Source organism: Melanostigma gelatinosum (assembly GCF_949748355.1).
Source record: "Melanostigma gelatinosum genome assembly, chromosome: 11".
Taxonomy (NCBI): domain Eukaryota; kingdom Metazoa; phylum Chordata; class Actinopteri; order Perciformes; family Zoarcidae; genus Melanostigma; species Melanostigma gelatinosum.
In genome coordinates, this window is record NC_136644.1 from 11276750 (window position 1) to 11379588 (window position 102839).

The 102839-nt window shown below is 41.8% G+C and overlaps 5 protein-coding genes across 7 annotated transcripts in view; 2 read left to right on the forward strand and 3 right to left on the reverse strand.

The window, feature by feature from the left end:
• Window positions 1-8001: 8001 nt before the first annotated feature.
• On the reverse strand, window positions 8002-34417 carry slc43a1b (solute carrier family 43 member 1b). 2 transcript variants are annotated; one of them, XM_079277894.1, is made up of 15 exons: window positions 34255-34417; window positions 29642-29800; window positions 28020-28203; window positions 27847-27902; window positions 26461-26537; window positions 21286-21378; window positions 20337-20470; window positions 18847-18989; window positions 14581-14727; window positions 14259-14294; window positions 13580-13712; window positions 13174-13303; window positions 12951-13024; window positions 11822-11945; window positions 8002-11693 (listed from the first exon to the last, which is right to left on the reverse strand). In XM_079277894.1, the coding sequence occupies exons 2-15, from the start codon at window positions 29793-29795 to the stop codon at window positions 11484-11486; spliced, it is 1695 nt and encodes a 564-aa protein (XP_079134020.1). In that variant the 5' UTR covers window positions 29796-29800; window positions 34255-34417; the 3' UTR covers window positions 8002-11483. The 2 variants fall into 2 exon arrangements, with proteins under 2 accessions (XP_079134020.1, XP_079134019.1); XM_079277893.1 differs by having other exon boundaries at window positions 18847-18992.
• A 1375-nt stretch (window positions 34418-35792) lies between these two features.
• Window positions 35793-59303, reverse strand: LOC306784769 (sarcoplasmic/endoplasmic reticulum calcium ATPase 2). The gene is made up of 24 exons (XM_079278884.1): window positions 58984-59303; window positions 56486-56605; window positions 55896-55913; window positions 55681-55763; window positions 55400-55504; window positions 54175-54313; window positions 51022-51188; window positions 50406-50561; window positions 50173-50314; window positions 49711-49877; window positions 46707-46795; window positions 46446-46548; window positions 46183-46314; window positions 45726-45851; window positions 44505-44726; window positions 44192-44303; window positions 42894-43126; window positions 42578-42798; window positions 42270-42472; window positions 42048-42133; window positions 41008-41141; window positions 40686-40803; window positions 40462-40596; window positions 35793-39809 (listed from the first exon to the last, which is right to left on the reverse strand). Exons 2-24 carry the CDS (start codon window positions 56601-56603, stop codon window positions 39627-39629), a joined length of 3192 nt encoding a protein of 1063 aa, XP_079135010.1. The 5' UTR covers window positions 56604-56605; window positions 58984-59303; the 3' UTR covers window positions 35793-39626.
• A 1661-nt stretch (window positions 59304-60964) lies between these two features.
• On the reverse strand, window positions 60965-66146 carry pold4 (DNA polymerase delta 4, accessory subunit). 2 transcript variants are annotated; one of them, XM_079279115.1, is made up of 5 exons: window positions 66037-66146; window positions 64195-64310; window positions 62251-62334; window positions 61461-61572; window positions 60965-61148 (listed from the first exon to the last, which is right to left on the reverse strand). In XM_079279115.1, the coding sequence occupies exons 2-5, from the start codon at window positions 64298-64300 to the stop codon at window positions 61124-61126; spliced, it is 327 nt and encodes a 108-aa protein (XP_079135241.1). In that variant the 5' UTR covers window positions 64301-64310; window positions 66037-66146; the 3' UTR covers window positions 60965-61123. The 2 variants fall into 2 exon arrangements, with proteins under 2 accessions (XP_079135241.1, XP_079135240.1); XM_079279114.1 differs by having other exon boundaries at window positions 64159-64310.
• Window positions 66147-68984: 2838 nt separating this feature from the next.
• On the forward strand, window positions 68985-78900 carry p2rx3b (purinergic receptor P2X, ligand-gated ion channel, 3b; the record flags this gene model as incomplete). Its single annotated transcript, XM_079279176.1, has 12 exons — window positions 68985-69106; window positions 70923-71058; window positions 71415-71486; window positions 72527-72593; window positions 72792-72885; window positions 73133-73210; window positions 73304-73445; window positions 74387-74523; window positions 75277-75370; window positions 76659-76724; window positions 77004-77081; window positions 78775-78900. 12 exons carry the CDS (start codon window positions 68985-68987, stop codon window positions 78898-78900), a joined length of 1212 nt encoding a protein of 403 aa, XP_079135302.1.
• Window positions 78901-90949: 12049 nt separating this feature from the next.
• Window positions 90950-102839, forward strand: part of zdhhc5a (zDHHC palmitoyltransferase 5a) — a 19106-nt gene continuing 7216 nt past the window's right edge. Inside the window, exons 1-10 of the mRNA XM_079278725.1 lie at window positions 90950-92090; window positions 93302-93423; window positions 94095-94252; window positions 96199-96371; window positions 97061-97163; window positions 97710-97801; window positions 98732-98858; window positions 99390-99498; window positions 99626-99735; window positions 102127-102839. The exon at window positions 102127-102839 is cut by the window's right edge and continues 414 nt beyond it. Of these exons, the coding sequence (XP_079134851.1) occupies window positions 91927-92090; window positions 93302-93423; window positions 94095-94252; window positions 96199-96371; window positions 97061-97163; window positions 97710-97801; window positions 98732-98858; window positions 99390-99498; window positions 99626-99735; window positions 102127-102839 (1871 nt within the window). The 5' untranslated portion in view covers window positions 90950-91926. The remainder of the gene's footprint in view (window positions 92091-93301; window positions 93424-94094; window positions 94253-96198; window positions 96372-97060; window positions 97164-97709; window positions 97802-98731; window positions 98859-99389; window positions 99499-99625; window positions 99736-102126) is intronic.

Below are 102839 nucleotides of genomic sequence, written 5' to 3' on the forward strand. Positions count from 1 at the left end.
TTAAACAGTTTATTGTTTCCTTCTGATCAGGTCAATGCTAAAAACAAAAGTAAAACCGGACTGGATTTTAAGCTGTGTGTCAGCTGTGTGCTTTGCATTTGTATTGTAAAAGAGACTACATCGTCAGGACCGTCAGTTAGCGGCCGTAGTAACTTGAGTTCAGCCAGGACCAGGGGGTCTGATCCCGGACCGCCCTGACTCCCGGCCGGATCAGGTCTGGCCACAGTCCACTGTGACTCCCAGCACCGGGGTTCGCTTGCCGCTATCTGAAAGTCTATGTTCCGGAGCAGCGGCACGCTCTCCTGCTGGTGAAGTAGTCTCCTGGTTCTCGTTTCTGACTCTTTGGATTTAATCCAATAAACTATCAAAATGTACACAGCCCCGGTTAGAAGCACAGTCATCACACTGATGGCTAAACCTCTTGGCAAGTGACTTTAAACTGGTAACATCTATTGTTGGCTATTTAGCTAATTTAGTGCAACTAATATAACACAAACTTACCAAAAAGCATTCCAAATGGCGTCAATAAATGGTTTTGATGTGTTCTTGCTATGGTAATGCCAAAGCTGAGCTAAGCCAGCTATAAACATAAATTAAATGAAGCTAGTTGGCTTTTTGTCATATAGCCGATGACTGTAAATGTTGATTGTATGGACCCAGTGGCAAAGGTGAAACGCTGACCGCTACGTTTGGTGCAGGTAGCCAGGAATTATTAAGTAAGTAAGAAATTAGCTTTGCAGAATTTAAACTATTTCCTCATAATGTTGAGGTCTTGAATGAAGGTCATCATTATAGGCCATGCCCCTCCTTCCCATCAAGAGCTACTACACATGTGGCGGTGTCCACATGGGAAGAATCACAGTGGAATAATGTTTGTTTAGTGGTCCTGTAAATTTACAGTGGATTATTATTACCTTTAGATCAGTGACTAAATCAAGGACACAAGACGCCTACAAGGAAATTACACAATGTTTTATTGTCTGTTTCTCAAGAGTTTACAGACATTTATGAATACAAAGATTAAAGAATTTCATGTGAAAAAGGCAGAGCGATAAACTACACTGAAGTCCAGCTGCTGGGAATGTTACTGTTCCTGCAGTGGAAAAGAACAAACTGGTTCCTAGCTTTCTGACATAATAATATTATTAAACTTAATTTGTGTAACACTATCTTAAAGATGTTACAAGGTCCTTCACAGCAACAACAAAAAAATACAATAAAACAATAATGATAAAATACAATATAGATTTATTGCAATAAAATAAAAAAAAATAAAAGCATTTTTAAAGAAAATGTTTTGAGAAGAGATTTAAAGTTTTGTAATATATATAGCACAGCTTTTTCTCAGCAGGTAAATAGTTTGAGAGTTTGGGTGCCCGGACTACAAAAGCCCTGTAGCCCTTAGTCACCAGTTGGGCTCTGCTAACGCTAACAAGGCCACTACCTGCTGATCTAAGAGGGCACACAGGCTCATAAGGGGTAAGCAGGTCTTTCATGTTACCAGGGGCCTGGTTATTTAAAGTCTTAAAGGTCAACAATAATATTCTCAATCATACAGGAACTGGAAGCCAATGCAGGGAGGCCAAAATCGGAGTTAAATTATGTTGTTCTCTTGAACCAGGGTTGATCCTAGTTTCAGCATTTTGGACCAATTGAAGGCAATGGAGGGAAGACTGAGTAATACCTGCATAATACCTGGGTAATACCTGAGTAATACATCAGTAATACATGAGTAACACCTGGGTAATACCTGAGTAATACCTGGGTAATACCTGAGTAATACCTGGGTAATACCTGCCTAATACCTGGGTAATACCTGAGTAATACCTGGATAATACCTGAATAATACCTGGGTAATACCTGCATAATACCTGGGTAATACCTGAGTAATACCTGAGTAATACCTGGGTAATACCTGAGTAATACCTGGGTAATACCTGTGTACAAGGCATTACAGTCTTCACGGATTTATGGAACATATTTGATTGATGTGTACCGACTTTACCAGTTTCAGAGGACATGGATATGAATTCTCTAATCCATTCAATGTGTCTACGGGGAGCCCTGCCCAGCTCTAACCAGCACACAGCATTGATAGTAGAAGCTGGCTCAGAAACAAAGTGTCCAGCCTTTAAACAATTCAAAGTAGAATAGAATGCATTTAAGTGTGCATTCAAGACACCATTGAGTTATGTCACGGGTTATGTGAGGCCAATAGCATCTGACTTGTGCCCCTCGCAATCTCTTCTGTGCTGAAATGTCCAGAGAGTGAACTACGCGTCCACGTGAACCTCACTCAGTGTGGTTCGAGAGTGTGTATATAAAGAGCAGGGAAACCTCCTCATCATCACTACATCACTCAGCTGACACTTGAATATCTTCGCCTCACATTTACCTGACAGGTAAGACACCTGCTGTGTTTCTCTTCACTCAGTGGAGCTCGTGGTTCTGCTCTCCTCTGTGTATTTATTGTCGTTTTTTTCTTCTCCACACAGAACATTCCGTTGTTCATCACCACGAAGACTCTCCTGGTCCTCTCCCTTCTCCTCTGTGCTTCATTTGCAGGTGACATCCAACACAAACACAGACTATTCAGACAGAACACACACACATCATCCGTGTGCTCATGAGTCAATCAGCAAGCCTCTGTCACAGAGATCTCTGTTGTAAAGCTGTGTGTAGTAGTGAACAGTGAGGTTCACTGACCTGTACTTCAGGGGTCTGGAGTACAAGGCAACCACACACAATTGTCACCCTTCTTTTACTCAATTTATGGATCAAAGCAAATCAGTGATCGTGAACATAATGATGTGTTATTTGTTATTTACAAACAACTTATCTTTTCTATTTTTTTAATTAAATTTCAGATGGTTGGGGTAACGGCAATTGTGGCTCTGCTTACCGCTTCATCTGCTCCAAGAACCCTTTCAGCTGTTAACCTACGTCCTAAACATCTGAGGCCTTGGAACAGATCAGCCAGTGGTTTCTTTACTGTTTAAAGTCAGCTCATGAGTTCTGTTGAGCGTCTTACTGAATGATTGATTTCTATTGTGTGTTCTTCAAAGCCTTAAATGGTAAAGTGTTAAGTAGCTTTGGTGCAAAACTGTTTCTGTGACAGTTGGTTCTTTTTTCCATAATAAAGATTTGTGAGAATGGGACAATGTGTGATCTTCCTTTAAACAATTCAAAGTAGAATAATGCATGTATCATTGCACATTGTACAACATAATTTGCTTTGCAGCGCCTGAAACAGCACATTAACAATCCACACATGCATGCAAGCTCTCACACACACACACACACACACACACACACACACACACACACACACACACACACACACACACACACATACACACATACACACGACTTACAGATAAATAGCAGTAATAAAAAGAAAGAAAATAAAAAAAGAACTAATAAAAAGAAGTGTCCATATGAATAATACAGAAGTGTCATGCGTTTGCCAATAAGCAAAGCATAATTTTAATTATACTTGCCCCGAAATCTTAAAGCTTAGTTTGGTTTATTTGCACAATTATTTGGACACAAAAAACATTCAGTAGGAATTGCAGTGATTTCAGTACGGGAGAGGAAGGAAGCCTGTAAGGCTTATCCAGAGACGTTCCCTATTTAATTAAACAAAAAATAAATGTACTCTTCTAAGACCAAAACAACACAACAAACGAACACTTTGAAAGAAGAGAACAATAATTACAATGCATGCACAGGCATCAGAAGATTTCTAGTGAGGACGAGGAGGATGAAGAACAGTCGTACTCGCTCTCTGTGAGCGTGTTACAGGTGTCTTTAACGAGTGTGAGGGTTGCCTTTTCTCAGAGAGCCGCGCTCAGCTTGAGTTTGGGCAAATGTCTCATACTTAAAATTGCAAGGTTTTTGAGGGAAGTTTGGTGCAGTAGTTTTTGGAGTCGGAGAAGAGGAATGTATTTCATCAAGTTACATTTTTAACAATTCAGTGGAGTTATCAGAGAGATAGATAGATAGATAGATGTATACTTCATTCATCCCCAGGGGGAAATTTGTAAATAGTGAGATAACAGAAAAAGGTACAATATAATGTTTCCTGGTTCAGATTCAGATTTATGATAGTTAGTTAAAGGGTGTGGACTGTCAGGAAAAGCAGGGCAGACTGCTGAAGGAAGAGGAGATAAGAGAATGTGGAGGCAAATATAAGTTAAAGATTTACCTGTTATTAAAAACAGTGCATAGCTTCCAGTAAAACATTTGATCCTTTCATTTTATAGCAATGATGACTGACAGGCTGCACACCAAACTGTATGTACAGATAAGGTGACGGAAAGGAAATTTAAAAAAAAAAGCTTCTAAAAAATCTTTCTGAGAAGACTTCCAATCATCATGTCATGAATTGAATCAAAACTCTGTATTTCATGGCTGTAAGATGTGTTGTGTCTCGCTTCTCTTTGTTCTTCATCAAGGTTTCCTCTCTATCAGCTAACATAAACACGTCCTTGCCCGACTGCAACTCTGCACTATATGATATCTGTCTCTTCATCCAACTCCAGTGCAAAACAATTTCTTTGAGGAAATCCTTTTTATTTTTAGTATGTTTGGGCACCGATTATGAAATCCTGACAAAAGGTGATGTGAAGGCTTCAGTGCTCAGAGTGGCCAACACATTCTCACTCCCAACTCGACAAATATGAGAGAACGGGTAGGTGCGACGAGCTCAATCAGACTGATTATTACATTAAAGTGGATCCTGAGATCAGGCCTTGCTCCTTGTTTTTTTACAGTGCATTCTGGACGTTTTCCAGAGACTTTATGACCAATTTGAGCGTTAGGACACCCAAAAGTGACCTAGCTCCTGGACCTTCGTGGACAGGGTTTTAAGAGTAGCAACTTATACTGTGGTATAACCGAATACTGAAGGCTTTCTGCCTTCATTAGATCATGGAAACACAGGGATGGAGGGAGGGGTTTGACATGTAACAAAGGTCAAAGTCAAACCAGGGGCATTACTGTTATACAGTGTGTGTCTTAACCAGTAGGCCAGCAGCATTCCTCCTGTTGAAGATTATTATGGCCTCATTACAAGTCTTCTTGTAGATGATGTATTGATTACAGATTACATAGTGTTGTCTGTGCAGTGTTTGGGTTCGCGGCCAGGCCACAAAAGTGCTATCTGACAAGAACAGACAATGTCTACAGATGTACGTCCTTAAAACGCTGAGCTGAGCAGGAATGAGCTTTATTGATGACCGGAACAGTGCACATCAGAAGCCTTGCTGTCAATGTGACGGTTAGCCAGAAGGTTTCCATCTGTACTCCCTGCACTAGATGACTGACCTTAAAGTTATACATGATTGCTTTTTTGTCTTGACACTTTCTTGGCTTGTTTGAAGACACTTTATTCAACATTATGAAGATTCACCCACTCGTGGTCAAAGTGAAACACGTGGAAATATCTCATATTTTCATCTTGACATAAATATTTGTAACAGTTTCTGTTCAGGTGCTTGTGGACGCATCATTCTGTCAGTGTTCAAGTATGACACATATGGTACAATTATTACAAGCATTAAAAATACATCTGGTTCTCTATTAAATAATTTATTTAATATGTGACAACAATACCTTATTACAACAGTCACTAGAAAACAAACAACAACAAAATATCCACGAGATGGCTGGAGGGTACTTTACAACAACAGCTTGAGTTTGTACGAGTTTACGAGGTACAACTCAAGATGCACCGTGAAGTCCCAGTTGGCACTTACATGTTTTGTGATACAAAGCCGAGTAGACAAGCGGCCAAACAGTTCCTGAGTGCTGTTTTCTTTGCTGGGGGTGCTGCACTGGTTGCTGCAGTCTCTAAATCTTACACTGCCAACAAACTGTAGTGACTTCAGGGAAGCAGGAGGATTTTACAGTTCTGATGTTCTCCTGTTTTGTCAGATGTCAGTGATCATGTCGTCTCTGAAAGTGCAGCTCCACACTGTGTTTTCTATGAAGTTGTTCTTTTTTTTCTCACAAGGAAGGGTGGAGAGAAAGAAATACTGGAAATCGATAGCTCAACTCGATCGATTTTCAATTTAGAATTGAAATCGTGACGATCCCTATGAGATGGTGTTCAGAAGTCCTTCTCTAATATCTATTTAATATAGTTGTGAAAAGATTTCTTTCAAACACCTGCAGGTAACTCACGAAAATTTTATTTTATAAGATAAAATTTGAACATGCTAACCATTAATCTTTGCCTAATGCTCACTTTCACTGAATCAAGTTTGAACGCATCATATTGAAACTCAATTAAACCTCAGTTAACGTCAATCGTTAGCGCTGCACGTTTACGAGCTTTCTTTCTGCCCATGTCAGCATGGATTTGCTGTTCCAAATGTTGCATTATCAGGAAAAAAACTGGTTCGAATACAGGTTTGTCTGGCTGAATCGATCTTAAGTTTCCTGCTTTCTTTTGGATTTTAGATGCTATTAGTTTATGGTAGAGATAGATAATAAGTGAAGGTACACACTGTCCCAGCTGTGTAAATTATGCATATTGGAGAGGTCTGACTGTGTACCCATGCCTAAATTAAAAAACAAACAAAAAACTCTCGGGACAAAATCCCATCCACTCGTCTCCAATAGGATCTTCTACAACTCAAATTAATACTTCTAGATTAATGGCTGATCAATTTAATTATTCCACTACTGTATCTGGCATGAACATAGTTTGAAATAAGTGGTGTGTTTGTGTCTTTCTTCTTGAAGATACAACTATATTGTCTCTGTCTATGTCTTTGTTTTGTTTCATCATATCCAGGCCTTTTTAAGACTGCTGACTAAAATCCTATTTTGGTATATCCACATTGTATCCAGATTGATTTTAGGACGTCTGAGCACTAAAAACCTACACGAATTGCGATCGGATTCAAACCACATTTGGAGGGGATTTGAAATGTGACTCAAACCAGATTTCAAAGTGGGAAGTGCCTTGTGTCAAAACTAGATCAAGTGTGCTGCGATACTGATGAGAAGGCCACGTGACACAAAGAATCTATAAGATTCATGAATTCCATACCAAGTGAATTTTGTGAGCAGATCTGATCTCCACAAATTAGTACTCATATTTCGGCATTATCTAACGATAAAACGATTAATCTGTTTGTCTTTCTGTCTGTGTGTTCTTTGCATGCCTTGAGAACCGTTCCTCCAATCGACTTCACTGCTGGGGACCCAAGGCAGTGCTTTGTGGAATGTGGTGGGTTTGGCCAGATTGTGGCGCTATACCAACCAACATTTGCAATTCAATAAATATGTTCAAATATTAATATACTGCGTGTGAAAAAAAGAACAGTAAAAAGTCTGCAATAGGCTGGATGAATGGCACACAGTGCTTTATAACCACAGTGGTTATGTCAGAGCAAGTTTGGAAAGTAATACTTGATACTTTGATAAATGTACGCTCGCTTACTTAACCTTTCACCCTTTCTCTATCTGGGTATGCTGGTATTGGCAGTACAAGAAGATGTACTCAAAACGTTCTTCCGTGTGAAAGAGAGGCATTATCTACACAATGTAGAATTGTTTAATGTCTGTTTACGGTGGAGCTTTCAGTTATAATATTATGCTGGATAAAATAAATAATATTTTGAGACTCAAATCTGAAATATAATCACTAAAAAATGTATCTGTCAGGGAAATGTAGTACTACAGTGTACGCAGTAAGTAGCATATAGCTGAGTTGCATATTTTCCAAGTACTTTGGGGCCTTTTGTAAGTTATTTCGGGGTATACAGTGACTAAGAATAGTAACATACTTCAATATTTTTCATATGTAAACATCATAATGGATCTTTAGCAGGCTCATTGCCTAGAGTAGACGGAAGGTAAAGTCTGCTCCTGGTGTTTTTTTCCTGTGAACCAGAGTGTATTTCTGAGTAGATATGACTTGGACGTGTAAAACAACTATGTCATGGTAGTCGTGTTTCTGGGAAGCTCAGAACAGAAACACAGTTTAATTGACCTTTTTAATGATTTTTAATTCTTTACATTTCCCCACAACAAAACAAAGCAACATTGCATATCAAGTCAGAAATCCCCAAAAAAGGAACAAAATACTTCAAAGTTATTTACGCTGGACAATTATTTTTAATTATATTCTGCCGTGGTCTAAAGATGATAAACATCTCTTACTTCATTCGTTTGATTTTGATTAAATTACCACTGATAAACAATGAAATAATAACACTCAGTAGGTGGACACAATATAAGCAGCACCTGTACATTGTGATGCAATACAATAAATACTACCTCTCTGAAGCCTACAATGTCAATTCCCTGCAGAATAATTTGAGAGGCCAATGTGTCTGTATTGGATTGCATTTCTATTTTAAGGTGCACCTGCTGTATATTCTGTCTAGTCTGCTATAGACAGCTTCCAGATGAGCAGCATGTCATTTTTCAACAAGGCACTTTCTTTATTTGTGTGTGTGCTCCTTTAAATGAAGGCCCTTCAACATCAGCTCTTCCAAAGCATGCACAGTATGTCACACATAGAAACTTGAACTATTTTACATGTCATTATGTAATCACTCATTAAAGTTCATCATTAAACAATTGTCACATTTCTTGTATCAACACTGTACAGCTTTCTATTCACAGATTTGACTGGAAGCCATGTTGTGCTCTCAGCCTGAAGGCATTCACAGCAAAACAGTTTCAAATCCTCTTTCTTCACGGTTTGCTGGCTTTGTAACATTCAAGTGCTTCTTTAAAGCAACAGTATATTTATTCTCTCTATCATACTCAACTCTTCTTTTATGAACTCCTTAACTGTGCCTGCACAGGCAAGGAGAAGGTGGGTGTTGGGAGGAGGGGGGACCAAAATCCTTTAGCTGTGTGAGTCTCTGTCATTTTATACTGAGGTTTAAAGCTTAAAAACGTATCAACACACATAAAGCAAGGCCACAACCTGTTATGTACATCCACAGTCTATTGTACATGTATGTTGGAGGTCCTTGACATGAACAGGTTTGAGCTTGTTCTCAAATATCCCAAGAGTGCTGGATTTTTCCTTTATGCTTCTCTGGGAGGCGGGGCAAAGTAAAATAAATAAATAGTTATAAGAGTATGTATATTTATAATGTTCATACTTTTCACCACAGACTGTTTCGATACATTAACTATATGACACAGAATACTCTGTAGGTCGACGTCTAACTGTTCTTCGATATATGGTCGTCGCCTTCAGTCCAAAATGGTGGAGGCGTAGCTTTGCTGCTGCGCGCTGATGTGGCAATGAAACAATTAGATTTCATTTCTTACCAATATCAGTTATTTGATGCTAGTTCAGTATGACTTGGTGCCGCAGTGTGTATTCGATTTCTGGGCGCCAGGCAATATAGAAGTCGAGAGCAACACCTAACGTTACAGTATGCAATGAAATCTATTATCATGATGATACATTGTACACGGGTGACTTTTACCGTTGGGATGCAAGACGTCGTGTATATCGCAATAAATAACAACAAAAAATGACTTTGGAGTGGCACACAGCAGAGTACAGTACGAAGCAAGAAACCAAATCAGACAAAATCATGCAGGTTGAACAGAGAGGTTTCTAAAGGGCCGCTGGCGCTCGGACTCACTACGGCTTTTGTCCTTCACCAAATTCAACACAAAATGAAATGTCCTCGTAGTAACTGTGTACAATGTAATGTGTCCGTGAAGAATGTGGCACCAACGAACAGATGTAGCATCGTGAAGTATAACAGGAAAGTTGACGGAGGTTCTGCCGGATTCAAAGCTCACTCAGCGGTTACCGGAGCACAGAGCCAAAAGGGGTGGGACTTAAGAAGCGCCAATTACAGGATCATTGTCACTTAGAGAAGAGTCATCCAGTCAGCAAAGCGGCTTTGTGATGGCAGAACAACATCCAGCTAACAGTTGTAACAGTAGCTAACATTGAGCGAGCAAAGCTGCTGTTCTTACCGGATCAAGTAACGTGGTAGAAACAAAACCCCTCAGTGTATAGAATTTAGCAAAAGTGTGTTTCAATATTTATGAATTTAACTTTCCATCGATGTATTTCTTACATCGTCACATTTGAAACATCTCATTATTTATCTTGAGATAAACATTTCTTGTAGCGACCATAATTGTCTCATTTCTTTCAGGATTACAAATTACGTGTTGTCATTTACAGCTAATTAACCTTTAAGGGCAGGTTTACAATTCGCCGAATAGTGAGGTGCCCATACACTGATGACTGTAACCATTCCTCCTGTTCACACTGGTCATGAAGAGATCTCTTACTGATGCACCTTTAATGTATGTCCACAGCCCTCTTTCTATGCAACACTGAGTGTGTTAAAACGTTTATTTGAAGCTAATGTGAAGTTTCAACAATCCAAGTCATGTGAATATTGTCCAAAGTTACTGTTTAGTAATTGATTCCCTCTTTTTGTTACTCTCCCTCCACTGCAGCTCAACAGGAAACAGCTCAGGACAACACAAAGTGGGAATTTTATAATAAAACAAGTGTACAAATATCCACTTGATTGGTCTCAGACTGCTGAAGCCTCACTTTTAAAACAGTTTTCTTCAGAGCAAGGAATGTGGATTTTGTCCCCCATAACTTCCATAGAAAAAGTATTAGGAAGAGATCTTTCAATAGCCAGTATGAACATGAAGATTGATTACAGCACGCAAAACCTAAGTCAGTGTACACATGTTCACCGGACAGACTTCAATCAGTTGTGAAGCTATTCTTTAAGTAGACATTAAAAATATGTCCAAATGATCTTACTATGTCAAGATGACAGATAGTGCTCAGAACTGTAACATACAGTATGTGTACGCCTGCTTTAGTGAATTCTATATTAATAGTGTTTATTAAAGGGGAACACTACCCAAATAAAGAATTGCTCTCAGTGTCATCTAAAACATCTCTCTCAGTTCATTGTCACAATTCATGGCATGACAAAGCAGTTTCACTCTTTATACACGGTGACGCATACATTTGCGTTTTAGCATTCTAGCTTTTGGGAGAGAGTTGCTCATATTAGAAAATAACTTGTATAAATTATGAAAATTGGGTGTTGTTTGTTCCCCTTTAACGCAAGCAAGTTTCAAGCACATTCAACAATTAAAAAAGTTAAGTCACACTTTGAAAAATGAGTGGAAACACTCTTAATAGAGCTACTGTGTGTGACAGGATAAAATGTGCAGAAACAGGTTATGGTCCTTGCATTTTTATGTTCTTTTGTCACTTAATGCTTGGGTCAAGTGTTAGGGGACTGGAAACGTACTCAGCATGCAAATCCCCAGTTTGTTTTAAAGAAGGATAAATGAAGACTTTGCTCAATATGTTATTTGTCTTGTTTTGATTTTGGTAGATGTCATAGTTTTCAGCCCAGAGAGAGGTTACATCCTCAGAATATTAAACTACTGAACATTGTAATATCAATCGATTGTCAGTCATCTTAAACAGTATGCCCATTTCATGAGTATCCATTAGCCGCATGCCCTTTGGCTTGGCTTTTAGCAGTCCCACTATCTGATTGGGTTAGAGGAGCAATCTCTTTGATTGATTGGCTGGCAGCCAACCTATCCCGATCAGCCTTTGCCCTGATCAGGTTTCTACGGTGATAGAACAGATAGCCTGGCAACAGGAAGCCAACCAGCGAGAAGATGAGAAGGACCAAATTGATCTGTTGTAAGGAGAGACATGTCAGTGCATGTTATAAAACCTGTTGTATTCACATCCTGATGGTGTGTGCGTGTGTGTGTGTGTACGCGCGCGTGCGTGTGTGTGCGCGTGCGTGTGTGTGCTCCCTACCCAGTAAGGATCTCCACTCAGGTGTCCCAACATCAGAATGAACAGTGGTTGTTGAAGCAAGGCGAAAGCAGCACTGACCATTGACTGCAAGCCTGTCAGTGTTCCAAAGTGGTTGGCTGGGTACCTAAAGCAAGGTGGGAGATAAAAAATCATCACAATCAAAGAGAAATGTCTTTTCATTGTCTTAATTCACAGTTAAAACAGTCTAAACCCAGCAATACAGGAGGATCAAGTACCAATTCTGAGTGGTGGAATGTAACTAAGTACATTTACTCAAGTACTGTATTCAAGCGAACAGACTTCCATTTATTTGCTGTTGCATACTTGTACTCCTCTACACCTCAGGGAGAGGGAAATATTGTACGTTTCACTCCAATACATTTATAGTTGGTGTGAATGCTGGAAAGCATTTACTGGAGAGGCCACTATGTTAGGACATCCCCACACTCACAATGTGAAATGATCCGAGTGTGGGAAAGACACAGTATGCATACCCAAAACCTAAGCAATGAAAATGTGATGCCAAGTGGGACTGATTGTCTGTTGCCCCTCTGCCCTACTGGCTTTTTAGCCAGTACTGTCGTCAGTTGCCTATAGTTGGCCGAAGTTAGTTTTTTAAAAAGATACTAACTGTGGTCACCATGAACAATGTGGATTATCTTCTACAGTACACATTTGAAAGTCTGAATAAACACCCACTAACCACAGAATATTGTTATAAACCAAACCGTTGGTAAAAAATAACCAGATTTATCATGAAGTGGTTCTCCATAAAACATAGCTGATTGCTAACTTGTCAGAGAGCATGTTTTTTTTTGCCTCAAGTGTGTGTTATGCCTAGGGGATGGTACCTTTCAGCATCTCTGGCATCTTTCTGAGAGGATTACCAAATATGTAAGCAGCAGGACAATGCGGTAAAATTTGGCAAAAATAGCTGCTCAAAATGACAGCACATACAGACTCAGGCAGTTTAACGGGAACTCAAATTGTGTTTGCATCTGTCCAGAGTAGGTTTTGTTTCACCACACCAGTGTTTATGGCTGAGGGGGATTGCAGAGTCAGGTGGTAATTCTTTGTGGGTTTCTTCACATTTCATTTTTAACAGAAAGATGCCAGTGGTGGTACTCACACAGCAGCATAGAGTCCTCCACAGCAGGAGTGGATGAATCCTCTCACTATGGTATGCAGAACAAACGACACCAACTAACAGAGGAAACACAAAGAGCAGATTAATAAAGGATCATCAAAAGTGACACTTTGTGTTTGTTGATCTGTGTGTCTGTAAAGTCATAGGCATTGCTTCTGTATTAGTATAATATGTGAAATAGGTTGTATTCCTGAATTTTTCTAACCTGTAAATGCAGGTTGTCAAACATGGAAATTATTCCGAAGGTGACCAATAGGAGGTTGGTGAAGGTGAAAGCTCTAATGGCATTGGTCAGTTTCTGGATCTTTCTGTCTCTCTTTGGGGCATCTGATTGGCTGAACGGGACAAACGGCAAAAGAAGCGGAGGGGTGGATGCAGAGTATGAAACAGTTTCTTTGGTCTTTTACAGCGTGGCCAAGGAGAGGATCACTTCAGGGCCAGTATGGGCAGCAACCCAAAGCTATTTCAATGTACATACAACATTTGAGAGAAACCGTCTGAGACTAATGTATTAAAACAATCCTCTGTGTTGTTGACTGCTGTACAGCAATGTATAAATGTAGTAACACGATGTCTAAACCTAAAGAGAACCCACTGGACCCTCTTCATACCTCTTCTCTGTTTGCGTGTTGGCATTTTCCTCTTCACAGTCCTTCAACCTCCAGTCCATGATGTAGCCAATCAAAGGACTAGTCAGTAGACACAGCAGCTGCATCGTACCGAAGATAGATGAGTAGAAACCAACTGAGGAGGACACGCCGAGATAGAGTGAAGTCCAGAGGAACACGTGGAGAGAAGACAGATTGAAGCCGCGACACACAGAAGGCTACTTATTGTCTTATTTTAGAAATTCTGAGGTCATAACACAAAAATGTTTGAAGGTTTCTTTTCCCGATACGAAGGTCTAAATGATGTTTCAACAGTTCAGATGGAGAAGCACTGGGTCTAAACATACTGGGATCAGTGTAACACAAGGCCCAAGAGGGCATGACCTCAGTCACATGTTGCTTATCGTCCACCTGATGAATACAGTATCATAACAACAATAAGGTTGTAACATTTGTATTGGATCCCACACTGGTAAACTTAAAATACTTTATTGTAAATTCTAATACTATCATTGCCATGTGTTTCAATAATAATATATTTTTTCCAATATTGTAACTGCTCCCTCAAAGGCCTGATATGAATACATTTCTGGACATTTAAAGACGTCATGTAGTCACAAAATACAACGAGAAACATCAGTCGAATCATTGTCGGAACTCCACTGAGCCTCTAAACTCTTACCTTGTTCCTCCCCCTTCTTCTGCAGCTCTTCTGAGTCTGAAACAACAACAGCGTCTGGTCAGCGTTCAGCCCTGTTTATGTGACTCAGGCTCTTCTCAATCACTGTTCATACTACCTATGAATTGTAAATCACTGTATTTTGTCAGGTGATATGGTATAAAGATATGATTGAGTCAGTGTGTAATGATTCTTCACCTATAATGTTCTTCATTGTTGACAAGTGATACCAGACAATGGACATGTTCTTGTCATTGTTTTGTTCAATGATAACAAAGTAGTGTTCCAATTGTTTAAAAATATTCAGGTAGGTTATCGTTCTTACGGTTAGGGTTGCCGTGGGTGACCAGGAACTCCAGCATCTTGTTCATGGCACCCATGAAGAAGATCAGCCTCAGCTGGGTCATTGCCATGGTGATGATACTCCACAGGAAGATGGGAGAGCACACAGAATGACAGAGTGGCACCGAGCCTGAAGAAGAAGAGAGAGAGATATAATGTGTATAGAGCAGTGTTTTCAACCTTTTCTGAGCCGTGGCACATTTTTTACATTAAAAAGATCCCGCGGCACACCAACAACCAAAAACGTTACAAAATGACACCTTTTAGCATAATACAGCATATATGCCAGGGGTGTCAAACTCAATCACAGAGAGGCAGAGGGCCAAAATAAAAAATTGGGACCATGTTGAGGGCCAAATAGAGTCACCATTTAATAAACAGGATAGAAGGGATATTGGACAACGTGCAAAAAGAATACATGTTTCGGTAGGCTACATTATTTTATGCATACATACCAGAGCCAGATGTTTGGCATCTTTTCTTGGCTGCCAGTTCAGTAATGTCTGGAGTTAGGTTCTGTGCTGTGGAAACCCTCAAGATGGAGTGAAGGTGTGCATCAGTGAGATGACTCCTGTGTGGGTTTTTGTTCATCTTCATCACAGAGAAAAGCTGCTCACACAGGTATGTGCTCCCAAACATGCAGAGCATTTGAGCAGCATGTAGGCGGTACACTGGAGGTCTATCAGCTCCACAGGTGCTCTTTCCACGTCAACTGCAAACGGATTGCTAAGCAGTTCAAATTTAAATTTCTGAGCCGCAAAGTCGGTAAATCGCAGAGTGAAGTCTGTGCCAAGTGCACCCAGTTTATCAGCAAAATGCGCAGTCGGGAACACAGCGGTGGAGACTTTTACTGCATCACACATGCGTCCCCGTCCCTGGAGCTGGAGGTTTAGTGCAGTGAGCTGCTTAGTTATGTTGCACAAAAAGCCAGCTCACATCGCCACTTTTCGTCCCGGAGCTCTGTGGTGTGGCGGGCCAGTTATGATAAACATGATATTTTCTGGCGGGCCGTTGTAGCTTCTGAGGTGTAGCTACAGATATATGCTGACAATTGAATGACAAGTCTCTAAATGTGTTATTTAGGCTTTTCATCTGGGTTATTTTGTCCAGGGCCCAGTTTCTGCATTTTTCCTTTTCAAATAAATGATCTTGTCACCGCAACCGCACCGTCATTTCATTCTACTGTCTAAAATAACACTGCGTATACCTACTGCCACCCACTGGCATGGGAGAGTATTTATTACTTAGCCAGCCACTATATTGCAGCTCAGACGCTCAACAATGGCAAAGTATTTGCAACAACAACTAAATTATTCTTTTTTGTACTTTAAGTGAAATTGGACATTTTCCCACGGCACACCTGACGATCTCTCACGGCACAGCGGTTGAACATCACTGGTATAGAGGACCACTCATTGAGTCACTTAGTTTCCTATTCACTGAGAGTTCAGTTCCATGGAAAATTTCCAGAATACACTGTTTCTCTTTTAATTCTCATGGCACTGGAGTTGGCGTTACATTATTAACATGCTCAACTTCAGAGGTTAATGAAGCTTAAGCGGATGTTCAGTCAGGAAGACTCTTTACTCTTCTTTTCATTCATAATCTCTCTATCAGCTGATTGTGGGCGTTCACTTTAAAGTAACCAACCAGATTCTGCACACAGTTTCCTGAAGCCAATCACATCGTTGCTGTCAAACGTTAGAAGTGTTCTCCTCTCTGCTTCTGTCAGTTGTCATTTCAGCACAATCGGATGCGACCCTCCTCCACCCCAGTCAGCATCACAGTCATGCTCCTCATTCATCATCGGGTTGTAGCAACTCCCTTCATCACCACCACCACCAGTGGACTACAGGGGGATTCTGCCTTATGTGGCCTCAGCATCACGACCACTCTATAATCCTACTTCAGTCCAATCGCCACAGACGTTGCACATTTCAAATGATAGATTATCGTTAAATTTCAATGAAGTCTCTCCTTATTGAAATGGAGATAACTGATAGCTGTTCAGTGTCATTGAATCAGTATCCAAATTCACTGAATTCACTACCAGCGGAGCAAGGAACAAGTTTGAAACACTCCCATGCAATGGATGAGACTAATAAAGCATGTAGAAGCCTCAGGGAGTTTGACACTAGATTAAAAGAATCTGAATCACTGTGAAACAACAGTAGTTCCAAAGTATACTATCTATCCATGTTGGCAAAAGTTGAATCCACTAGCACAGTAGGCCTACTAGGTATGTTAAGAGAGAGTACCTGTGTTTTTGTGATGTTCAATTTATAGCCTGACATCCGACCGTAGTCAGCCAAAATTGTCATAAGTTTGGGAATTGTTGAGTTGGGATTTTGGAGATAGGTAATAATGTCATCTGCAAAAAGTCCTAATATGTTCCTCCTCTGCTATATTGATCCCTTTCAGCTCTTTGTTTTGTCTGATAGCCTGAGCCTCTATGAATATTTCAAAAAGGGAGGTGCTAAGGCAGCAGCCCTGGCGAGTGCCTCTAAACAGCTTAAAACTACCTGTCAGATGGCCATTGATCTTTATTCTAGCAGTTGGGTCTCTATATAAAGATTGTATGCACCTAATGAAGTGGTTATTAAAACCCAGCCTCTCTAGCACTCTGTACCGAAAAGGCCAGCTGACTCTATCAAATGCCTTTTCCGCATCGAGACTGACCAGAGCTGCACTTAGATGTTGTTTATTAGCCTGTTCTGTAATGTGTAGGGTTCGTCTGATGTTATCCTGTGCTTGTCAACCTTTTATAAAACCTGTCTGATCTTCATTTATTAATTCGGGCAGAAAGTGTTCAATTATTTTTGAGATTACAGATGTAAACAGTTTATAATCTACATTCAATATAGAAATTTGACAATAAGATTCACAACATTCTTTATTTTTATCTTCTTTTGGGATGACTGATATCACGGCCTCTTTCCATGATGGTGGTGCCACAGCTTTGCTGAGTGGCCAATTTAAGGATTCTAGCAATACAGGCACAAGGTCTTCTTTAAAGATTTTGTACCATTCATTTGGAAAACCGTCACTGCCCAGGCATTTATTTGTTTTCAATTTACTAATCGCCATGTCCAGTTCTTTTTTTTGTGATGGGGGCAGTTAATTTGTCATTTTGTATTTTTCCTATGGAAGGAAGATCTGATGATAACAAGTATTGTTTAATGTTATCTTCATTGACAGTCTTAGGCTGTAAGTATAAGGTTTCGTAGTAATCTTTAAATGTTTTATGAATTTCTTCTGGTTCGTAGGTTATTTGATGACTAGGCTTCTTGAATATATACATGCCTCCGACTGCAGGTTAAAGGCGGCTGTCCGCAGTGGGCTGGTTGCTGCTGGAGGCTCCACTGGAGTCTGAGCTGAAGGAGTTGCTGGTGAACCTGCATTATCCTTAATGCTTGTCATCAGTAAACAAGCATTAAGAATAATTATAGAAAAAGCCAATCTTCTCTATGATGGTCTCGTTTACTTATGTAGGTCATATGGAGGCACCAGTTACATTGTTTTACATTGAGACTGTTTCACAACCAACTGAAAGCTCCCAGCTCGTTTTCAAACTCAGGGAGTCAAATACCGACGCTTCGCATCCGACACTGCAAGGCTCCCTTTAGCATCTGTATGAAACACAACAGACTTTAAAGTAACTACAATGTAACCCAACCTGGGAAGGGTAGGTGGGTCAAACAAACACAGGACTTTCACCCAGGAGACTGCCGTTTGTGTCTTCTGTAAAACCAACAATGTGTTTTTTGTCTTTGTGTTCATAGGGAAAAGTTTCATTTTCACTTTACAAATGTAGTATTTTTAATCCAAACCACAATCTTTTTTTCCCAAACCCAACTAAGTGGTTTTGTTGCCTAAATCTAAACAAATGTTTTTGTCTGAATTCGCAATATGAACCCTGTGTTTACGGCGACTGTAGTGGAGCGTCTTAGTTTGACGCGTTGGGCTACCCAGGGCTTTAGAAAGGGACGCCAAGGGGTCTGACCAAGGGATCGGGTTGAAGCCTTTAAACATGTGTAGCATTATATGACGTTATTTCTGTGAAGGCAGTTAGCTTAGCTTAGCATAAAGAAAGGCTCACAACACTATACGTTGTTTGTATAATCCTTATGCAGAGCCTTGTAAGCTGTTTAGCTCTTTTGCCAGTCTGTATGGGTTAACATATCCTGGTAAGATGGATATATAAATAGAAACACAACACAAGTTTAATGTCAATGAGAATGTTCCATACCCTGGGTTGTGCTTTGAGCGTCTGTCTGCTCGGGTTCTGGCTGCTTAGGTCCCATCATGTCTTCCATGACAGCAACATGGGTGACGTACCTGTCCCCAGTCATCTTGTCCTCCGTCACAAGTCCACTCAGCTTCACCTTTTTACTGCTGAGAAAAGAGAAGGTGATTGAATGTATGACAACGAATCGAAAATAACTCCAGCCCTTACCTAATGGTGATCCAATGAGAAGGAATTTACACCTCTCACCATCTCAAAAACATTTGAACCTGCTGAGTGATATATCCAGGATTTCTTTACTGGACATCTGCTTTCAAGTCGTGGAGTGTCCAACATGTAGATGGCTCAGCATTTAAGTGTTCGGTACATTTAAAGACAGTCTGCTTATTTTATGGAAAATGTGTGGAAAGTGGAAAATCTGACCTGATTGATGGTGTCGGAGGAAAGGGGTTACCAAAATCATGAGGAACAAGATTTGTCTGCAGTGACCACTGCTGTAATATTTGATTGAATTAATACAAACCACAATTTGCTAACCTCCCGTCTAGATCACAAGTTTATCAAATATGTTTTTCACTCGCATAACTCATACAACAACAGATACACTCTCATTTTAATTTATACAGATGTCTGAACCGGCTGTGACTCTGGCACAGAGCAGCAGCTGAGCGGTAGCGAGGCAGTCAGCCAGGGGCCAGTTATTAAGAGTAGTGAGTTTGGAGTCAGCAGTCAGTCAATGGCAGACTGAAACAGGCAATAAAAAGGGTGCTTTGAGAACGTGTGAGTCCCTGCAACCACCAGAGAGGTCCTTGAGCACGCAGCCATGAATGAGCACCACAAATAATGTGCAGTTTGGTGCAGCAGTGTGCACGATTATCTGTGGACAGATAAAGCTCACACTCACGCACACACAACGGATCTCATTATCTCCTGGTGTAGATAATAATGATCCTGTGATGACTGGGAATGGTCATATCAGTTTTCATGACAATCTATGGAGTAGTTGACTAGTTATCTTGCTCTAGTGTTGGACTGTTTTCCCATTGGCCTGACAGACCAGCTGAATCTGTTCAAGTCTTCAGTCTCTGTTCTGCAATCTCCCTGCAATCTGCCAGACTGGTCACTATGCACGGAGCCAATTCATTGCTGCATAATATAGTAAGGAGATTAACTAAGCCGAAGTAGTACCTGGGGGAAAATTGAGATCTGTATCTCGAGATATTCATTGAAACACGTCAGCCACGTTTCTCTGATCACCCAGCATAATAGGATATGAATGGATTTCACATGCTCACATAGTGAGCTGTTTGCTACGCTTCCCCCAAGTGGACAAAAATAATAGTTACAATGCAGCTTCAAAATCTAGTTTTAATCATAATTGAACGTGTCTTCCCATAAAGAAGCTAAAATAACGGCGGTTATGGAGTGGCACGGTGAACTCGTGACGGTTGTGATTGTGTGTACAATAATGTTACTACAGGATGTGCACTGACGTGTATCTGATGTCTTCAGGTGCAGGGAAGCATTCAGCAGGCCAGTTGAGGAAGCAGTTCATGAAGACTGTGCAGGCCATACCTGACCAAACCCACATGATGACGCGGAACGACACACCAAGGTCATAAATCAACTGGAGCGGTAAGAGGAGGGTTTGGGAGGAAGACAGGTAAAGAGAGAGACAAAGAGAGCGAGACAGGCAGAAGAGGAATGAGGGAGAAGGAAAATAGTCGAGATGAAATGAAAAATGATTTTTTTAATGCTATATAGATCACATCTCCGGTCATATTGTGCACGTAGAGCAACAATGTGTGCTCAACAAATTTACAAAATAACAATTTCTCCATATTTTTACATCACAATCCAATGACCTTTTCTTCCTGTAAAACAAAATATGCCGAGTGCGTACGTAAGTCAGTACCAAACTATTTCAACCAGTAACATCATGACATCCAATCATCAATCAGTCTGCAACTTTTTTTTATCGCTACATTCTTTGCCTGCCTACGTTTTAGTGGTCCATTTTCTTCCTTCTAATCACTGATCTATTCATCATCCTTTGGTTCTCATCTTTTTCATTCTTCCTCCCATCCTCTCTCTCTCTTTCTCCATCTTTCTTCTCTCTTTTCTTCCTGTCTTTGTTGCTGTTCCCGTAACTCTTCTTGTACTTTTCCTACAGCTTTCAGCAATCACATGTATTTTCAACAAAAAATCATATTCTTCACGATAGAACATTGTAATTGGCACAATTGGCAAATATGTTGCTGACTGAATATTTTATCATAAAACTGCACAAGCAAGGTCGCGACAACAATCCTAAATAAGTATTTTTTGTGATGATTATGTTGGATAAAAAGGATGTGTGTGTGTGTGTGTGTGTGTGTGTGTGTGTGTGTGTGTGTGTGTGTGTGTGTGTGTGTGTGTGTGTGTGTGTGTGTGTGTGCGTACCTTGACACCAGGGAAGGTGACGGCTGAAGAAGCATAGGAGCCGATCATCAGGGAGAGGATGGTTGATCGTACATTGCCGAACATGTTAGGCAGCTAGATGACAGAGAGAGAGATGAAAGACAAAGGAGACTTCTATAATAATAGACAAAGATATGAACCATCATCCTTACCGGTCAGCAGTGAATGTGATCTTAATGTGATCTTAATCTAGTAATCAGCTACTGTATGACCGTTGATCTCTTTCAGACAACATACAACTTAAAACAGATTAAAATGAATGAACAACAATCACTAACTAAATCACTGTTATGAGTAAACTAATGTACATTCTCAGTGATTCACATGCACTTTCCACCACTAGGCGGTGCCACTGCATTGTCACGCAAGAAGGGTGGACATTGAGCTGAATAACACAAACACACACGCACAACTAGCAGAACCAACATGGCAGAGCAGCAACATGTTCAGTCAGTAACTACAGCTCAAACTCTGCCACTGCCAGTACCCCCCCCCCCCCACACACACACACACACACAACCAACATAGTATAATTCATGATATATATAGTCACTATTTGATATGAAAACTACTATAACCGCTTTTTGCACGGAAACTCCCTGTGAAAGCTGTGCAGCTTGCTTATAAACACATTGATTTGCACTATAGCTGTATTCTCACACATATTACACAATGAAAACAACATTTACCTGCAAATATTAACAACAAACAGACACACACACCTGGCTCTATAAATGTTCTGTCGCGTCAGGTGTGGAGACATGTTGATTCGAACCTGTTGGCATCAGCTTCACTCAGCCCTGCACTAATGCAACCAAATGAAACATGTGCATGACGCCTGTGTTACCATTGTAAGTCTATGGAAAATGAAGGTGTAATGTCAGCGGTCGGTCAGATGGCAGAGGTCTCGTCAGGTGCTAGTGAGGCGTTCGAGGAACTAGTGCCCCCGCCCCCCCCATACACACTACCCCTGTGTGATTGTCATCCATCCTTTTGTCACGAAAACCTGGCTTGTGTCTGTTCGCATGTGAACATTCTCTGGCCATGCAGATGGTAAGTTCGGGGTGTGTGTGTGTGTGTGTGTCTACAGACTTTCACTCTAACTATAGACACAGCTGGAGTGCTGCCAATCACACAGCTGTTCAAACTACAGGCCTTTATGTTCCGTTTAAACGTATTGCTCAAATCAGATTTTATGGATTGGAAAGCCCAATTGGCTTTTTGTGGAGGGAACCAGGGCGATGATAACTTCCTGTTGGCCTACAAAATGACGCATCCCTGCACGACTTCATGGTGTACGTAGCTGACGTCATGTCAAAAACGCAAACACTGAAAAAAACTTGTCTCCCTGAAGTATCCCTAACTCTGATATTCATTCCTGCTAGCTGCTTGATTGCGATGTGAGGCACTGGGCCCAAACACAGGGCTGTTCCACCTCTTTCAACACTATGGACTGATACCCGTCTCTAGGCTGCAGGCAAAGAAGTAAAAGGTTCAGACTTGGCTCTTTGACAATCAAGTAGTTTGTTGTGTACTCTGCTTGTGTGTTTTCACCTCCGTGTTATCTCAAACTCTCTAATCTAACTTATTCTGCATTCAGTGAATACAAGCTTTCCGAAACGAAATGAAGTGGTTTGGTGTATAGGCACACGAGCATATTTCTATATAAAATCGTTGAACAAAAATAGCTCTAATACATCTGTATAACATTGGACCAAGTGATGTATTGACAGTACTTGTCCTAGCTGCTAACAGATTGTTCAAAAGCATATTGCTACAACAAGGAGACAAGAAGCCTAAGACTGAGCCATGATTTGTATTATCTGAAGACCATATGCTTTCAGCTGATGGTGCAGATGTAATTATGTGGTTCCTCTCCACTCGTAAGGCAACAAATGAACTCTTCCTTTCCTATTAATGTGTTACTGCCCAGTCTGTCTGTGTACCTATTAGCTCATGTTAGAATTAACATAGCGGATCTATCCAGTCAGTAATGATTAATTACATAGTGAAGGAAGTATGCGAGCACAATAAACTAAAATAACGAAGGTTAAAACATGGCTTGACTCTCTAATAGACAGGGCTACAACAATGTAGAACAATGCACGACCCACATTAGTTCATGTTTAACTTTAGTGGTGCAAGAAGCTTGCAATGAATCACTTGGTCACAAAGTCACCACGTTGGGCACATAGCAATTGCTTGCTTTGTGTGGTTGGTAATCCAGTTTGGAGAACATTGGGAACAGTTGTCGTGGTGGTAACAAAAGTAGTAGCAGTAAAACAGTTTATGTTGTTTATTGATGTTGATGACCAAATATTAGCTGTGTCTGTCTCGCCATCTGTCTACAGTCCTCAAGATCAACTAATGTCATAACTCTCTGCTCAGTAATGTTTCCATGTTGTTGCTTTGCTTCCACCTCTGTTTTTTCCATTCCCCCCCCCCCCCCCCCCCTCTTTTCCATGGTTCTCCCCCTGTCTTTCCATTCACTTTACCATCTGTTCTGGCCTTCAGTTCCCTCTTCCATTATTTTGCACTGCTGTAGCGCACACGTAGTTAAGAGATCAAACAAATATGAGGCAAAACACGTATCAACATGAAGTTATCTCCACAGGTGATCAATTCCCCAATATACATTGTCAGCTCCAGAGGTGGATCACACTGAAGGGCCATATCCATGTTTTACTGTACAGTGGCAAGTGCACTAGCAATGGCAGTGTCCAGCCCAAACACCAGACTAGATTGGTGATATTACACAATTCTACAGCAAACTGAATTATGTTCATGTCAAGTAGTGCTGGGCGGTATACTCACATAAACGGTGAGGAGGTGGAGAGTGTAAGTGACATAAAATTCCTGGGAATCCACATCACAAAGGATCTGAAATGGGCCCTTAACACCTCCCACTTGGTGAAGAAAGCCCAACAGAACAGTCTTCTTCTTGAGGGAACTCCAAAAAAAGCCAAACTCACCTCTCAGCTCCTAGTCAACTTCTACATGAGCACCATAGAGACAATTATCTGCCACTGCGCCACCGTGTGGTACACCAGCTGCACAGCAGAGAACCGGAGAGACCTGGCCCGGGTAGTAAAACAGCGCAGAGGATCGTAGGAACCAAGTAGGAACTTACTTATTGTATTCCTTTAGAAACGTTCTTATCCCTTTTGTGTACTTTTATTTTGTATGTGGATTGTTATCGTTGTTGTTGTTCACTGCTGCTGGCTGGCTGAGGGCTACCAAACGGAATTTCGTTGTATCACTACAATGACAACAACAACCTCTTTATCTCTTTATCTTTATCTTAGCGTTAGCAACGGGGCTACTAGCTGAATCAGAACTAGAAACCTCGATCTCAGTGCTTCGATAAAGGTAGAGTAAAACACCTCTGTGTTTGAGTTGTAAACATTTCCTTTTCCTGGCAGACATGGTGAGCAGACAGAATTGCGGAGTGAAAGCGGCACTTAAAATGAAGCAATCTAAAGCAGATGGTGTCATTATTCTATGGCAATTACATTTTACAATCAACATTTACTTCATAATGAGAAGTTGAAGGGACATTTGCCACTTTAAAATAACACTGCTGGCTCTGGTCAGTCAGTTTATTATAGTACAAACTGCCTTGCAAAGTTCACAGGGCATGTGTTTGCAGCTAGTTGGGTTGGCTGGGAATGTACACTGTTTACCTCAAGTAGTTATGTAAGAGCTTATCATCAAGGTAATACACAGCAGATACAAACAGACACCAGACCAGAAATGACAGCAGTCAGGCCAGAATGACCATGGCAAGTCCAGGTCTAGGTCAGAGAGAGACTTGACAGAGGGAGTGGGATGTCGGAGGGTGTGTTGTCCACCCATGCTTTGGATTGGCTGAGAGGCCGCATCAGAATTTAGAACAACTGGGACAGCATGTGCTGCTTGGAAAAATGTGTACACACACACACACACACACACACACACACAGATGAACATGTGTTTATAATCCCATGTACGCACAAAGCAGTCCAAACCACACATGCGCTGTTTGGAACATGACTATTGTACTTTATGCTTGTAGATATTTGTTCTGGACTCAAAAGAGTAAATCCATGGTGAATCACAGGCTCAGAGAATACTGCTGCTCTCCTCATAGGTTACATTACATTACAGTCATTTAGCAGACGCTTTTATCCAAAGCGACTTTTATTTTGTATTTTCAATTTATGTCCATGGAATAGATTGCATTTGGTGACTATTTCACGACCTGGCATGATACTGGGCATGAAAACACAACAAGGTAGAGGAGAGGAATGCCAACACACATACACACCATTTGTGACATTTTCTCTGCCATTTATCAAGACACCTTCTTGTATGTTAGGCTACAAAACATGGTATAGTCATTTACCAAAGAAAACAAGATGTCGACATCTTCATGCATTGTGTTTGTAGTCAGTTTAAGTTGATTTTCAGTAGGAATTATTATCTCGTAACTCAGCATTAAAGATATAGAGGTATTATGGTATTGTATTGTTTTCAGGTTCAAACGTGTGTTTTGGGTATTTACCGGAACATGTTTACATGCTTTAATATTACAAATAAACACATAATTTTCCTTATACTGTCTGTATACCTTGAGTCTGAAATGCTCTGTTTTAGCACCTGTCTCTTTAAGTCCGTCTCTCTGCTCTGATTGGTCTGCGCTGTCGCTGTCTTCATAACGTCACTGTTCATTTTGATACTTTTACAGTATTTATATAGCACATAGACCTGCTTTTTGTTTTTTAAAGCATGGAAATCTTACTTTCTACAATATGGGACCTTTAAGTTGTACAAAAAGTGCTTTGGTAGAACTGCTGCTGCTTTGTCAAGAAGGTGGTTTAGCATCTGATCGGGATGTCTCCTGGATGCTTCCCAGGCAGAGGAGGGATTATAAATCCCAGATGGGCTGGGAATACCTCAGGAGTCCTCAGGAGGATATGGAGGAAGTAGCTATGCATAGGGGCATCTGGGATACTTTGCCTAGCCTGGTGCCACAGCTACAAACAGGAATTTTATAATAGAAGTATTTTTCCATGTGAGGAACCATTTCTTAAGTTCCGTTTTGAATACATTTTGACACTTCTCAGCTAGTTTTCCAAATTGAGTGTGCAGGCGCCTGTGTGTGAGTGGGAATCATACTGTGAGTGAAGTGAAGGTCAGGCAAATTCCTCCGAAGCCATTGAAGGACACAGCGAGGAAGATGAGGCCAGACAGCACTAAAGGGACACATGGAAATGAAGGTTAAAAACTTTACTGGTACATTCAGCATTATGTACAATGTGGGTGTCAATGGGTGTTGTTGGGAACGTAAAGGAGCGTGTTTGGGTTATCAGCATTTAAGAAACTGAATTCTTGACATCAATAGAATTATTAATGTATGTAACAATTATTAATGATTATTAATAACAACGGGGCACCACCCTGCGAACAGGGACCAATAACCAAACGATAAAACTAAGTCTCATAATTAGTGGTCACTCACAATGTCAATAGTCGGGTGCGACTACACATTCGGGGTGACAGTGAAGGTTTTTAAGTTCGTACACAAGGCTACTACATACGGTTTCATTACGCACATATGCACAAGTAATCACAGACGACTGCTCCTTAAAGTACAACAGAGTTTATTTAATCAAAATAGTAAATGATCAAATCAATTAATATTGCAACCAATAAACGTTATCATACAATTTTATATGCCTAATATCTAAACAAATTAATAAAATGGATGAGGATGTATGTATACAAGTATGTGCGTGTGTGGGTCTGTGTGTGAAAAGAAAGGGGGGTCTTAAAACTACAGTCGAAAACGACAAAGATGGCGGAGGGGGAGTCTCTGTGTAGTCACGTGTGTAAAAGAGGAGGGGCCTTAAAGAACTGACGGGGGTCAGAGCGAAGAGGCAGGATATAGCTGTGTTCAAGCTTATAAACCTAGTCTCTCAAACAGTGGGGGGGAGGTCCTTTTCTCGGCCAATGGAGAGTTGGTGTCTGGTTTGGCCGGAGCCGGGAGGTGTGGTCATCTCAAGGGGCAAGGATCAGACTTGAGGTCAGGGAGGAAAGCATGTGAGGCGCTCAGCCAGCCAGGAGGTGGCTGCCAGACCCCAACAGTGTACCTTTAACCATTCCCAAATGAAAGTGAGTCCACTTAACAATTAACATGTCCTTTATAATCACTGATTGCATAGATAAACTATGCAGTTGACAAAATGTAATTTTTGTTTGCGACACACAGTTTGGGTATTAATTATTCTTTCTTTTCCAAGTCACTTAAACTGTTTATAGCCTGTCTTTATGTGGCTGCTCACTTTCCTTGTCTTGTTTGAGTCTGTTGTAAAGCTGCTGCAGTGTCTCCAGACCTCACAGTGAAGCTGCAGAGTAAAGTGTTACCATAATGGATGATTGCAAAACTACAACTCTTTCCTTTAAGTACTGTATCTCTGTGGGAATATTGTGTTGTTGCAGAAGCAGGATTGAATGGAAGCAAGCGTATGACGATTCAAGGTTTGACATGTTGAAGGGTCTTACCTTCGGGGTCATATGCAGCGGCAGCTATCATTGCACAGGAGGCTGCGAAACATGAACTGAAATGTACACAGGATGTCAGAGCACACACGGGGTGTGGTTTCAATGTCATTTTCATTTCACATGTTAAACTCTTATCTTTAGATGAAAAGCAGACAATAAACGGACTGTCTCACCTGCCAATGAGCCGCAGTGGTCGAGGTCCATATCTGTCCATCAAGATTCCCAGGGGTAAAGTGGCTGCACTCAAGAGGAACGAGCCAATGGTGAAGCCGAGGTTCAGTACCTCTTCCTGCTCCACACAACTCCGCCAGCCACTATTCTCCATAGAAGTCACGTTGGTGTCGACAGTCTCATTTTCTGGATCGGGTCGTTGAGAGAAAAAGTCAGGAGAGAATAAACCGTTGAAAGCAGAGGACCAAACACAAGACTGGACGTGACAATGAATGAAACAAAATGAACACAAAACACCACTGATAAAGGCCCTGATAACTTAGTCAGTGTTAGAAGTCAGGGGCAATGGGGCAACCTCAGGGTCTGAAAAATGAAGCCAATGCGGAGGTGCAATAAACCTGCATTCTCTCTAATGTCCAGCAGGAGGCGACTCCTCTGGTTGTATAGAAGTCTATGAGAAAATGACTCTACTTCTCTCTTGATTTATTACCTCAGTAAACATTGTAAACATGAGTTTATGGTCTCTAGTTTCAAGTCTTCTGACTGATCTCAGTTGGTATATGTAAATGATGAAACCTCCATGCACACCAAAGTTAGTAACGGAGTTCCACAAGGTTCTGTGCTTGGACCAATTCTATTCAACTTATATGTCCTTACTTTAGGCCATTTAATCAGAAAACACTCCATAAACCTTCATTGTTATGCAGATGATACTCAATTATCGATGGAACCAGATGAAACCAACCAGCTCACTAAACTTCAAGCATGCCTCAAGGACATAAAAACCTGGATGACCTGAACTTCCTGATGTTAAACTCAGACAAAACTGAAGTTATTCTACTAGGCCCAGAACACCTCCGAAACCAATTATCTAATGATATAGTTTCTCTAGATGGCATTGCGCTGGCATCCAGCACCACTGTAAAGAATCTCAGAGTTATCTTTGGATTTGTCCTTTGCAAAAATCAGGCACATCCTGTCTCAAAGCGATGCAGAACAATTATGCATTTGTTACTTCTAGACTAGATTACAGTAATTCCTTATTACCAGGCTGCTCTAATAATTCTCTTAAATCTCTCCATCTGATTCAGAATGCTGCAGCTCGTGTACTAAGAAAAGATAGTTTTCTGTAATAGCTTCTCTGCACTGGCTCCCTGTAAAATCACATATTGAATTTAAAATTCTTCTCTTCATCTACAAAGCTCTAGTTGGTCAGCCACCGTCATATCTTAAGGAGCCTATGGTACCCTACTAGAGAGCTGCGCTCCCTAAATTCAGGGTTACTTGTGGTTCCTAGAGTTTAAAAAAGTAGAATGGGAGCCAGAGCCTTCAGTTATCAAGCTCATCTTCTGTGAAACCGGCATGACATTTATTTGTAAATCATGGTCCCATTTAGAGTGAAATAATAGACCAAGTCATAGGCTCCACAGCATAGAGCATCCTGTCTGTGACACATTTATTGTGTCACCAGAAAAGCTGTCAAAATGCACAGCAATGTAAACATCTGTATGTTGGTAAAACTGCATATTTGAAACTATCCAAGCGAGAGGTATGTGTCTGATACTGTACATCTGTGTTACTGCACTACAGACAACCAGAGGAGCTGATTGGAGGGTGGTCTTACCAATACAAAGGTGGGAATAGAAGCCTTCATTCTTCAGCATGATGAGCAGTGAGCCCCAGCCCAGCAGAACAGCAGAGAAGAGCAGGTTCTCTATAATGGCTGTGATAGCCATCCACCACCTCCTCCTGTATGCTTGGGCCAAGCTGGGAGCCATGACAGCTGGAGACACAGGAAAACATTACACCAAATAGTCGGAAAACAAGTTCTCCTGGGAACCAGCAAGTACAACAAGTGCTCACTTTGCACCACCCTGTATTACTACCTTATGCCCCTTTCAAACATGCACTGCAACCCTGAACTCATGTAGACATTACCCGGAGGAGCTGTATGAGAAGGCAAATGTCCCAATCAGTTGACATTAAACAGACTTTACCCTGCCGGCTGCCTTGTACAAAGTCTGAGTAATGTTCAATTGAGCCCATGTGGGAATAGAACTGCTCATTGTCCAGAGAATTCAGAGAGTGGGTGTGGTTATGATGTTTGTGTCCTACAGCTGGCGCTAAACCAGAACAATACAAACATCCAGGGCAAAGAAGAAGGGTAATTTACATGAAGACGGAAACGAAAAGTCTAACTTCAAGGGACTCTGTTGTTGATCACCAAATTGTGCACTGGCTGTGTGACCGCGGAGTAATCTACGTCATGTCCTGCCTCCTGCATGCTCTGCCCAGGCGCCACCCATCACCTATTTCCACATCGGACACAAACAATCTTCTGCATCAGTGTCGCATAACATTCTGCATTTCACCTCAGCTTAAAGGTGCTAGGGCAAAATGTCCCGAAGCAAGGCACTAAACTAAACAGTAACCTTACATCAGAGGTGCAATTCTCTTCAATTGAACCTTTTCTGTGGCTTTTCTAGCCACTTGTTTTCTCTCTATCTTGTGTTTTGCTAACATGGGCACGGGCAAGCGGGTGGTTCCATATTTCTGCAGCTGGAAGAGGGCAATGATGCAAATGTGTAGATCGTAGGGTCCACAGTGCTAAAAGACTTTATTATGCCTGTGGGGAGAAAATGCATTGAGTCATGTGTGTGCGTATCTAACTGTCCACTGCTCACACTACTGGACCCATCAGCCTAATAGTTCGTGCACATTGCAATGATCCACTGAAGTTAGGGAGGGACAACTGAGTGAGCAAACATGTATTGCACATCTTTCTGCTGTTCTAAATCTGGAAGATTTCATCAGTCCATGTCAGAATGTCCATGTTGTGACCTACTTTTAGGCCATAAGGATCAACACGGTTGGTTTTGCTGAGGAACAGTGAATGGAAACTTTCGGGAGAACCCCAAGTGCCCTTCATTCTGTCACTATTAAACACTATCACTGTTGCATCAGTAAAACTCTGTGGAGCTGCACATGGTGTCAGCTGTGAGCTGTCATGAAACCTGAAAGGAAGCATGGGGAGGGGGAAGACGAGACCAAACAGGGAGGAGTTTGACCCCACTTCACCTTCTACGGTAGCTGGATACAGTCTATGAGCTGGAGCTATCAAGTGTCCTGCACTGATCTAGTACACGTGCACACACTTACGCAAACACACACAAACATTCCTGTTGAACTACAAATCAGGGGACCCGGTGATCTACCCAGATATGAGTGTGCAAATATTTGATAGAATGTGGTGTGTGTGGGTGTGAAGAAAGCAGTGACTCAACGTGAACAAGGCACATGTCTGCACGCCGGAAGTCCAGTAGACCACGGAAATAGCCTCTCTCTCTCTCTCATCAAATACTGACAGGTGGTCAGTGGCCCTATGCTACAAACTACGATGCTCCATGTTCACCTTTAGTGCCTTTTCGTGACGTGTCAGGGACAGCGGGTCAGTTTCCACTTGTTACCGAGTGTTTTCAAAAGCTTCGTTTTTAGGTTAACTTGGTCATGTTTAGGTAACAAAACTGTCACGAATTCCGCTTCATATTAGTTTATTTTCATTCTGTCTGCTTATTTGACTAACTCTCCTGTCATTTCAGATCCTACCATGCAATCATCTCTCATTCCCCTCACTTGGTCCTCCATACCCATCTCACCTGCAGCCCATTCCCTCATTAGCCCTCACTATTTAGTTCCCTTCACTTGCACTTGTTCTCTGCCAGATTGTCTTGTGTGTCTCTGCCACGCGCTCCAGTGTTATATATCGTACTATTCTGATCTGCCTGTCTGCCTGTCCCTGTCTGCCTGTTTTCTCGACCTTGGATTTTTGCCTGCCCCTTGTTGGCTTTGTTTGCCTGTTTGGACTGACCTCCCGGTGTTGACCCTGCCTTTACGCAGTAAAGAATCCTTTACCTGAATCTTGTCTCCGAGTTGTGCTTTTCGGTTCTAGTATCTGTAATCCTTAAAAAAACTACCTGGTTAGGTTTGGGAAAAGGTTGTGGTCTAGGTTAAAATAACTACATTTGTCACGTAAAATAATTGTGTTTATTACATACCTGGCACCAGGAATTGTAGGGAAAACGCTATTGTGACTTGTGTGTTGTCTTTTCTTTCCAGATACTTCTGTATCTGACGGCAGCAGGGTGGATATTGTCTTAATAGTTTGAGCTTTTCTCAGGCACCTCTTGTCACCAATATCACTGATGGTAAATGTACTTTTATAGCACCTTTCTAGTCTTCTGACAACTCAAAGTGCTTTAACGCTACATGTCACACACCTTTCATGTCATTCATGACATGACATTCATGTCCAAGGACACATCAACATGGACTGGAGGAGCCGGGGGTCTTCTGACTGAGGGGATCATCAGCCCTCACTACTGATGTCACCGATGCTCAGTAGATGGGTACCAATTATCTTCTAGGTGGTTTTAATCACCCGCTGTAGACCCCCCCCCCCCTTTCCTGGCCGTTCACATACCATGCCAGTTTGTAATGTTTCAGTCAGGATGCTTTCTTTTGCTCCTTTGCAAAATTTAATCTGAACTTGGTACATGAGTTTTGCCTTAAGTTTCTTAAATAAATACAGCCTTCCTTCACCAGGGTGGAGATGTGGCTGGATGAACATGTCTATTCCAGGGATTCAAGATCCATCTGTCATCTTGAATCCCTGGAACCTAGAACATTTCACCTGCTCCACCTCAGCCCCACTGTAGACTTGAGCAGGCTGGGTAGTGGAAGAGCCTTAGGTCACTTGTTGCCTATTCTTCCTGTCTAAAGTGAGCCGGTGTACATTTTGAAAAAGCCAATAACACACAAAATATTCTTCCTCCTACAAATTAAAGTTGAATTCATAAATAAAGAGCAGTAGCTCATGCTAGTGAGTCAGTGTTCTACTTACTGTAGCATTTAGCATTATCCTGTACTTGTCACTTGGGTGAACAATGGCTGCTGTTCAGCTTAAATTACATAGGCAAGGCCAAATCATGAGCCTTCACAATTTAGTGAATAAAACAAGGAACACATGTCGGACCTGATGGAAATTCAGACAATGTCCAAAGGCAGAGCATTGACCCTCAGAGGCTCACACTATAAAGTTGCATTTTTCCCCAGCCATCCAGACGAGTTAGCCAGCTTTAATCGTTAAATAATTAAATAATTAAAAGTATTACCAGCATCAAAATGTCTGCATGTTGGATTATCAGAATCGATATTCCAACTGCGGAATCAAGTTCTACAGAATCAAACAGGGTCGTGACCGTTTCAGAGTAACAAGTGTTGCAGTTTAACTGGTGACTTTCAGCCGAATGACGTAACTTACTACTCATGGTTGTTGAGGATAATAAACACAGAAAATTAGTCATTTTAAATTGATGGAAGGCTTTTAAGAGGGCACCTACATGTTCTGTTGGTGTTCCTATGTATTCTACACACTCACTGATGCCATACAGATCTGGAGAGTCACTTTGTTTAGGTTGCATTCACCATCTTTGCTGGTTAAGGTCCTTGTCCTTGACAAGCTCTTGCACATCGCCAGACATCTCTTGCCAAACTTGCGTGTGCACACTTATGTACATCATCATTGTTTACAAACTGTAAAGGGGCTTTTTAAAAAAAAAATCCCAGTCCATCATGTAACACGTACAGTATGAGGGGCCCTCAAGGACATGCTGGCTGTAAATGTCTAAAAGTCTGTAAACGTCCATCAATATTACTTCAAAAAGTACTTCCTGCAAATATAATTGATGCTTATTATCACAGACCAAAGAGATATTAGAAATGTCCCCTAACAAGGTCATGCATACCACTTGAGTTGGAATGGACTCTTCTAATGAGCACAGCAAGGTTAAAGATGTCATATCCTTCCGCCTTTCTCTGTCTACATCACATGTTACAGTAATACCTGTTCTCAGTTGGGTTCATAAATGACCATTTCCAAGTCAAAGTGACCCTCACACATCAACAAATATGTAACGTTGAATTATACAAAAGCTATGAGCTCCCTTTCATGTTGGACAATTAGACTCCGCCGAGTGAAAACAATGAAGACAAGAGGGTGGTGGTAGACAGAAGAGGGAACTAACGGATCCTAATGCAGTGGTGACAACGTGCTGCTACCTCAGAAGTGCCTTCAGAGCACATTGCCATTCAGCAGCAGAACAGAGCAGTTATGTTATGAGGGGACACCCATCCCTTTGTCTACCATCCAAACTATGCAACATGTTGAAAGTCACTTACTTTATGAGGTGAGCTCCTCCACAGTAGATGATCTCTATGTACGGTGAGGATTCAACACGTTATCGTCGCTGCTGCTGCGTCTGTTTCCTGACAGGAGAGTTTGATTGTGTTGTGGAGTTTAATCTGTCTTTCTTTCTCTTGTATTTAAAGTGTGCTATCTCTCCCACTGAGTGGTAGCTGTATTCACTGGCACATGTGCACTCACATCAACTCTCTCTCTCTAAGTGCAGTATGTCTATAAATGGAGCTCAAGACTCGCCCGCCCACTGACCCCCACACACACACACACACACACACACACACACACACACACACACACACACACACACACACACACACACACACACACACACACACACACACACACACACACACACACACAGCTAAATGTGTCCACACCTAATGTGTCTTACAGTCTGGACCGATCCGTAGTTTGCTGTGAGTTGATATCTCCAGTGACTTTTAATGCTGAAGTGACGGATGTACACGTCATTAAACCATTAAAAGTCTTTGGTTGCTGAAAGTTTCTCAGCTGACACCAGTGACAGTGATACACCGTCCGCCTGCTCCCTAACCCCATCATGTGGTCAGCTGCAGTATGTCTCTCAGCATTAGTCTCTCACACACACACACACACCTTTAAAAACAAATAAAAGAATATTAAAATAATTTCTGTACTTCACTGGTAGCAGGTGACGAGAGGGCGGTATGGCGAGTCTTTCTGGTGCTGGTGAGGCAGCCGACCAGGAACCAGAGGAGGTCGGGCTGACTGACTAACTCTGACTGTACAGAGAACGGCAGCAATCGAGGCGTGAGGGAAAAACTCAAAACTCTGTAAATCTTTAACAAGTAGGAATGATTTTAATTTTGCAGGTGTTCTAAAATGGTGGATAGCGGACAGCTTGGTTGATTTGTTTATCAAATTTCAAACCAGAACCAAAGACTACACAGAGATTTTTGGGGTGGGATTTACGTTAGATGTCAGAGGGCATTAATTGTGGTTGCAGATTAGTCAGCTGGCTGAAGATAAGATCTCAGGTTTATTCTGGTCGAGCTGAAGGAAGCTTTTTGCCTTCCAGGATTTACAATCCTCCATGTATAGAGTGTTGACACAGCAGGAGGTACAGCTGGGTGTCGTCAGCATAACAATGGTAGTAGATATTGTATTTTCAAATGTAAGGAAAGTAGAATAGGCCTAATATAAAGCCTTTCACTTCGCTGTCATGTCATCCCATCCTCTGAGATTCACTGATCTGGCCTGCTTCCACCAGGACACATGACCCAAACAGCTGCAAGTCATCACATCACTGCAGCAACAAGCATTCACATAATCCTGCAATCATTGACATCCAAGCTGGTAATTCTCTGGCTACTGCTGATGTTTTCAATGCCTGTAATGACAGAATGATCAAAGTTCTGATCTCAGTATACGGGACATCCACGACAAACGTACATCTAAAATGTCAATGTGAATGAAAACTGCAATGGCGTTTTTGTATTGTGTCAAACAAGCGCTGCACACTTCACAAATTCTGACCAATTTAATTTATTCTTGTTTTCATCCTTCAACATCATTTCCATGACAACAAACCCTTCAGAAGTGGAATGAATAAGAACAAACGTTACAAATAGAATCTACTAAATGGTGCGCCCTTGTTTGGCTCCAGTGGGAATGTTTGTTGGAGGCGAGGGAATAGTGTGTGGAATCGCTTCAATCGATTAAACTTTTTTCTAAACAGGTGAGTCAGTCAACTATTCATTTACTGTGACAGTCTGGAACCATATCAACCCTCCCGTCCCAACAGCAACAATTATAATAATAATAATAATAATAATAACACAGAACAAATGGTGTAAACAAAGTTGGTACATTGGGGACTTGTCATGGCATAATACACAGAAAAATAAAATATGAATAAATAATGAAAAGAGGAAGTAAATACTCGCTAATTAAGCCCATCTACATGCATTTCTTCTGCCATAACTGTGCCAAACCCCAAATTATCATATGAACAATTGAGCATAAGCAAACAAAACAAAAAGAGGCAGAATTTTGAGCAACAAAGAAGCAAGAACATCCTCTATTGGTTTGAATACTTAGCAAGTAGTGAAAATAACTACATTTCAAATAAAAGAAAACACAAAACTGCCCGAGGTCTAACACCTCTGAAAATTACAAAAAAGGTCACATTTCTATGAGAAAAAGTAACTATATTATGAGTAAAGTCATAATTCTGAAATGTTTTTTTACAACAATAAAGTGGCAACTTTACGAGTAAAAGTACAAAAATTACCAGAATAAAATTGCAAATTTACAAGAATATGCCACAATATTATGAGTGAAGTTGTAATTTAGAAACATTACAAGAATAAAGTCACAATTCTTTGTCATAAGCTCAGTCTGACAAGCTCAGAGGAAGGAAGGCTCGTAGTAGTACGAACAGTATTGTGACTTTACTCGCATAATATTTCTCTCATAAAAGTATGACATCATTTGAAAGGATTTGTTTCTTGTAAAATAATGACTGCTTTCAGAACATGACTTTAGTCTTCAAATCTCAGATTTTTCTAACAGTGGCCCTAACACTAAATGTGACAACAAAAGTTATTGTAACATGAATCAAAAACCCTTTGAGCACAAATAACACAAAAAAAAAAATCCTTCAATGGCAAACAGTGAGATGTCACAATGGCATCACTGGAGAAAATGGCTGATTCGCACAATAAGCACATTTAAATGGAGCACGACTCAGTGTCAGGCCTGCTGTGAGACTCTTTGTGACGTTACAGAATGACTGTGTGTGGAATCATCTCCACTCTGTAGTCCACAGGAGCATCAACGCAGCAAACAAGAGTATGACAAGGAACCATATTAATACGTTTACATACATGTCGCAGTGTAAACGTGAATATAGATAATGGAATCAACGGGTGTGAAGGCTTTCAGTCAGCTCAGGTTGTCAAGTTGCATTTAAGACTCAGCTTTTCAGTGTCGGTAACAATCAACAGAAAGACAAAGGATACTGAACTGTAGATGTATCAGAATGATGCTATGATGCACTCACACTTGTGGACATGAACCCTTTTACAACCTGTAGACACCCAGCTGTACATGTACACACACACATTAAGGAGAGACTCTACAGGCAACAACATTGTTTTCATGCACACTCAATTTTGAGAATTTGGTCGAGTTTTAGAAATTCTATAAGTAAAAAAACATGGTGAAATTAGGTTTTAGGCTATTGACTATCTTCAGATTTATGGATTGATACAAAAGATATCTAATATTCCCTCTGTAAAAACCTTTGACTCGAAAACAAGCGTCGTGAACCTGTGTTCACATTTATGTTCTGGAAATGTATGGAAATTAGCACGATTATGCATCACTCGCATATCCAAACATTGACTTTCAGAAAACCTTTAATACAAAAAGTAACTGTCTTAATGTGAGTAATCAACTGGGGACGATTCATGGTGATATTTATTGGTTCAATGTTTTACCCTATTCACCTGTAGTGTCTCCTCTTACGCCCACATTCTGCAGGAAATGATGTGTTCCTGCAGAATCCAACAGTCACAGTTTGGACTCGTGTTATAAATGTGTGTGACGTGCGCAGACATGCATCCTGTAATGGTCTGCCAACAGTCTTCCCTCTCAGGTAAATGCTTCTCTTCGTCTCATGTACAGTGTCTACAAGGAAGGTCCAACAATAATGTGGCTGATATCTTTGCATCGCAGCATAAAGACTGTTGCAGTGGCCGGTTGGGGGATTCTATTGTACAGCTAGTCGCCTTGCCTGATCGCCTGTTACTAACGACAAATTATTACTGGTGAATTACAGTGTGGCCGTAAAGCTGGAGTGTATGTTTGATTTGAGACCAATCAGCACCGCTCTCCTTCTTCCATCTGATGCACTCATTTTTCAAGCAGACATCTAAAAGGTGCAACATGTAGCATTCAACCAGTGTATGGCCTCAAACAGAAACATATTGGGAGTCACGGGTCCAAAAGGAGTTCATACGTAGTAAAGCCTGTGTGTCATAGGAAATGTATTTTCTATCAAAATCATTTCTAAACCACACTTTGACACACTTGACATGACAGTAGCTTACTGGTGTGCACACAGATTACTAAAAGCTGTTTCTGTATCTGCTGCTCTTCAATTTGGCTTTAGTGTCCACTTCAAATATTATGATGCAAATGTAAGTCTAATATTAAGAATTAAATACAGAACAGGCAGAAATGGTCAAACATTGGTTCGGCCGGTTTGGCCACAACAAACTTTAGTCCACCACAATGAGGGCATATATTTGCAGCTTTCTTAAACGCATGAAAACAAGCTAAACTAGATGACTCCTTCCCACTGTGTTTTCTGGTGAGTCAAGTTCAATGTCATGAAAACAAATAATAAAGCAGCATAGAGACCAGCGACAATGTCCCTTTTTATATCAGTTACTTATTCAGTCTCTCGTCAAACATGTTTTTTTATTCATTTGGAACGATGTTCGAGTGCTGCTTGGACAGAATTGGCAGAATTTGTGGCTGAGAAGACAAAGACGGAAAGGAGTGTAAATTAGCGAGCGTGTCGTGTTTCCATCACTGCCGATTGGAGCTGGAGTACTGCAGAGACATTTGTCCTGGGACTGAAGGCCGATTGTAACCTTTCCTACCGAGGACAAAAGCCAGATGTTGGTCTTTTGTCCAGTGGGAAAAGGGCTATAGACATTTCTTAACTTTTATTGGTGTATTCTGATTTAGTGAAGGGACTAGTTGGAAGCTAGCAAGTCAAAATTGACAAAGGTTGTATAAATAGCTGGTGCAACCATAGAAATAGATGCAACCTGTGACAAGCCAGTGCTGCTGGGAACCATTAATGATTAACATTGAGTGTCCCCAACACAAAAACGGGTTATAGCATGCTAACATGCTAATGTTTATCATGTAAACCGTAGTATTTTAGAATCCAAAGGTCAGCATTAAAGTACAGCTGAAGCAATCTCATGTCAGAGACATATTTCACTCTTGGCCCAGGTGTTGGACAGACAAACTGGGCCTAGGCCCTCCTAAATCATTGCAGTACAGTCTAAGTGAGCTATGGGATTCAGATGAAATGCTACACATAGCACCTTTTAGCTTAGAGGAGGAGGTGGTCTTTCCTTCTTGGTGTTATCTGATTGTCTGTTGGCTTAATATTTCACTCTTTATCTCTTATATTATTGTATCCCAGCAGAGTATTTATCATCTCTGCTTGTTTCTTTCTCCCCTCACCCGTACACACCCAATCCTCTGCATCCTATTCCAACAGTCCTTCTTTAGATGGTCTCTTTCTTCTCTGCCCCCACAGGCCGCCCATCCTCTCATTCTTCCATCACTCCCAGAAGATGTTGGTGATGTCAGAGTCCAGGCTGAAGATCCAGATCAGTAGCGGAGCAGAGATCAGAACGAACGACCAGGACACGCCTTTCAGTGACTGGTGCAGCCTCCTCATCATGGTCCCGACCAATCCCGTGCTAGCCCCCATCCTTCGCTGCTCCTCTTCCTCTTCCAGAGACTTTTGAGAGACAGATTGGAACAAAGGAAAGGGTTAGGCACAGACCACTTTGGGATACTAATACCACGGCTGCACATCAAAGGGTAACTTTGGTATTGTTCACGCGGACAATTATTATGTTTTTGTGTCTCAGTGACGACAACAGTTCTTGAAACTGTTCCAGTATTGAGCAACAGTGCTGCAGTCACCGGCCTACATACTGTCAATGTAGCATTACGTCTACTACACGTTCCTGTCTTTGACAGACTCAGGTTGTTATTAGAAGTGTCAACATTATAGAAAAGAGCATACAGAGGAGGACACGGGAAGTCTCGTTCTGAAGTCTCGTGAGAGGGAACTTGTTGCCGGAAGATGTCAGTGAGAGCTGGAGAGAGGAGTGCTGGTGTTTGAGGATATGTTTGAGTACAGAAAGCGTAGCTTAGTGATCTGAGCCTGTCAGCGGCAACAACAAGCACTTTTAGTAAACGTAGCGTGACATTGTTGCTGCGCAATTGCCCTCAAAGTTACAACTCTCTCGCTCGATACTGGACCAGTTACACAAACTCTTGTCTTAATCAGTCAGTTAGAGACAAAAACATGAAAGAATAGGGTCCCGGTTAAATACTACCGAAGTTCCCCTTTAACTGAAGCACTGTCAGGCATGTCTTCTGACCTGCATCTGGCTTCCTGGCTCAATGAAGTTGCGGGCCAGGAACTTCAGAGCCTCGTCCATGAAGATGACAGGAAGTGACATCTTCAACACCACCACCCATTGAGGCCACGACAGAGGGCGTATCTGGAAAACCATCTGCAGACGGAGAGAATGGAGGATATTTCAGCCCTGGGCCGATAAGAAGTGTTCGCGAACAGATGTATGACTCGTGCATGCACACTTACCGGCAGGGGGTCGACGTATAGAATGAGGAAGTGTAGAGCCATGGACAGACAGATGGCCCCCACCAGCCAGGGGTTTGACCAGGGAGGCATTTTCACCAGGGACTGGTTCTCTGACAGACTGGACCGCACAGGAACAGAAGAAAGACATTCTGTTTGCTCTGTGACTTTTCAGATTACAAACATCTGTATCCTGGATCTACGGCCTTCAAACACCAAACCAGAGCATCCAGAGGGAATATATCACAATGACACGGGGTTGTTTCATAACATGACATGAGCTTTAGTGTGTGTGTGTGTGTGTGTGCGTTTGGTTTATTCTTACCTGTTCAAGGCGTTGCACATCTCTATGGTAACCAGGACAGACAGGGCCATAGTCATTGGATAAGGAGACTCAAAGACTGAACACTGCACACCAGCAAACTCAACGTGGCCGTCCCTGCACTGAAGGTAGTGGGACTGTGGAGGAAACAAACGTAGAAATGACATTCTTCCTACTTACCTGGCATCCTTCTGTTCAGTGACTATCCTGCAGGTGCACATCTCCTAAACAGAGTCTGACCGATACATGGCCAATATGATCAGATCTATCACAATCAGCATAGTAAGAAGAAATTACAAAGGTATGTTTGAGGGGATTCTCCATCAGAGAGATACTTCTTTAATGCTCAGCACGTATCTTGGTCACACTCTCTTCAAACCACATTTCAGCATTGACCTCCCCAACTGTTGTGTAGCCTTTAAAGGGATAATTCAAACCCAAAATGACCATTTGTACATCAATGACTCACCTCTTTTACGTTGAATTCTTGAAGAAAACGTAGCTTTTCTCTCATGCCGGTAAACGAAGAATAAAATATTTCTTTAAACCCGAATTTGTTGGCCTCTTGACATAGTATTACCGTGTTGTTGATTTGGTGAAGATGTTAGAAAAACAATGATGTATTAACACATCTGGCCTCCTGATGAATGTCAGTCCAGTATTTATTCTCCTTTTAGCTTCGTTATGGTCTCCACCAACTTCTGAGTGAAATGTCTCGGTCTCTTTAGCTGTTAAATGCTGCACTATGTTCAGCTGGTGTGTAACTGTGTGTGGTGCTGAGCAGGCAGTTATCAGAGCTGCCTGCTGGAAACATCCCTCATCAGAGTGGTGACAGCCAAACAAAGAACTGAAAGACACTAACACGCTCCATAGAGCTGAGGGGACTTTTACATTTTATTCTCTTATATGAATTCATTCTGTCTTTTTAAATCATTTTACTTTATTACTACTTACTACACTTTTGTTTTGTGTTATCACCACAGTGGACCCATTCAACTACACTATGTCTGAAAGAAGTGATGGGAGATACTGCGTGTGTTTACCAGTTGATAGAAGGAAAGCTTCGGTCCGTCGTGGGCTGCCATGAACCACCAGGCAGCAGCTCCGACAGTCGCAGCGCCCACATAACCTGCACAGAAGGGTAAGTAGCGGTTTAGTTTGTAACCTGTAGGTAAGATGCTGTGATGATGACGACATCTGCAGATAGATTTTTGTGTATGTGGTGGTGATTGATGAGGCCATTCTGTTCCAGGCTCAGGACTCACATCCGACGATGAGGTAGCGGCAAAACAACCAGCTGGAGATCAGAGGCTCTTTGGGGGAGCGTGGGGGGCGGGACATGATGTCCAGATCTGGAGGGTTGAAGCCCAGAGCCGTTGCTGGGAAACCGTCGGTGACGAGGTTGACCCACAGCAGCTGGACTGGGATCAGTGCTTCAGGCATGCCCAGTGCGGCTGTCAGGAAAATACTGAGGAGGGAAGGCCAGATGGAAGAGAAGGGAACAGTGAGAGGCCCACATGATCCATACACTGAATGTTAGTACACCACGTTTTCTGCATCCACTTATACTAACCAGACCACCTCTCCTATGTTGGATGAGATCAGGTATCTGATGAACTGTTTCATGTTGTTGTAAATGGCCCTGCCCTCCTCCACTGCAGCCACGATGGTGGAGAAGTTGTCATCAGCCAGGATCATCTCAGAGGCTGACTTTGCCACCGCTGTGCCGCTGCCCATAGCGATGCCGATCTCTGCCTTCTTCAATGCAGGCGCATCGTTCACCCCGTCACCAGTCTGAGTCATGAGAGGGGGGGGGGATAAAGGAGGGCTGTTATACTGGTTATCTGCGCGTCTATGATTCTACTTCAGGTACGAGAAGGTGCTCTCACCATGGCAGTGATGTCATCGAGGCTCTGCAGGTACTCCACAATACGACTCTTGTGTGCCGGTTCCACCCGGGCGAAGCATCTTGCCGTCCTGCAGGCCTGACGCTGCAGGTGAGGCGGCAGCTCGTCAAACTCCCGCCCCGTCAGGCCCCCGATGACGCCCTCCTGCTCCTCTTCCTGCTCTGTGATGATGCCCACCCTCCGACAGATAGAGAGGGCTGTCCCTTTGTTGTCACCTGGAGAGAAAAACCGAAAGTTACGAAGTGTTGGATTGACGCTCGTGAGGTGTGATTTATGACAAAGTTTACAAAAGGTTATATATATATATATATAATATATAAATATTTCAGTCTTGTAAATATAGTTTGGTGTATACCCAATGAAAACAGGAAGTTGGATGAGAGGTAATAGATGCTTCTTAAAACTGTAAATGCTCCCCTGAAAGCTTAACCCAGAAGTAACAAAGTTTTGAGCGTCTCTAAAACAGATAAATAACCATCAGCATTTCTAATGCTGCAATGAATGATAAAAGAAACGCATCAAATCTACAAAGTCCTGTCATCAGTCATTTGAAATGTTTGTGCCCCAGTTAGTGCGGCTGACTTGATCTTTTGTCTATAATGTGCGTAACATGATTGATCTGTATGGTGAGGGTGTTTATTGTGTATCATGGCTAGTGATAGCAACAGTTAATCATTAATACCGAGAATATTTTTACGCATGTCAGTCTGTAGGTAATTTATTGCCGCCAGAAGGAAGCTTGAGTCTTTCAAAACAGGACGCTCTGCGGCGCCTGGCTCAGTTTGTGTGTGTGTGTGTGTGATTCTCAGAGCAAACTAAAGAGCAGTGAGAAAGCAGACAAATGATGTGGAAAACAGTTCAATTCAGAATCGATGAGTCATCTGATCGGCTCTTCTTATTGGCTTCCGTAGAGACCACCAACCAAACGATCAATCATTCTTTTTGCAGCAGAAAAGTAAGGCTTGTGACTTTTGCTTCATTGTGATTGATGTACACTCATAGTGACGTCATTACTTTTTCAAAAATAAAAAACGTACATTGCTCAAAAAATGTGTGAGAAATATTTTGTTATTCAAATTTATATTTTTTTTTATTCATGACACAATTTTAATACTTTTATCCATTACTATGGTTCGATTGACTTACGGAACATTTTTGCGTAGATTGTACAGATTTTAGGGATACAAAGCTCTTGAAGATACTCCAAGAAATGACATCACAAAAGGTAAAAAGCTGTGTTTTTGCACACATAACGTGTACATCTAGATGTGTGGTGATACCTGTGATCATGATGACTCTTATGCCAGCCTGCCGACACATTCGGACGGCGCTAAGCACCTCTTTCCTGGGGGGGTCCAACATGCCCACACAGCCCACAAAGGTCAGGTCGGTCTAGGCAGAGGAGACATGGAGGGAAGGCGTGGGGGACAAAAGTTCACTCATTTAGTTAGAGCCACTGGTGAAGACAGAGGACAGTCGCTTGCTCCCATTCAGCAGACAAATAATGATTCTGTATCTTAACTTCACTCTTTTAAAAGTGATACGGATACAGTGTTTAGATTCTTAAGAACATTTCATCATCATCATCATTACCTCATAGTCACCAAAGACCGCCGAGTTCTCCAGGTTGAGGCTTTTGATGTCAGGGGGCGTGTCCCTGGTGGCCATGGCGAGGCAACGCAGCATGTCTCGGCCCGATCCCCATTCCCTCACAGTGGACAGGATCTGCTCTCGAACCGCTGGGCTCAAAGGCACACGAGAAGAACCGCTGACCCGGATATAATTACAGCGCTCCAACACGTTCTCTGTAGCACCCTGAGAGAGACGGGGAGGAAGAAGACATGTCTCTTTACTCTCCTAAATAGGCTGGAACAATACATCCTGAACACCAGCTTGGTGTTAAAGTAAACACGGCGCGTATCTTTGACCTAAGGGAGTTTTAGATAAACACAATAGGAATAATCCACACATTTTCCATGTTTTATTGATGCCTCTGAGACTTTTGATTGTATTAATCATGAAAAATGATGTATCAAATCATATCAAAGAGGGGTTCCTATGGGGTTTTCTGGTATGCTCACCAGACGATGCGAGTTCAATGGGGAAACTCTGCTCCGCTCAATGTGAACAATGGAGTTTATATTTCATATCTTTTTCTTTTTAACATTTACATGGACTATCTTTCATGCAGCTATGGATGTGGAACAGGGTGCATGGCTGGTGACTCTCATTAACCACCTTATTTATGAAGGTAATAGTGATATGTTCCTAATATGGTGTAGATCAGGGGTCACTAATAGGCAGAACCAGACACTGTCCTATCCGGAACCGGACGTATAACTGATGGATAATTGAGAATTATACATTTTGGCGGAGTGCTTAATTTTAACCTGCGCAGCTTTTCTAGCATTTACGGCACTCGGTCAGCAGTCCAGGAAATACACCGACCAATTAAATGCATTGTAAACCATCTCACGTGACGCTACTCAGCCAATCAAATACGTGTATTCTGAAATGCATCATGAGCCAAGGGACATTTGCATAGACAGGGGAGAGACGAGACAGGAAGGGAGAACATACCCACTCTAATCTGAACTGAGGGTTAGGATGTAGAGATTGTTCATTATAAAGTTGACTGAGACCGTTATGATGTGAAATAGATTGACTGAAATATTCAATATAATCTAATGACAGAGGACATCTGACACATGACTAAAATGTTTGCGTTGTGGTCAAATAAAACTATAAAAGAAATTACTAAAATGTGATGGAAATTGAATAGAGGCACTGGATAACTAGTGGTGTGGAACATACCTTGACAAACATCTTGGCTCCAGAGGAAGACCTGGTGAGTTTATTGGATGAACAGAAGACAGACATAGACTTCCTGTCTCTGGAAAACTCCAACGTCAACTCCTTCCTCATCAGCTGCTTAATCACCTGAAAACAAGCAGTAAAAAACAAATAGCACAATTCAGTGAGCTTTCTTGCCAGAACATACAGAAATGAAAAGACGTTGCTGTCGTCACTTTGAAACACTCAGACAGAATGTGAAACCACTCAGTACAATAGCTCGGTCTCTTAGGTAGCAGGACGTAAGAGAGAAGACGATGGAAAAGGTTGCAGCATAAAGGACGCATAGGTCAGAGGGAAGGATCAATGAGTCATTAGCACCAGCACTTTCTTTAACTTTACAGAAGTCTCTCTCTCACTGTCTCTCCTCTCTCTCTCTCTCTCTCCCGCACGCAGACACACACACACACACACTTACGGAGCAGCACGCTGTAGCTCTCTCAGCGGGGCTAATTCCTATCAGGTCAGTGTCGAACACGTTCATTTTCTCCACCAGACAGCAGAGAGCGGTCTCTGTTGCCTCCCCAACCTTCTCATACACACCCTTGGCCTGGAACACACAAACACACACAGAAGGGACAGAGGTTAAAGTATGCTGCTGATGGTATTTGTGGTAACACACATTCAGTTGGGAATGTTCCGGCACCATATACGGTAATCTATCGAGCAGTCGTGTCTTACCTCATTGTAGTCCAGTGATGAGTCATTGCACAGTGCACAGATGGAGGCCATCTCCACCAGGCCTTCATACAGACTGGGCTTCACCACTGAGCCATCCTTATAACTGCAAAGGCAGAAGGAAATGCCACAGAGGACATAGGGATAAAGTCGAGGCAATGTATACACATTTTAAGAAAAAGGAAGGAGAGATAAATTGTGGGCTCTCATAATCCATAAACTGTCAGGGTTAAGGGTTAAGTGTTAAAGGTTAAAGACACTCACACTTCCCCTTCAGGGGCATAAGTAGATCCAGTCACTGTGAACTCGTTCAGGCTGCAGCGCTCCCCTGACACACTGTCTACGACAAACAGCTAAACACACACACACAGACGGACAATGCAGTAGTTGATTAGTTCAATCATATTAGGAGATCACATCTGAGGTTCGGTCCACATTCCAACAGGCCATTCCTCCTCATGAGCCGTAGGTTTTTAAATCAAAACCGACACTTCATCCAGGAAGACTTACTGTGATCAAACAGGACATTCTAAAATGTATGTACCAGGGTTTCAACAAGTTCAATCTTAGACTTATTATGACCACATGAAATGTAATACCCATTTGTGTTGGATTGGGAAAGCTCACCTACATCCTGTTTAACAAATAGATATACTGTAAATGATTTTATAAAAGCCAGCATTATAGTTATGGCAGCGTTCCGCAGTCAAATAAAGGCGGGTAGCTAATACAGGCCGGGTAAAAATAAACATTAAGGAGTATTGTATAACTCAGGGATTCCCAAAGTGTGGTGCCTCTAGGGGGTGCGCGAGAGGAAAAATGTAATGGTGGTGCAGTCCTGTCTCCTAAAAATGACGTTCCCCCAAAACTAAAATGCATTCTCAATTACGTTTTACCACAAACGTATTTTCTCCCTGATTACGTTTGTGTTTGACGTACAAATACGTTTCTCATCAACATATCTTTGCTGTACTCTAGTCTTTATTATTTTTCTGTGATCTGCCTCGCCTCTACCCCGCCACCCACGAGTTGTTGACCCGCGGCCTGTTCCGAGGGCTGAAGACCTGAAGATCGGGTGCCTCGCGGCGGGGGCGGCTGGAGACCTCGCGTCCCGGCGCCAACGGGTGAGCGCCCCGCCACTCGGAACCATAAAACCAAGTCCCGGATTTCACCCGGGGGACATTCTGGAGGTATTGTGACCGGGTGATGTGCCTCGTTGCTGGGGAGGTATGAGCCGAGAGTGGCGGGGTGTTATGGAGGTATATATTACAACTCGGTGTTGTTCCCGTGCGTGGATGAGCGCATTTCTGCCGGAGACAGGCGCGTGTTGTGGTAGTATTCTGACCGCGTAATAGGGAGAAGGAGAGGCGGTGGTGGAGAGGGAAATAAATGTTAAAGAGATGGTGGAATGTATGATTGGAGAGAGAGAAGCGAAAAAGTTGGACGTGATCCCGCGTCCAACAACACTGTCGCGCGCATCGATGCTTTGTCCGAAGACATCCTGGCTGCATTAGTCGGTCGCGTAAAGAAGAGTGAGTTTTACTCTCTGCAAGTAGACGAGCCTACAGATGTGGTTAATCTGGCCAATCGTCCGTTACCTTCATAACGTTACGTCCGTTACCTTTTCGAAGGCACGGTGCAGGAAGAGTTTTTGTGTTTTTTGTCTTGTAAACAAACGCCACGCGCGAGCAAACTGTTCTCTCATTAGTCCAATTTTAATGCGGCTCTATTGCTTTTTTTTTTTAAGGTGTGTGTGTGGGGGGGGGGGGGGATTGGGGGTGCGTGAACCCGGTCGGGATGTAGAAGGGGGTGCGTGGCCTAAAAAGTTTGGGAACCGCTGGTATAACTGAAAGCCTGCTAGAAAGTTTCACATTAAAAGCCTACAGACAACAGCTGGATTACTTTTAACATAAAACATTTACAGGAAGTGTTTAGTTTCATCGACAGCATCTTAACATCAAATGAAAAATCAGCCAATCAAAGGAAACAGGAAATAATTAGTCAATTAGTGTTAAAAAGAGAAGCTACAGACTATGACAGACTCTGCTGTTACACCAATGAAGATGTCACGAACTCCCTTCAATATTTTCTACTCTGCCTTTATTTGCTGGCCACAGATGTTAATTGAAAGCAGGCTTCTATTTGAGAAATTTTCACTGTTTAAAAAAACTTCCTTTGCATCAGTGGTGAAAAGTAGCATTGGTGTTAAACAATAAGATACACAGGGTTTGTGTGGGTTTTAATAAATCTTGAACTTAATTGTGTGAAATTTCGGCCCAAAAAGGTGTCGGGGCCTCTGTCCAAGCCGCGCCTTCTTCTGAGCGCCAGCATCTTTTTTCAGTTGTTCCCAATGAGGGCAGAGCGTAGGAGGACAGAGCGAGGGGGACAGAGCGTAGGACAGAGCGAGGGGGACAGAGTGTAGGAGGACAGAGTGTAGGAGGACAGAGCGTAGGAGGACAGAGCGAGGGGGACAGAGCGTAGGAGGACAGAGCGTAGGAGGACAGAGCGTAGGAGGACAGAGCGTAGGAGGACAGAGCGAGGGGGACAGAGCGTAGGAGGACAGAGCGTAGGAGGACAGAGCGTAGGACAGTGCGCACCGGGACAAAGCATTACTCTGGTAAATGGAGCAGAAGCGTGTATTTCTGTCGATCCTAAACTTTATATTTCCGACACACACTGTCCTAACACATACCGACTCACTGTCTCCACAGTGACCATCATGCTACCCTACCAGTTTCAGATTTAGGTTTCACATTCAGATTTAGACCTAGATTCATTTCTGCTCCCCTTTGCTGCGATGTGGACCAGACCTGGATGGAGAATACTAGTGTAGGGCCCGTATGAAGCGAATGATGATGTTAAAATTAGGTACATTAGGAATCAAAGCGTTAGAATTGCACATGAAATATGAAAACCATCGAGCCGCAATGAAAAGTTGCCATCTCTCAATAATGTTCTCCTGGTACATTAACTCCGAGCGACCTCTGGACAGCGATTGGTCTACGTCAACACTGAAAGCAGTCTAACCTTTGTTAATCCAATGTTAGTATGACAAGCCATTAGATGTTCTTTTGGAATAGCAAACTACTTTTAATGGATTTCCAAGTTGCCTGCTTTTGGATGCTCCCCTCCTTATCAGCATGATGTAATCAGTAACACTGTATCTTATCAATCGTATGAGAGCTAAATGAGGCTGACTTGCCCACAAAGTGATTTTGACACACAGTGGCTATATCAGTGTGATGTTACATTCCTTCTTCCATCTTACCCTGCAGACTGACATCTGGTTGGTCGTCAGTGTTCCTGTCTTGTCAGAGCAGATAACAGATGTGCAACCCAGCGTCTCCACTGATGGCAGGCTGCGGACGATGGCGTTCTTCCTGGCCATCCTCCTGGTGCCCAGAGCCAGGCAGGTCGTGATGACTGCTGGGAGGCCTGTGAGGAAACACAACAGGTGGACGATGGTGATGAGAAAGCTTCTCCATTCATAAAAGATATTGATGCTGTTTGATTAACTGTGCAGTTAGGGGTGCATTTCAACCTGCTTTGAGAATTACACCCTTTCTTTTTCTCGTAGTTGCAAAGGTTTAGTAGCCGCAAAAGCTGCACAATCCTTTTGTGAAATTGCCCCTCAGTGTCTTTAAAAATGACACTTTTTTGTAATCACAAAAGAATTACACATGTTCAAGAAGTGACTTTTCTGCATGGATAGATAGATAAGATGTTCTACCTTCTGGTATGGCAGCAACAGCCAGCGCAACAGCGATCTTGAAATAGTAAACAGCGCCTCTCAGCCAGCTGCCTCCATGGACCGGGTCATTGAAGTGTCCCACATTAATGGCCCACACTGCCACACAGATCACAGTGATGACCTGCAGGTTAAAACAAGACACGAGTAAGGTTGTAACACAGATGATAAAGTTTGAGTCCAAAGTGACCATAAAAACACACACAGGTCCTTGCCTTAGAAAGCTGTTCTCCAAACTGGTCTAGCTTCTTTTGTAGTGGGGTCCTTTCAGGGTCAGTGGCGGCCATCTCATCTCGGATTTTCCCAATCTCTGTCTGCACCCCTGTTGCCACGGCAACCCCGATGGCACGGCCCGCTGCGATGTTGGTACCCTGGACAAAGTTGTGAACTTTACTGTGAAACTCGTTTCCATCATAACAAACTGAGACATAGTAACACACAGTTTCTGTAGTTCAGCAGTGTGAGTGTCATCTGTCTGCATCTATTCTATATGCTGCCAAAGCAGACAAAGGGAAATGTGATTAATGCATATTCTACTGAACACTGAGATAATTAATTAAGTAGAGAGGTCAGGAACATTTGTACTTTAAGGATAACAAATCCTATGAAGATCAATGAAATAGTGAATTTGTTTGGAACTATTTTCAGCAGCGGATTTCAGCAACAGTGTGGCTCATTGATAGACAATAAAAAAAATATATAAAAAATATATAGAATAATACTATTCTTCAAGTATAAATACTTAAACAATTGGTAGTCCCATGTCTGTCTTTCTCCTGCTTTTATGTTGATTGTATGTGAATTAGGAAAAGACTGGCTGTTGAGACTCACAGAGAAGAGCATGTTCTTCTTGTCCTGGTTGACGGCTCGGGGATCCGGTACAGGGTCTGTGTGTTTGAGCACCGACACAGACTCCCCCGTCAGAATGGACTGGTCCACCCTCAGAGTGGTGGAACAGATGGACGTCAGCCTGATGTCAGCTGGGACCTTATCACCAACTGCAGGGTGTTGGGAGCAGAAAAAACTATCTTAATTTCACTTTTGTAATTGGTTCACATAAGGACAAATGTAGTCTTTGTCCTGTCTATGATCTTTGCTTCCCTCACTTAAATAAGCCACAAGTAGTGGGCAAGAGGTGAGCCTCTAGAAATGTAAAAGGTAGCATGACAGACTCTAGAGTTAGATATCATCTAATACTTTTATACGATGTAGATCATGGAGCTTAGAGCTGCCTTCCCTCTCCTTCTTCTACTTCCACACCATAAAAGAACAAGCTAGGTACTAATCTGAAGATCATGAGACCCATCAGCTATGGGTCTCATGCACTCTCTCTCTGGATGACGAGCATTAAAACCACTCAAAATGTCCCAGACTTCAGACACTGTGGCTTAAACAAGCAAAGCACTTCACTTCCCGTCAAAGCTGCAGGTTGTGAACTTGCTCCTCCACATGCTGCAGCTTCTCCAATAAACAACAGCATGGCTTTCTTAACTAGAGCTGCTGTGTGCCAAAGCCAGCTGAAATGAGCAGTGTGGTTGGTAAACTAAAAGCCACAACTGCTCACTGTATCCGTCACATATTGTGGTATGGTATGACATTTTCATTAAAATGGATATACCAGACCGCACCCCCTGAAAAGTGTCTTTAACATGCAGAGGTGACATTAAGCTTACTACTTACTTGTCCAAAATGGAAAATGAAGGCCAATTGATTAATAAATAAAATCAACAAAGATTTGGACAATTTGACAAACAAAACTTCAAAAATTCTAAATGTTATCCTTTTACTTTGTTATTGTCATCTATAGTGGTTATTTGCATAAAAACACACAATTCAAATGATTAGGAAATACGTTTTTTTTGGCATTAGTAGTTTTAATGATGTATTATAAGCTGCTTAAAGCTAGTGTTAGGAACAAGAAATGTATATTCATGTGAAAACATCTTCACCAAAACTACATTTTACCAGATTACATTTGAACACACCATGATCACGTTTTGACGATTTAGACAGATTTGTTGTTTACTATATGGGATCATCAGCGATTGGGGACTAGAAAACATTATTGATAATCTCCCGGTCACATATTTTGACTGATTATTGGCCCCTAATAGGGATCACATTTATTTTTCACTTGCCCAAACGCCACAGAGTTTACTTGTCTCAGGTAAGCGGGCAAACATTAATGGTGAGCCCTGACCTGCATCCTCTAGTTGTAAAAAGAAGTCTGGTTGTATAGAAGTCTATGAGAAAATTTGTAAGAAACTGTTGTAAGAAATTTTCACTTCCTAAATGCTTTTGCCAAAAAAATGTGTCCACGAAACCCTGCAGAACCGTTTACATGTTGAAGATATTGTCATCAAATGTCATTAGAATGAAAGTTCTGAGAGACAAAACAAAACACGCCTAGAGGTCTTTTCTGGGCTGGGCTGGGATCAGCTGCTCCAACATTTATTTATTCTGTAATGAAAAGTTCTACGGGCCCTGAAGCTGACCTCAATGTCCTATCTGTCATATATGTGTGTGAACATCAAGAATTGTACAAATAAATAAGAAATGTGTGAAATAGTTTTTTTCAAATACATTTTCCCACAGTCACTCTAAGCAGTAAATAAACTAATTAAAGTGGATAAGTACAGTATGTGTCCATTCTTATCTGGTTTGCTAGTTTTTACAGTCAGTTCTGATACACTTTCATGTATGTTTCCAACATGAAGAGCTTAATATTATGACTTGCACATATCAGTCCTATCGTCATTTTTGTATTGAAATAATTGTTTTGCTTTTGATTTGGTGAAACATCTTAAAATGTATTAAAATGTTTCCAAAGAGATTTCAAGTGGACATCATGTGTTCATGATATTAGGAAACATGCATCACGCATAAATTAGGACAGATTGCGCCACATCAAAGGTTAGCATTCTTTCTCTTGGAAGAGCCCAGCCTTTCATAAACTGTTTACAAGTGTTTACATATGTGAGTGAGTCAGAAGAAGCCAGAGAGAAATGAAGAAATACACCTGAGCCTTTTGCTTTCTTTCTACATTGACTAGTTAAAGAAACTTATTATGAGATCTATCAAAGAACTACAAGGAACCGTTTGTAGTTGTTGGAGGGAGGGGGGGGGGGAAGAGAGAGAGAGAGAGCGAGAGAGAGAGAGAGAGAGAGAGCGAGAGCGAGAGCGAGAGAATAGTCAATGTTTTATGATTATTAGGAACATACAATTGAATTTCAATTTTCAATGAAAGAAAATTTACAAAAAATAGTTTATGCTGTCAATTATAGTTCTTGGAAAGAAAGAAAATCTGCAAAAATGCAGTCAGTGCATCTCTACACTGAATACTAACGATCTCTACATGAACTTTAACATTGTAAAACACTCCAAGTGGATCAAATGTCACAAGTGTCATTAGCGTACTGTTAAAAAAGGATTCATTCCAGCTTTAATGAATCCGTACTACAAAACCTTCTCAGATTGCTGCTTTGAGATGAACTCCAATCAAATATTTTCCATGACGGCTTTGTGTGCCTCTGAGTTTCCATGACGACAACAGCCAGAGGAGAGGGCAGAGATTAAGATGTTTGCAGGAATGACTAAACAAAGACGCCACCGTGTTATTTCAACCATGTATAAACTACAACGCAGTGTAAATGCATTGTCTTTCCAAGCTCATTGCAGCACTGCAGACACACTGTTAGACAGCACATCAAGTGTGTGTAAAAACATGTTTCCATTACTGATAGCTCCCGTTCATAGTCCTGCTTTTTCCCTTCAGACCACCTTATCTGTTTTGAAGAAGCCCGATCAAGTCTCTTTTCCCCCGACCCGATCCAATCCTTTCATACTGAGCATGTGCCGATATCGAGCCCCGATCCAATCCTTCTAACTTTCTGGATAATACAGCTGCACAGTGCACACTTAAAGTACATTTAAGGTAAGAAGTGAAGAGAATCCCACTTCTTGTGGTGTTATTTGTCTACTTACCAGCGACCTCCACGATGTCTCCAGGAACGATGTCTCGGGCTCGGACTCTCTGGACGCTCTTCTTGTCCTGTCGGTACACCTTGCCCATCTCTGGCTCGTACTCCTTCAGCGCCTCAATGGCATTCTCTGCATTACGCTCCTGTGGGACACGGCAACATGGAAAGCTTCTATGAGTTTATTTTAACTAATGGAACAAATGCATGGTTGTCCTCATGGAAGGAGTGACAGGTAGCAACAGTTATTATCGAACAAGAGACAGTTCTCTGTTTGAGACATGGACATTTTTCAGCAGTGATTCAAAAGTGGGGAATGGTTCATGAACAGTAGAGAAAACACAAGTACACAGACCAGTTATTTCAGTTTGATTCTCACCATCCATGAGAGCATTTCAATGCCCATCCAACCTGTGGTTGACTCTGTTAAACCCAAACTAGGTCAACAGGAAACGCCAGACCAAGTAAGACACAAACACCACAGGACCCGACTACACTGTGACTACACTGTGGTCCCACATGTAGCCAGTGTCTCTGAGAGGAATTCTGGGAGTGGTTTCTTTTATTCAGCCTTCTATCATTGATATAAACGGGGTGGACAAAATAATAGGCAAGGAGAGGTTGAAACAAAACCTGAACATAACGGTCATGAAGGGAGGACCTAGTGCCGGTTTGTTGTAGGCATGGCAACTAAACAATACAGAAACGCAAAATACTCACCTCAAAACTATTTATACCAGCAACTATGCACATTTGAGAGAGTTGCAGCACTTTTTCAAAAACAGGTTTGAATAAATCTGTGCAGGTAGAGGACCAACTACCAGGATCCTTTTGACCCAGAGCAGCGTGTGTCCATCTGTTACATAGCCTAAACTACTGCAAGATATTGTATTGACTTTCCTTTGAGCCAAAAGCTCTGAGGGAATTTGACACTAAATAAGTTTAGAATATGTCTGTTCCTCACAATGTGATTGGTTGATGCCTTTATTCACAGTGAGAAAGCTCAGGAAATAAATCGACCTGTTCCAAAAACAAATGATGTTGCTTTTTTTCACCATGTAATATTTGCGTTCTGTGTGAAAGAACTCATGACAAGACAACAGTTTGAGAAAATATTTGATGTGTGAAAAATCTCCTGAAGCAGACTGATTATATTTCCCAAACAATTCGTAACAACATTTTAAAAGGTCTTCAATATTGTCAATATGCAAAACTTGCACCACATTGTTTACCTGCCATACTCCCACAATAGCATTGGCGATGAGGATGAGGAGGATGACGAAGGGCTCAACAAAGGCTGTGATTGTCCCCTCCCCTTCTTCAAACCAAGCCAGGGTCTACGAGAAAGACAAGACGGACAGAAAGGTGAATTTGCGTCATTAAAACTTGTGTGTGTGCGTATATAGCAGAGTTAAACTAATGGATCCGTTTACACAACTACACAGTCCATACAAACTTGTACACACTATTACCAGTGCTTGTATGTGTGGAGTGTGTTTGCTCGTTTCCTTACAAAGGAGATGCACGCAGCCAGCAGCAGGATTCGGACCAACAGATCCTCAAACTGTTCCAGGACCAGCTCCCAAAGTGACTTCCCTGCATGAGGACACCAAGGAGCACAATGAGCAAAGAAAGACTCTTTACTCGAGATGAGATACTGATGACCATGGAAGAAACACAAAGACAGAAGAGGATGTCATACAACAGATAGACTGATAGATCGCTCACCTTCTTCAGCTGGCAATTCTGTGAGTAAAGAAAGATTAAAAAGGTAGATAGAAAGGAGGGAGGGAAGATGGAGAAAATGAAAAGATGACATCATCATCAACACTGCTACTTTGATTCATAAATGACAGTGCGGAGTAGTGAGCAGTTCTTTTCCTCAAGCACTTGCAGCATATGATTTTTTGCAGCAGCAGCAGGACTTGATTGATAATGTGCTTGCAGCTAGTATTTAAACTAGGATGTGCATTTATTCGAAAGATGCTCACGCCATATTCTTGTGTATTTTTCTTGAAATCCCCAGATATAATGGATGCACCGCAGAATGCCAGCACTGTCCAGTAAATGTGTTGCCATGTACATGTTAACTGAACACATCATCATGAATATGTATTTTATTATGATAATGGTTATCATTGTGTTAGTGGCAGTAGTAGTAATAAGTGTAGTAACTTCATCATCAACATAAACAAAAGATGGATGAAATCCACTGCACACTCTCTCATGAGACTACGGTGAATAGATAGATATTCAACAGTCCATTTCTTTTGAAGAAATTGAATAAGTGTTTCATGAATAAAAAAGAAGAAAAGTACCGTTGGGTCCCCATCTCTCCCTGGTCTTCTTCAGCTGCTCACAGCTCAGACCTGTAGACTCATTGACACTGAAGAAGCCCAAAACCTCCTCCACCGTCTTAGTATGAGTATTATCCATCACTATGGAGGCAGGAGGAGACAGAACACAAGACAATATCAATATCGGCAATAAGCTTCTTCACTACCCGTCAAAGCCTTATTTTAATAACTTACAGGGGTTTTGCGTCAGTCTGATTCCCGGGCCTCTCATTGGTTTGTGCCTAACTCCATTGGTTTTCAGCCCAAACGGGTTCGCGCAATTAATAAAAATTTAAAAAAGCAACAGAGCCTATTTATAGCCGCATAAAAATCGGACCAATGAGAGAACAGTTTGCTCGCGCGTGGCGTTTGTTTACAAGATTTAGTCCGCTGTTAAATGTTGCAGTGTGAACACATACTGCAACATTGTATCATATTAATCCCTGAATCGGAACAACGCAAAGGAACTACAGGTGTGAAAACACCCTGAAACACGTACTGCAACAAAGTTTCAATAAATTTCAGTTACACAAGGCGTCACTTTTAAAGAGCAATACGGATGGCGAGGACACACGCACAGGCTCAGAGGCAGATTATCACATTTAATTTACAATTAACCATAGCGGTTACATTCATCTGAATCAAATTACAATTCAGTTACACATCACGATTGTACATTTTTAATTTTAAATCTTACAAAGGGAATTTTTATAATTCATGTTTTTATTTTGTGAAAAATCCCACTTTTTAAATTAAAATTACATTTTTTTTTCTATATTTAATATTATTACACCATCAGACCGCCATTACACTTCTCCGCTCGTGCACCCCCTAGAGGCAGCTAGCGCACCCCCAGGGGTGCATGCACCACACTTTGGGAATCCCTGGTCTAGAATCATCCAGAAAGGTAATATGGGTTTAATACATCTGACAGTAATATTTAAGGTTGAAAATTTAAACAGCCAATATATGTTGCTGTATTCAACATTTTTTAGATTTTACAATTTTCATGATAAGTAACCAAATCAGACACGGTACTACATCAGCAGCATCTTCGAAACCTTTTATCAGAAAGCATTTATGAATATGTTGCTGGGTTTTATATGGTGTTTAGCTTTGTTCTATCCTTTGGTATTTTTGTTGTTTATGATCCCTCTGTTAAATTTTTGTATTGCACAAAATGTATTTTATTCTGATGTTATTGTATTGCTGTTTCTGGTTTATATCTGCTGTTTGTTTTCTAGAAAGCACGTTGTAACCGTGGTAATTAAAGTGCTATATAAATTAAGTTCATTATCATCATTATATTAAAAAAATTTGAAAATTCAGCGATTGTGTCAGACTAATGTTCTTGTTCGTCCCTTTTTCATACCAGATATAGAGCAAAGTGACTGATAAGAGGGCAGTATTTCCAGGTTTCAACTCATGAAAGGTATCCTGCTTCTTCAATGAGTAGAAACGACTCACTGTTACAGCATGAGCTGGCTGGGGAGTCACACGTACTGTATAGCCAAGCAAACAGAGAGACCCGAGAGACGTGGACCCATTATCCACAGGGTCTGAGCTGGCTCTGAAAAAACATCATCTCCCTGGGTTGCATCCAATTACACAATATGTATGCGTGTGTTTTTAGGATGTACTTCTCTGAAAGGCTACTGGGTCACCTATGCCACTCCAGACTCCATCATCATCATTATTATTATTATTTATTTTTTGAACAATATCACACTGTCTTGCCACATTGACACATCAGACGTACCAGTTGGACCAAGACCAGGGGCCTGTTATAGTTCGTAAATGTGTAAACGTTGGTTGACATCTAACGTTAATGCACCCAGTGGGCTAGTTTTCACACATTTAGAGATCATTCAAACATGGTAGATAGTCTGCCAAATGTATCACAAGACTCTCATTAACATGATTCGTCAGGGGCCTAAATCAGGTTGTACGACGTGGACCATAAGATTATTAACTCCCGAAAATCACTCATGCCCATATCTGCATCTGCAAAAAACAACGTTGAGCGCCCGCCCCTGCATTGTGCACAGGTCATCATGCTAACAATTAGTTATCAACGACACAAGAATGATGAGGACACTTCCGGTCATTTGCTTAACGTAAGGCATACAATAGTACGGGTTGACGTTACACACTTAATCGCTGTTATTACGAGGAGCCTCGCCTGCATTCTGGGTAATATGGATGCATCCATATTTACCCTCGACATAACGGCAAATGTGCAAAGACACTGCTGGTGAGGTTTTCCAGCAATATTAATGGCGGCACAATGAACTGGTTATACGCGTATACCTTAAGTCAAATGACATGTGAAATAAGCATTACAGGCTAAAGCCTTCGCGCCACAAGCTAGTAGCTAGCTAGTGAGCTAACTTACATGGGCGTCCTGTAGGTGACTAGCTAGCTAGGCAGCTAGCGCTACGTTCTAACGTTAATCCTCAGGAGATGAACAGGTTGCTTACCAGAGTGTAACGTCCGTCCACTGTCACTACACTTTTAGTAAGACACTGTATATCGCAGCACCATGCGTTTTGGATTGAATTCCCCACAGCAACGAAAAAAGCGGCAACAAATATCTAAAAAAAAATTGCTTTTACAACAGGCTATCTAGCTTAGTTATGCCGTGACAGCTGCTCACATCTCTATTGTAATAATAACGTTATCGAATTCCCGAGTGGTAAAATATTGTCTGTTAAAAAACATTAAGGCTTATTTAAGGCAAATTATTCTCCAAATGTGGTTCAAGACTATTTTATACAGACAGCGTCGTATTATTACTCCTTATCCTGGCTGCAGGAGTGTCTGTGGGTCACTAATATACTCAGCCTACAGGCAACAGCAGCCAATACAAATCAAGCTACCCAATCACAAAATACAACTTCCGGGCTTAACCTTCAAAGTAAAAATTTCTGCTTAATAAATACGACATGCCGTGATATAATGTATCGTAGAATTTCAGGACAATGCTTGGTTCACAGTATTCTCAACCAAAGGATAACTGACAGCTGTATTTGTTACAATACCAAGAGATTTTGGACTTTTAAATAAAAATCGTCTGACTTCTCATACTATCACGGGTAACTCTGTCTACCTTGACGCTGCTGCCCCGTAATGACCGTGATTCACGGCATTTGCCAGTGCAGAAAACCAACGGAGTTAGGCACAAACCAATGAGAGGCCCGGGAATCAGACTGACGCAAAACATTAACGCACCAACGTGTAGAATCCTCTTAAATCCCGCCCACTATAATCCTTTACAGCAGAAGCGCCCGCCTCTGATCTCAGGCACCCAGCTCTCGATCAATCAGCGGGCGGTGCGTCTGCGGTCGCGCAAATGATCGACATGCGAACCAATCAGCTTTGCGTGTTTGGCGACACTGCAGAACACTGCCCAACCTCCAAAATGAGTATTTTTAAAGATGACATTAATAAAACACAGCGTCTGACACGTTTTTCATACACTGGTTAATTTTGAGATTTTGGTCTGTTTTTCTTTCATAACAATAAGCAAGAAAACTTCCAAAATACACATCCAGGTGTTTATTTTATTACTTAGTTTATTTGCTTCTGTACATTACCATTAGATAATGTCTCATTTGCAGATTTAAACATAACATCTCAGAAAAACTGTAATACAAAAAAGAATTGTCTTAATGTAAGTAAATAACTGGTGAAGTTACATGGTGATATCTAATTTGGTAATTGTTTATCCTATTCACCTGTTTCTTCAAAATGTATGTAATTTTACAACCTTTTCTCAAAATGAGTCTTTTTAGACTATTTTAGACCCACCAAACCTTCCAGTTTTATTCCTATCTATACTCTGAAGGCTTTTACAGAGGGGTTTGTTAATATATCATTCACAGCACATATTTGATAAGATAATTTGAATATTTAAACGTGCATTTTTGTACATTTTCAGAAAACCCATTATACAAAAAAAAGGTTTCCCGTTAAACTTGAAGAGTACATTCTGTTTTTCAACTGCATTCTCAATGGATAAACACTAGCTCCATGAAGAGAGACCTTTATATTGCAAGAAGTCGGGCCATGTATGTGAATTATCATTTCATGTTCCAATAACCATACCCCCCTTCTGTATTCTATCACTTTAACCTCTAACGTAGAATAACTTTTCATGAATGCTGAACTCTTCCAATGTGTCCATCTCTTGGTAGCATTGTAGAACACATGCACTCACTCATTCCCTACCCTCATGTATCCCCTGGAGTTGAGAGAGACTGTGTTAATAAGCTAGGACAGTTATAAAAAGACTGAGGCAAATGTATGTCAGTGTGTAGATCCCATGGGAGATCCCAGAGGGTAGGAAATGATCTGAGTGTGTAACACTTTGTCATTCATGTCTCTTTCACCATTTCACAGCGAGGTAATCCCTCACTCCATTATACATCACAAGATAGAAGAAGCCAGTATTTTTTGTAGAATTCTTTTTTTAATCAAAAATGTGAATAAAAACTTTGCATGGAGAAGACAACCTCGTACAATAAAAAGTAAATCCCTCTGAGAGACACATTTGTGATTTGGGGTGATTCATAATTAACTTGACTTTTGTTGGAATTTGCATTATTTTCTCTTTCTTCTTCACAAAGGATATTCACTCCACAGACTGAAAGAGAAAGAACACAATCATTACCAACAAAGAAAGGCCGACTTTATGGGATTGCCACTATTATTGATCACACTTAATACCAGAGCAAGGCTAGAGACATATACTCATTATTTCTAGTTATGATCTTTTTTATTCAAACCACCTCCATCTACATAAAGTAGTATTTGAGTATATATCTGCCATTAGAGAACAGATAACACAGACTACCCATATTGCTAGAGATAGTGAGTATAGGCGTTAATACAAAGTAAGCATTGTGTGGTATTTCAAATACTCTGGGGATACCACCGATGGGGATGTGTGTGTTACCTCAGGTTGTACTCGGGGTCAGTGTGTGTTTGCAGCAGCAGGTCTCTGATCTCCTCAGGTGGGCTCAGACCATGAAGCTTTGCTCTCTCCCATCTCTGCAGCCTGCTGATACCTGGAGAGAGAGATAGAGATGCTACGATGAACCTTTCGTGTGGTTGAAAGCTGTTTTTGCACGACTACATCTTTACTGTTCCCGATAATAATGCACAAAGACAGCATCAATACAGCTTTGTGCATTGAGATGACGGTGGAGGAGAGACTGTAGTAAAACATGGACATAAAGTCTGTGAACACTGTACAGTCTAAAGCGCAGCAGTAAGACTGAACCAAAGAGTAGAGCCTAAGCAAAGAGCTAACAGTGGATTGAGGGGAAGTGCAGAGTTCGTGGTCCCTCTCTGTGGGTTCGTCACTACGAGCGGCACCATTCATGTTACACGTAATAATTGTTAGTATAAATATTGATATATTGCGTCCAGATCCTGGTCCTTCACTGAATAAACAAATATCTGATATATCTCATTTAACTCTGAGCTGCAAGAAATGTCAAACAATTATATATCTCTTCTTTTAAATCATTTTGTGAATCATGAGGATCTACTCTTCACGTCTTTATTCTATTTAGAATGCAGCATTGTTACAGTAAAACTGCTCCTCTTCCTATCCATATGAAACTTTGGTGAATCAACTGCACTATCTATATGTTAAAATAATATATATATATATATACATATATGTATACACATATACATATATATGTATATGTATATGTAATATAGGGTATGTCACCAACCTGTGCACGGCCCAAATCTCCAGTTCAGATCGAAGTGTGTGAGTCTCTGCAGCTCCTCCTCTCGGACCGTTTCAGTTTCAGGCTCTGCTCCAATGAAAAGATCCAGAGAGAATTCTAGTCAATGCTACTGTATCACAACACTGCTCTAACATTGGTAACATTCAACTGAAATATAAAATTTGAAAATAAATATTGAATTATCTTTTTGATGTTTAAAACCATTTTTTTTTATTTAAAGAAAACTCCAAAAACTCCAATGACCCATCATTTTCATTGAACACCAGATTAAGTAAACACTGCTTTATTTCTAATAGAGCAAGCCCCTAGGAGGAGCGCCAGGATTTGGAGCTAATTTACATAGTGGCCAAACGGTGGGATTATAATTACAATCCATCACGTGATGCCACGGAGCCCAAAGGTACTTTTCCCCACAGACTTACATCAGAGACATTATATTTTCAGATACTGTGAAATTGTGATCTTTACAGAGGACATACAGAAGGCGTGTGTCAGGAAGGAGAGACATTTTAAAAGCTACCTAGAACTTAAGGTAGGGCTGGGCGATAAATCGATTTAATCGATTAATTCGAATGTGTGCTTTAAGGCGATGTGTTTTATTGAAAATCGAGAAAATCGCCCCCACCCCTTTTTCCCGTAGTAGAGTGCGCGCGCATTGTTTACAAACTAAAACAATGGCGGCCAGCAGCTTCACTGCTTCACCAACTGTACTCCGCATGAGAAGAAGAGTGCCCGGTGGAAAGCCATCACGGATGCAGTCGCGATGTATATCGCAAAAGATATGGTGCCCATATACACCGTGGAAAAGCCGGGGTTTATTCACCGTCTCAAAGCTTTGGACCCCAGGTACGTGCTACCAAGCCGTAAACATTTTTCTGACGTTGCCTTGCCTCGGCTGTACAATAGTACACGCCAAAGGATCTCTGCGGAGCTGGAGGGGATGTCATTCTACTCCGCAACAACTGACCTGTGGTCCAGCAGGTTGACCCAGACACCGATCCACTTGACTGGTGGAAGCGTCACCAACTTAACTTTCCAAGGCTAAGTACTTTAGCAAAGAAATACCTCTCTGTGCCAGCTACAAGTGCCCCCTCTGAGAGGCTTTTCAGTGTGTGGGGGGGGCATTGTTACATGCCACCGTGCATGCCTGAAGCCAGAGGTAGTAGACAGGCTTGTCTTCCTGGCAAAAAATATTTAGAAAAAACATGCACTACTGTTTAATACTGTTGGTTATGTTGTGAATGCACTTGATTTTGTTTACATGCACTTATTTACTGTGCAAAATATGTTATGTTGATGTTAGATCAGATGTTGCACTTTTGAAAATGTGAATGTTAAAGGGTCATATACATTTTATTTCATGCTGTGTTTGTATCAGTGTATTCAGTTAGAAAAGCTTACTGTAAAAAGTTACATTTGCACAGTTGTTTACAATGGAAGGCTACTATTTAATGCCATTTAATGTTATGTTTAATTTAATTTTATATTTAAATGATTCAGGCAAACAAAAGAGTGACCAAATACTTTTTGTATACTACAGGCACCTTTCTACAATGTTCAGGTTTTGTTTGCACTTTATTTTTATCAACCTACTTGGGAAAATCATCACAAAATAAAAGAAAAAATTGTTTTCAACAGCTTCTGTCATCTGCAAAAAATTTTGGGGGAAAAAAATCGATTTAAATCGTGAATCGGATTTTTTGTAAAAAAATCGGAGATTTTTTTTTTAGGCCATATCGCCCAGCCCTAACTTAAGGTAACACAAATCAAAATATGAAGTTGTGAAAATGTGTAAAATATAGTTTAGTCTTGTTTAGATAGGGATTGAGATCTACAGTTCATGTCTGTTTCACTAAGGAGACATTAGCTACCACACAGAACATAGCTCACCCAAACATGAGCTCAGTACACACTGCTGCTCTTCACCTTTCTGCGGCGGCGGAGGAGTGGGCCTCTTCTCTCGTTTCACCCCATTCCTTGCTTTCTTCACCACCTTGAATGAATCCGTTATCAGTCCACGCTTGGTTGTCATGGTGACTGATCTAGAACACACAAAAAGGCATACACTTTACTCTTCTTCTTTGCTGTTTATATAGTTTGGTGAATTTTGTCCTAAACACAGCGAGAGGAGCCCCACGACAATGTGTTGGGAGGAGAGCAGGCCCTTGTGAGTGATTCACATCTCCCCTCAGATACAGGCAGACGTTGGAGAAGAACCCACTCTATTTAAATATGGTTTCATTTGAGATGTATTCCCTTGGAAAGGCAAACCCATCTCCGTCAGGATTTTCCTTTTTGGGGTAAAATAGTCCACGACACAAACTACAATTAATATTTATAAAATAAATGAATCAAATATTTCTCCAGCAGACAGAATGAACAAACTCAGCCCTGGCTCTAGGGAGAGCGTCACCTGAATTCCACCATAGCTCTCTACACGCTTTTCAAACTGCGCCAAAGACAAAGATACTCTATTACTAAAATGCTGTTTTAAATATTTAGCGTTACAAAAATGAGTTAGTTCGTGTGATCGTGAACGTTAGTTGACGGATCTCTCAAGAGTGTGTAGCTGAGACAGAGAAGGGTCTTCAACAGAGTTATTTCTCCTGATTTGTCTGTCTGGCATGTGAAAAATTGGTCCAATATTTACTTGTTTACGACTATGGAGCGATAGAATCGGTCATAATCTGTGTTCATGTTCATTTCTCGTATTTGGATTCAACACACTCAGAAAAGGGGCGGGGCAGTGGCAAAACCAACATGACACAGATACAGGAACCTGACTCTTGGTGGGGTGTCTCTATTCAGAACTGTCTCTGACTGTGCTAACCTGAGCGGCACAGTATAAACCTTGGGGCCGCCAGCTGCCAGTTGACTCCCGTTGCTCCTAAAGTGGTGTAATTGTGGTAAGAATTGCCTCTGAGGAAAGGGAAAGGGAGGAGCGAGCCAAGGGGCATTCAGTTGATTGCAATCTGCAACCACATCGCCACATGCTGCCAAATCCTACACACTGTACCTTCAATAATAACTCACGATCAAGCTATACTTAAGTGATAACATGTTAGCATTTGCCACTGTCTGCTTCAAAACATTCACATTAATCTCTTATGTAAAGTTGAACATGTCTGGGCAAAGGCTTTACTAGGCTTACATCCGGTTTTAACTTTCAAAATAAAACAACTCTGACGGCAATTATCATATCAATAATATTATATTTTACAGCTGCTCGTATAAGTAAATGATTATAAATGTTATATTACATCAAATTAAACGTAACAATCTGATATATGTTGACATGCTTCTCCGTAATATATGCCGGTGTGAAAATTCATCATAATGTTAACGACTCTTGGCGATTTCCTCTTAACTTCGGCACTTCACACTAATACAAACTATTCCAATGAGATTGTGATCTACTGCATTGTGACCCGATAGCCTCTACTGCCACTCCTTTCTACCGCCACAGAAGCTTACAGGGAGTTGGAAGGATGTGGAGAGTTACGACAGCATTAACCAGATATTACAACTTTACATCCACCTATCAACAACGTTACTCTTTTACCTTCCACACGGCTTTACGGATTTACACCAGAAGAGTCTAACGTTGAGTAATCGACACTGAACGCTGAAGGAACCAATGCCTCATTATAGCCTCTTATATACAGTCTATGGCTAATCATTAAAGCATACGCTGTAACGTTCTAACAATGCGTAAACGTGTTTCAGCGAGCACAACTTCACGCTCAGCTCTCAGTCTATTGAACTCACCTCGTTTCGTTCTTCAATTCTTCAAAGAAGAAAAGCTCTCCAGTCCAGACGCTTCTATCTGCTCAGTGTGTTTTCTTTTCATTCGGTCTGCAGCCAAAACAGTGTTCTTCTTCTGTCTCTGCGGTAGACTCGACACTGCTGAGCCTCTTTGCTGCCGCCTACCGTTCCTTTCCGTGTATTGCAGGTCGGCAGTGAGCTACTAAAGTGCATTACTATGGAGCCAAATGCTATGGAAGCCTATTCCTGCAGCAAAAAAAAAAATCAGTCCACTGTTGCAGCTAAACACTTTACAAGATTGCTGTTAATGTAGCTTTGACAATAATATATTTTAACTCTCGATGAACCATGTTCATATATGGAAGCCCGTTTCCGCCACTGTGAGGAAAAAAGCTTTTTTTTGTAAAAATAATTATCTATTTTTTTATCCATGGAGACAGCTGGATGAACAATGATGGCTGAACTCTTCACCACTTCAACCCTTCTGTCAGTGGCAGGAAGACATTTACTCTTCTTTAGTCTTTATTCGGTTTCCCACGAGCTTCCACAAAGTGGTCGCAGGGTCCAGATAATAGTGCACTGGTATGATCTTTGTGGCTAATGCCTCAATGGATGTGATCCTTACAATGAAAATGATGGTGTTGATGATGGAAGTTCACCCAATGATGATGAGGATGGAAGTTAACCCAATGATGATGGAAGCTAACCCAATGATGATGAGGATGATGATGGAAGTTAACCCAATGATGATGAGGATGATGATGGGTGACAGGAAAGCAGAGGACAAGAGCAACCTCTCTCTCTCTCTCTCTCTCTCTCTCTGGTCATGAATATCAAAATCAATACAAATCTTTTTGAGCAGTTGCAGCCGACTTCCTCAGTATTTCCCTGCCTCCCTTATCCTTCCATCCAGACAGATCACTTACTGTATAATCTAATCTAAGGTGTGTGTGTGTGAAGAGCTGTGATTGAGTTAGTGTGTAATGTTATCTCCTGGATATGGTTTGTGGTGTGTAGTCAGATGTAGAGACTGATGGATGAGGCTGATAGCAGCCTTTTATACAAGATGACTGTGCTCAACCTTTAACATGAGGAATAAAATGCACTCTGAATCACATAAATATTTCATATGATAATGATATTAGGTCCATTAGGGTCAGGGTAGGGCAGGGGTCACTATTTTAACTGGCCCAGCATTTACGGGACTTGTTCAGCGGCCACACACACCGACACCGACCAATGCGTTGTAAATCACATCGCGTGATGCAGCTCAGCCAATCAAATATGAGTATTCTGACAAGTTTCCTGACTCGAGTGATATGTACACACACCATGTGTGTCATGGGGAGAGACGAGGAAAGAGATGGAAGTGTAGGCGAACAATTAAGGTAGCCAAGGAAATAATTTCACAAGACGATGTCCAAAAAGAGAAAAGAGGTCATTTAACCAAGAATGGACAGATTCGTTTAGGTAAAATCTTCCAACGGGCAATTAAAAAAACTATATGTCTCATTTGGAGCCAACGTACCCATTCACATCTGAAATGAAGACACAGAAAATAAACCTCAGAGCCCAATATGATTTGAATCCTGACACATGAATTCTCTCTCCAACAATGATGTAAATAGAGAGAATAGAGCTGAAACAAGTGGTTTAATCACCACAGATATAGTCCATGCTCACTAATTTCTCATTAGAAGATGAGAAAATATAATATCGTGGCTTTTTTGATTGACACCACTTCACACCTGAATTAACAGAATTTAAAGCTGCAGGGCAAATCAGTGAAATTCATTTTTCTAAAATGAATTATTTTATTTTAAGATGCATATTTTTCAAAAGCTTTCTGTCATTTAATTTATTCTTTAATCCAGCCCTTATTTTGAGAAGTGAGAAGAACATTTATTTATGTATTTCTATGTATTATTTATAATCCATCCAGTTCAATTTGAAAACTGAGAAGAATAATTGTTAAAATATAATTGATGTGTACTTTCTTTATTTGATTTGACAGTGGTTGACTACACAGAGATGGTACTACTACTAGACTTCTTGAATATATATATATATATATATGGTACTAAATAGTGCAAGTTAGATATTATTGTAATGTTCCGGACCTTTGCACGAGGAGATTTTCTGAATCTGGACCTTTTGGAAATTTAATTGAATACCCCTGGGGTAGGGGATCTGTGTCCTTGGGTCCCTTTTGGATTGGATTTGAAAAATAACTTTCGAAGACCTCTCATTGCCAGCCTAACCATATCGCAAAGAAATGTCCTTTTAATACCTCTGAAAGCAGATTTGAGACTGATCACACAGTTTATGTCCTTCCTTTAATCTAGAACCTCAGAATGCTGTGCACAAAATCTTGACCATGAACATCCACGATGCGCTGATCAGAAGGAGGGAGGGAGACTTTGAGGAGTGGTTTAGCGAATCGGGGGGGGGGGGGGGGCAGAGAGTCAGAGATAAACAAGAGAGAGAGAGAGAGAGAGGAGGCAGAAAGAGACGGGCAGAGTGGGTGAAGATAGAGACACAGAGAAAAGAGAGAGAAAGCTGTTTACTTGTTGACCAGTTAGTCAACATCATACATGAAGTCACAGGAAGAGAGCATTACCTGAAGACCGGTTTCCATGAAGAAGAGATACAGCTCTTGGATATCTGGATACAGCTCTCAGCGTTGGACCTAAAACATCCATTTCTTTTTTTTTCCGAACACAAAATAAGAATGAAGACTTCAGTTACAGTTGTAGACCGACATCTGTATTTGCTGTAGCACACACACCAACAGCTGCTTCATTTGGAGTTCAGTTTCAGCCTTTATATCAATAATCCATACGCAGTGTCATTTTCTTCATATTTCTGTAATTTTCTTTATATTCCTACCGCATACAGAAAATACACAAACACAAGCTTTCTTTGTTTTCACTCACACACATACAGCTAAGATGTGGTGTTGTATAAAAGACTTCTTCACCTATGAAACCACAAAGTCAGTGGTAGTTAAGAGCTGGACCATCGGCATCATCAACCGTGTCGTCCAACTCCTCATCATCACTTACTTCATCGGGTGAGTATTAATCATTAAAATGATCAAATTAGGATTAATTTAACGAAAATCAATATACAGATATATGTAAAGGTGTATAAAGCCTGCCACAGACAAATCTGCTCTCAGTGTGCTTTCAGTTTTACATTGCAATTTTTTAACAACAATTGTATCTTTGAAAGCCTTGTGGTAACAAATTAAGTGACTAGTAGTTTCCTAGTTTCCCTTTAGGTTCTGTGAGTGGGCAGTCTGTAAAAAATAACGTGGCATTCTTAACCGCAGTTTAAACTTGGCATGCAACGGTCAGGGCTTGTTCACTTTGAGATCTTCTCCCAGTAGTAACTCCTATACAGCACCGAGTTAACTATTAGCAATTAGCATATCTCATATCATCTCACTTACCAGTTGTTGACAATCACATGGCATAGCTGAGGCTCTCAAAGCCGCCACATACTGTAGTGTGTGACGGTTTTATCCGTCCTTTGACAGTACAGTACTGTCTGAATGTGCGTCTGCATGCTGACACATTGACTTTCGGGACGAATGCTTCTAAAGTGTAGCCATGGCATTGTTCTGGTAGAATGTAAAATAGCCGTTGCCCAGGAGATTTAGTAAGACCGCACGTCGTCTTGCCATGCGTCTCCTCTAACATGTTTAGCATGTAGTTGTGAAAGTTCCTGATGTTGGAAAGAGCGACTTGGTACTGAAATGGTAAATGGACTGTACTATTGCGCTCTTCTAGTCTTCTGACCACTCAAAGCTCTTTAACACTACTTGTCCTCATTTATTCATACACTGATGAGGGGGGCTACCATGCAAGGTGCCACCTGCCCACCAGGACTATCTAACATTCATACAACATGTACACACCGTAGTTCTGATTATATTGTTTTCCCTGAGGACGCGTTCCACACATTGCTATCTCTTGTAGTGTATCTCTTGTAGCGTATCTCTTGTAGCGTATCTCTTGTAGCGTATCTCTTGTAGTGTATCTATTGTAGCGTATCTCTTGTAGCGTATCTATTGTAGCGTATCTCTTGTAGCGTATCTCTTGTAGCGTATCTCTTGTAGCGTATCTCTTGTAGCGTATCTCTTGTAGCGTATCTCTTGTAGTGTATCTATTGTAGTGTATCTCTTGTAGTGTATCTATTGTAGCGTATCTCTTGTAGTGTATCTATTGTAGTATATCTCTTGTAGTGTATCTATTGTAGCGTATCTCTTGTAGTGTATCTATTGTAGCGTATCTCTTGTAGTGTATCTATTGTAGCGTATCTCTTGTAGTGTATCTCTTGTAGCGTATCTCTTGTAGCGTATCTCTTGTAGCGTATCTCTTGTAGCGTATCTCTTGTAGTGTATCTATTGTAGCGTATCTCTTGTAGTGTATCTATTGTAGCGTATCTCTTGTAGCGTATCTCTTGTAGTGTATCTATTGTAGCGTATCTCTTGTAGCGTATCTCTTGTAGCGTATCTCTTGTAGTGTATCTATTGTAGCGTATCTCTTGTAGTGTATCTATTGTAGTGTATCTATTGTAGCGTATCTATTGTGGCGTATCTATTGTAGCGTATCTATTGTAGCGTATCTATTGTAGCGTACCCCTTGTAGCGTACCCCTTGTAGCGTACTCCTTGTAGCATACCCCTCGTAGGTAGTGGACAAGTAACAAGTCCACTACAGAATGCGGGTGTCCGCACAGGGCCTATGTGTACACCTGATGAGGAAATCACACACTTTCAGGAGCCATCTTGCCCTTTACTGCACTGGCATAACGTTTCAGTTTTAGCTTAATGTCACATTTTGTGTGTGTGTGTGTGTGTGTGTGTGTGTGTGCGTGCTTCAGGTGGGTGTTTGTCAATGAAAAGGCCTACCAGGTGAGAGACACTGCTATTGAATCCTCAGTGATGACCAAGGTCAAAGGTTTTGGAATCTACAATGACACGGTCATGGATGTTGCAGACTACGTCACTCCTACACAGGTATGGATGGATGGGGGGATGGATAGACGGAAAGATGGATATTTGGATGGACGGATGGATGGATGGGGGGCTGGATGGGGATGGATGGATGGATGGATGGATGGATGGATGGATGGATGGATGGACGGACGGACGGACGGACGGACGGACGGGGGGACGGACGGACGGACGGACGGACGGACGGACGGACGGACGGACGGACGGACGGCCGGATGGATGGATAGATGGACGGATGGACGGATAGATGGACGGATGGACGGATAGATGGATGGACGGACGGATAAATGGGGGATGGATGGACAGGTGATTGACAGTAGTATACATTCATGGTTATGTGCTATATGTGTTTTCCACAGGGAGCTTCAGTCTTCTGCATCATCACCAAAATTATAACTACAGAGAACCAAGTCCAAGGATACTGTCCTGAGGTCAGTTACTGTCACTACTGTTACTGCAATACTAATACAATTATTACTACATCACAATTATTAATACCTCTACCACATTACAACTAGTGTACATGGGCATTAAGGTGCATTCCGAAAAAAGATAAGGAAGCTAATTCTCAGTTTTGCATGTTTCCATGGACATTGTACACATTCATGCCCCCTCATAATTTTGCATTGCGTTCCGTCTAACTGCAATCACTGTTGCTAACTGTTGCTACCACTGCTATTACTGTTAACACACTGATTTAATCAAAAATACATTATTCACTTGCAATAATTCATATCATATCTATTTCAAAAACATGTAATATGGACACAACACTCACCGATACTAAACTACTATGTTACTGGATATGATGTCATCACCAGCACCATAATCTAAGGTCCAACAAAAAAGAACCATTCAGAGCTAAACTGGATGACTGGAAAAGGATGGTACTGTAGACAACATCAGGACCTTGGTGTCACCAAGAAAGCTCCTTCCTTCACCAGTGAATTGTAGTTGTACTGCTCACCCAGTCCCAACAGACCCGTCTCTAGTAGTCTGGTAGAAGCACATTAAGGCGCATAGAGCAAGACTGTACTGAGATCCCACAATATCATATAACCTCTCCTCTCTTGCTGAGCAACATTGGCATTTAATGTGAGATGTTTTCTTTATGTAGTTCTGTCTCCTCAGCAGCTAAATGCTCCACTATGTTCACCAGCTAGTCTCTACCTGTGTCTGTCTGCTGTTTGGTGCTGGGCAGGTAGTGAAGTGAGTCGGTTTAGTAGAGCTCGCTGAAGACAGCTGCCTGCTGCTGGAAATGACACCAATGAGGACTCTGACATTGAACCAAACCATTCAAGCTGTGGCCATAAAACCAAAGCCATGAGCTTAAAGACGCTAAAATCGAACGGCAGTTACGAGTGATGGCTCACACATTACGCACGTCATTTCATCCATTCATCCATTGTTAATGCAAAATAATTATTGATTCAGCTCTAATATGTGTGTGTGTGTGTGTGTGTATATCCAGAGTGAGAAGAAGTATATTTGTACGCAGGACAGTAACTGCGACAAGCATAACAAGCCAGGAAGTTATGGTGAGAACTTCTTTCTGTTTCTTTTTCTTCTCTCATCATATTTGATAAAACTTTGGAACATAATTAATGACAACAATTTCTAATTATCATTATCATCATTACACGTATGCATATGTGTTGAATTCCTCTGTTAGAACTGGTATTTATTCATTTTTTTGGTTTTGCAGTTAGCATGAAAGCTTTTCTTTTCCTGCTCAGGAATCCTGACAGGGAAATGTGTTCCGTTCAACGCCACGGTCAAGATGTGTGAGATAAAAGGATGGTGTCCTGCTGAGATCGACACCATCAAGACGTAAGACGATACCGTGCATGTGATAGAGAGCTTTTGATAGAGAGCCATTGTTCAGACGGCTCAGTACAGTGGAGTTGGACAGAAATGTGTCCATTGGTAGTAACCGAGTCTTAACACGATGATAATCAAAGAGATTGTTTGCCGGCTTTGTGAGGCTGGTGAAGATAACATATTCAAACACAATGCTGTTTGCACGTCCATCTGTCTTTTCTCTTCTTCTACGCTCCTCCCTTCCCCTCTCTTTCAGTACGGCAATGATGGAGGTAGAGAATTTCACCATTTTCATTAAGAACAGCATCCGCTTTCCAACCTTCAACTACACTAAGTATGACAATTATGATTTTAAATATGATGATGGTAATGACGACGACACTGAAGTCTGACATGTTGATTTGATGATATGTCTGTATGTGTGCAGAGGGAACTTCCTGACTACCATCACTAACTCTTACATAGCAAAATGTAAATTTGACATGGTCAACAACACCTACTGCCCCATCTTCAGAGTGGGAGACGTGGTCCGCTACGCACAGCAGAACTTCACCAAGCTGGCCGACAAGGTAGAGTCAGGAGTCCGAGTCATGTCTTTGAAAGAGAAGTCAAGGCAGATGGTTTTCTGGTCATTACAATGACACAGTATTTCCCCTTCAAAAAGTTGTGTCAACAGTGTTTTTTGTTATTGTTACTGTTCTGGGATTTTTGGGACATTAGAGAGTCAAATCAGAGACTTTGTGTGTCAAGTCAGTTTGGTCTCTTGTAACTCAAGTCTAAAGTCACTTTTCAAGTTATATACGAGTAAGTTGATACACCAGACAACACAGTGAGCCACTGGTCAGTAACCCCTGGCGTTCTGGCAGTTTACGTGTGCCATTAGTGAGAACAAAGCAATGGATCAGAGAAATAAAACGTTATTGTTTCTGATTTTTGAATGGCGGTTATGTTCCAAAGCACAAATGAACACACTCACACTTCCACAAAACCCAGAATGAGTAAAAATAAATGAATAAAAATGAATAAAGTCAAAGTAAAAGTTGTTTTAAATCCAAAAAAAGTACAAGTACACTCAGAAAAAACTTTGTAACAGTAACAAGAGTAAACATAATGTGTTACTTCTACCCCTGTCACACACTGTATGATTTTATCTGCCAACTATCAACATCGACTGACCCCGACTTCAACTCCAACGGAAGTCAAGTATCAGCAGTCACGCCCAAATCATATTCAAAACTTTCTCTACAGTTGTTATGTGTGCAACCTGCCTTTTTAACTCTTGCATGAAACAAGGTATTTTCTGGTTTTCTGTGCATTCAAAATGTTACCCTTTTCCTGCATATGAGACACAAAAAATGTAACTTGTGACTGACACACAGACAGAGCAACATTTCTTCCAAATATACCAGTCAGTGCAAATTAGTTGGATGTATATTGCAATTCCTAGGAGACAGGGTTGAGCACAAACACACTGATCCACGTGCCTCTCGTATTTTGAACATTCTGTCAGGGGGGAGTGATTGGAATAAAGATCGGCTGGATATGTGATCTGGACAAGTCAGATGACCAGTGCAACCCCTCGTACTCATTCACCCGACTGGATGCCATGTCACAGAAGAACGCTGTCTCACCGGGCTACAATTTCAGGTAGGTATTGTATATTAGCAACTTCTTTTGTTATATTTCTTCAAACTCTCTTTACATCCCAACAGCAATCAATAAATCACAAGTTCTGACAAGAAAAATAAAAAATCTATGCAATCATTTAATTCGGTCCTTGAAGACTGGGTGCTGGATCCTTAATATGATGAAAAAGTAAACACACTGCTTTTACAGAGGAGCAGTAGAAAGCATCCTACAAACTGGCACAGGATATAAACAGCCCACTTTTAGAGCGGGTCGTCCTTCAATCAGAGGATCGATCCATGTCGATGTGTCCTTGGGAAAGACACTAAACCCCAAATTGCTCCCATAAGCTGTGCCTATGGTTTGTGAATGTGTGTGAATGTGTCTCTGTACATGTGACAACATTAAAAAGCCAAATTGGAGTGCTTGCTTTTTTAATGACAACGAGAAAACTTGTCTTTGACTGTGGTGGGAAACTACTGAACCATTTAGCTACAGAGGCTACGATCACCCTCAAGTCCAACACCTTCATTTATGGATTTTGTTCATTTTTTGTTTCTGTTTTGTATCAGACTGTTAGAGTTTTTACCTTTGTGGTTATTTTCTCTCTTGACCCTTTGAAAAGTGCTACAATGCTTTCAAATGTGACATGTACATAATAATTTACTATTTATTTATGCCACCAAAGAAATGGGTCTCAGATGCACACTGATCCATAAGCTTAAAAGTGATTTATCTTAATATAAGACTGGTGTGATTTGTCTGTCTGGACAGGTTTGCCAAATATTATAAGATGGAGAATGGGACGGACTTCCGCACTCTGATCAAAGCCTATGCTATTAGGTTTGATGTTCTGGTCAATGGAAATGTGAGTATATATTAATGTGTCTCAACATGCGTATAACTATTAGGACTATTAATTAATAATTACTTTCTATTAGGAACAATGAATTTAGAGATATGGATATGAATGTAGTTGTTTTGACACCTCAACATTGAAGTTTCTTATTCCTTCTGATATTGTACAAAAATACATTTAATGGCACCAGTTTCCATTAAATGTATTTTTATGCACAACACTTCTCCATCTTTTTAAACCTCTTGGGTAGGCCTGTTACAAATACCTTGTTTAGCATTACAGAACAGCAGAATAATTGGACATGGGACATTGAGATAGCAACCCGGTCTCACTCCCAACGCGTGAGTCACGCGAGTCGTTCGTCACTTGGTAGTGATGTGAGTCCTTAGTTAAGTAAATGTCAAGCATGCTGTTTTCCTAAACCTTTCTCAATGTTTTTTTGCCTAAACTTGATGTGAAGATGGAAGTTTATTTTGAAAAGACATTATGCGCTTAACGAGAATATATTGACGCATGCGAAGCTGACGCTAGAGGGGTACGTAGAGCATCATGTTTTAAAGCTTTGAAGCGCTAACCAAGCTGCGATATTCGAAGCATTGGTGTGAGAATATGTTGGATATAGATATTGGGCCTTATCTTACATCTGGGGCAAAGCTGATATTTGTCTTTGTTATTTTCTTTAATTGTTTGATCTTTGATAGAGTCATGTGGGTTTCTTAACCCTCAATTTAAATGATTTATGTTATAATAACAGAAATGTGTTTAAATATCATTTTTCATTTATATAACTGCATGTACAATATTTTTACACTTGAATAAACAATAATCAAATGCAGAGAGAGTTATTTAACAATATGTTAGGAGAAGTTAGTTATACAGTCTTACGGTTACAACCGGCCCTTTGAGGGCGACCGTGATGCTGATGTGGCCCAGAGTGAAGATGAGTTTGACACCCCTGCGTTAAACTATCACAGGTGGAGTTGGACACATGCACCATCACTTTAGACCGTGCACTATAGATCATTTAGATAACGCCCATTGTCTCTATCATAATATTAAGTGATAAAGTAGCTATGATCAATGAAATCCAATTATCAGGATTCATCAACCTTTCAATATAAGGTCTGTGGTCTTTTAATTGAAGAGTCTCAACATTGGCCATTACATTACTCACGAAGGTAAACTTAGGGGAGTTGGGAGATGAACAGAAGTTATTTATTGTACTACTACATGGATAACGTGCTAGTCCTACCCAAGGGACCGAAGCCTGCTCAGATAAACTACAATTACTCTGCAGGCAGGGAAGTTCAACATGATCCCTACACTCATCAACATGGTGGCAGCCTTCACGTCAGTGGGAGTGGTGAGTTTTACTTATACTTGACACAACCAGTGTGAAAAATACTCTTTGATTTCATACTTTTGTGTTTTTTCTCAGTACTGATATGGAGCCAAACATTCTCCTTTTACCTCTGTTTTTGAGCATTATCTCATGACAAGTTGACCTTTGCTGCACAAACATCGGAAATTTGGGGATACTGTTGGATTGAATCTTTACATTTTCATCTCTACTCTTGCTTTGTTGAATGCTTTATGAACTAAGGTGATTATTATTCACATTAATATTATTATAATCATTTAGGGCACCGTGTTGTGTGACATCATACTGCTGAACTTCCTGAAAGGAGCGGAGCAGTACAAGGCCAAGAAATTTGAAGAGGTAAAATACTTGCTCATGCTTATTAGCGTTGGTTATCACAAATATGTGAAACATATTTTATTAAAGCTGCATTAATTGATTTTGCTGTAAACTCAACAGTAGCATCCTTTAAAGTTGTTCTGTAAGTCCAATATTCACTTTGGGCTCCACTATGAGCACCAGCTAGTGTCCAACTGTATCCGTCTACTGTTTGGTGCTGAGCAGGAAGTGTACAGAAGGCTTTTAGAGCTTTTTCACAGTAAACCCCTGCCTGCTGGGCGGTTTGGTGAGAGCAGAGTTGCGGGTCAGAAAAACAAAACTATGAGCCAAAAGAGGCTAAAAGGCCCCTGATAGAGCTGAGAGGGGAAGCAGAGTCGGGTGATAATTCTCTGTCGCTTTGTTAATAAAAGCAACACTTCATGTTCCCTAAATGTGACATTCAGTCATTTATGTGATTCATGCACTTATACCATCCCAAATGGCACTAGTTTATTTACTGAATAAGCAGCATGGGTATACATTTCTGAATAAGGTGAAGGGTAGTAGAATTGAAAATTGAATGTATGTAGCCAGTGTTGTTGTTAGACCACCAAAACCCTTTTGGGTAAATAGAACATAAGTGCCCTCACACTGACGAATAGTCAAAAAGTTGAGCGTGAAATGCTGCACACTTCTCACCCTCAATAGCGAATGAAGGGAGGGACCACCACACCGGTGAAAATGGAAGAGATGGCGGCATATTTACTTTGTGTGAAAGAGAGGGCACACACAAGCAAGTAAAAGAAAATTACGTTCATTCATATTCCGTTTTAATACAATCGTCAAGTGCGCAAACAAGACCGAAAAAAAACCTTTACCTTGGAGAGAGTGTGAAGGGTGGTTATTACATCCAATCACAGAAGGCCTAATGATAACAAATAAGTCAGACATGCACACACAGAGGCAATTTAGTGATATCCCTGCAAATATGGTTGACTTGACCGGTCTTGAAATAAAATCCTCAGTCCTCATTGTCTGAGACCGAGACGAGGCCTTTAAAACGGCCTTGTTCAGAAGGCCAGCTCCAATCCGTTTATTGGCATATCCAATTAGAAGGTCTGGACCAAAAAAAAACACATGAAATGTGATGTTTGGAGTTGGTTTGAAATGCGATTCCAATAGGATTTCCGGCGATCTGAAAGTGTGGAAGTGCTGAGCAGAATCCATGTTACTACAAGCAACAAAACAGTCCATGGACAGACGCTGGAATAAAATGTCTGCTGGCACTTTCACTTTCACTCTGCTTTGTCTGTCTGTTGGTTGCTCTCGCAATTTACAATGTACTACAGCAATGTGACAATGCATTGTTTAGATGGTGAATGCTTCCTCATTGGAAAGCCTTGTCACCAGTGCAGATAGTTATTGAAACCTACGTTGTTACCACAGAAACCCATTCATATAGGTTTTTGATGTGCGGACACGTTGATCTGATTGGATCACTTGCAAATAGCAATGTGAACAGTCTGTCTTCTTTTTTGAGAAACATGTCTGATTTGACTGCATTCTTAATATAGCCAAAGTGCTGTCGAGACCAAGGCCGATCTCGAGTACTACAACACGGGTATGCAAACAGCCAAGACATGAAAATCCACAAAACTGGAGGATTTGACAGATGACAATATGTGTGATAATATACTAAAGAGCAACATGTCTCCCTCTCTCTCATATACTGTAGGTGTCGGACAGCCCGCTGGATTTCCAAAGCAATGGGTTGTACCGCTCCCAGCTGTCACTCAGACATAACGAGGCCATCATGCGGTCCAGTGACTCGGGGGCATTTTCTATTGAACATTACAGCTAAATGGACAGGAGCAGGGAGCAGTGGACTGAGGAAGACAGATTTAGGTTGGGTTTCTCTCAAATTGTTTTTAAGTTTCATCAATTTTTACACATTCAAAAAAACTCAAATTGTTTATGTTTGTCAATGTCAAAAAACATGTGAAGAAACTTGAATTGTTGCTAAGTTATTATTAAACGTTTCAAATACTCAAATTCAAAAGCAAAAGTGTCTTGCATGGTGACACTTTTGGCATGTGATATTGGCCCAGGATTTTCTGAGCAGGAAAAAAATCAGTTTGTGTTTAAAGGAGCATGATATAACATGAAGAGCATTAACATATCATCAAACGACAACCATCTATGAAACGATATACAGGAGGAATGTCTACCTGAACACCCTCTGTGTGTGTTGATATCAGAGCTTCTCCTTGCTTTGTTGAGAGGGAGGCCGGTACCACGCATACCTTTTAGTGCATGTTAGTGCATGTGAGCATGCCCCACTGGTTAGCTCAAGGCCGCTGGTCTGCCCTCATACGGCGGTTAAAGCTGATAACGCCATCCCAACCGAAGCTTAGCATCCACCCTCCGGTTCGCCCTCAGGTAAACACCGTTAGCTCTGCACCACTGTTGCCGTACTTTGTACTGTTATCGCTGTTAGCATCGTTAGCTACAAGCCATTGGCTCAGGCGTCGCCATTTTGAGGGCCGTTGAGAGGCAATCGAAATGCTCCTGATGTTGTATCTTGCACCTTTACAAAAGGAATTTAACCTGAAAAAGATTTCAGGTTTGAGCTCTCTTTGCTTGTTTTGTAACTTGCATTGGAACTACTGTAATGCACCACAGCTATGCTATGAAGGGCTTTGTGAGACTAAAACAAAAATAAACAAGACAAGTGGCATGAATTAATTCACTCGCTTGGCCTTCTTTATTAACTCTCTTGTGGTGTCTTTCCTGATCGATTCACTCTGGGTAATGGAGCTGCACTGTGGTTTGGTTTGATAAAAGCAGCCATTTTGTCTTGGATGATAACAAGCTGGATATAGCCACAGCAGTGATGGAGAGCACGCTATTCGTAATCTACTTGTGTGTGTGTGGATCTATATCAGTGCATGGCTCTGCACAAACCATTGCACTAATGAAAAAACGTGTGTACGCGCCTCGTCTCACATATCTCCACAGCACTATGTGAGGGCTGAACACAGGTCTGGCAGCACCCACTATCATTCTGTTATGAGGGGAATAAAACACTCTGGCTTGTTTGTATTTCTTTAAACCAACCCCAATCGTCCTGGGCGGTGCTAAGCACAGGATGCAGGTACGGTGCCCTTGCAAAATAGATAGCAGATAGCAGTAGGGGAGGAGAATCCTGCATGAGATACACTGTCAATGGCAGGCTTATACCCACAGTCTCCATCTGATTCTCTGCCCTAACCTGATTGGCCAGGTTTGGGCCGGGTCAGGGTGCAGTTTCTAAAATTTCTCTCACTTTTGAATTGGATCGGGGCTGTATTATAGATCTAGTACGCGCCCAAACAGTCCCGTGTGGAGGTAATTAGCCAAAATAAATCAAATCACTTGTGTGGGTGTACAATGGGTGTGTGCAGGGGCCACTGCTACAGCACCAGAAGCCAATGTATCTCCGTGGTCAACTGCGGTACTGCAACAGAATCATTTTCCGCACCGACCCGCCTCTCCATCTCATGCTCCTCCTGGTTCTGAGGTTCGACAATCAGTCGGAGTCTCCTTCCCGGCACCCTGGAACAAACTTTCCCGGGGCAGGCTAAACAGTGTGATACCCCGTTAATTGGAGAACACTCTCTGGTCCCCCTTTCTGAAAGTGACTGCCACTCCCTAAACCAACATATGTTAGCATTTAGTTCGAAGCCCCACTGTGCCTAGGGAACAGCACCACTAGCATGGCTGTAGCCTCTCAGCCTTGTTAAACCAGGAAGGTTTGAACTTTCCCAGAATCTATAAGCATCATTGGCTGCAGTTCTGTAACTTTCCAAATAGGTTCTGCCTATAATGTTCAGTATGGGCCGCTCTCACGCACGGCAGGCAGGTATTCAAAGAAATTGCTGTGGATTACGTGTAACATGTAATTCTCACCCGTGGTTGTCAAATCCTTTGTAAGGTGGTCTTTGATGATTCAATTGTTCCATATGAGATGGTCACAACACAATTCCATGGTCGGAAAAGAAAGTTGTAGAAGAATTGGAGTCATTGAGGAGAAGAATTGAGGCACTTGTCCAGAGTCGTGTTTATTGCTAGAACGGTGGCCAGAACGGCCGCTGACAAACCTACGCCACTTCCATGTTCTGGATTTGAACAGACCAATCACAACTGTTCATCTACATGCATGGGGTCGAACTTGGGTGCCAAGTGGGGATAGCGCTATTATTGGTCGACGTTGTCTGGGACACGGCTCTGGGGAGCCAGGTTTTTTAAACTCTGTGATTGTTTCCACACAGTTTAAGCAACGAACCAGGGAGACTGAAGACAGTCTCCGGTTGAGCAAAGCATTTAGAGACTGACCTGTGTCTAGAAATATCTTAACTACTATTGGATGGATTGACATGAACATTTGGTACAGACTTTCATGTTCCCCAGAGGATGGTTGTTGCCTCCCCTAACCTTTCATCTAGCACCAACGTCAGGTCAAAATTGATCCAATACTTGCAAAACTATTAACATTCCAACAGTCACTGTTATACCTTATACTTTGCTCCTTTTTTGATAGCCAAACAGTAGCGTTGTGTTTGTCATTGTTTCCAAAAAAAACACATCACGTTTTTCTGTAAGTATGAAAGAAAAGCTACACCAATGAGATGGTCCAATAAACTTTAGCAGCACTTCTGGGGTTAACTGGAAGCAGGTTTCACTTTATTGTTTTTTTCATCGCAGTTCATGGAAACGAGCCAAATTGCCTTAAAAAAAGATAATAATACAAATATGTAAAGTATATGTAATGATGTAATGAAGAGGAGGGGATACATATATAGAAGATGGATGACACACAGGAAAACATGGAAAAGAGATTAAGCAGATGCTGTGGAGTGAAAGGAAGCTGATTCAATAAAGATAGCAATACCATGTGATGTCTTCTCGTGTTCCTGATGGAGCCTCTTATAAAGCCAAGCACAGTGATGTGTATACGATGTGTGTGTGTTGAGTTTCACTTCAATATAAAATAAGGGTGGAAGAATGCACTAGATAGAAGACAGAGGATGACACAGACAGAGTACAGCAACGTTATCATGTTGTAATAATAGTGTCTGCAGAGCCCCCTGTTAGACATGCAGCCCCAAACGTTCATCTTGGTCTCATGTTCAAAAAGGGACCCTGGTCACTTTTATGTAAAAGGCATAATGGCAATTTTACTGGCAACACAGCGAATCTCTGAATTTAAAGCTGTCAGATTAATGTAAAAGCTGTTCACTGTATAAATGCATTGTCTCAATCATCATCTCTTACCCACTAAATCAGTTTTAAAAAGTAGGAAGCACTGTGAACAGCCTCGCAACTGCTCCACAACCACAGTATCCGGCCTGATCCATGTCTCTGTTGTGATACTCACATCACCCTTCAAAGGTTTTCAGTCATGACAGTGAAATGTTGGACATTGTCTTTGTTTTCTGAGCTGCCTGGTGTCCTCAGCATTACATATGTCCATGGTTTAGCTCTTACATTGCCAGAGAACAGAGAAGCTAATTCACACACCTGCATTTCATATATATACTTATATACATTTTTAATAAATACATGTAGCCTAGTTAGAAAAATGTCCACAGTAAGCTTTTTCGGGTGTCCAAATTGAGATTCGTTTGAATTGATATTTCTGTTCAAAAAAGAAGTCAGGAAATGTAACGTTTGCTGCTGAATACGCGGATGGTGATTTTATTTGGTCCAATGTTTGCAGATTTGATCCACATGTGCTAAGAATTAATTTGAGGATTTCAAGGCCAATACTTTCTGAAAGCATTGTCAGGTCGTCCTACAGAGATTTGTTTGTTATCTTTCATGTTCGAGAACATTTAATGTGTGTGCAAAAATACGGGTTTGAACCTGCTGGCTGGCCCTTCTGTGTGGAGTTTGCATGTTCTCTCCGTGTCAGCGTGGGTTCTCTCCGGGTTCTCTGTCCTCCCCCACAGTCCAAAGACATGCAGGTTAATTGACGACTCTAAGTTGCACTACATTCTTCCCCATAGCGGGTACTGTTCTGTGCGTTCGTATCACATGTGTTTTGAGACTAATTAAATGGCATATAAAACGGTGGATAAATAGTTTTCAGCGTCACAACACCCACAAAATAATTCGTTTCACCATCAGAATTTGCTCAATTTGGTGCGATAGAAAGCGCGCTCTGCTCTCAGACGACCTAACATCTGATACTTCAGTCGTCCACTTCCAGACAAAAATGTATTCGAATCAAAGTGTCTTTTTCTTACTGCATATTTAGGCCCAAACACAAACAAGGGGAAAGACAATTGCTCTCACAAAGCTTGCACCCATTCTTGCAGCGCTCTAAATAAGCCCACTAACCAAGGACCAAACACACTAAATGCTCTAATGTTACCCTTTGTTCACCAAAAGGACGTCCCTCCCCAGGTCTTAGGTCTGATCGTGGCTATTGCTCCATGTCAGCCATCCGTTTCTCAACAGGAGGCTTCTACAAGACCCTCCACCTGCCTGCAAGGGCACAGTCTGAAATGATAACCTCATTCCACCTCGACTCGAGCTGAAAAGGCCCAGCGTTGGGGCTTCAGGGAGAGAAGCTTTCCACTCTCCTCTCGGCAGTCCTCAACAGCAGGACTGACAAAGTAAAACCTGGAGGTGATTATGGACCTTCATGAGAGCAGATGCAAACCTGACTTAATGAATTGTTTTAGTGGAAGAACCCTTTAATGACTTGTATATCTGCACAGCTGATGGCTCAGCGTAAAGTGAGCTCTCAAGTCTCTATGTTACAAACAGGTTCTGGTCTGGATGCTCTGCGGCTCGTTTTCAGCAGGTATAAGAGGTTGAACTGTTCATTGGAGGAATTCAGGAAAATAACAAGTGTAGCTGTCGTGGTGCTGGCCTTTATAACGTGGCAGCTAGAAGCAGTGACAACTAACCATGCCACAGTAATTACATTAATGTACACAAGGCCCATGTGTTGCTGATGGGCTCAGGTGTTTCCACTCTGCTGATGACCCTCTGCCACACCCACCTCCAACACCTGCTTAGACAGGGCAGAGAGGGTCGTCACACTGATATAGAGTTCGCCAAATGATCTCTTACGTGGACGAACTAACCTGTGTGTCCCAGAACATCACAGGCAGCACAAGAGCACAGAGAATCCCCTCACACTAGACTTAAATAATATCACTATGATAACCCTGCTTTTTGTCAGCACATTAGGCCAGATGTCTGATGTTATTACAAAAACTTGTAATTTAATTTCAATCAATTTATTGATACAGCATTATTTTGAGACACTTTTCATAAAGAGCAGAGCTAGACTGTATTCTATGTTTTCAGAGACCCAGCATTCCCCCATGATCAAGCAGTGGGGGGACAGTGGCAGGAGAAAAACTCCCCTTTAATCAGTGGAAACAGAACCGGGCTCTGGGAGGGCGGCCATCTGCCTTGACATGTTGGATTGAGACACAGCAACAACAATAACAGCTGTATAATATAATTAGGTCTAATAACAATAATTATAGTAGCGGTGGATATAATAGAATGACAATAATAAAAGAAGCAACAATTATAATATAACTATGACTACTACTACTACTAATAATAGCAGCAGTGGATAGAATAAACTGAATTGAATACGAATTTGAGAAAACTTCCTCAATTGGCCCTTGGCTAATTATAACCCTGGTATTATTGGAGGTTTGAAATACATTTCCCAAAATGTTGTGGTTTGCATGACTCTTCGCTGTTATGTGATATTTCTTCCTCACATATTGACAAACAAAGACCATCACTGACACAGGGGGTTGTGACTGTCCATTCAGATCTTCCAATCAATGTTGACACTGAAAGTGAATGTCCAAACAGTAATGTATCTTTGGGTGATGGTCCCACTTTTTGCAGAATGATAATGTTACAGACAGAAACAGTTTACTGTGATGGCATGAACATGAACATGAACATGAAAGTAATAGTAGTAGTATTTTGGCGATGAACACAGTTACTTGATTATGCTATTGTTCTACAGAATGTGCCGCTTGCTCCCATCACCTGTGCACAACCCTACCCCTGTTTACCTGTAAACTGCAACCACCTGACACACATGACCTAACTACCAGTGTCATAGACTAGGTACATACTGCCATCTAGTGGTCAAAATGTTCTAGTCTGTCTGTGTGACAGTAAACGTTGATTTGATCTGATATTCGGCTGAGGAGATTGGAGCTGGGCTCCTCCTGCTGCTTTCCACCAGGCTCCTGTTGGAGGTTACAGGTGAGTATTGTATTACCGTAAGATAAACTTGACCTATCCTTTAACACGTTTAGGCCTTCCTGCTTCACATGATAACATATGAAAAACTGTTTTCTTTGTCCGACCTCCGATGGGAAATGGGTCATCACAAAATCAGCCATTGTTTTTTTAATGCCATGATTGCCCCTTGAGTATATCTGTGCTTTATGGACTTGCCAACTGCCAAGGGGCTTCAACACACACACACACACACACACACACACACACACACACACACACACACACGCGCGCACACACACACACATATGTCCTCGTGGCAGGATTTGTTATTATTTTTGAGATTTTGTGTGTGTTTGTGTGTATCTGTGTGTGTACAGAAATCTTTGTGAGGACCAATTTGAGATTTAGACCTTCGTCCTCACTTTGGAAAAGACCTTCAAAATCCTATTTGAGAGTTCAGACTTGGTGTTAGGGTTCAGGTTATAGGTTTAGGTTAGGTTGGGATCAGGCATTTAGTTGTGATGGTTAAGGTATAAAGGGCTAGAAAATGCATTATGTCAATGAGTGTCCGAACAAAGATAGAACTACAAGCTTATATGCGTGTGGGTGTGTGTGTGTGTGTGTGTGTGTGTGGGTGTGTGTGTGTGTGTGTGTGTGTATGTGTGTGTTGATCAGGAGCTTGGTTGTGTGGGTTTATTCTCATAGCCCCTGCTGTCATTTAATCTCCTATTTGTGTTGCCATTATGTGTGTGTGAGTGCCCACATAATTAGAATAAACATCCACATGCACACACACACACACACACACACACACAACATAAGTTACTGTGTCAGTGTGTCACATGAGAGGATTAAAACCTCATGCCAGAGACAGCTTATGTGCCAACCATGCTTACTGACAATAAAAATATATTACCACGGTGTTATCTATTGTAACTCAGTCAACAAGCCCCGGACTGTGTTTTGCTGTGCTGGGGAATAAATCTAATCACGATTTAGTGCAATCATGACGTTTACTGTAAGGGGAGGGGGGGTCAGGGCTGGGGAAGCAATTGAATACGCGTTCAGCTTGATTGACACCCTTGACGTCCAATCACTGCTATTTTTATTGCGACAATTCTGCTGTTTAGACCCTGACATTAGAGTTGGTAGTACTGACAAATATGTCGGCCTCTGGGAATCTCTTGGCCACCAATATTATGGGTTTGAAATAGAAGATCACATACTTGTTTGGGTATTATATTCACTTGTTTTTATTCTCTTTAACTTCCGTATTGGTGGAGCGGCCTGCAAGACAGATACTAGCTATTTCAAAGAAGTAAAAAAAACAAGCAGCTTCCACCTCTAGCTAACAGTTAACGTTAGTCCAGCTAGCTGCGTGTAGTAGAATAACGGAAGACGTATCCGTGTCTGGCAAACCAGCCTAAGGTTTTCTGTAGCTTGGTGCCGGGGTAGCTAGTTTGCACAGCAAGACTCGTACTGCTTTCTGGCACCGCTGAATGAGTTGTATGGATGGACGTAACGCCAACGTTAAGGAGTTGTCTCAGCTGATAATTATCCAAGGAGGAAATAACACGACCGGGACCGGCACATCCCATTCACCGTTTTTGGACCCAGAAGAAGTGTAAACCCCTCACAGGTGAGGTTAATTGTTAGCCTGCTGCTAGCGAGGGCTAACCCGTGGAGACCGGAGTACCGTTAGCTTACGGCTAGCTAATATTAATGTTATTTGGACAATGAGCTCATGCAGTATACTGAGCCTTACAATCACACGGACATTACTTGTCGCCTGAACCACGAATCGTCTTTGCTTTGGTGCAGCTAATGTTGATATTTTCCATTATCGTGCTGCTACTGAATCATTACCGTGAACGCTAACGTTAGTAATCTCCACCCTACTTTAATTTCATCAGCATGGACTCGCTAACGTTACAGTGAGCATCCTGATACAAACCGGTGACTGTTAACATACCACCAGAATATATACAGTTTGCTCTTCATCCCAGGTCTGTAACAGTGTATCGTCCTCACTATGTGGGCTACATGTCTCTCACTTGTATGCACAGGACATTTGGCCAAATTACTTCCAGAAATTATCATCGGAAATGTGTCAGGGAACGGCTGATTTATCGCTAGCAATAATCAAACCCAGATGCCACTGCATAATTATACCGTTATATGCACGATCAAAGAGGGCTTCAAGTAACGTGTATGTGATGAAACATGGACACGAGCTTAGCACATCCGCCTCACTCAATTGTGAGAATTCAATGTAGTTCGGTGTGATGCTTGTCTTAAAGTGAGTGGCACAATGCAGGCAGAGGATGCTTTCTAGAGACAGATGAGCCAGGTGACACACAACCTGAATTTGGAGACGTCAGTAAGCTGTTCTATATAAACCAACGCTGCAAAATGTCACTAAAATGTCAATCCAAAATTGGAGACGTGTGGTCAGGAAAGGAGGTTGTTGGCATCATTTGACCGGTTTGGTGCATATACTGATGCTTTAAGTGCTGTTAGTACAGAGCTGCTGACTGCAGCGGGCCTTACACACCCAGGATGCGCGCGCGCGTGTGTGTGTGCGTGCGCGCGTGCGCGTGTGCTTTCTGGCATTTGCAAGATAGAGATTCTGCCTGATGGAGTAAGGATGCACAGTTTGATTATATCACATAGAAAGGACTAATGGTTGAATGAGGAAATACCTTCGACTTTCATGGAGCTTGAGGAAATGCAAATGAGGTGGTGTATGTCCAGAATTCCTCTACAATGTAGGTATGAGTAAATTGAGGGCACTAATAAGGTAAATATCTCATTGTGTGTGTGTAGTAACACAGTGGTGTGATAGGCTGTGATTTATTGAGCAGCATATCAAAGCAGATGTCTCCCTTACTGTACAGGAGTGTGTATGTTGGACATCATGCCACTTGGAGGTACCAGGTCCATTAGACAAGAGTTACAACCCTTCACTTTGGACTTGACATGTCATAACGTGGCCACCTGCCAATTGTTCAGGCAAATATTGGGTAATAAGTTAGGAGCGGTATCTTGTGTTGGTGTTAGTTCGTCACGGCAGGGTGCATGTGTTTGGCAACGTACTTTATAAACATCCCCTCCACAGCGAAACACTGAGCTTCGAAGAGATCCCCATTCTAAAGACTGTTTGGTTTGCAAAGGCTACTAATATAAGGTCATGTTAGAAAGTGGGTAACCACAGACACTGTCTTTTCACGACGGTATGACCAAATGCTTTTGTCCAAAACTCAGTTAATCAGCAATTGTGTAATACATACAAATACAGATTAGATAGGCCAATACTAAAAGTAGTAAAGCAAATGTAATGGAGAAAAGATGTTTGCCAGGAGACCTGCGTGACTAAATGCTAATAATGATTATTGATATTGGTTCAGTGTATGAGCCCGTTCTGACTTTATAGAGTTTTAAAAGGTTGTAACATCACCATGAACATCAGTACAGGTTGAGGCAGAGAGAAGTAGTGATTTAAGAGTAATTCATGCTGATGAATGGGGCAGCAGAAACAGAAGTGTAGGAAGACGGGCCTGAACAGGTGTACTCATTTGCTTATTGATTGAAGCGTTGCTGTCTCAAGTCCAAGAAGTGAACAGCTGTGCACAGGGTCTTTGTCTCTGGCTGAGTTGCTGAGCTGTGAGGGCTCTGTGATGACCCACAGAGAGGCCAGGAGGAGCTCTGCTGAGACACCTGAGAGCAGCACAGGAACCTGTGGGATGGTTTTGTTGAGAGGAGCTTAGTGTGTCCTCCTACTTACGGTGTTTCGGTTTACTACTGGGGAGAGGAGCTGACGAGTGTGGTTTTTAGGCGTCCTGTCAGACTGAGCAGACACTACTGACTTGAACAAGTTATTTGGGTTTATTAAATGCTTCAAACCATAGCTTTCTAGTTGCAACTGTAGCTTAATCAATACTGAATTTGTAATACTGTAATAATAATAATTACACATTTTTTATGTGACCAAGATTCAAGATCTGGATATTTTAGTCCATGTTCTCTGGTGACACTGTTTGTAAATGTACTGCACCTGGACTGTGCCGATGACCTGATTACATTTTGGTGGTCACTGTGACCTCACCCGAAACGGGCCATACCAAAATAATTAATTTGTTAATTATAACAATTTCACACGATGACATTTATAGACATTAGTATAGTCATGAGGACTGCAGCATGAGACGTACTTATTAACTTATCGGCCGACATACTGATGCTGAGATATCCAAATCATTTGATTATGCCATCCAAAATAACACATAGGTTTGAACGATTAAAATATCTATTTCTTTGCTTATAGTGTCCATAAGAGAGCAAACTAATATTAGAGACATCATTTTCTGTATAGGTATATTGATTTCAGCACAAACATGTCTTGTGAAGACTGATGTATCCACACAAAACAAATGAAGAAGATACTGTAAAACTATATTTAGAGACGTGGACCTCTCTCTACCTGTGCCGTAGTGAGGCCTTTTAGATCGAGTTCTCTGCCACCGTTACAGTTCTTGTTGAGTTGTTCCTTGTGTACCTGTAAATACATGTTATCCCATTGGAGTATTTCATCTTTACCAAACCCTTGTTCCTCTCCTTGCTACTGTAGGTGCATCTTGACCAACCATCAGATTGGATTCTCTTCTTTTCTTGACCCAGGACGAGCTGCTGAGGTTGATATCCACTACAGCCACCTCCTGTGTGTTATCCCCGTCTACGAAGCTCTCCTAATGAACAATCCAGGAGGCCGCTGATCACCACCGAATCCTGCTTTCGAGGTTGGAGAAGGATACTTCAAACCTAGGAATCTCTGGCTTCCACACATAAAAGCCACTGTTTTTTAACATTTTTATTGAGGTAATTTTTCGGACGTTGCTCCGGGGAGAGGCTGTGTCCTCCAAAGGATTGCCGTGGGAGGGTTTTATCCAAGCCTCAGAGCTCTCCCCTGGGGAAGGAAGCAGAGGAAAGGCCCTGGAAGTCCCTGGAGAAGAGGCCATACTTGAAAACCGCCCATAGCTGGAAGGCAGACGGTTACATAACTAACAGGCACGGTCGTCCACTAACGCAGTGGAACAAGGAGACCGGGGGGAACGTTGTTGTTCTATGTTGCCATTGCTGGCTGATGTATGAGATAATACTGCTGTCTATTCACACATAACCCTTGGCGCTCCAAATTGACACTGTAATTTTAGCTCTATTTCAAACATTTGATTTACATGGATACCAATGGATGTTCTACTGGATTTCCCCGCAGATGTTTTGGAAAGAACCACACCACCACCTGCTGCTTTTTGTCTTCCAGTCACATCGCTGGTGCAGCCAGCAGGTGAGGTGGTTTGAATCAGCCACCAGCAGGGTTTAGGGATGCCCCGACACAGGAAAACCAGGCTACTCTACTGGCCCGTTTACAGACTGCTGTTTCTAACAAGAGTCCTGGACTGAAAGGAAATTGTCTCCGTCTCTAACGGAGAGCAAGGGCTCTGCACTTTTTAATTTGCAAAACCTTTTCACACATTGCTACAGCTGCCCCAAACTGCTTATCTCTGGGTGCTAAAAACTTTCGATCGACGTGATCTCCACACTTTTTGCTTGCGTAGATTTAGCAACAAACACGCCCATTTCCCATTTTAGGTCTTGGCTTTTTTTTGTTTTCAAGCTTTCCGCTCCATTTTCTTTCAGCCTCATTTCATTTCTTTTGGTCGATCTTGTAAGTTCATCTCCTACCGCCTACCTCTGCCAACTCTTGTACCTCACCAAGCTCCCATCTATCGACCGGTCAAATCAAACTGGACGAGTTCACATCAGGCACACGGTTCATCAGTTCAGCTTAGGTTCTCTGTTTGTCAGGACCAAATCATCTAACAAGTGTTTTAATGGAAGGGCCCAAATGGTGTTTTTATATCTCAATAACAGCCATGTTTTGTTAATTGCACTATTATCATGTTTTTCACTGAGCCTTCATTCACCTTGTTATCCATGAAGCAGATGTCCTGTTTTTAGGCTGGCTTTACTCGTGTGGAAACAGACCAGTAAGGTTTCTATTGGCTTGTGTTAGTAGTTGATTGACATGTTTGGTAGAACGGAGTGAAACTCGTGTTGTGTATTTACCTGCAACTCTATAAGAGAACTCTGTCCTCACACTTCCTCCTCTTAACAATCTGTGGATTATTTGTTCATCCCGCCTTCCCACCTGTTGTCAGGCAGACAGGAAAAAAGGCTTTTACAGCAGAGCGACTTATTTTAATCTCACACACACACACACGCACACACACACACACACACACACACACACACACACACACACACACACACACACAGTAGAGCAGGATTGACCTAAGAACCTAAGCCGACAAGTGATCACTACTCAAGTGTTTTCCACGTGAAAGAGGAAGCCCCCCCCCCACTTATCCCGCCATCTCTTTTATATCTGTCCTTTTACATTCTTTCTTTTTTTGTTGCCAATCCATCATTTCTACCCCCAAACTACAAACCCCCACAACCCACCAGCCCAAAAGAAACATTTTAACCCTGACTTCTAAATTCCACGGCATAGCAGTTGTTGAACAGCCACACACACCACTATACTAAGGAAGTGATGCCAGGTGGCATCAGCAAGAGTGGAGGGCGGGGTCCGTCCTCGTCACCCCTCCCCCATACCGCGGTCCCGCCCACCAGACCCCTGAGACCCTCCCGCTACGTCCCGGTGTCGGCAGCCACTTTCTTCCTCGTTGGCTCCACCACGCTCTTTTTCTGCTTCACGTAAGTAGCAACAGTGCATTGTCTCACTCACATGCAGTCTGTTTATAAGCTGCAGGGTTGAACAGGATAATAGAGAGCAGGGCCTTGTGCTGTGTACGGATTCTCTGCCCAAATGATTCTGCAGTGCGAGGTTTTATGATTGCTGAGCACTGAACCAATCATATCAGAGCAGATCCTAGTTTGGACTCTCCATTCATGTAAACCTTTTTTTCAAATAAGAGGGCACTGTCATTCAAGATAACTTCATCCAAGGACTCATCAGACCTGAAGCCGTGTTTCGCTCACGTCTCAATTTGATGTGAGAGAAGTTTAAACAGATTTACAAAGTGACTTTGTGTTATCAAATTTATGTACACATTCTATGAAGCTTTAGCGAGCCACTCACAAACAGGTAGTGGTATTCAAAGTCCTGAGACAGGCTATGAACAGCCTGTTATACAAAAATAAACCAACAGAAAACGTGTGGACTGAACCGAGGTCGTCTCACTTGTCAACAGGGTTTTGAGATTTAGCCGCCTCAGTGTGGCCTTCAGCCTCATGAGTGTCTCTTGTCGTTCCTAATCTCCCTGACACCTCGCTCTGGAGTGGGTTTGTGTGGGAGAAGGAAAAAGTAGTGGTGTGTGTGTGTTTGCGTGTCTGAGAAAATCTAGTGTGTGTGTGTGGGGTTAGTGGGGTGGGCTGTCAGATTAGTGAGGAGAAAATAGGCCAACATCTGTCACTCTGACAAAAGCCCCTGATCCAGTCTCCCTGTCTCTGTTGGTGTTTGTCTCTGCAGTCACACTTCTCTTATTGTCTCACTGGTGAATTCATACGAAACAAAAAGGCAGACAACAGTTTCCTGAAAACACAAAAACATCAAAGAAACCTCCTTGGAGACCACGAAGCAGTAGACTGGTTATAATTCCTTGGTATACGTTGGCTTGAGTTTTAGAAAAAATAATTAGCATGAATATGATCTGCATATAGTGACTAATTAGCACAGGGTGTCAGCTATTGCCAGCTTTATTTATTCCCAAAACATTTTTCATATCTATTGTTTTGGTCCAACCGTGAGTTCGTCATTTTGGGAGAAACACTACTATTTCTCAGGAAATATTAACAATGATAATATTTATCAGTCTGTATGTTAAGTAAGGATGCACAGCCTCACTTTTACTACAACTGAACAATAGAAGGTGACAGCATCGTTGCCCTCTGTGTTCATGCCTCAGGTGTCCGTGGCTCTCGGAGCGTTTCTCAGTAGCTGTGCCCATCTACAATGGAGTCATCTTCCTGTTTGTTCTGGCTAACTTCTGCATGGCCACGTTCATGGACCCCGGCATCTTCCCGAGAGGTGAGTCCATGGATGGTAGAATATACTATATAGTGTGTGATGTTGATATTGATGTTGTTGCATAATGTCAGGTTTGCCTTTTGGCTTGATTTTTAAAGTGTTTACGTTCAATTACATTTTTTTAAATGGCTCAATATCAGAAATGACAGATTTCCCTCAGAGGGCTTTACAAGCTGCAGCATTCAACATCTTCTGTCCTTGGACCCTCGCTTGGGATACGGAGAAACTCTCCAAAAACCCTTTAACAGGGAAATAAAGGAAGGCACATTCCTGTTTCTCCACACACTAGATGATCCTGTGATAGCCTCAAAAAGATGAAAAATTTCTCCGCTTGTGTCCACCAGGCAGATTTCTGTGGATCAGTAAAGGCAGGAGTTGAAGCAGTACATTTTAAATGTGCTCAGATCTCGCACAGCAGTCATATAACTGACCCACAGCAATGGCTAACTGACTGAGTATTGACCTGTAGTTGATCTAGGAGAGGAGAAAATAGGGAGAAGAATATTTAAAGCAGGATCTGCATCATCAGATTTTTCACTAATCAGGGATTTTTTGCCGTATTAATAGGAATATTGAGCATGTCATCTGTTTAAGTCTGTTCAATATGTTAAATTTCAAGCTTTTGTGTTGGTGTGTTATCATGTCTGAGTCTTCTGTTCCTGTCCCTGCAGCTGAGGAGGACGAGGACAAAGAGGATGATTTTCGGGCTCCCCTCTACAAGACTGTGGAGATCAGAGGGATCCAGGTCCGGATGAAGTGGTGTTCAACCTGCCGCTTCTACAGGCCGCCCCGGTGCTCGCACTGCTCCGTCTGCGACAACTGTGTCGAGGTGTGCTCACACTCACCCATCCAGCTTTCCATTTCATAAATGAGGACATTGTTCATGAACACGTCTCTGAATGATGTTTCAAAGTACCCGGTACAGCTGCACCATGCGCACTAAAACCGACGTAGGCCGACATTATAAATCGGTAACAATCCAGTTTAGATATGAAACACAGCTGTCCTTTAATGGTTTGTGGTGGAGAGAAGAGTATCAGTGTTGATCTGCTGTGGAAAGACGGTTTGGACAGATGTTGGACAGCCTCTCTACAACCTTTGAATCAACAAAAACCTGAGACTCAAATGCAACCAGCAGCAATAGCAAAATGTTTCTGCGATAGACACAAAGAGACTTTGTTTTCTGCCGATTCACTTGAAGTAATACGTTCCTGTGACAGCAAGGCCGTCCAAAGTGCATTGGGTCAAAGTCAGTTAATGGTCGGAATGGATCTGGCCATATATAGCTGATGCCAGTCCACTAAACAACCTTCGGATGGGCTCGGGATATCTCTAGACTTTTTTTTATTGAAGGTGACCTATTTTGATCTTGGCACCATGAATACATAAAAACAAGACGCTTGTGTCTGTCCTTCATTCCACTTGTCTGCTCTTTTTGTTATCAAATGAGTTGAATGGTTGCAGGATAATGCAGACGGAAGTGCAGTTTGACTTGAAAAAGCCCACTCTGCTTCACCAGACAGTAGCCATCTCAATTCTGACCGAGCAAAAGTTTAACTCGCATGACTGAAGAGCTGGTTCTGCTGTCGGCTATTCCCTTAAGGTGTGAATGTGTGTCTTTGTCTCTGGACAACATGGAACATGGCTAATGGGGCTAGCATAACGTGAACGAATAAAAGACACGAGTCAACGAGTCCATTAAATGTTGCTACCCTCGCTAGTTTGTGAGGCGCATTCATAACTAGGACACCGGAGCGGAAACTGGGCACATTTTGATTTTGTTGGCATTTAAAATAGGATTTGGTTATTGAAAAATGTGATTAACGATTTCAAATGTCTCTTAATAAACTCTTTTTTTTGACTATGTTTAACTTAAGAGATTCAATTTCTCTTAATTTTGACTGTTTTGTGTGTGTTTTCTTACTGTACGCCAGCTGAAGTTTAAACTTCACAGAGAGTCATGAGGAGATACTCATGTGCTGCAGGAATGAGTCCTATAACCCGATCCGATAAGGTTTTGTTCTACGGTATAAAATGTGTCAGTAAATATCCCATTAGACCACTACATGTCATCATTCACCCATTCATACACTGTTGACCGGGGCTACCATGCAAGGTGCCACCTGCCCATCAGGACTATTTAACATTCAGACATCGTAGGCACAGCTACTGGAGCAGTTTGGGGTTAAGTGTCTAGCCCAAGGGGACATGGACTAGTGGAGCAGGGGATCGAACTGCCGATCCTCTGATTGAAGGACGACCCTGCTCTACCACTGAGCCACAGTCACATTCATTGTTCATTTGTGAAGATTATCTTGCTGAACAAAGCCTGTCAGAATCATAAATGTTTGTTTGCCACAGAGCTTATCTTCTGCAGAAATCCAATGGGGGGGGAAAAACCCCATTTGGGCCTTTGTCGAGGGAACCAGTGTGATGCCAACTTGTGGTTTGGCCCTGCACCGCTCTCATTAGAGTGGGACTGGACATTGACCTGTGGAGACCTGGCTGCAGACTGTAGCTCATGTCGTGTGATACATTTAAACTTAATGTTTACGTCATTGGGGCAAAAGTAAAACATCAAAACTAATTCCCCAGCAGTTGTCTTTGTTATCATGACACGTCACATGGTGTGTAATTTCCATGTAAATTGCAGCTACTGTATGAGGAAGTAAGGAATGATGCAACACTTTGTGATGCTGTATTGATGTTGAAGAGTGCAGACAAATTCCATTTCTTTTTTTGTCTCATCAGTGTCTTTTAACCCTCATAATACAGGACTTCGACCACCACTGTCCTTGGGTAAACAACTGCATCGGCAGGAGGAACTACCGCTACTTCTTCCTCTTCCTCCTGTCTCTGACAGCTCACATCATGGCCGTGTTTGGTTTTGGCCTGCTCTTTATCCTCTACCATCGGCAGAACGTCGACCGCCTGCACGCCATCGTCACGTATCCTTTAAGGATCTTTCCCTTGCATTTTCGTCCTGTCCATTTTAAGATTGCTGATTCTGTTCAGTCACAGTGTTTGCTTCGTCCTTTGCTTCAACAAGTTTTTATGGTTGTATCAGATGTCCTGAGAATTTATTTCAGTGTAGTGTGGGAAGATTTCTAGAGGTCACAATACTCATTTTATACATTGATGTCAAGTTTAAAAAAAAAATGGTCTTACTATGTGAAATGGCTATGATGGGGACTAAAATCATCAGCCATTTATACAGCCACAAGACTCATCTTTCCAGTCTAACCCAAGACGCTTAAGGGACCCCAGTATGCATACATTTTTAGAAAAGACAAATATAACCCATTTATACTGCATGCAAAAAAAGGGGAGACTCGTGGGTATCCATAGAAACCATTTTCATTCACATATCTTGAGGTTGGAGGTCAAGGGACTCCTGTAAATATGACCATGCCAGTTTTTCCCTTGTCAAAATTGAGCCTAACTTAGGAAACTAAATTACGTTCCATTCTGTCAAGCTAGCATGCGTGTCCTAACACCACCACCAGGACAAGCTGTCCATGTACTGTACACAAATATCCAAATCAAATGAGATCCATGAACTGATCCTCTGTTCGTCTGCCCTGATCTGTTTACTCTGGTCTCTTGAGATACTCCTTGACCCCTCCTGTGCTCTCAGGCTGGTTGTAATGTGTGTGGCAGGCCTGTTCTTCATCCCTGTTGCTGGCCTCACTGGTTTCCACATAGTGCTTGTGGCCAGAGGCAGGACTACCAATGAACAGGTAGGACCAGTAAAACAGTTGAGTCCTAGAAATCCTGTAGTTGACATTAAAACATGTACAGTAAGTAGGACATCGTACAAAGAGGCGCTTTTAGGGGAAAAGAAATTGCAGCGCAACAGTTACTTTGGAGAGACGCCAAACCAGAAAAAATACACAATTTTACAATTTGTCATAAGGCACTATTTCACATTGTGCACACAGTTTAACACAGATTATAATACGACTGGGCACATACCTGTACTCTAGGTAATTGCAGAGCAAGCCCCACACCGCGGCCTCTTGAACCAAGAGCAATCAAAACACCATTTAAACTATGATATCGAGAAACTGTAGAATAATGATAAATAATAGCAGTGATCAAAGTTTGGCATTAATCTAGAAAAACATTCATTTCTAAAATGACTCAGTACCTGTAAAACCTTTCTGCTTGAAGCTCCATTTAGATTAAGAGTCCACTCCTTCAATCATGGTAACAACCTTTAATACTCTAACCGTCCTCCCTCTTTTGACTCTCCCCTGTTGGTGTCTCTGTTTTTCTTTCTCCAGGTAACAGGGAAGTTCAGAGGAGGTGTTAACCCCTTCACCAATGGCTGTTGGAACAACAGCTCTCATGTCCTCTGCAGCTCACAGGCACCCAGGTGCATTGCTTTCACTTTTCTCTTTTTAATTACTACTCTCTCTGGTCGTCCGTTCATAAGCATTACACTGTCTTACAAAGGCATGTCTGCACCTAGAACCCATCAACACTCCTCCGTGTACTCAACATAATACATTCAAAGATCATCATTATTTAGACCATTGTATTTGCAAGAATTTAAGTTTGATATTTGGAAACTGCACTGATGACCAATAGCACATTTCAGTGCATTCAAAGCAGAAGAATAGTTTCCACCAAGAAGATTCCGGTCATTTTGGCCTAATGAACTCAAAAGTTCCTTCAGCTTGTTGTCCTCGTTTCCATGACGGTCTGAAGACCTGGAGACTTAGCAGGGCTGCTGGTGGTCGCAGTGGTAAACTCACAATGTGTCCGCCTGTCATACATGTCGAAAAAGAAAATCAAACTTTGTTTTGTCTCAGCGTGTCTCTCTTCTACTGTTCTCTCTCTCTCTCTCTCTCAGCTCACTCGCACAATCTCACTCTCCCTTTCTGTTTCTTTTTTTAAATGAGTGGGAAAGTGACAGTAAAGCCTAACTTTACTTCTGATGTTATCAAGCAAAGAGAAGTTCTCTAGCTCCCCTCGTCCGAAATCGATACTAGAGTACTTCCTAGTTGTTATGAATGAAGGGTTAGGATTAGGTTAGAGCGGCGCTGTGTGTGTGGGTGTTACCAATCAGTGACGGTCATCCCTGCAAACCCCACCCTGAAAGTTCCTGTACTTTCAGAAAGTACTAACCCCAGACCAGGACCTGTTTGGAGGGTGAAATGTCCCCGGAACTCAAGTTAGACCCTGGTCCATGCGGGGAAACACAATGAGTCAAAAAAGGGGCTTATAACTTGTGACAACACTGTACTTGTGTAGTTGTTTGTCTTTATGATGTGGACACTCACTGTCTCTGTGCTCTCTGCAGATATCTGGGCAGAAAGAAGTGTGTGCAGAGTGTGTGTGTGCAGCCTCCCTTTCTGCGGCCACAGCTGACAGAGGCCCAGCTGGCTGCAAAGATCCTGGACAACGGCATACAGGGAGACCTGCACCGGGTAAGAACAGCTGGACGGGTGCTCATTTTGCCATAAATACTGCAGTTCCACCGTTCTGTTTCGATTTTTCCAAAAATAATTGTATGCCTGTCGGTGAACACATGGTATGTAAGTTTGTTTGTAGGCTGGTCCAGGTGGCAGCAAGAGGTTTAAGAGCTGTTTGAAATAGACAACCACATCTATCAGCCCAGCTTATCCAGCCTCTTCATTTTGCTCTCATCTTTGCTTTTAACTTTGAAATGTAGCCTTCAAAATGATTGTTGAATATTCCTGTAGTTTTTCATATTGCAATATAAAAAATGTCATGAAACATGACATCATGCGGCTCTACGCTGAAGGCCATAACATTTGATTTACATAAATGTCATGTGTGGAAGTGTCTGTTTTCATTATATTTCTCCACTCATTCATTCAGGGTTTTCTGTCACTGGTCTGTGCATACATAAATGATATAGAAAGTGGAACAGTTTGTCAACCATATTTCAGTCGACTGATTGTGATTCTTTGAGTTTCTATCTGACTTCTATCCAGTCTAAGTCCAGTCTGGAGATGATGGAGAGCCAGTCATGTGACGCTGAGCCGCCTCCTCCTCCTAAACCAGAGCTCCGCTACCCTGGAATCACCAGAGGAAACACGGAGGGTAATGCTTTCTAACTCCCCGCTTCAGCTCTAATCTCAACTTCCTGTTGTAAAACTCTGCTCTGATCTGATTCTACGTTGACTTCACTGTGATATTTCTTATTCTTTGTCTCCTTACCCTCATGCAGAGTGCAGTCTACTGAACAAAGCCCCGCCCACCCCAACCATGTACAAATACAGGCCCAGCTACAGCCCCGGCAAGAACCACACAGCGCTCACACACGCTTACGCCAACCAGGTAATGCACACATTGGTCCTACTGTGTCCTACACAGGTGAGACTGGCGATGAACAAGGATAGTCAAGTCATTTGCCTAAAGGGGCTTTACAATCTGTACAGCATATGACACCCTGTGTCGTCGGACCCTCGCTCCAGGAAGGGAGAACGAGCCGAAAGAAACTTTTAACACAAAAAAAAGGAAGAAACGTCAGTAAGGGCAACAGAGGAGGGATCGCTCTCCTTGACGTACAGATGTGCAATAGATGTTGTGTGTACATATTAATCAACATTGTCAAATTACAGTATTGACACTGAGTGTGATCAAATGATAGATACACTGTACACGGCTGTACGTTGATTAATTCATGCTAAATGGACTATGTTGTACAACATACAGTACCAGCATACAAGGTTGTATAGCCTAAACTACTCTAAGCTATTTTATTGAGTTTCCTTTTATCATAATGCTCTGACTTAATTTATCACTGGTAAACAGTTGCGTAGTTTAGAAGTCCAGGGCTTTTATAGTGAAAGGTAAGAACCGTAGTGTGTCTGGTCTGTGCTGCTTTTGTCAGTGTTGAAAGGAGTAATAAAGTTGTCAGTCTGGATCGGACTACAGAGTGTCCCTGTTGTAGGTTTCAATACGTCCGTACTGTGGAGGTTTCCCTTGCTGGACATATTGACTCTGAATCCATAAACCTAAGAGAAACACCAGACAAAAATCTGCTGTACACTCTTATTTTGAAGGTGCATGGTGTATATGTACGTGTTTCTGATCAGAGTTGTTTTTCCATTTGTCCCTGCCTCTGCTTCTTTTATCGCTCATCGATTTCTTTCTAATGTATCTCATTTTTGCTTGTGTTTTTCCTTTTGATTTCCTGTCGGTGTTCTGGGTTTGGTTTCTCATTGGCTTTCTGTTGATCAGTATCAGTAAGTGATTGTTCTGAGAGCATTTGTCCTTCTTCTATCGTCTCTTTATTTCCTGTCCCTTTCTGTTTGCTCCGGACATGGGCGACATACTGTTTGAACACATTTGAAATGGTTAGTGACTAAATTCATCCGTCTCTGGAGTATAAGGCTGATTAAAAGTAATTTTTGTGTTAAAATCCAAGGCTTGTACCTGAATACATCTGGATTCATACAGATAAGTTGGTTCTACTCAGTGTTTGTACCCATGTCTGGCCCATATCCTTCCACTTGTCTATCCAGCACAATATTGTTTTGATTTCTCCCTGTTTAGAAATGTGTCTCCTGTAGATTCCCTCCAGAGTTTGTGTGAATAAATTGCTCCCCTGTAGTTCAGATCCAGTATTAAAAGCTCAAATGGACCTTTTGATGTTTCAGTCATGTCCTACAAGTCGTTTGATGTGTCACCCTGAGGTTTCATGCTCTTGTCACCTGAGTTGGTCTCATGGAGAAAACGTGTCCTGATGAATGAAGAATCCTTCTCCTGTACTGGGAAAAGCCCACAATATAAAAAGAGGAAGTTTAAATCTCAGTCACGAAACTTTTCAGGTCATCACTGCCTATAAAAGTACCAACAAAATGAATTATTTTGTATATTTCTGTTAAATTCAAGTTTGGACAAAACTGATGATGATGATTTGCATGATCTCCAAACTCTTGCAACTGCTTGTCATGCCAGAGAAATGCTCTCTCTATAATGTATATTTTGTACAGATGTTTAGTACTCCTATGATTGACTGCATTAGGACTGAACCGAATACCACTTTTGGTTCTTCAAAGCTTCAGTGAGGAATATCTCCTTCTCTTTACAGGTGTTCCTCGCCCTTCACTCACTCAGTCAGTATGAGAAAAGATCTCAGCCACATATACAGCTGCTAGAACAAGTTAGATGCCTCCACGTTGAGCAGGATGCTTTATATTTTTCCAATTCTCCGTTTGTATGTACTTCCATACATCCGGTCCATTCTCATACCTCAGCAACAACTAGAGGCAATTTCTTCAATGAGGAAAAGATGTTGGTGGTCAAAGGTCACTGTGACCTCATAAAACACATTTTTAGCCATAACTCAAGAATCCATAAGGTAATTATGACAACTTGACACACAATTCTAACGATGTGAACGATATGATGAAGTGATGACATGAAGTACAGAACAGAAGCTTTTCTATTTGAATTCAGCCACTACACGCCGTGAGAAATATGTGTTTACCTGTATTAAGTTAATAGGGTGGAAACCCTGCCCAACTGGCACAACCAGACAATGTGCCGGTCGGGTTTTGGGGCGCAGGGATGGAAAGTAGTGTCCTGCCTGCTCAGATGAAGGTCCAGGGACAGGAACTGTCAGTTTAGCAGGAATTCCTGGTCTCTACTCTGATTTGCTCAGCTTCTTCTTCTTTCTTTTCCCTCCTGCTGCCCCTCTCTCCTACACCTCGCCTCCTCCAGTTAAGTCGAGGCGAGAGTGTTGGCAGTGCCAGGGACTCTTCCTCCTCCACCTCCTCCCTCCTTCAGGCCAGCCAGCAGCCTGGTTTCCGCTCCCAGCCCAGCCTGGACCGGAGGGACGCTTCATCTGACAGAGTGGGAGTCGGAGGAGGTGGGGAGAGGAGGGAGGTCAGAAGAGAGGTGGGAGCAGGGGGCATCCCTGGCTACTCCCTGGGCGGACGCTCGTACCCCTCCTTCTCCGACCCCACGGTCCTATCTGGAGTGACCTCACGATCTTCCAGCTCCACGCACACCTCAGCAGGCGGCGTCCACGTGTCCGAGGCAACCACCACCTCAGCCAGCTTCAAGAGCTTAGCCAATCAGACGCCTCCGCCTCACCACCCGTCCCGTAACGGGAGCCTGTCATATGACAGCTTACTGGCAGGTGGTGATGAGTTTGACAACGGGGTGGTGGCGGGTTCAACAGCCCCTGAGGTTTCCTCTGGGAGACCCTGCACTCCAGCAGCAGGCGGCTACAACTCCTCCTTCCTGTCGTCACAACAGAGAGATGCTGAGATACACTCCCAGTCGCCCCACCACTACCACCACTCCTCCCTCCACCACCACTCCTTCCTCCATCGCTCCTCTTCCTCCATGTCCTCTTCCCCTCCCCCTCCCCCAGAGAGGGAACGCCTGCTGGAGCTCCACCCCGGCTCTCACCCCCCGCCTGCCAATCA

Coding starts and splice junctions, on each gene's coding strand:
- slc43a1b (XM_079277893.1), bottom strand. CDS start 29,795: ATGGCTCCCAGCTTGGCCCAAGCATACAGGAGGAGGTGGTGGATGGCT. Junction 21,379..26,460: donor TGACCTTCACTTCACTCACA/GTATGATTCCCA, acceptor TCTGTCATCTAG/CTGCCTAACATGTTCGGCAA. Junction 11,946..12,950: donor GGAGGACTCTATGCTGCTGT/GTGAGTACCACC, acceptor ACCTTGCTTTAG/GTACCCAGCCAACCACTTTG.
- LOC306784769 (XM_079278884.1), bottom strand. CDS start 56,603: ATGGATAATACTCATACTAAGACGGTGGAGGAGGTTTTGGGCTTCTTC. Junction 45,852..46,182: donor GAGCTACAGCGTGCTGCTCC/GTAAGTGTGTGT, acceptor GCTTGTTTTCAG/GTGATTAAGCAGCTGATGAG. Junction 43,127..44,191: donor AAGAGTCATCATGATCACAG/GTATCACCACAC, acceptor TTTTCTCTCCAG/GTGACAACAAAGGGACAGCC.
- pold4 (XM_079279114.1), bottom strand. CDS start 64,300: ATGACAACCAAGCGTGGACTGATAACGGATTCATTCAAGGTGGTGAAG. Junction 61,573..62,250: donor GAGATTTGGGCCGTGCACAG/GTTGGTGACATA, acceptor CTCTCTCTCCAG/GTATCAGCAGGCTGCAGAGA. Junction 61,149..61,460: donor GACCCCGAGTACAACCTGAG/GTAACACACACA, acceptor TTTCTCTTTCAG/TCTGTGGAGTGAATATCCTT.